Source organism: Notothenia rossii (assembly GCF_949606895.1).
Source record: "Notothenia rossii genome assembly, chromosome: 1".
NCBI lineage: Eukaryota > Metazoa > Chordata > Actinopteri > Perciformes > Nototheniidae > Notothenia > Notothenia rossii.
In genome coordinates this window covers 1615240-1759418 of record NC_136912.1, presented here as the reverse complement: position 1 = coordinate 1759418, position 144179 = coordinate 1615240, and the positions used below count along the sequence as shown (strand labels likewise).

Sequence of the window (144179 nt, the reverse complement as noted above, 5' to 3'; positions counted from 1 at the left end):
GACAGTGATATCTGCACTACTCATCGACTAAAAAACACCAGATTATCCTTGTTAATTACACAACATTGATTGGTTTAAATTGTGTGAAATGCTTTTGTATTTTTCCCCTTCGATTCGGAGAAACAAATGTTTTTTCGGAGTAAAGGATGGCAGAAGACACTACACTACCCAGAATCCCCAGCTATCGTTTAAGACTACACCATGTGCTCTGTTTGACGAACCCCGTGATTAGTTCTCAAGCTCTGTGATTGGTTGACCTCCAACTGCATTCCATATGAAAAAAACGTTTCGTAAAAGATAAAATCATACTTTATTTAGCAGTGCTTGCTTTACTCTTTGAAAGTCATCACATGAATGCATTGTAATAAATGGTTCGGCTGCATTAAATATTACACATCTGTCGTAGTTCTTTATTTTTATTTATCTACAGAGATCAGGCTCAGAATAGACCGGAAACTATTTTACCGTTCAGTTTGAATTTTACAATAAAGTTAGTAGTAATATTTTGTTTTGATATTATTGTTTTTTATTAACTACTAGACCGCTGGGTTTATGTTAAGACCACCTTTTCTGTGTTGCTGTGGGGTTTTTTCCATCGTTTTTGCGTTACAAATATCAAACAATAACTAAATATATCCGTCGTAAACTAAACCAGAAACAGCAGTATATTTAATTTTTTTAACACTGTAAACTTGACAGCTTTTTAACCCAAACCACCTACTGGTTAAAGCACGTTATTACACGTTTAGAGTAATGCAATGCAGGTAGATTGTGTTGCTTTTTAATGACTGTTTAAAATGCATTTTTGTAAAGCACTTTTGAATGTGTTATATTTTATGAAAACATTTAAATATTAAGAGTATCTACAAAATAGGAGGAAAGTAGAAGGTCAATATATTGACCTAATAAATAAGGTTTAATATATTGCATGGTTTGTTTTGGGACTTGACAATCCAACCCAGTCTCACAAAAACATGTGTAATCACAACGTATGACGTAGTATTTCTACAAAAACGCCTCTGAAATTGTAAGATCCATACGTTTTCTTTCACCATTCATTCCAATGGCTGGCGTCTATGTCACGTGATCTTCAAATATCTCCCTGCAGAAAAAAAAACATGGCCGAAATTTGTTTTATTCTCGGTGGAAAATGCCTATTTTAAAGTTAGTTTGGCCATTAAAATGCGTTCTGATGTCATTTGATGCGAGAAATATGAGTTGTTGTTTCAGATTATGTGTGCAGTGGATGTACATGATCTTTAGTTTGCTAGTTATTACGAAGATTACTTCAGGAAATTGTGTCCATACAACGTTTTCATTGTTACCAAGGTGGTTGCTAGGGACGCTGCTATCGATATTATTTCTGTTATGTTGTGTAACTGTTTAATGGTGTTATCTTTATTCCTACCCCCTTCCCCGTCCATGTATAGTGTTGGTCCACAGCGCAAACGTATTAATTTAACAAAATCTGCATCTAAAATGTTGGCATAGATACGTTATTTTCCCCTGTGCAATTCCAGTCTCACACTTCACATCACATCGTCATAAACAATTATCGGAAACAGACCGAAAACATTTTTTAAAAATAAAATAATACTTTATTCCGAGTGTCCTTGCTTTTCTCTTTGAAGGTCATCACATAAGGGCATTGTAATACACGTAGTTCTCTATTTATAGAGCCCTGATGAGCAGACTTCTAGACAAACATGAGGAACTGCCGCCAACACTGAAAACGTGACGTGGATCATAAATATATCAGCAATTAAACAACATCTTACATTTCTTTTCACACAATACGTCTCCTTGCAGTATCAACACTAATTCAGCTGACTTTTATGTTTGATCCAATCGGTAGATAGGCTGTATTTACACCATAAAGGTGCACAGCTGATATAAAGGGACACCTAGTGGTTAAAGCATGTTATTGAATTTCATTATTTTTATTAGTAGATATTAATAGGATCCCTATAAAGTATATTCATTACACGTTATTCTCTACTAATGGTTAATTAAAGACTGTATATAATGACTATTTTGCAGATCCCTTTCAAGATTTCAAGATTTTCTAAGGTTTATTGACATATCATATTCACAAACGGTGGAGTGCAATGAATGAAAAACTTGGGTCGCAGGTTCCTCAATAGTGTATTACAAGACATCTATCAATATGTGTGCATACCTCCAGCAATGTTAACTATGTTGAAGCACTTATTTTAACTGATATTATACATATGTATTATACTCTTATAAGATGTATGTAGATATTTCATCTCCGGCCTTATCAGGTATTGAACAATCAATAAATGAAGAACACAGAATTATTCAATACAAAACACAGAATTTGTGTGATTATACTAAATGATTTAGAAATAAACACCACTGCATATTTACAACCCGTTCAAATCCAGTTTTGGACAGTCTGCCGTGGTTCCATCACATTTCAAAGTGTTGTTCGGCGCATCGGCGTAACCCTCGGAGCACACTCTCCAATCACAGAGCTTGAGGACTATCACAGGGTTTGTCAAGCGAAGCGGAGAGAATACTTACTTCCGGGTGTAATATTCTCTAAACCAAATTAGCTGCTCCGACCCTCAGTCCTGACGGACTCCAACTTGTGTTTATTAATCAAACAAATAAATAAACACAAGGATAATTATGTGTTATTGTTGAGTAAATGGAGAATTGCGCAGGGGAAAATAACGTATCTATGCCACAATTTTAGATGCAGATTTTGTTAAACTAATACGTTTGCGCTGTGGACCAACACTATACATGGACGGGGAAGGGGGTAGCAATAAAGATAACACCATTAAACAGTTACACAACATAACAGAAATAATATCGATAGCAGTGTCCCTAGCAACCACCTTGGTAACAATGAAAACGTTGTATGGACACAATTTCCTGAAGTAATCTTTGTAATAACTAGCAAACTAAAGATCATGTGCATCCACTGCACACATAATATGAAATAACAACTCATATTTCTCGCATCACATGACATAAAAACACATTTTAATGGCCAAACTAACTTTAAAATAGGCATTTTCCACCGAGAATAAAACGAAGTTCGGCCATGTTATTTTTTTCTGCAGGGAGAAATTTGAAAATCACGTGACATAGACGCCAGCCATTGGAATGAATGGCGAAAGAAAACGTAGGGATCCTAAGTTTTCAGAGGCGTTTTTGTAGAAATACTACGTCATACGTTGTGATTACACGTTTTTTTGTAAGACTGGGTTGGATTGTCAAGTCCCAAAACAAACCATGCAATATATTAAACGTTAAATACTTTGTCAGGCTTAATATAGATACCCCCAAAAGCTTTTTGCTTACATGTATATAAAAAAAGACCTTAACCTAAATGATTATTTAATGTTTAAATAAAGCTCAATTAGTTTGTCTGTTTTGCACATCCTCCTATTAATATCTTTGTACATCTGGCACTAAACTGTGTTATTCAGTTCTAAATAGAGCCTTCTCCGTTGCTGAACCCACCCTCTGGAACTCACTACCCCAATCCATCAGAGATTCTTCCTCCCTCACAGCATTCAAAACATCACTCAAAACCCACCTGTTCAACACTGTATTCAACCACTGAACCACCCTGCCCCCCTATTTTTTCTTTTGTTTATCTCTTTTTGTATTTCTTTGTTTTTATTTTTTTGTTTGTTTTTTATTCTCTGTCAAAGCGTCTTTGAGTTTCTTGAAAAGTGCTATACAAGTCCCATGTATCATTATTATTATTATTATTATTATTATTATTATTATTACTATTATTCTAGATAGCATTTACAGTATCTTCATGATATTTTCGATTCTCTATTCATATCATTGACCTTCTACTTTCCTCCTAATTTGTATATACTCTTAATATTTAAATGTTTTCATAAAATATAACACATTCAAAAGTGCTTTACAAAAATGAAAGTCATTAAGAAAAAGGCATTTTAAACAGTCATTAAAAAGCAACACAATCTACCTGCATTGCATTACTCCAAACGTGTAATAACGTGCTTTAACCAGTAGGTGGTTTGGGTTAAAAAGCTGTCAAGTTTACAGTGTTAACAAAATAAAATATACTGCTGTTTCTGGTTTAGTTTACGACGGATATATTTAGTTATTGTTTTGATATTTCTAACACAAAAGCGATGGAAAAAACCCACAGCAACACAGAAAAGATGGTCTTAACATGACCCAGCGGTCTAGTAGTTAATAAAAAACAATAATATCAAAACAAAATATTACTACTAACTTTATTGTGAAATTCAAACTGAACGGTAAAATAGTTTCCGGTCTATTCTGAGGCCCGATCTCTGGAGATAAATAAAAATAAAGAACTACGACAGATGTGTAATATATTTAATGCAGCCGAACCATTTATTACAATGCATTGATGTGATGACTTTCAAAGAGTAAAGCAAGCACTGCTGAATAAAGTATGATTTTATCTTTAACGAAACGTTTTTTTTCATATGGAATGCAGTTGGAGGTCAACCAATCACAGAGCTTGAGAACTAATCACGGGGTTTGTCAAACAGAGCACATGGTGTAGTCCTAAACGATAGCTGGGGATTCTGGGTAGTGTAGTGTCTGCCATCCTTTACACCGAAAAAATATTTGTTTCTCCGAATCGAAGGGGGAAAATACTCAAGCATTGCACACAATTTAAACCAATCAATGTTGTGTAATTAACAAGGATAATCTGGTGTTTTTTAGTCGATGAGTAGTGCAGATATCACTGTCAAATCAATCCACAGTAAGGGGAATACTTACTTCCGGGTGTACAATTCTCCGTTATCCAATGGGAATGGACGCTCACATTGCCTTTAAGGGCAGCCGACACAAACGAATGCCGTGCTTCCATGAGCGTCAAAGCCCGCCGCAGATGGGAATACATTGCAATCAGTTGAAAGCTATTTGCGTCCCTTTATGAAGCTGAAGGAGCCTAGGAGCGTCACAGCTTCACGCCACGGGACCCTGACCAAACGTCGCTCCTGGACGTTTATGGAGTGAGTGTGTTGCTCAGACGCTCTTCCGCTAACTTGTGTAATAATGAAAAACAAATGGACCGTAGATACACGGATTAGGGCGACATCATCTGTTCACAACGTTAAATATTTGACCATGTTTATGTGCAAATGAAGAACCTTTTTCCTTAAGTGAGTCTCTTGTCTTTTCTGACTTTATGGGTATTTGACTTTATATTAAATACATAACAATAAGAGTGCAGAACATCTAATACTCCTCACTCTGAATTCAGAACAATACAACTGCAGGAGTATGGATAAAGCGAGATGTTTGCATGCATTTTGAGCCGGTTTGGGCTGAATCCAGCAGAGTGGATCGTGCTGTTCATCCTATGTAATATATATGTAAAGAAAACAGTCTAAATATTTAACATAAAGCTGTGAAACAGTCTCAATAATTAGCAGCAAAATTTAAGGTTTAATTTGAATAAAAGGAAACATATTGAGATAGGGAGTTCTAATATCTTAAGAGAAGAGATTGAATATAAAAAAAATACAAAGTCTTTTGGCTCCTTCCTGTCTTTCTACTGGGTCTTTCTTGGCTTTGTACTGGCTATCTTCTAGCTCTATTCAGGGTTTTGGATTTTTTTTTTCTAGCTCTATCCCTGATCACTTTCAGAACCTGAAGGCTCGATACGGACTATCTTCTGGTTCTCCTCTGGATCCATCCACTATCACTTGTCTGTCCAGTGAATTACACTTGTGTTACTGGAGCAGGTAAAGCATACAACGGATACTTTCAGCATTATCGGAGCACGAAGTCGAAGCTTGGATGAAACACAGCGGACTTCTAAACAATGAACACCCGCAACTTGGAAGAAATAAAGTTGGGTTTTATGCGTTCTAATATTGCAATGCAAACCCATGATGTAATGACAGTAATTCAGAATAATTTAGTCATTGAATGCTCATTTCAGTAGATTTAATCAAACAAAGCATAAACATATTGGATATGGCCTCAAGACTGTAACAACACATCACATTCTGTTGAAATAGTCAATTGCTTTCCATATCTTACACATTGCTGTTTTGAATCATTAATGTGTGCATGACAGTTGGAACTGGATGATGTAACATTTATGCCATCTGCTGGAAAGAAGACGTATCGCTCTGTTGGCGTCATTTAGACAACAAAAACAGAGTGAATCTCTAATTTCATCAACAATCTTTGAGTACAGACACCGTCCTGCAGAGAGCACACAGCCCAACAGCACATCTTTGGTCTAGCATCACTTTACAAAACGTTTGCATCAAGACACTAAGACTAGCTGGTCCCTTGTATAGGTCAGTCCACCTTAAATGAGCAGTGGGTGATCAGCAGGTGAAAGGCAGGACACGGGAACTTGGTCCTGAGGAGATGTAACGATTATTAAACAAGAAAGAGTCGAGTCAAGGGGTCAAAGAAATGAACATTTGTGATTATTAGTGAATCGGTTGCAGGTGGGTGAAATCAGGCCTAGGGAGTAACGTATTACATGTAACGGCATTAGGTCATCAGGACACAAAATAGACAAATGTATTCCCTTACAGTTACAGAAGCAGCTGACGACCAACACACTTATGTCTTTTGAAACGATTATGCCATTTAAATCTTTTGTCACAAACATTGCAGCTCTATTCTTCCTCTCCTGTGTGGAGCTGCATGTGTCTCTTTAAACTTTCACTATGTGAAAAAGCTTTCTTACAGACTGTACAGCTGAAAGGTTTCTCTCCTGTGTGGACTCTCATGTGTGACTTTAAATGTCCACTATGTGAAAAAGCTTTCTTACAGACTGTACAACTGTGTGCTTTCTCTCCTGTGTGGACTCTCATGTGTTTCTTTAAATGATCACTCCGTGAAAAAGCTTTTTTACAGACTGAGCAGCTGAAAGGTTTCTCTCCTGTGTGGACTCTCATGTGTGACTTTAAATGACAACTATGTGAAAAAGCTTTCTTACAGACTGTACAACTGTGTGTTTTCTCTCCTGTGTGGACTCTCATGTGTGACTTTAAATGTCCACCATGTGAAAAAGCTTTCTTACAGACTGTACAGCTGTATGGTTTCTCTCCTGTGTGGATTCTCATGTGTGTCTTTAAATTTTCATTCTGTGAAAAAGCTTTCTTACAGACTGTACAGCTGTGTGCTTTCTCTCCTGTGTGGACTCTCATGTGTTTCTTTAAATTTCCACTCTGTGAAAAAGCTTTCTTACAGACTGAGCAGCTGAATGGTTTCTTTTCAGCACCAGGTCGTGAATCACTGAAAGATTCATGTCTATTTTTCATTGAGTTTGAGCCTGATGCAGGTTCTCTGGTCTCTTTCCAATCAGCACTGTCTTCAGTGTCAGGTTCAGAAGAGTCTCCAGTGTCAGGTTCAGAAGAGTCTCCTGTGTCGTCCTCAGTCTTTGGTTGTAAACTGCTCTCTGGATCTGAGTTCCTGGCTGGTTCTGGTCCTCGACAGTCATCTCCATCAGCTTCTGTTTCCAGGTGTTCAGTTTGTCTTTGATGAGGCTGAGAGGACTGAGGTTTCTCTTCATCATCTTCACTCTTCACAGGGTCAGGAGTGAAAGTGGACTTGGTGATATCAGCCTCCTCCACCTCCTGAAGCTGCTCTCCCTCCTCACTGACCCTGAGTTCCTCCTGTTCCTGCTTAATGTGTGGGGGGGGCTCTGGGTCCTCCTGGTCCAGACTGGTGCTCCACTCCTGCTGGTCAGGGAGAAGCTCTTCTTTAACCACCACCAGCTGCTGGACGTCTGCAGGAAACAGGAAACACACAGTCAGAACAAACTGTTAAGTGTTAGCATTTAAAAATCTAATCACCATTACAATGGGAGACATTTTTCAGCCCTAATTAATGCCTTTGTTTTTATATTTTCACATTATCTTTCTTTGTCCCACTTAATGTGTATTTGTGTTGTCTCAATTCATCTTATGTAGCCCAGCCCCTTTGAAAATGAAAAAGTTTTTTTTCTTCTGGCGTAGCACTAGCTGCAATAAACAAGGAATTGTATTTGGGATCGTTCACAGATACACTACGCCTACAGTATAGAATTAAAATACTCTGTTACAAATTAAAATCCTGCATTCAAACCTTATTTCAGTAAAAGTATGCAAGCATCATCAGAACATTTGACGGCACCTTCTTATGTAACAGTAATGATGGTGCAGTAAAACTTTCCCTGTCAGTGTTTAATTTATGATGTTTCTTGATTATTTCGTATGTTGCATTGTGGTACATTTTCAAAGTTGCGCTTGTATAAATGATTATAGATGAGGGAACCTGCTAAATATTAAAATATGTGTGTTTTTTTATATACAGTACCAGTCATAGGTTTGGACACCTTCTCATTCAATGGTTTGTGTTTATTTTAATTCGTTTCTACTTTGTAGATTAATACTGAAGACATCAAAACTATGGAAGAACACATATGGAATTATCTAATTAACAAAAAAGTGTTAAAAAATCAAGAATATGATTCTTGGCTTCTCTCAGTCAGCTTCATGAGGTAGACAACTGGAATGGTTTTCAATTAACACGTGCGCCTTGTCAAGAGTCAATGACTTGCCTTCATAATGTGTTTGAGACCATCAGTTGTGTTGTGCAGAGTTAGAGTTAGTGCACAGTGGAAAGCCCTATTTGACTGCTGTTGTAATCCATATCATGGCAAGAAGGACTCAACCCAGTAAAGAGAAACGTCCGTCCGTCCATCGTCACTTTAAGAAATGAAGGCCAATCGATCCGGAAAATGTCAAGAACTTTGAATGTATCCTCAAGTGCAATCGCAAAAACCATCGAATGCTATGGTGAGACTGGCTCTCATGAGCAACCCCCCGGGAAATGAAGAGCAAGAGTTACCTCTGATCAGAGAATAAATACATCAGAGTTACCAGCCTCAGAAACCACAAGTTAAAGCACCTCAGATTAGAGCCCACATAGATGATCACAGAGCTCAAGGAGCAGACAATCTTAAAGGTCCCATGACATGGCCATTTCTACTGATCATAATTCCATTGTTGAGGTCTACTAGAATAGATTTACATTGTTCAATGTTCCAAACTCACGTTGGTTTCTCATACAGCATCTCTGTATAGTATGTGTATTCACTCTCTGTCCTGCCCCCCCCCCTCCCCCTGAGCCCACTGTGCTCTGATTAGTCAGTGTATAAATCTACAAAGCAGAACCAATTTAAATAAATAAAAAACTTCGAATGAGAAGATGTGTCCAAACTTTCGACTACGTCTAATGCTATTGTATATCTCTCTCAAAATATATATTCTGTGTATGTATGCATGTATATATATATATATATATATATGTATTAGGGATGCACCGAATATTCGGCCGCCGACAATTATCGGCCGAAAATGGTTAAAAAGGCCCTTTCCTTTTAGCACCAAAAATTATCACCGAATGTCAGGGAACAGGGTTACGTTGGTAAGCTAACGTGTTGTTGTGATGACGTAATCAAAACGCGGCGACAAGCACGGTGCGCGACCATGCTCGCGGCTGGCTCACAGCCAACATGTCTGGCGCTTGGAGATATTTAAAAATATCAGAGAAAGAGGTGCGGATTGCGATTTGTAAAACGTGTTCAGCTGACATTTCTCGAGGGGGTGTAACTGCAAAGACTTTCACCACTTCGGGATTACTCCACCACTTGAAATCAAAAACACCCGGACAAATATGCGGAGTAAGATCAAATCACAAGCACTGACAGCGAGAGACTGTTCAGCGCTGCCTCTCATGTGCTTGATGAGAAGAGGGCAGACTTATGGCTGATAAAGCAGAGAAGCTACTGTTCATTAAAAAGAACCTCCCACTTTTCCTTAATAAGTAGACAAGGCTGGTTTATCATAAGTTTATCTAGTTCTACATGTCTACTCTATACCCACTTTCCTGAACAATTTTCATTGTGAGTTATAATTCACCATCTCAGGTTATCATTAGGGGGAAATGACAGCAGCACAGTGTTCAATATATTGTACTTTCGGTATCTAAATGATACAATGTTGTTTACATTGCTCATGAGGACAGACCACCTTATTTGCAGATTCTTGAAATTGTAATTTAATTTGTAATTGATTGTGGATTTTGTTTACAGTTTTCACTTTATGTATCTTTATACAATGTTTACTACTTTGCTTATGAGGACAGACAGCCTTATTTACAGATTCTTGAAATTGAAGTGTAATTTCATTTGTAAATAGTTACATTCATGTGGATTTATCCAGTTTGCACATTTGTATGCATGCACTTATAGGTGCATTTGTTGTTGTTGAAAGCCTGGCTGTTAGTCTTTATTTACAGTATTTTGTTGTAGGCCTACTGGCCTAGATGTTTATGTAGTTTTAAAGCACCTTGGCTTTGTTCTGAATGCACTTTGTTGTAGTTATCCTACAGAGAAAAGAAAATGCACTTGACTTGGAATTAATGTACTGTATGCATTCAGAAGTGCTGAATAAATGTGTTATGGACCCATAATAGTGATTATTATTTAAGTTAAGTTTTGCCATAATCATGTCTTTTTCCATAATCAGGTAGCTGAACAACATTGGTAAAAAATGTATACATTATAGATATATATTTCTATTAATCATTTTCGGCCTTTCGGCATTCGGCCAACTGTTTCCTATTTTCGGTATTGGTTTCGGCCAAGAATTTCCCATTCGGTGCAACCCTAATATATATATATATAGATATATATATATCTATATATCTATATATATTTATATCTATATATCTATATATATATATATCTATATCTATCTAACTATCTATCTATTTATCTATATCTAGATCTAGATAGATCTAGATCTAGATCTAGATATATATATATATATATATACAGGGCTCGAGAAAGAGAGAAACGACCGACCGTCCATCATCACTTTACTTTAAACAGAGCAGGGCTCGACATTAAGGACTGCCCGATGGCCCGGGGCCATCTAGTATTTATCCCGGGCAATGAAGCCTCACCTGCTGGTTGCCCGATCGGGCAATCTATTATGCCAGCAGCTCGCGGATCCAGTAATGAGTGACCCGACAGTAAAACTAAACATATCTATAACTAGTTTAGGTAGTTTGAGAGGTCATTAAAATAGCTACGTGTGATATTCTAACCTGAAGTGTGTGTTTGTCCGCTCACCGCTGCATGTGATCATGCAGAGCTGCGTGTCGACTCGTCAGCAGCAGCTGATCTCTCTCTCCCGTCAGATTAGACTTCACTCGCGTTTATGTCCATATCGATCAGATCCAGCTAGTCCTAGCTAATGATATGACTACCTGCTTATTAAAAGACACCTAAACAATAAGTGTCGCTATGCAACTGGGTGAGGCCACAAAGTATAGCGCAGCATTATGCATTTGTTTACATGCCTACCGGAACCCCGAGGCATTACCAACAGACCAACGCACAATTAGGCCTGTCGCGATAATCGTTTAATTGACTTATCGTACGATAAATAAAAATGGACTCGATAACTTTTCTGAGCTCGATAAATTGCTGTTTACATGCGTGTTTGTTTACATAAGGATGTGACCAGCATTTTAGCTAGGAGCTCTGTGGCTGCCAGACGAGCTGTGGCTGCCGGCCATGCGCGCTGTGAGGGGCGGGGCTGACACACAGCCAGGTCAGGACACTCTGTGTGCACGTACAGCAGCGTAGCAGCCAAATTAATAATATAGCGACAAGCGGGAGACAACCTGTGACTTACTCGCGGGGAATTTAAAGTGAAATGGAATTGGTTACAAAACCTACACATCTCGATTCTCCGGTGTGGCAGTATTTTGGATTCAAGCCAAATCAACGAGGTCAACCTACGGACTTGAATGAGCCGGGCGGTGTGTCGCATTTGTTTAAAAAAGGTAGCGACAAAAGTAGGCAATACCACGCATTTTAAACTACACCTAAAACACAACCACTCCATTCCATTTTCCCAGCTGGTAGCAAACACGGCAGCTGGAGATGGCGAGCCCCCACCTTCCCGACAGTTTACAATCAAAGATGCATTTGCCCGACAATGCAAACATGTTGGTGTTCCTTGCTCGAAAACTTCGAAAAACAGATTTGGATATGGCCTGTTGAGGCATCTGGGTCTTTGTATGGACAGTGGACTGTACACATGACTGTTGTTTTAAGGAGATTTGTTTTGCTTGTGAGACAATGTGTGCTCATATTGATTTATTTATATATATATATATATATATATATATGTATATATATATATATATATATATATATATATATACAGTGGGGCAAAAAAGTATTTAGTCTGCCACCAATTGTGCAAGTTCTCCCACTTAAAAAGATGAGAGGCCTGTAATCTTCATCCTAGGTATACCTCAACTATGAAAGACAAAATGAGAAAGAAAAAAATCCAGAACATCACATTGTCTGATTTTTAAATAATTTATTTGCTAATTATGGTGGAAAATAAGTATTTGGTCAATATATATGGTCATCTCAATACTTTGTTATATACCCTTTGTTGGCAATGACAGAGGTCAAACGTTTTCTGTAAGTCTTCAAAAGGTTTTCACTGTTGCTGGTATTTCGGCCCATTCCTCCATGCAGATCTCCTCTAGAGCAGTGATGTTTTGGGGCTGTCGCTGGGCAACACGGACTTTCAACTCCCTCCAAAGATTTTCTATGGGATTGAGATCTGGAGACTGGCTAGGCCACTCCAGGACCTTGAAATGCTTCTTACGAAGCCACTCCTTCGTTGCCCGGGCGGTGTGTTTGGGATCATTGTCATGCTGAAAGACCCAGCCACGTTTCATCTTCAATGCCCTTGCTGATGGAAGGAGGTTGTCACTCAAAATCTCACGATACATGGCCCCATTCATTCTTTCCTTTACACGGATCAGTGGTCCTGGTCCCTTTGCAGAAAAACAGCCCCAAAGCATGATGTTCCCCCCCCCCCATGTTTCACAGTAGGTGTTCTTTGGATGCAACTCAGCATTCTTTCTCCTCCAAACACGTCTAGTTGAGTTTTTACCAAAAAGTTCTATTTTAGTTTCATCTGACCATATGACATTCTCCCAGTCCTCTTCTGGATCATCTAAATGCTCTCTAGCAAACTTCAGACGGGCCTGGACATGTCCTGGCTTAAGCAGGGGGACACGTCTGGCACTGCAGGATTTGAGTCCCTGGCGGCGTAGTGTGTTACTGATGGTAGCCTTTGTTACTTTGGTCCCAGCTCTCTGCAGGTCATTGACTAGGTCCCCCCGCATTGTTCAGGGATTTTTGCTCACCGTTCTTGTGATCATTTTGACCCCACGGGGTGAGATCTTGCGTGGAGCCCCAGATGGAGGGAGATTATCAGTGTTCTTGTATGTCTTCCATTTTCTAATAATTGCTCCCACAGTTGATTTCTTCACACCAAGCTGCTTACCTATTGCAGATTCAGCCTTCCCAGCCTGGTGCAGGTCTACAATTTTGTTTCTGATGTCTTTTGACAGCTCTTTGGTCTTGGCCATAGTGGAGTTTGGAGTGTGACTGTTTGAGGTTGTGGACAGGTGTCTTTTATACTGATAACGAGTTCAAACAGGTTCCATTAATACAGTTAACAAGTGGAGGACAGAGGAGGCTCTTAAAGAAGAAGTTACAGGTCTGTGAGAGCCAGAAATCTTGTTTGTTTGTTGGTGACCAAAAACTTATTTTCCACCATAATTTGCAAATCAATTCTTTAAAAATCAGACAATGTGATTTTCTGGATTTTTTTTTCTCATTTTGAGGTATACCTAGGATGAAAATTACAGGCCTCTCATCTTTTTAAGTGGGAGAACTTGCACAATTGGTGGCTGACTAAATACTTTTTTGCCGCACTGTATATATATATATCTATATATATCTATCTATCTATCTATATAGAGATGGATAGATAGATGGATTGAGAGCTCTGTTTTCCAGCCTGAGTCTATTTAATTTATTGTTTTGGTTGTGTGTGATTTAAATAATTTATTATAATTTAATTAATTTGTTTTATTTATTATATATCATTTATATATTTTAATATTATTTCACATTTCATTTGCAATGTTGAATGTTCAATAAAAAGATCTGTTTGAAAGGATGTACTAGAATTATTATGATATACTATCATTATGTCAGTGGTCTAAAATGGTCTTACTATAGAGAACCGCAGTGACGCGTCCAAAAACCCGGAAGTAAGTTAGCATTTTTAGCACTTCCGGTTCCTTCCTCAAAAAGCAATGCATTTTTTCCATAGGGTTTTGGAAAATAGCTCGAAATAAGGTCTGTGGTTGACACAAATGTAAGAGATAAATCACGTTTTGTTCTACGACATTAAATACATCATCAGTGACCCCACTGGTGATTTTTGAAGAGTTTACGTGTCTGAAAAACGATGGTTGTTACCGAGTGGCTGAATAGGACTACAGAAATTGTCGAGGCCGTTGTACGTCATTACGCCGAACACGTAAACACTCCCGCTAAGTTTGTTTTCCCCTGTGTTCTGCTTGAAAGCAAGTACCTGCCTATCTTTAGTATCTGTATATCTGACCATTCGAATCTGTATTTTTGAAATTGTCGTTTTTAACACCGTAATTTTACAAATGATAGAATAATTAATTACCAGTGTTTTCCAATTTTACGCAGTTCGTTTCGTTAGCTAACGTTAGCTAAAGCTAGCGCTACTAGTTACCTACGCAATGGTTTGTTGCTTTGCTCCGGGTTGCAGCCACAGGTCTTCGCATGAAACGTGCTTGTTCTATCGTTTCCTGGCCAATGTTTTCCAAAGGAGAGTCTGGATTCGTGTCATGAGGTAAGCTGATGTTACATTTTTGTCCATGTCAAGGTGAAATGTAAATGATGGGTAGTGACTGTATCGCCGTTTTAGAGATGGCGCTGCTGAAAAGACCGCAACACAAGTAAAGATAATGAATACATCCTATTAAAACCTGTGTGGCTTATATGATAAGTCTAATTAGTACAAGCAGCATAACGTTTCACCATGTAACTAAAGATTGTAGTCAGGGAAATCAGTTTGACATATTGAACTAATAACAAATCACCTCTGGCTGGCAGAGAACTCTCTGCTCCATAGCTTCTTTTGGACGTAAAATCACATGTACATTTGACATTTATATTCAATTTAATATCCCATCCCTCACATACTTTTGTATATTTATAATAACTTATATTTTGTTTTTCTTGCTATGCTGCTGCAACACAAACATTTCCCAAATTGGGATCAATACAGTAATATCTTAATTAATTAAGAAATATAACTATTATAATTAGTGTAGCAGCTGACACCTATTTTTAATATGGATTAATCTACCATTTATTTCTTTAGTTCAATTTTCATCTATACAAATGTCAAAATAGTGAAAATGTTCACGAGACTTATCAAAGTGCAAGGTTATATCTTTAGATGTTTTGTTTTAGCCTATGTACTGTATGTCTTAATGCTCTTACAGTATATGTGACGGTGTGACTTCCATGAAACTAATATTTTATATCTTCCCAACAGACGAGCTGACAGGAAACCTAACACTCTAACAACCACAACATTGCAAAGGCGAGTAAATGTAAATTAAAAACAATTCACAATTTTTTTATTTCTTCTTCCTTGCAATGAGGTGAAGCTGACCTTGCACTTGGTGCCAGTAAGGATGTTCCTCACGCAGGCTGAATGTTTCTCCTTCCTTACTGACACAGAAGCCCTTGATTTGCAATGCTTCACTAATTGTCATTTCCCTGGCTCTGTAGGGACACTTTACCTCAAGCACTTCGGAAGACCCTACCAGACCATCTGGAGATGCCCCCAACAATCCTGATAGGGAGAGCCACAAATCTGACTCATGGACCTGCATCTGGGTTGCAGTGGTGAATGCCCTGATGCCCTCACATTCATTCATAGTCCCCCACTGTACAGACAAAACACCATCAAGGGCCTGTTGTTGCCCTAGCACCCTGGCAATAAGGGAAGCAGTCACACGCTTTGACCTCAGGACAGCTCCAAAGTTGCTGGCAGTCAACCTTCCTTTCCTGAACAAATGCCAGTTTGGGTTGGTTCGATGACCAGTGGTAGCCACCTGAATTGCCCTCTGTTGCTCTTCAGACAATGCCATGCTTGCCACAATTGCCTCAGGTCCCTGATGCCCAACAGATTTGATAATTTCAGGAACAGTAAGTGTTTCCAAGCTGTAGTGTTCCTCTTCTGGCTTGGGGGAGAGAAGCCAAGAAATTCCTGAGAACCTGCCCCCGAGTCTGTCCCTCAGCCAGTCACGATCTTCGGAGGTGGGCTCTCTTGTGAGCGGGTTAAATTAGTTATTGGTTTCAACAGTCGCATTAAAACAGTTACTAAATCAGCTTACTGTCACCTAAAGAACATATCTAGGATTAAAAGACTAATGTCACAGTAGGATTTGGAAAAACGTGTCCATGCTTTTATCTTCAGTAGACTGGACTACTGCAATGGTGTCTTCACAGGTCTCACTAAAAAATCTATTAGAAAGCTGCAGCTGATTCAGAACACCGCTGCTCGAGTCCTCACTAACACTAAGAAAGAGGATCACATCACTCCAGTTCTGAAGTCTTTACACTGGCTTCCTGTGTGTCAAATAATAGATTTCAAAATACTGCTGCTGGTTTATAAAGCACTGAATGGTTTAGGACCAAAATGCATTTCTGACGTCCTGCTAAATGATGAACCATCCAAGTCTCTCAGGTCTTCAGGGACTGGTCAGCTTTCTGTCCCCAGAGTCAGAACTAAACATGGAGAAGCAGCGTTCAGTTATTCTGCTCCAAATATCTGGAACAAAGTCCCAGAAACCTGCAGGTCCGCTGCAACTCTGACTACTTTTAAATCCAGGCTGAAGACTTTTCTTTTTGTCGCTGCTTTTAATTGAACTATTCATATCTTAGACTGCACTGTAACTTTTATCCATGTATTTTTTCTTTTAATATTTATTTTAATAGCTTTTCTTTTTGATGACTGATTTTAAATGCCATTTTCTTAATGTCTTTCATTTTTTGTAAAGCACTTTGAATTGCCTTGTTTTGAAAAGTGCTATATAAATAAACTTGCCTTGCCTTGCCTAATAAAGATTTCATGTGACACATAAAATGGTGTTGTTGATGGGAATTAATGTGAATAAATTAACTCTAGGTTAACGGTACTCTTGCTATCACTACTCACCGACACTATAAACCTTGTCCCTCATGCTAGCCCTGACAACACCGGTAAGCACACCTTCATCTAGGCTGAACTGTTACGTGTCCTGACTTGTAGTGGTTCTCTCCTCTATCTACACTCTTCTTGTCATCTTTGTAAAACGATATCAGACTGGTAATTGACACAGCCATGACTTCTAGTTAAATTCAGTGTGGCTAAAATGAAAAGCTTTGTTAAAATATGCAAGCGTGTGAAAGTCAAAGTCAGCTTTACTGTCAAAAATTCTACATGTGTTATACATCCAGAAATATCGAAATATTGTTTCCCACAGTGTGACATGTATACATAAAACAAAAAGGGCCTAGATAAACGTGGTATACATGAAACAAAACAAAAAGGGCCTAGATAACCGGGGTATACAGTTTAAAATGTTAATATATTTAAAGTGTTCAAAGTGCAGTTTCAGTGCAAGTCAGTTGAAACGATCTTAAGTTGGCGTGACGTTGAAGTCGTGCGACCCTGGTGCTGTACTGGCTTGTAGTTCGTTTATAGCATAACGTTAGCATTTTGCTTCTGGCGACTAGATTTATGATTCAAAAATTATAAAAGTAGGGTTGACATGTGGAGATTATCCGGTTGAACAAAACGTGATCCCTCTCTTAAATGTGTGTCAACCACAGACCTTATTTTGAGCTATTTTCCAAAATCCTATGGAGAATTTGCATTGGTTTTTCAAGAAGGAACCAGAAGAAGTTTACTTCCGGGTTTATGACGCGTCACTGCGGTTCTCTATGGGGCCGACAATATTATCGTTTATCGCAATAATTTCCAGGAACATTTATCGTCCAACAAAATTATTTATCGTGACAGGCCTACGCACAATCAACCCATACAGCACATCTCTTTCTCCACATTACGTGTTAGACATTAGAATTGACTATTCTTGTCTGTCACATACTCTTCTTGTCTGTCACATAAGTGGAGCAATTTAAGCGGTATTGCGCAAAAGGGAAAATATTTTGACCGAAGAGATTTAGAGTTGCCGGCTAACGGGAACTGTGACGTCGCCATTTTGTGTGCTTCGCGGATGCGCTCGGCTACTCTCGAATGCTGCTCGGTCAGCTTCCGGATGAGGAGGCATTCCTTCGACCAACTTACAGTAGATAACATTAAAAACATTTTAAACAGGGGCCATAATAGTGTAAATAATGTTTGTTTTGGCAGTTATAACTGAATGTAATGTTTTCTACTTTTTTACATCTGGGAAGGTATTTGCCTTCATCAGATGGAAAGTGTATTGACCAACAACTTACGTATTTCTTATAGCTATGCAGGGCATGCAAGCGAGCAAACACAAACAAGTGAAATGAAGAATAAAATTGTACAATATAATATTGTGGTGGTTCATCTTATAATTCAGTCTAGAGAATGCACTAGACAGCATCTAAGACCTGCAAACATCTAAATGTTCTAGGGGGAGGCCCCCCAAACCCTTCGGCCGTGCACATTTTTCAGGGCAATCTCTATTGGGCTCAGGGCCATCTGTTAATTAGCTTAGATGGCCCACAGGGCCACTCCCAAAATCCTTAATGTCATGCACTGTATATATACAGAATATATTATAAATACATGTTGGCAATAATTGATTGATGAGATTTTACATTAATTTATATTAACGTTTTACGTACTTAATGACCTTTGTACTAGTTCCCCTATTCTTTATCAAGTAACATTTTAGATGTGTTTAATTTATTATTGAACATATTTATTGATTGATTTCTTTATGAATTATTCTCGCGCCATTTCAATTAATCCAAAGTATTTGTTTTTATTTGCTTTTACACATTTAAAAAGAATTCACCTTTTCTTATTAAATGTGTAAAAGCAAATAAAAACAAATACTTTGGATTAATTGAAATGGCGAGAGTATCAATGTATGTCACATTTAAACAACTAGTGCCTACATGTATGGGTAATATTTAAATCAGTACATTAAATGGCATATTATTCAATCCATGTATTTTTATAAATATATTTATTTTGGGACGTTTGCTCTTCCGTAATACATTTTAATTATTATAATAAAGTACATGTGTCTAATAATACTTACATACTTTTACTTAAATAAGATACATTTAAAGATATGAAATGCTTTAACTTGTAATGGAGGATTTTCACAGTGTGGTGTTTGTACTTTTACTTACCTGCAGCAAGTGCTGCTAAAGGGTCTAAAGTGTTATTAATGTGATAATAAAGTGCTACTGAAGAGTGTAAAGTGTTAATTAAGGGTAAAGGGAACAGACCTGCTCTGTGTATCCGAAGCTGAGGCTGTAAAACAGCGTCCAGAAGTTTCTGGAGTCTCTTGTTCTCCTCTTTGGAAAGAGACAGCTCCTCCTCGAGATCTGCTACTGTTTGTTCAAACAGAGCAAATATCTCTTCATCAGCAGCAGTGAGTCGCTGCTTCTTCAACGACAGCAGCATTTGGACTTTACTCATGTTTCCTAGATCACCTTTTCCTGCAGACTCCGTTAAACACACCGTTTCTCTCTCCGTCAAACTCTCAATCTGACTAGCGTTGCTAACGTGTTTCCAGCTAGCATGCTAAGCTAGCTCCTATAGTCCGAGGTAAACGCTCCAGAAAAAAGAGCACAGAGTCCATTCAGAGGTTTATCCAAACACAGAGATGATGGATCAGTAGTGCTGGAGCTCACACACACTTTCTCAGGAACACACAGAGAGAGAGAGCTGAAGCAACGAGACGCCACCTCGATCCAGGTTAGAAAGAGCTGGGAACTTCACTTCCGGTGCGGTTTGAGGACGTCAAAATAAAAGCGGGAAGGATTTCTTCTTTTTGGTTTTAAAAACGATTGGCATCCGGACGTTGCCTTCTTCTTCTTCTTCTCTTGTTTTTGGCGGATTGCAAACAACTTAAAAAGGTGCATACCGCCACCTACTGTACATGAGTATGAATCATCACATCATTCCAACTCTTTAACCTATGACCAAATAAAAAAATAAAAAAATAAAACCATGAAATAAATAAAACAAAAATACAAATCTATGTTCTTTCCTGACCTAATGTTAAATTGTGTTCCTACCCCAGTTTCACTCAAGAATGTAAACAGTGCCTTTCTGGTAGCTTTTACTCCCTCTCCTTTTGTTCCCAAAACACCAACCACACTCCACTCCCTCTCTGCCTCTAAGATTTTAGCCTTTAATTGTTCTCTTTCCGCTTTATAGATGTCACAATTTAACAATATATGTTCTACATCTTCTTTTACTCCACAGTTCCCACACTTGTTACTGTTACTTTTCCCCATGACATACAGCGAACTATTCAAAGCCGTGTGATTTATTCTGAGTCTAGCCATCATGATTTCCTCCCTTCTGTTTCTTTCTTTATGAATATTAATTGTAATTGTCTTTTGTACTTTATTATACTCTTTGCCTCTCTGGTCTTTCTCCCACCTTTTCTGCCAGATCTCCATCCCTTTTTTCTTAATGACTGCTTTTCCTTCTCCTTTACCAAGTTGAACTGGTAATGTTATTTGCTTTTGTAGTGCACTTTTTGCTAATTTATCAGCACACTCGTTCCCTTTCACCCCCTCATGTGCAGGCACCCAGCAGAACTGCAGATCTATGCCGCTTCTGTGCAGTCTTAACAGGCTATGATTCAGCTCTATGAGAATGTCTTCTCTGGTAGTTGTTGTTGAGTGTATGCTTTGTAATATGGACAATGAATCTGTGCATATCACCACCCTATCTGGTCTGACCTCTTCAACCCACTGCAATCCTATTATTACAGCAGCATTTCTGCTGTATATACTGATAATTGATCAGACGCTCTTTTTAAAATAGATATTTTAAAGTCTGGGATGTATATGCCAACTCCAACACACTCTTCCTTGTTCTTAGAACCATCTGTATACATTTGTAGGTAATTGTAGTACTTTTCATTCAGATACATACTTGTTTTAATTCCCACTTCATTTATTTGCCACTCTTTTTTCCTTTCTACAATACTCATATCTATGTTAGCTTCTGGGAACAGCCATGGGGGAACACTGCTAAATGGAGTTGCTTTGGCAAACGTGATATTCTCCACTCCATCTGCCCTCGTTCTCTCCTTACTCGTCCAGCCAAACCCACGTCCCTGGAATTTTGCATATTCCCAGCAATCCCGTAATATTCTGTTTGAAATATTTTCTTCTCCACTTCCTTGTAGCCTGACCCAGTATGATAGAGCAAGTTTCTCTCTTCTGATCTCCAGAGGTGTCTCTCCTGCTTCTATCAGAACTGCATTGATAGGGGATGACTTTATCGCTCCAATACACAGCCGCAATGCTTTATATTGTATTCTATCCATTTTTAAAAGCGATGTTTTTGCTGCTGCTCCATACACTATACAACCATAGTCTATTGTGGACCTCATCATTGATCTGTAAATGTCTATTCATGCTTGTGTGTCTGCGCCCCAGTTGCATCCAGCTACAGCTCGCAATACATTTAATACTTTTTTGCATTTTGTTTCCACTTGATTAATATGCATTTCCATGTGTATTTGCTATCAAACCACAGTTCTAGGTATTTGAACTCATTCACCTTTGTCATTGGACGATCATATAGTATTAGCTGTTGGCCAGCAATCTTGCGTTTGTTTGTAAATACCATGTAGCATGACTTGCTTTCTGACGTTTTGAATCTCCAGTTATATCACCACCTCTCCACTTTTGTAATCGCTCTAGCTATATTCGCCATTACGTATGCGGCATGTCTTCCCCTCATCCAAATAGCCCCATCATCTGCATACAGAGCCGATTGGATGCATGTGTCTAAGCATTCAAATATATCATTAACCATGATGTTAAATAATATTGGGCTGACTGCACTCCCTTGGGGAATACCATTTTCTATTTCTAAATAATTGGAAATATCTGCTCCAACCTTTACTCTAAATGTCCTGTCCGTTAAAAAGGCCCTTACCCAATTGTACATTCTCCCTCCAATTCCCATTCTACTCAATTTGATCAGTAACCCATCCCTCCACATAGAGTCATACGCCTTTTCAATGTCAAAGTACACTATTGCCATTATCTCTTTCATTTTCAGTGTTTTTTCCACATCATTACTCACTCTTACTAACCCATCTATTGTGGACCGCCCTTTACGAAATCCGCTCTGAAAACTTCTCAGCAGCCCTTTCTGTTCCAGTACATGTGAGAGCCTACGGACAATGGTCTTTTCCATCCATTTACATAGGTGTGATGTAAGAGCTATTGGTCTGTAGTTACTAGGGCTAGCTGTATCTTTCCCTGGCTTATTGAATGGCAGCACGATTGCTGTTTTCCACTCAAAGACTCAGCACCATTTTCTTAGTTTCCATAGGTACTGTAACTGTCTAAACATAGCATAACATAGCTGGTCTTGTCCTGGGGCTGTATATCCTGTACCTTGTAAGGCTATTTTGAGTTCTGACATTGTAAATTCCACATCCAGAGCTGACCTGTTATCCTGTCTCTTCCCCTTCACGTTTTCATTCTCTGCTAGTAACTGCTGTTTTTGCTGCCTATGAATATCACTGAGATGCTCCCCACTATGTACTGCTGCAAGTGTCCTTCCTAACATACCTGCCTTCTCTTTATCTGTCACTGCCAGCCTCTCGCCATCAACCAAAGCTGGACATTTTAATGGATTCCCTTTTCCCACTCATCCGCTTAAACATGGACCAGACATCACCTAATTTAACTCCTCTGCAATGGTAGAACAACATTCTCTCCATGCTCTCTTTTTTGTATATTTTATTGTCCTTCGAGCAGCTGCCCTTTTCCTTTGAAACTCTATAACATTATTTTGTGTCATGGTTTTCTTTAATTCTCTAAATGCATTATTTTTGCTTTAATAGCCCTGCTGCATTCCTCATTCCACCATGGCAACACTTTCTTCCTACCCTTGGTTGTTGTTTTGGGTATACTGTTCTCTGCTGCATTTAGTATATGTTGTGTTATTTGGCTTGTAATGACCTCTATGCTTCCCTCTGATGTTAGCAGGTGTACCAACTCCTAATATATATCATCATTGCACTCATGTATCTAGTTACCCACCAGAGGTCTCCAGCAGACATAGCAGTGTCCAAAGACACTGAACCAGGGCTCCAGGTTTTCTGTTTGATTTCAAAATAGGTAACATATAATCTAGCTACGAGGGATGCTACTAGAAAGAAGAACAAAGGAGAGTTATGAAGGAAACTTCTTTCATGACATAAAGATTAACACGTTCCCTCAAAGTGTTTAGATTTCTGATAAAGGATGGAATCAAGTGAACCACCCACTCTGTGTTTTATTAAACTATTTTTCATTAAAACATCTTCCACCGTGGAATTAAAAGTGAAATGTGTTCATGTTATCTCCTCCAGATGCTCCGAGCTTTAAAATGTGTTGCGTTGTGTTTGTGAAAAACGTTTCCTGCTTCGTGTCTCTGGACATTTGCAAGATGCCATTATATCTACCCTTCCATGTTAATAACTTTAAACACTTCTCCTCCAGACTCTCCAAAGCCTCCCTCTGTGTCCGTGAGTCCCTCTGCTGAGATAGAGGGGGGCAGTTCAGTGACTCTGACCTGTAGCAGTGATGCTAACCCAGCAGCTAACTACACCTGGTACAAGGAGGATGGAAATGCACACCTTTCTTCTTTCAATGAAGGACCACGTATTTTCCTCAGCTCCATCCCGTCCTCTGACTCTGGACAGTATTACTGCAGAGCTGGGAATCTGCTGGGGAGTACAAGATCTGAATCCATCTCTATTGATGTGACATGTGAGTGAAACCCAGATCATATAAAAAGCATCATGCACCCAGTGGCGACTGGTCATTAGGGCACAGCCCCACCTAGTGTCAGCAGAAAGTATTACAAATAATGATTACAAAAAAATGCAATAAATAAATATGGGTCATTCCAGAATTGGAGGACAATTTAGACACCAACATTTTTGAAAAATGAATCTTTTATTTTATAATTTTTTTGTATGTATTTAGGAAAAACAGATAATAAACCATCAAAAAAAGTGATTTGCCCAGCTTGGCATCAAATGTATATTTTCCAATGAAGAATTACCCCTGTTACTCTAATTATAGAAACAGGGTTGAAAGTAACAGGGTTGAAAATCAATGCTAATTTGAGCCTTTAACCTCAGGAATTATTGCTAGATGTAGCATGTAATGCTACTTTCAAGGCAAGGACAAACTTGGATATCTAATGCAAGAAAGATAACTTTGAAATGAATATGCTTTATTCTGGTAATATCAGTAACAGGGTTGAGTGGGTCAGAGTGCCACACTCTTTTACGACTGAAAAGATTGTAAAAATATGAAAAATAAAAGAGAGGACTTAGTTTTGGTCTACCCATGGCACTAGCACATGGCTTGCTGATGTCACTTCCTGTGTGTCATCTGACTTACAGTTTTTTCACTTCCTGTGCCAATCTAAAAAGGTTTGGGTAACAGGGTTGAACGCATGTTGAGGGACACACCTTCTGTGCGAAATTACTGTTATTTAAAATATGTTTATGATTTAACAAATAGATTTTACCATTACAAGAGACATATATCAATAGAATAATACCAAAAAAAGTAAATAAAATCCCTATTTTAAATGATATATTTGACATGCAAGTTGGTCACCAAGAAGCGGGGACAAGAGAAAAATGCCATTTTAGGGGATGTTCGAGAGCTATTTGATAATTTAAATAATATTTTGAAACCACTTTTTCTACAATTTTCTACACATTTTGTCTCAAGACAAGTATGTTTAACACAACAAGTGCATGTTTTAGCATTTTGGGCATGGATTATTAGATTTTTTATATGGGGGACATGAAATATCCTCCAATTCTGGAATGACCCATATATAAAATATATTTTAAGATCATGTTTAATCATCTGATTCGTCTGCATATTGCTGTTTTCGTCTGTGTTCTTCTAATTAGTGTCTACAGTGTGTGCCTATTGAGCTGTTTAGAGCCATGTGGGACAAAACCCGATCATGCCCCTCCCTCTCACTGTCTAAGTGAACGTTGACTGTGAAAACTACACTGCGCATGCTCAGAGTATTGTCCTATTTAATGTGTGTGGCAAAAAAATAATGACCATAGGAAGAAGGAAGTGAAGTCGGAGACGCGTGGAAGAAAGCTCAGAGAGAATCGGAAAACTCGGACACATACAGAAACGGTGGCATTGGACTGTTATTTTTGGCGGATTTGCATAAACTGTACATTGACTGTTTCATCATGTCGACCAGCTCAGATGGTAGCCAAAGAAACGATTTGGAATGGATGATATCCAAAGCTGCGAGGAAGAAAAGACCTTTGAGAGAAAGAGATAGTTCAGTAAGAGCTCGAAGTTGGTCGGATTGGTCGGGTGAAGCAGACAAAGCTAATCAAAGCAAAAAATCAAAAGTCAGTCAAAGTGTCAGCCAAGCAATGTTGAATAAAGAACTAGAACACGAGTGGAAAGTTGTAATATAATTAAATCAGGATGGTGGGCATTACCACCCGATTAAACTTACCAAAGCAATTGAAAAAGAGATTGGAAAAATTTAATTTGCTAAATTCATGAACAACAAGCGGGTTTTGATACATGCCAATAACAAACAGCAGCAGGAAAAGATTCTGGGAATGAACTCACTGAATGGGGAGAAAATGAAGGCGCATGTACCAGGAGCAATGGCAAAACTGAGAGGAGTAATTTCAGGAGTACCATTGGAAATGTCAGTGGAAGATATTAAAAGTGAATTAAAAGGAGGTAAAGTAGTGGAAGTCACGAGGCTTAAAAGCAAACGGGATGGCACATTCAAAGAAACATTATCAGTTCTCATTCAGTTTGAGAGAACATTACCTAAGGCAGTACAAATGGGATATTTGAACTTCACTGTTAGGGAGTACATTCCCAAACCTGTCAGGTGCAACGCATGTCAATGAATGGGGCACACAGCGCAGCAGTGTAAAGGGCAGCTAAGGTGTGCGAGATGCGGAGGAACACATGAGTATGGAAAATGTGAGAAGGTTAAATGTTGTAACTGCGGAGGAGATCACAGTGCTACGTTTGGAGGATGTGAAGTGCAGAGAGAGGCCAGAGAGGTGCAGAGGGTTAAGATTACAAACAAAGTGTCATACGCAGAAGCAATAAAGAAAGTAAGGGGAACAATAACAACCAATAAGACCCCTAGTGGAAAAGTGAGAGAAAATTCAGCTGGAAAATTCCTAGACATGAAAGATATTAAAGCAGATCAGATACATGCAATGCTATCTATAAATGGAGCTGGGGGAAATGAAAATCAGGATGAGGGTTAGATCCTTAATCGTGGTTCTGCAAATACTACAGTGGAACGCAAGAAGCCTCATAGCTAATAGTCAAGAATTCAAGAAATATATATATGATCTATTCTAGACGTAGTCCCTGAGGTAATATGTGTGCAAGAAACCTGGTTACGACCTCAATTAGACTTTGTCATTCCAGGATTTAGCTGTATAAGGCATGATAGCGCTAATAGTCAAAATGGTGGCGGGTGTGCCACGTTTCTCAAACATGGTGTGGCATATAGGGAGGTGCAATCTCCTGATGATATAGACTGTATTATCGTGAAAATCTGCAACCCTAGGAAACAATATAACATTAGGATGATCAATTTATACAACCCATGTAAAAATCTAACCGCTGATATATTTAAAGAAATAGCAGGCAATAAACATAGGAAGGAAGTTTGGTGTGGTGATTTCAATGCACACAATATGGGGCAGCAACCACACAGACAGTAACGGAAATATAGTGGAAGAAATGCAGGAGGAAAGAACACTAGTATGCCTTAATGATGGACATGGCACAAGAGTAGATGTACACAGGGGGAAAGTCTCATGCCTGGATCTGGCATTAGTATCAAACTGTTTGGTTCGTACATGCGAATGGTTTGTTTTGAATAACTCCACAGTAGTAAGTGACCATTATCCAGTGCTTACTAAAAATGAATACTAATGTATATATGCAGGAAGGAGGTGTAATAACCAGGTGGTGCTTTGCTAAAGCTGATTGGGGGAAATGTAGGATATGGTGTGAGGAGTCGGTACACCTGCTAACATCAGAGGGAAGCATAGAGGTAATTACAAGCCAAATAACGCAACATATACTAAATGCAGCAGAGAACAGTATACCCAAAACAACAATCAAGGGTAGGAAGAAAGTGGTGCCATGGTGGAATGAGGAATGCAGCAGGGCTATTAAAGAGCGAAATAATGCATTTAGAGAATTAAAGAAAAACATGACACAAAATAATGTTATGTATTAGATCATAGGTGAAAGAGTTGGAATGATTCATTCTCATGTACAGTAGGTGGCGGTATGCACCTTTTAAGTTGTTTGCAATCCGCCAAAAACAAGAGAAGAAGAAGAAGAAGAAGAAGAAGAAGAAGAAGAAGAAGAAGAAGAAGAAGAAGAAGAAGAAGAAGAAGAAGAAGAAGGCAACGTCCGGATGCAAATCGTTCTTAAAACCAAAAAGAATAAATCCTTCCCGCTTTTATTTTGACGTCCTCGAACCCCACCGGAAGTGAAGTTCCCAGCTCTTTCTAACCTGGATCGAGGTGGCGTCTCGTTGCTTCAGTTCTCTCTCTCTCTGTGTTCCTGAGAAAGTGTGTGTGAGCTCCAGCACTACTGATCAATCATCTCTGTGTTTGGATAAACCTCTGAATGGACTCTGTGCTCTTTTTTCTGGAGCGTTTAACTCGAACTATAGGAGCTAGCTTAGCATGCTATCTGGAAACACGTTAGCAACGCTCGTCAGATTGAGAGTTTGACGGAGAGAGAAACGGTGTGTTTAACGGAGTCTGCAGGAAAAGGTGATCTAGGAAACATGAGTAAAGTCCAAATGCTGCTGTCGTTGAAGAAGCAGCGACTCACTGCTGCTTCTGAAGAGATATTTGCTCTGTTTGAACAAACAGTAGCAGAGCTCGAGGAGGAGCTGTCTCTTTCCAAAGAGGAGAACAAGAGACTCCAGAAACTTCTGGACGCTGTTTTACAGCCTCAGCTTCGGATACACAGAGCAGGTCTGTTCCCTTTACCCTTAATTAACACTTTACACTCTTCAGTAGCACTTTATTATCACATTAATAACACTTTAGACCCTTTAGCAGCACTTGCTGCAGGTAAGTAAAAGTACAAACACCACCCTGTGAAAATCCTCCATTACAAGTTAAAGCATTTCATATCTTTAAGTTTATCTTATTTAAGTAAAAGTATGTAAGTATTATTAGACACATGTACTTTATTATAATAATTCAAATGTATTACGGAAGAGCAAACCTACCAAAATAAATATATTTATAAAAATACATGGATTGAATAATATGCCATTTAATGTACTGATTTAAATATTACCCATACATGTAGGCACTAGTTGGTTAAATGTAACATACATTGATACTTTAGTTTTAATGTGCTTCTTTATTCACCTTTTCTTTTTAAATGCGTAAAAGCAAATAAAAACAAATACTTTGGATTAATTGAAATGGCGCGAGAATAATTCATAAAGAAATCAATCAATAAATATGTTCAATAATAAATTAAACACATCTAAAATGTTACTTAATAAAGAATAGGGGAACTAGTACAAAGGTCATTAAGTAATTAAAACGTTAATATAAATTAATGTAAAATCTCATCAATCAATTAATGCCAACATGTATTTATAATATATTCTATATATATATATATATATATATATACACACAGAATATATATTTTGAGAGAGATATACACTCGTATTAGACGCAGTCAAAAGTTTGGACACATCTTCTCATTGAAGATTTTTATTTATTTAAATTGGTTCTGCTTTGTAGATTTATACTGAAGACATCAAAACTATAAAATAACACATTAACTAGAATTATCTAGTAAACAAAGAAGTGTTAAAAAATCCAGAATATGATTTATATTTTGCTGCTACTGCAGAATGCTGTGGTAGCCATGCTGGTTAAGGGTGCCTTGAATTCTGAATAAATCACCAACAGTGACACCAGCAAAGCCCCCCCCCCACCACCATCTCACCTCCTCCTCCATGCTTCACGGTGGGAACCACTCATGCAGAAACCATCCGCTCACCTTCTCACAAAGACACGGAGGTTGGAACCAAAAATCTCTAATTTGGACCCATCAGACCAAAGTACAGATTTCCACTGGCCTAATGTCCAATCCTTGTGTTTCCTGGCCCAAACTATTCTCTTCTTCTTGTTGTTCATCCTCAGTAGTGGATATTTGCAGCAATTGGACCATGAAGGCCTAATTCACACCGTCTCCTCTGAACAGTGCATGTTAAAGGTCCCATGTCATGGTACCTTTAAGATTTTCTGCTCCTTGAGCTCTGTGATCATCTATGTGGGCTCTAATCTGAGGTGCTTTAATTTGCGGTTTCTGAGGCTGGTAACTCTGATGTATTGATCCTCTGATCAGAGGTAACTCTTGCTCTTCCTTTCCCGGGGGGGTCCTCATGAGAGCCAGTCTCATCATAGCATTCCATGGTTTTTGCGATTGCACTTGAGGATACATTCAAAGTTCTTGACATTTTCCGGATCGACTGGCTTTCATTTCTTAAAGTGATGATGGACGGTCGTTTCTCTTCACTGGGTTGAGTCGTTCTTGCCATGATATGGATTACAACAGCAGTCAAATAGGGCTTTCCACTGTGCACTAACTCTACCTCTGCACAACACTACTGATGGTCTCAAACACATTAAGAAGGCAAGTCATTGACTCTTGACCAGGCGCCCGTGTTAATTGAAAACCATTCCAGGTGTCTACCTCATGAAGCTGACTGAGAGAAGCCAAGAATCATATTCTAGATTTTTTTTAACACTTTTTTTGTTAACTAGATAATTCCATATGTGTTCTTCCATAGTTTTGATGTCTTCAGTATTAATCTACAAAGTAGAAACAAATTAAAATAAACACAAACCATTGAATGAGAAGGTGTCCAAACCTATAACTGGTACTGTAAATAAAAAACACACATATTTTAATATTTAGCAGGTTCCTTCATCTATAATCATTTATACAAGCAACTTTGAACATGTAGCACAGTAAAATGCAACATACGAAATAATCAAACATCATAAATTAAACACTGACAGGGAACATTTTACTGCACCATCATTACTGTTACATAAGAAGGTGCCGTCAAATGTTCTGATGATGCTTGCATACTTTTACTTAAATAAGGTTTGAATGCAGGATTTTAATTTGTAACGGAGTATTTTAATTCTATACTGTAGGCGTACTGTATCTGTGAACGATCCCAAATACAATTCCTTGTTTATTGCAGCTAGTGTTACGCCAGAATAAAAAAAACCTTTTCATTTTCAAAGGGGCTGGGCTACATAAGGTGAATTGAGACAACACAAATACACATTAAGTGGGACAAAGAAAGATAATGTGAAAATATAAAAACAAAGGCATTAATTAGGGCTGAAAAATGTCTCCCATTGTAATGGTGATTAGTTTTTTAAATGCTAACACTTAACAGTTTGTTCTGACTGTGTGTTTCCTGTTTCCTGCAGACGTCCAGCAGCTGGTGGTGGTTAAAGAAGAGCTTCTCCCTGACCAGCAGGAGTGGAGCACCAGTCTGGACCAGGAGGACCCAGAGCCCCCCCCAAACATTAAGCAGGAACAGGAGGAACTCAGGGTCAGTGAGGAGGGAGAGCAGCTTCAGGAGCTGGAGGAGGCTGAGATCACCAAGTCCACTTTCACTCCTGACCCTGTGAAGAGTGAAGATGATGAAGAGAAACCTCAGTCCTCTCAGCCTCATCAAAGACAAACTGAACACCTGGAAACAGAAGCTGATGGAGATGACTGTCGAGGACCAGAACCAGCCAGGAACTCAGATCCAGAGAGCAGTTTACAACCAAAGACTGAGGACGACACTGGAGACTCTTCTGAACCTGAACCTGGAGACTCTTCTGAACCTGACACTGAAGACAGTGCTGATTGGAAAGAGACCAGAGAACCTGCGTCAGGCTCAAACTCACTGAAAAATAGACATGAATCTTTCAGTGATTCACGACCTAGTGCTGAAAATAAACCATTCAGCTGCTCAGTCTGCAAGAAAGCTTTTTCACAGAATGGAAATTTAAAGAAACACATTAGAGTCCACACAGGAGAGAAAGCACACAGCTGCTCAGTCTGTAAGAAAGCTTTTTCACAGAATGGAAATTTAAAGACACACATGAGAATCCACACAGGAGAGAAAGCACACAGCTGTACAGTCTGTAAGAAAGCTTTTTCACATGGTGGAAGTTTAAAGAAACACATGAGAGTCCACACAGGAGAGAAACCACACAGCTGCTCAGTTTGTAAGAAAGCTTTTTCACATAGTGGAAGTTTAAAGAAACACATGAGAGTCCACACAGGAGAGAAAGCACACAGCTGTACAGTCTGTAAGAAAGCTTTTTCACAGAGTGGACATTTAAAGAAACACATGAGAGTCCACACATTAGAGAAACCACACAGCTGTACAATCTGTAAGAAAGCTTTTTCCCAGAGTGGAAGTGTAAAGGAACACATGAGAGTCCACACAGGAGAGAAACCCTTTAGCTGTACAGTCTGTAAGAAAGATTTTTCACATAGTGGAAGTTTAAAGAAACACATGAGAGTACACACAGGAGAGAAACCCTTTAGCTGTACAGTCTGTAAGAAAGCTTTTTCAAATAGTGGACATTTAAAGAGACACATGAGAGTCCACACAGGAGAGGAAGAATAGAGATGCAATGTTTGTGACAAAAGATTTAAATGGCATAATCGTTTCAAAAGACACAAGTGTGTTGGTCGTCAGCTGCTTCTGTAACTGTAAGGGAATACATTTGTCTATTTTGTATCCTGATGACCTAATGCCGTTACATGCAATACGTTACTCCCTAAGCCTGATTTCACCCACCTGCAACCGATTCACTAATAATCACAAATGTTAATTTATTTGACCCCTTGACTCGACAACTTTCTTGTTTAATAATCGTTACATCTCCTCAGGACCAAGTTCCCGTGTCCTGCCTTTCACCTGCTGATCACCCACTGCTCATTTAAGGTGGACTGACCTATACAAGGGACCAGCTAGTCTTAGTGTCTTAATGCAAACGTTTTGTAAAGTGATGCTAGATCAAAGACGTGCTGTTGGGCTGTGTGCTCTCTGCAGGACGGTGTCTGTACTCAAAGATTGTTGATGAAATGAGAGATTCACTCATTTCGCGGACCGGTACCGGGAAATAGCTGTGAGTTTATCGTAATATTTGCAGAATTATAAATATATAAAAATGTTTTATCAAAAAAAATTCAATTAATTTTTTATTTTTTTTAAATTTTATACCAGTCATATTATTTCATACAAAATAAATCCAAATTGGTTAGCATACGTTCTCAGCCTCTCGTGCGCAGAGAAAGTTACAGGTGGTGCGCCAATAGGAAGTGGAGCACAGGAGACAACCGTTTAATCGCAGACTGTTATGTTTGTGGGGGAATGGCAGTGCATACATTATTTGAGATATATTTCGAGCTCGGACTTCATTTTAACAGGGTTCCCGCGGGGTCTTATAAAGTCTTAAGAAGTCTTAAATTTGATAACAAAAATAAGAAAGGTCTTAAATATGATTTAGAAGGTCTTAAAAATGATCGGATTTGAAAGGTACTTCTGTGTTGCGATCGCGTCTAAAATGTGTTTTGGGTGAAATATCCGGGCTGCAAAGTAACCAGTACGGTAAGAGCCTTTCAGTTCCCCCCAACAATTTGTATTGAAATAAATCAACATGGAACCAGTAATCACTTGTATGCTTTACCTGCTCCAGTAACAAAGTGTAATTCACTGGACAGAGACTAGAGATAGTGGATGGATCCAGAGGAGAACCAGAAGATAGTCCGTATAGAGCCTTTAGGTTCTGAAAATGATCAGGGATAGAGCTAGAAAAAAAATCCAAAACCCTGAATAGAGCTAGAAGATAGCCAGCACAAAGCCAAGAAAGACCCAGTAGAAAGACAGGAAGGAGCCAAAAGAGTTTGTATTTTTTTATATTCAAGCTCTTCTCTTAAGGTATTAGAACTCCCTATCTCAATATGTATCCTTTTATTCCAATTAAATCTTACATTTGTGCTGCCAATTATTGAGACTGTTTCACAGCTTCATGTTAAATATTTAGACTGTTTTCTTTACATATAGATTACATAGGATGAACAGCACGATCCACTCTGCTGGATTCTGCCCAAACCGGCTCAAAATGCATGCAAACATCTCGCTTTATCCATACTCCTTTAGTTGTATTGTTCTGGATTCATAGTGAGGAGTATTAGATGTTCTGCACTCTTATTGTTATATATTTAATATAAAGTGAAATACCCATAAAGTCAGAAAAGAAAAGAGACTCACTTGAGGAAAAAGGTTCTTCATTTGCACATAAACATGGTCAAATATTTAAAGTTGTGACCAGAGGCCTGTACTACGAAGCTGTTTCAACCTAACCTGGATATGTTTGAGTTAGCCGGTTGGCCTAATTCAAAACATACGCGCTATCGCTAAACTGTACTACGACGCAGGTTATCAAGTGGATCGCTCAAGCCAGCCGTGTCCTATCTAGTTAGGTGCGCGTTCACATGAAAGGGGTGGTATCTGGAGCATTCGACCAATCACAAGCATGGAGAAGCGTACTGACAGCGCAGCGTCATACTTCCTGAATGAAAAGTCAACTATAATATTAGACATATGAAGAAGTTAAACTTTAAACATCCATGACTTAAACACTTTATCCAGGATCAAAGCCACATAGCTGCACCTGCAAGGTGAATACAGCTGGTAACAGAACAATTGTTTGAATGCGTACATTAACTGGTTTATGATATCACTGCCCCGTCTAAGACACCATCTGACTTTCATTACATTTGACTCGAGTGTTTCGTCAACTTAATGTGTTGCTTAAAATAATACTTCTGCATACAGTATGTGACACTTTGAGTGTTGCACGGCTAGATACGGCTCGGCTGACTCAGATAAGGAAATATATGATACATTATGATGTGATATGAATGATAATGGGACGCATCGATATCTGCACTCAGTGCCACGGACTGTAGGCTACGTAATGTTACTTTGATCCGGTTACTTATGTTGTGGCAGATATTTAAGTAAGCTTTCTTAACGCTAATGTTATAATAGTCAGATTGCTCTGAAGATGGGAGGTGATATTCTATTCATTTTCACGTTCACAAAGTCGGTGATTTGAACTGCAACGGCAGTTTAAACTCTATTTCCTTTATCCTGTAATATGACTTGGATCGCTTTAAACTCTGCACACTGTTGTTATCAGCTGTTCCACCATGGTTTCTACCTCAACCTGGAATAGATTTATCCTTATTGAAATGGTTACATTCAATGATAAATAAAATCAATGTGCAGACAATGTTCTGCATGAACAATATGGACAGTTTATACATTAAATAAATTAACAGTATAGTGGCGATATGCTCCAAGTGGAAGCGATTCTTCATTAAAGCAAAGAAGAACTCCACACAGTTGATCTCTTATTCTGGAACCTATCCTGCTCCGGCGCAGGCTAGCCGTTCAGAATAAGTTATCGAGCCCGCTAAAAAGGGAACCAGCTTCGTAGGACCGGAAATCCCTGAAGTTAGCTTGCTAAACGAAAATCTTGATTCGTAGTATAGGCCCCTGCTCCGGGGCAGGTTAGCCGCACAGCACAAGTTACCATGGAGATCTAGCCTGCTAAAAAGAGAACCAGCGTCGTAGGACCGGAAACCCCGAGTTTTCCCTGAAGTTAGCCGGCTATGCGAAAATCCTGCTTCGTAGTACAGGCCCCAGATGGTGTCGCCCTAATCCGTGTATCTACGGTCCATTTGTTTTTCTTTATTACACAAGTTAGCGGAAGAGCGTCTGAGAGGCCTTTTTGTTTTTTACCTTACTAAATGGTCATTGGAGCGAGGGGCGGGGCGAAACTTGCGGAAATGATTTCCAAAAAAAAGCCCTCGTTTGCTTGGAACGGTGATAATATTATAAACAAGGGGAAACAAGGGCCCTTTCTCATTTCATCAAATCCCCTTCCTCGACTCCTCGACCCCTCAGTCCTCCGGTAGTGACCCGGAAATGAATTTCAGCGCACCATGTTGAAGGACATCTAATTTCTTTAAATGCACTTCGAGGACCGAGGATCGAGCGTTGAGGAGGCTCTCTGGAGGAGCTCTAACCGAGGATACACTGATGGGTCCTCCACGGTCCTCCATGGCTCCTTCGTGATTGCATTTCCGGGAAAAGAGATGTTTCAAAGAGTCGTGACGCACGGCCAGACTTATCTCAGCCAATGACTGCTGCAGTACAACTACCATATTCATGTTCCCCCGCACATGTTGGACACCTGGGCTTAGTTGCTTTGCACTTGTCTGCCACATGCCCAAACCTTTGGCACTTAAAGCACCGCAGAGGTTTAGGGATGAATTCTCTTACTGGAAAGCTCATGCAACCGATCATTATCTTCTGTTGTATTGTTTCTTCAAACTGAAGAAGAACAGACAAACCATCTACTATCTTACCTTGGTACCTAGTAGGAAGACGCTTTACTACAGTCACTTTCCCCCCTTTAATTTCCTTCTTGAGTTCTTCTATGCCTATTTCTATGGGAACTCCACTGATAACTCCAAGTATTTTCTGATTTGCTACAGGAACATGGCATTTAATTCGAACTTCATTCAGGGTCTTCATTTTCAGTAACTTTTCCTGTTGTCTTGCATTAATCAACTCAACCAACATCCGTCCTTTGCTCAGAAACCTTGCTTGTTTTATCGATCCAATTTATTTGTGAATTGCTTTAGTCAGGGCCAATGGATGTAGCTTAGCTGCGGATTGCTCACCAAACTCCACAATCACTTTCCAGTCTTCATTCTCAATCCTTTTCTTTACTCTCTTCAATTCATTCTGTGAATCAGATTCACTAAGACTGTCATTTGACATGTCTATCTTCTTTCTTGAAGTCTTTTTCCTTACTTCATTCCATCCTCCTTCAGATGCACTTTCCATATCCTCCTCTCCAGGACTCAAAGAAGCCATTCCACCAGCTGCTCTCAATCTCGCACTCACTTCAACGTTCACTCCTATCTCCGTCTACTCAGTCTCAGCACGTGTCCAACCTCAAAGCCTGGTCCCAAAATAGCATCCCTCGTAGCTAGATTATATGTTACCTATTTTGAAATCAAACAGAAAACCTGGAGCCCTGGTTCAGTGTCTTTGGACACTGCCATGTCTGCTGGAGACCTCTGGTGGGTAACTAGATACATGAGTACAATGATGATATATGTTAGGAGTTGGTACACCTGCTAACATCAGAGGGAAGCATAGAGGTCATTACAAGCCAAATAACGCAACATATACTAAATGCAGCAGAGAACAGTATACCCAAAACAACAACCAAGGGTAGGAAGAAAGTGGTGCCATGGTGGAATGAGGAATGCAGCAGGGCTATTAAACAGAAATAATGCATTTAGAGAATTAAAGAAAAACATGACACAAAATAATGTTATAGAGTTTCAAAGGAAAAGGGCAGCTGCTCGAAGGACAATAAAATATACAAAAAAGAGAGCATGGAGAGAATGTTGTTCTACCATTGCAGAGGAGTTAAATTAGGTGATGTCTGGTCCATGTTTAAGCGGATGAGTGGGAAAAGGGAATCCATTAAAATTCCAGCTTTGCTTGATGGCGAGAGGCTGGCAGTGACAGATAAAGAGAAGGCAGGTATGTTAGGAAGGACACTTGCAGCAGTACATAGTGGGGAGCATCTCAGTGATATTCATAGGCAGCAAAAACAGCAGTTACTAGCAGAGAATGAAAACGTGAAGGAGAAGAGACAGGATAACAGGTCAGCTCTGGATGTGGAATTTACAATGTCAGAACTCAAAATAGCCTTACAAGATACAGGATATACAGCCCCAGGACAAGACCAGCTATGTTATGCTATGTTTAGACAGTTACCTATGGAAACTATGAAAATGGTGCTGAGTCTTTGTGTGGAAAACAGCAATCGTGCTACCATTCAATAAGCCAGGGAAAGATACAGCTAGCCCTAGTAACTACAGACCAATAGCTCTTACATCACACCTATGTAAATGGATGGAAAAGACCATTGTCCGTAGGCTCTCACATGTACTGGAACAGAAAGGGCTGCTGAGTAGTTTTCAGAGCGGATTTCGTAAAGGGCGGTCCACAATAGATGCGTTAGTAAGAGTGAGTAATGATGTGGAAAAAAGATTGAAAATGAAAGAGATAATGGCAATAGTGTACTTTGACATTGAAAAGGCGTATGACTCTATGTGGAGGGATGGGTTACTGATCAAATTGAGTAGAATGGGAATTGAAGGGAGAATGTTCAATTGGGTAAGGGCCTTTTTAACAGACAGGACATTTAGAATAAAGGTTGGAGCAGATATTTCCAATTATTTAGAAATAGAAAATGGTATCGTCCAATGACAAAGGTGAATGAGTTCAATTACCTAGGACTGTGGTTTGATAGCAAATACACATGGAAAACGCACATTAAACAAGTTGAAACAAAATGCAAAAAAGTATTAAATGTATTACGAGCTGTAGCTGGATGCAACTGGGGCGCAGATAAACAAGCGTTAATAGACATTTACAGATCAATGATGAGGTCCACAATAGACTATGGTTGTATAGTGTATGGAGCGGCAGCAAAAACATCGCTTTTAAAAATTGATAGAATACAATATAAAGCATTGCGGCTGTATATTGGAGCGATAAAATCCTCCCCTATCAATGCAGTTCTGATAGAAGCAGGAGAGACACCACTGGAGATCAGAAGAGAGAAACTTGCTCTGTCATACTGGGTCAGGCTACAAGGAACTGGAGAAGAAAATATTTCAGACAGAATATTACAGGATTGCTGGGAATATGCAAAATTCCAGGGACGTGGGTTTGGCTGGACGAGTAAGGAGAGAACGAGGGCATATGGAGTGGAGAATATCACGTTTGCCAAAGCAACTCCATTTAGCAGTGTTCCCCCATGGCTGTTCCCAGAAGCTAAAATAGATATGAATATTGTAGAAAGGAAAAAAGAGTGGCAAATAAATGAAGTGGGAATTAAAACAAGTATGTATCTGAATGAAAAGTACTACAATTACCTACAAATGTATACAGATGGTTCTAAGAACAAGGAAGAGTGTGTTGGAGTTAGAGACTTTAAAATATCTATTTTAAAAAGAGCGTCTGATCAATTATCAGTATATACAGCAGAAATGCTGCTGTCATAATAGGATTGCAGTGGGTTGAAGAGGTCAGACCAGATAGGGTGGTTATATGTACAGATTCATTGTCCATATTACAAAGCATACAATCAACAACAACTACCAGAGAAGACATTCTCATAGAGCTGAATCATAGCCTGTTAAGACTGCACAGAAGCGGCATAGATCTACAGTTCTGCTGGGTGCCTGCACATGAGGGGGTGAAAGGGAACAAGTGCCCTGATAAATTAGCAAAAAGCGCACCACAAAAGCGAGCTATCAGAAAGGCACTGTTTACATTCTTGAGTGAAACTGGTGTAGGAAAAATAATTTAACATTAGGTCAGGAAAGAACATAGATTTGTATTTTTTTTAAATTATTTTATGGTTTTATTGATTTATTTATTTTTAATTTGTATTAGATCATAGGTTAAAGAGTTGGAATGATGTGATGATTCATACTCATGTACAGTAGGTGGCGGTATTCAACTTTTAAGTTGTTTGCAATCCGCCAAAAACAAGAGAAGAAGAAGAAGAAGAAGAAGAAGAAGAAGAAGAAGAAGAAGAAGAAGAAGAAGAAGAAGAAGAAGGCAACGTCCGGATGCCAATCGTTCAACCAAAAAGAGGAAATCCTTCCCGCTTTTATTTTGACGTCCTCAAACCCCACCGGAAGTGAAGTTCCCAGCTCTTTCTAACCTGGATCGAGGTGGCGTCTCGTTGCTACGGTTCTCTCTCTCTGTGTTCCTGAGAAAGTGTGTGTGAGCTCCAGCTCTACTGATCCATCATCTCTGTGTTTGGATAAACCTCCGAATGGACTCTGTGCTCTTTTTTCTGGAGCGTTCACCTCGGACTATAGGAGCTAGCTTAGCATGCTAGCTGGAAACACGTTAGCAACGCTCGTCAGATTGAGAGTTTGACGGAGAGAGAAACGGTGTGTTTAACGGAGTCTGCAGGAAAAGGTGATCTAGGAAACATGAGTAAAGTCCAAATGCTGCTGTCGTTGAAGAAGCAGCGACTCACTGCTGCTGATGAAGAGATATTTGCTCTGTTTGAACAAACAATAGCAGAGCTCGAGGAGGAGCTGTCTCTTTCCAAAGAGGAGAACAAGAGACTCCAGAAACTACTGGACGCTGTTTTACAGCCTCAGCTTCGGATACACAGAGCAGGTCTGTTCCCTTTACCCTTAATTAACACTTTACACTCTTCAGTAGCACTTTATTATCACATTAATAACACTTTAGACCCTTTAGCAGCACTTGCTGCAGGTAAGTAAAAGTACAAACACCACACTGTGAAAATCCTCCATTACAAGTTAAAGCATTTCATATCTTTAAGTTTATCTTATTTAAGTAAAAGTATGTAAGTATTATTAGACACATGTACTTTATTATAATAATTAAAATGTATTACGGAAGAGCAAACCTACCAAAATAAATATATTTATAAAAATACATGGATTGAATAATATGCCATTTAATGTACTGATTTAAATATTACCCATACATGTAGGCACTAGTTGGTTAAATGTGACATACATTCATACTTTAGTTTTAATGTGCTTCTTTATTCACCTTTTCTTTTTAAATGTGTAAAAGCAAATAAAAACAAATACTTTGGATTAATTGAAATGGCGCGAGAATAACTCATAAATAAATAAATATGTTCAATAATAAATTAAACACATCTAAAATGTCACTTGATAAAGAATAGGGGAACTAGTACAAAGGTCATTAAGTAATTAAAACATTAATATAAATTAATGTAAAATCTCATCAATCAATTAATGCCAACATGTATTTATAATATATTCTATATATATATATATATATATACACACAATATATATTTTGAGAGAGATATACACTAGTATTAGACGCAGTCAAAAGTGTGGACACATCTTCTCATTTTAATTTTTTTATTTATTTAAATTGGTTCTGCTTTGTAGATTTATACTGAAGACATCAAAACTATAAAATAACACATTAACTATAATTATCTAGTAAACAAAGAAGTGTTAAAAAATCCAGAATATGATTTATATTTTGCTGCTACTGCAGAATGCTGTGATAGCCATGCTGGTTAAGGGTGCCTTGAATTCTGAATAAATCACCAACAGTGACACCAGCAAAGCCCCCCCCCCCACCCCACCACCATCTCACCTCCTCCTCCATGCTTCACGGTGGGAACCACTCATGCAGAAACCATCCGCTCACCTTCTCACAAAGACACGGAGGTTGGAACCAAAAATCTCTAATTTGGACCCATCAGACCAAAGTACAGATTTCCTCTGGCCTAATGTCCAATCCTTGTGTTTCCTGCCCAAACTATTCTCTTCTTCTTGTTGTTCATCCTCAGTAGTGGATATTTGCAGCAATTGGACCATGAAGGCCTAATTCACACCGTCTCCTCTGAACAGTGCATGTTAAAGTTCCCATGTCATGGGACCTTTAAGATTGTCTGCTCCTTGAGCTCTGTGATCATCTATGTGGGCTCTAATCTGAGGTGCTTTAATTTGCGGTTTCTGAGGCTGGTAACTCTGATGTATTTATCCTCTGAGCAGAAGTAACTCTTGCTCTTCCTTTCCCGGGGGGGTCCTCATGAGAGCCAGTCTCATCATAGCATTCCATGGTTTTTGCGATTGCACTTGAGGATACATTCAAAGTTCTTGACATTTTCCGGATCGACTGGCTTTCATTTCTTAAAGTGATGATGGACGGTCGTTTCTCTTCACTGGGTTGAGTCGTTCTTGCCATGATATGGATTACAACAGCAGTCAAATAGGGCTTTCCACTGTGCACTAACGGCCTGTCTACACTACAGGCATCAAAAAACTTGAAGCTGGGCGTGTCTGAAGCTTGGCGATTTTTTGCGACCAACAACCAATCACATGAATCTCCCGCCCCCGACATACAAAGCAATAGCAATGTTAAAACGAAGTAAACTGGATATAAACTCTCCAAACAGGCGAAAAACCTACCAGTTTCACCCACTGTCTCTGCCACCTCCCTCCATGCCTGGTTCCTCCGGCTTGTATCCCGGTAAATAGTTCTGGTCGTAAAGAACCGGGGGATTTGCTACCGTAAAGTCTCGCTTGGAATATGAGGAAATGAACTGCGGTCTGGCTCTCCCAGCTTGCACGCGGTTTGATTGGCTGCGCTTGCACTGGCGGGATTTGCATAAACGGGATTTGATTGGCTAATGCCAAGCATCGAGCCTCAAAAGTTGAACATTGTTCAACTTTTGATGCCGATAGATGCTCGTGATGCTTGCAAAGCCATGCCATGCTCCCCACAATGCAGTTCGGCGAAGATTGAAAATCTTCTACGTCACCCCATTCAAGTGAATGGGCGAAGCGTTGAAAGCATTTTTCGATGCCTGTAGTGTAGACGGGCTGTAACTCTACCTCTGCACAACACTACTGATGGTCTCAAACACATTAAGAAGGCAAGTCATTGACTCTTGACAAGGAGCACGTGTTAATTGAAAAACCATTCCAGGTGTCTACCTCATGAAGCTGACTGAGAGAAGAAGCTGACTGAGAAAAGCCAAGAATCATATTCTTGATTTTTTTAACACTTTTTTTGTTAACTAGATAATTCCATATGTGTTCTTTCATAGTTTTGATGTCTTCAGTATTAATCTACAAAGTAGAAACTAATTAAAATAAACACAAACCATTGAATGAGAAGGTGTCTAAACTTTTGACTGGTACTGTATATAAAAAACACACATATTTTAATATTTAGCAGGTTCCCTCATCTATAATAATTTATACAAGCAACTTTGAACATGTACAGCAGTAAAATGCAACATACGAAATAATCAAACATCATAAATTAAACACTGACAGGGAACATTTTACTGCACCATCATTACTGTTACATAAGAAGGTGCCGTCAAATGTTTTCTTAATACTTGCATACTTTTACTTAAATAAGGTTTGAATGCAGGATTTTAATTTGTAACAGAGTATTTTAAGTCTATACTGTAGGCGTAGTGTATCTGTGAACGATCCCAAATACAATTCCTTGTTTATTGCAGCTAGTGCTACGCCAGAAGAAAAAACCCTTTTTTCATTTTCAAAGGGGCTGGGCTACATAAGATGAATTGAGACAACACAAATACACATTAAGTGGGACAAAGAAAGATAATGTGAAAATATAAAAACAAAGGCATTAATTAGGGTTGAAAAATGTCTCCCATTGTAATGGTGATTAGATTTTTAAATGCCAACACTTAACAGTTTGTTCTGACTGTGTGTTTCCTGTTTCCTGCAGACGTCCAGCAACTGGTGGTGGTTAAAGAAGAGCTTCTCCCTGACCAGCAGGAGTGGAGCACCAGTCTGGACCAGGAGGACCCAGAGCCCCCACCACACATTAAGCAGGAACAGGAGGAACTCAGGGTCAGTGAGGAGGGAGAGCAGCTTCAGGAGCTGGAGGAGGCTGAGATCACCAAGTCCACTTTCACTCCTGACCCTGTGAAGAGTGAAGATGATGAAGAGAAACCTCAGTCCTCTCAGCCTCATCAAAGACAAACTGAACACCTGGAAACAGAAGCTGATGGAGATGACTGTCGAGGACCAGAACCAGCCAGGAACTCAGATCCAGAGAGCAGTTTACAACCAAAGACTGAGGACGACACTGGAGACTCTTCTGAACCTGAACCTGGAGACTCTTCTGAACATGACACTGAAAACTCTTCTGAACCTGAAACTGAAGACAGTGCTGATTGGAAAGAGACCAGAGAACCTGCGTCAGGCTCAAACTCAATGAAAAATAGACATGAATCTGTCAGTGATTCACGACCTGGTGCTGAAAATAAACCATTCAGCTGCTTAATCTGTAAGAAAGCTTTTTCACAGAATGGAAATTTAAAGAAACACATGAGAGTCCACACAGGAGAGAAACCACACAGCTGTACAGTCTGTAAGAAAGCTTTTTCACAGAATGGAAATTTAAAGACACACATGAGAGTCCACACAGGAGAGAAAGCACACAGCTGTACAGTCTGTAAGAAAACTTTTTCACATGGTGGAAGTTTAAAGAAACACATGAGAGTCCACACAGGAGAGAAACCACACAGCTGTACAATCTGTAAGAAACCTTTTTCACATAGTGGAAGTTTAAAGAAACACATGAGAGTCCACACATTAGATAAACCACACAGCTGTACAATCTGTAAGAAAGCTTTTTCACAGAGTGGAAATTTAAAGAAACACATGAGAGTCCACACATTAGATAAACCACACAGCTGTACAATCTGTAAGAAAGCTTTTTCACAGAGTGGAAATTTAAAGAAACACATGAGAGTCCACACATTAGATAAACCACACAGCTGTACAATCTGTAAGAAAGCTTTTTCACAGAGTGGAAGTGTAAAGGAACACATGAGAGTCCACACAGGAGAGAAACCACACAGCTGTACAGTCTGTAAGAAAGCTTTTTCACATAGTGGACATTTAAAGAGACACATGAGAGTCCACACAGGAGAGAAAGAATAGAGATGCAATGTTTGTGACAAAAGATTTAAATGGCATAATCGTTTCAAAAGACACAAGTGTGTTGGTCGTCAGCTGCTTCTGTAACTGTAAGGGAATACATTTGTCTATTTTGTATCCTGATGACCTAATGCCGTTACATGTAATACGTTACTCCCTAAGCCTGATTTCACCCACCTGCAACCGATTCACTAATAATCACAAACGTTCATTTCTTTGACCCCTTGACTCGACAACTTTCTTGTTTAATAATCGTTACATCTCCTCAGGACCAAGTTCCCGTGTCCTGCCTTTCACCTGCTGATCACCCACTGCTCATTTAAGGTGGACTGACCTATACAAGGGACCAGCTAGTCTTAGTGTCTTAATGCAAACGTTTTGTAAAGTGATGCTAAACCAAAGACGTGCTGTTGGGCTGTGTGCTCTCTGCAGGACGGTGTCTCTACTCAAAGATTGTTGATGAAATGAGAGATTCACTCATTTCGCGGACCGGTACCGGGAAATAGCTGTGAGTTTATCGTAATATTTGCAGAATTATAAATATATAAAAATATTTTATCAAAAGAAATTCAATTACTTTTTTATTTTTATTTTATTTTATACCAGTCATTATTTCATACAAAATAAATCCAAATTGGTTAGCATAAGGTCTCAGCCTCTCGTGCGCAGAGAAAGTTACAGGTGGTGCGCCAATAGGAAGTGGAGCACAGGAGACAACCGTTTAATCGCAGACTGTTATGTTTGTGGGGGAATGGCAGTGTATACATTATTTGAGATATATTTCGAGCTCGGACTTCATTTTAACAGGATTCCCGCGGGGTCTTAAAAAGTCTTAAGTAGTCTTAAATTTGATTAAAAAAATAAGAAAGGTCTTAAATATGATTTAGAAGGTCTTAAAAATGATCGGATTTGAAAGGTACTTCTGTGTTGCGATCGCGTCTGTGTTTTGGGTGAAATGTCCGGGCTGCGAAGTAACCAGTACGGTAAGAGCCTTTCAGTTCCCCCCAACAATTTGTATTGAAATAAATCAACATGGAACCAGTAATCACTTGTATGCTTTACCTGCTCCAGTAACAAAGTGTAATTCACTGGACAGAGACTAGAGATAGTGGATGGATCCAGAGGAGAACCAGAAGATAGTCCGTATAGAGCCTTCAGGTTCTGAAAATGATCAGGGATAGAGCTAGAAAAAAAATCCAAAACCCTGAATAGAGCTAGAAGATAGCCAGTACAAAGCCAAGAAAGACCCAGTAGAAAGACAGGAAGGAGCCAAAAGAGTTTGTATTGTTTTATATTCAATCTCTTCTCTTAAGATATTAGAACTTCCTATCTCAATATGTATCCTTTTATTCAAATTAAACCTTACATTTTGCTGCTAATTATTGAGACTGTTTCACAGCTTTATGTTAAATATTTAGACTGTTTTCTTTACATATAGATTACATAGGATGAACAGCACGATCCACTCTGCTGGATCGGCCCAAACCGGCTCAAAATGCATGCAAACATCTCGCTTTATCCATACTCCTGCAGTTGTATTGTTCTGAATTCAGAGTGAGGAGTATTAGATGTTCTGCACTCTTATTGTTATGTATTTAATATAAAGTCAAATACCCATAAAGTCAGAAAAGACAAGAGACTCACTTAAGGAAAAAGGTTCTTCATTTGCACATAAACATGCTCAAATATTTAACGTTGTGAACAGATGATGTCGCCCTAATCCGTGTATCTACGGTCCATTTGTTTTTCATTATTACACAAGTTAGCGGAAGAGCGTCTGAGCAACACACTCACTCCATAAACGTCCAGGAGCGACGTTTGGTCAGGGTCCCGTGGCGTGCAGCTGTGACGCTCCTAGGCTCCTTCAGCTTCATAAAGGGACGCAAATAGCTTTCAACTGATTACAATGTATTCCCATCTGCGGCGGGCTTTGACGCTCATGGAAGCACGGCATTCGTTTGTGTCGGCTGCCCTTAAAGGCAATGTGAGCGTCCATTCCCATTGGATAACGGAGAATTGTACACCCGGAAGTAAGTATTCCCCTTACTGTCGATTGATTTGACAGTGATATCTGCACTACTCATCGACTAAAAAACACCAGATTATCCTTGTTAATTACACAACATTGATTGGTTTAAATCGTGTGCAATGCTTGAGTATTTTCCCCCTTCGATTCGGAGAAACAAATATTTTTTCGGTGTAAAGGATGGCAGAAGACACTACACTACCCAGAATCCCCAGCTATCGTTTAGGACTACACCATGAGCTCTGTTTGACAAACCCCGTGATTAGTTCTCAAGCTCTGTGATTGGTTGACCTCCAACTGCATTCCATATGAAAAAAAACGTTTCGTAAAAGATAAAATCATACTTTATTCAGCAGTGCTTGCTTTACTCTTTGAAAGTCATCACATGAATGCATTGTAATAAATGGTTCGGCTGCATTAAATATATTACACATCTGTCGTAGTTCTTTATTTTTATTTATCTACAGAGATCGGGCTCAGAATAGACCGGAAACTATTGTTTTACCGTTCAGTTTGAATTTCACAATAAAGTTAGTAGTAATATTTTGTTTTGATATTATTGTTTTTTATTAACTACTAGACCGCTGGGTCATGTTAAGACCATCTTTTCTGTGTCGCTGTGGGTTTTTTCCATCGCTTTTGTGTTAGAAATATCAAAACAATAACTAAATATATCCGTCGTAAACTAAACCAGAAACAGCAGTATATTTTATTTTGTTAACACTGTAAACTTAACAGCTTTTTAACCCAAACCACCTACTGGTTAAAGCACGTTATTACACGTTTAGAGTAATTGCAATGCAGGTAGATTGTGTTGGTTTTTAATGACTGTTTAAAATGCCTTTTTCTTCATGTCTTTCATTTTTGTAAAGCACCTTTGAATGTGTTATATTTTATGAAAACATTTAAATATTAAGAGTATATACAAAATAGGAGGAAAGTATAAGGTCAATGATATGAATAGAGAATCGAAAATATCAAGAAGATACTGTAAATGCTATCTAGAATAATAGTAATAATAATAATAATAATAATGATAATAATACATGGGACTTGTATAGCGCTTTTCAAGAAACTCAAAGACGCTTTGAGAGAGAATAAAAAAACAAACAAAAAAACAAAAACAAAGAAATACAAAAAGAGATAAACAAAACAAAACATAGGGGGGCGGGGTGGTCAGTGGTTGAATTCTGCGTTGAAACGGTGGGTTTTGAGTGATGTTTTGAATGCTGTGAGGGAGGAAGAATCTCTGATGGATTGGGGTAGTGAGTTCCAGAGGGTGGGTGCAGCAACGGAGAAGGCTCTATTTAGAACTGAATAAAACAGTTTAGTGCCGGATGTACAAAGATATTAATAGGAGGATGTGCAAAACAGACAAACAAATTAAGCTTTATTTAAACATTAAACAATACTTTAGGTTAAGGTCTTCTTTTAAATACATGTAAGCAAAAAGCTTTTGGGGGTATCTATATTAAGCCTGACAAAGTACTTAACGTTTAATATATTGCATGGTTTGTTTTGGGACTTGACAATCCAACCCAGTCTTACAAAAAAACGTGTAATCACAACGTATGACGTAGTATTTCTACAAAAACGCCTCTGAAATTGTAAGATCCCTACGTTTTCTTTCGCCATTCATTCCAATGGCTGGCGTCTATGTCACGTGATTTTCAAATTTCTCCCTGCAGAAAAAAAAAACATGGCCGAACTTCGTTTTATTCTCGGTGGAAAATGCCTATTTTAAAGTTAGTTTGGCCATTAAAATGCGTTTTTATGTCATGTGATGCGAGAAATATGAGTTGTTATTTCATATTATGTGTGCAGTGGATGCACATGATCTTTAGTTTGCTAGTTATTACAAAGATTACTTCAGGAAATTGTGTCCATACAACGTTTTCATTGTTACCAAGGTGGTTGCTAGGGACACTGCTATCGATATTATTTATGTTATGTTGTGTAACTGTTTAATGGTGTTATCTTTATTGCTACCCCCTTCCCCGTCCATGTATAGTGTTGGTCCACAGCGCAAATGTATTCGTTTTACAAAATCTGCATCTAAAATTGTGGCATAGATACGTTATTTTCCCCTGCGCAATTCTCCATTTACTCAACAATAACACCTAATTATCCTTGTGTTTATTTATTTGTTTGATTAATAAACACAAGTTGGAGTCCGTCAGGACTGAGGGTCGGAGCAGCTAATTTGGTTTAGAGAATATTACACCCGGAAGTAAGTATTCTCTCCGCTTCGCTTGACAAACCCGGTGATAGTCCTCAAGCTCTGTGATTGGAGAGTGTGCTCCGAGGGTTACGCCGATGCGCCGAACAACACTTTGAAATGTGATGGAACCACGGCAGACTGTCCAAAACTGGATTTAAACGGGTTGTAAATATGCAGTGGTGTTTATTTCTAAATCATTTAGTATAATCACACAAATTCTGTGTTTTATATTTAATAATTCTGTGTTCTTCATTTATTGATTGTTCAATACCTGACAAGGCCGGAGATGAAATATCTACATACATCTTATAAGAGTATAATACATATGTATAATATCAGTTAAAATAAGTGCTTCAACATAGTTAACATTGCTGGAGGTATGCACACATATTGATAGATGTCTTGTAATACACTATTGAGGAACCTGCGACCCAAGTTTTTCATTCATTGCACTCCACCGTTTGTGAATATGATATGTCAATAAACCTTAGAAAATCTTGAAATCTTGAAAGGGATCTGCAAAATAGTCATTATATACAGTCTTTAATTAACCATTAGTAGAGAATAACGTGTAATGAATATACTTTATAGGGATCCTATTAATATCTACTAATAAAAATAATGAAATTCAATAACATGCTTTAACCACTAGGTGTCCCTTTATATCAGCTGTGCACCTTTATGGTGTAAATACAGCCTATCTACCAATTGGATCAAACATAAAAGTCAGCTGAATTAGTGTTGATACTGCAAGGAGACGTATTGTGTGAAAAGAAATGTAAGATGTTGTTTAATTGCTGATATATTTATGATCCACGTCACGTTTTCAGTGTTGGCGGCAGTTCCTCATGTTTGTCTAGAAGTCTGCTCATCAGGGCTCTATAAATAGAGAACTACGTGTATTACAATGCCCTTATGTGATGACCTTCAAAGAGAAAAGCAAGGACACTCGGAATAAAGTATTATTTTATTTTTAAAAAATGTTTTCGGTCTGTTTCCGATAATTGTTTATGACGATGTGATGTGAAGTGTGAGACTGGAATTGCACAGGGGAAAATAACGTATCTATGCCAACATTTTAGATGCAGATTTTGTTAAATTAATACGTTTGCGCTGTGGACCAACACTTGTACACTTGGACAACAGCTGTGTGGACTCTCATGTGTTTCTTTAAACTTCCACGATGTGAAAAAGCTTTCTTACAGACTGAGCAGCTGTGTGCTTTCTCTCCTGTGTGGACTCTCATGTGTGACTTTAAATGTCCATTCTGTGAAAAAGCTTTCTTACAGACTGAGCAGCTGTGTGGTTTCTCTCCTGTGTGGACTTTCATGTGTGCCTTTAAATGTCCACTATGTGAAAAAGCTTTCTTACAGACTGTACAACTGTGTGCTTTCTCTCCTGTGTGGATTCTCATGTGTTTCTTTACACTTCCACTATGTGAAAAAGCTTTCTTACAAACTGAGCAGCTGTGTGGTTTCTCTCCTGTGTGGACTCTCATGTGTTCCTTTACACTTCCACCATGTGAAAAAGCTTTCTTACAGACTGTACAGCTGTGTGTTTTCTCTCCTGTGTGGACTCTCATGTGTGACTTTAAATGTCCATTCTGTGAAAAAGCTTTCTTACAGACTGAGCAGCTGTGTGGTTTCTCTCCTGTGTGGATTCTCATGTGTTTCTTTAAAATTCCACTGTGTGAAAAAGCTTTCTTACAGACTGAGCAGCTGAATGGTTTATTTTCAGCACTAGGTCGTGAATCACTGACAGATTCTTGTCTATTTTTCAGTGAGTTTGAGCCTGATGCAGGTTCTCTGGTCTCTTTCCAATCAGCACTGTCTTCAGTGTCAAGTTCAGAAGAGTTTTCAGTGTCATGTTCAGAAGAGTCTCCAGGTTCAGGTTCAGAAGAGTCTCCAGTGTTGTCCTCAGTCTTTGGTTGTAAACTGCTCTCTGGATCTGAGTTCCTGGCTGGTTCTGGTCCTCGACAGTCATCTCCATCAGCTTCTGTTTCCATGTGTTCAGTTTGTCTTTGATGAGGCTGAGAGGACTGAGGTTTCTCTTCATCATCTTCACTCTTCACAGGGTCAGGAGTGAAAGTGGACTTGGTGATCTCAGCCTCCTCCACCTCCTCACTGACCCTGAGTTCCTCCTGTTCCTGCTTAATGTGTGGGGGGGGCTCTGGGTCCTCCTGGTCCAGACTGGTGCTCCACTCCTGCTGGTCAGGGAGAAGCTCTTCTTTAACCACCACCAGCTGCTGGACGTCTGCAGGAAACAGGAAACACACAGTCAGAACAAACTGTTAAGTGTTAGCATTTAAAAATCTAATCACCATTACAATGGGAGACATTTTTCAGCCCTAATTAATGCCTTTGTTTTTATATTTTCACATTATCTTTCTTTGTCCCACTTAATATGTATTTTTGTTGTCTCAATTCATCTTATGTAGCCCAGCCCCTTTGAAAATGAAAGGTTTTTTTCTTCTGGCGTAGCACTAGCTGCAATAAACAAGGAATTGTATTTGGGATCGTTCACAGATACAGTACGCCTACAGTATAGAATTAAAATACTCTGTTACAAATTAAAATCCTGCATTCAAACCTTATTTCAGTAAAAGTATGCAAGTATCATCAGAACATTTGACGGCACCTTCTTATGTAACAGTAATGATGGTGCAGTAAAATGTTCCCTGTCAGTGTTTAATTTATGATGTTTCTTGATTCTTTCGTATGTCGCATTTTACTGTGGTACATTTTCAAAGTTGCTTGTATAAATGATTATAGATGAAGGAACCTGCTAAATATTAAAATATGTGTGTTTTTTTATATACAGTACCAGTCAAAGGTTTAGACACCTTCTCATTCAATGGTTTGTGTTTATTTTAATTTGTTTCTACTTTGTAGATTAATACTGAAGACATCAAAACTATGGAAGAACACATATGGAATTATCTAGTTAACAAAAAAGTTGCTGCAAAAGGCATTGCTGGTGTCACTGTTGGTGATTTATTCAGAATTCAAGGCACCCTTAACCAGCATGGCTACCACAGCATTCTGCAGTAGCAGCAAAATATAAATAATATTCTGGATTTTTTAACACTTCTGTGTTTACTAGATAATTCTAGTTAATGTGTTATTTTATAGTTTTGATGTCTTCAGTATAAATCTACAAAGCAGAACCAATTTAAATAAATAAAAAACTTCGAATGAGAAGATGTGTCCACACTTTCGACTACGTCTAATGCTATTGTATCTCTCTCTCAAAATATATATTCTGTGTATGTATATATACATATATATATATATATATATATATATATATATATACATACATACATATATATGTATTAGGGATGCACCGAATATTCGGCCGCCGACAATTATCGGCCGAAAATGGTTAAAAAGGCCCTTTCCTTTTAGCACCGAAAAATTATCACCGAATGTCAGGGAACAGGGTTACGTTGGTAAGCTAACGTGTTGTTGTGATGACGTAATCAAAACGCGGCGACAAGCACGGTGCGCGACCATGCTCGCGGCTGGCTCACAGCCAACTTGTCTGGCGCTTGGAGATATTTAAAAATATCAGAGAAAGAGGCGCGGATTGCGATTTGTAAAACGTGTTCAGCTGACATTTCTCGAGGGGGTGTAACTGCAAAGACTTTCACCACTTCGGGATTACTCCACCACTTGAAATCAAAACACCCGGACAAATATGCGGAGTAAGATCAAATCACAAGCACTGACAGCGAGAGACTGTTCAGCGCTGCCTCTCATGTGCTTGATGAGAAGAGGGCAGACTTATGGCTGATAAAGCAGAGAAGCTACTGTTCATTAAAAAGAACCTCCCACTTTTCCTTAATAAGTAGACAAGGCTGGTTTATCATAAGCTTATCTAGTTCTACATGTCTACTCTATACCCACTTTCCTGAACAATTTTCATTGTGAGTTATAATTCACCATCTCAGGTTATCATTAGGGGGAAATGACAGCAGCACAGTGTTCAATATATTGTACTTTCGGTATCTAAATGATACAATGTTGTTTACATTGCTCATGAGGACAGACCACCTTATTTGCAGATTCTTGAAATTGTAATTTAATTTGTAATTGATTGTGGATTTTGTATCCAGTTTTCACTTTATGTATCTTTATACAATGTTTACTACTTTGCTTATGAGGACAGACAGCCTTATTTACAGATTCTTGAAATTGAATTGTAATTTCATTTGTAAATAGTTACATTCATGTGGATTTATCCAGTTTGCACATTTGTATGCATGCACTTATAGGTGCATTTGTTGTTGTTGAAGCCTGGCTGTTACAGTCTTTATTTACACTATTTTGTTGTAGGCCTACTGGCCTAGATGTTTATGTAGTTTTAAAGCACCTTGGCTTTGTTCTGAATGCACTTTGTTCTAGTTATCCTACAGAGAAAAGAAAATGCACTTGACTTGGAATTAATGTACTGTATGCATGCATTCAAAAGTGCTGAATAAATGTGTTATGGACCCATAATAGTGATTATTATTTAAGTTAAGTTTTGCCATAATCATTTCTTTTTCCATAATCAGGTAGCTGAACAACATTGGTAAAAAATGTATATATATATATATATATATATTTCTATTAATCATTTTCGGCCTTTCGGCATTCGGCCAACTGTTTCCTATTTTCGGTATCGGTTTCGGCCAAGAATTTCCCATTCGGTGCAACCCTAATATATATAGATATAGATATATCTATATATATCTATCTATCTATCTATCTATCTATCTATCTATCTATCTATCTATCTAGATATAGATATAGATATAGATATAGATATAGATATATATAGATATATATATATATCTATATATATACAGGGCTCGAGAAAGAGAGAAACGACCGACCGTCCAAACATATCTATAACTAGTTTAGGTAGTTTGAGAGGTCATTAAAATAGCTACGTGTGATATTCTAACCTGAAGTGTGTGTTTGTCCGCTCACCGCTGCATGTGATCATGCAGAGCTGCGTGTCGACTCGTCAGCAGCAGCTGATCTCTCTCTCCCGTCAGATTAGACTTCACTCGCGTTTATGTCCATATCGATCAGATCCAGCTAGTCCTAGCTAATGATATGACTACCTGCTTATTAAAAGACACCTAAACAATAAGTGTCGCTATGCAACTGGGTGAGGCCACAAAGTATAGCGCAGCATTATGCATTTGTTTACATGCCCACCGGAACCCCGAGGCATTACCAACAGACCAACGCACAATTAGGCCTGTCGCGATAATCGATAAATTGACTTATCGTACGATAAATAAAAATGGACTCGATAACTTTTCTGAGCTCGATAAATTGCCGTTTACATGCGTGTTTGTTTACATAAGGATGTGACCAGCATTTTAGCTAGGAGCGCTGTGGCTGCCAGACGAGCTGTGGCTGCCGGCCATGCGCGCTGTGAGGGGCGGGGCTGACACACAGCCAGGTCAGGACACTGTGTGCACGTACAGCAGCGTAGCAGCCAAATTAATAATATAGCGACAAGCGGGAGACAACCTGTGACTTACTCGCGGGGAATTTAAAGTGAAATGGAATTGGTTACAAAACCTACACATCTCGATTCTCCGGTGTGGCAGTATTTTGGATTCAAGCCAAATCAACGAGGTCAACCTACGGACTTGAATGAGCCGGGCGGTGAGTCGCATTTGTTTAAAAAAGGTAGCGACAAAAGCAGGCAATACCACGCATTTTAAACTACACCTAAAACACAACCACTCCATTCCATTTTCCCAGCTGGTAGCAAACACGGCAGCTGGAGATGGCGAGCCCCCACCTTCCCGACAGTTTACAATCAAAGATGCATTTGCCCGACAATGCAAACCTGTTGGTGTTCCTTGCTCGAAAACTTTGAAAAACAGATTTGGATATGGCCTGTTGAGGCATCTGGCCCTTTGTATGGACAGTGGACTGTACACATGACTGTTGTTTTAAGGAGATTTGTTTTGCTTGTGAGACAATGTGTGCTCATATTCATTTATTTATATATATATATATTTATATATACAGTGGGGCAAAAAAGTATTTAGTCAGCCACCAATTGTGCAAGTTCTCCCACTTAAAAAGATGAGAGGCCTGTAATTTTCATCCTAGGTATACCTCAACTATGAAAGACAAAATGAGAAAGAAAAAAATCCAGAACATCACATTGTCTGATTTTTAAAGAATTTATTTGCAAATTATGGTGGAAAATAAGTATTTGGTCAATATATATGGTCATCTCAATACTTTGTTATATACCCTTTGTTGGCAATGACAGAGGTCAAACGTTTTCTGTAAGTCTTCACAAGGTTTTCACACACTGTTGCTGGTATGTAGGCCCATTCCTCCATGCAGATCTCCTCTGGAGCAGTGATGTTTTGGGGCTGTCGCTGGGCAACACGGACTTTCAACTCCCTCCAAAGATTTTCTATGGGATTGAGATCTGGAGACTGGCTAGGCCACTCCAGGACCTTGAAATGCTTCTTACGAAGCCACTCCTTCGTTGCCCGGGCGGTGTGTTTGGGATCATTGTCATGCTGAAAGACCCAGCCACGTTTCATCTTCAATGCCCTTGCTGATGGAAGGAGGTTGTCACTCAAAATCTCACGATACATGGCCCCATTCATTCTTTCCTTTACACGGATCAGTCGTCCTGGTCCCTTTGCAGAACAACAGCCCCAAAGCATGATGTTTCCACCCCCATGTTTCACAGTAGGTGTTCTTTGGATTCAACTCAGCATTCTTTCTCCTCCAAACACGTCTAGTTGAGTTTTTACCAAAAAGTTCTATTTTAGTTTCATCTGACCATATGACATTCTACAAATCCTCTTCTGGATCATCTAAATGCTCTCTAGCAAACTTCAGACGGGCCTGGACATGTACTGGCTTAAGCAGGGGGACACGTCTGGCACTGCAGGATTTGAGTCCCTGGGGGCGTAGTGTGTTACTGATGGTAGCCTTTGTTGCTTTGGTCCCAGCTCTCTGCAGGTCATTGACTAGGTCCCCCCGTGTGGTTCTGGGATTTTTGCTCACCGCTCTTGTGATCATTTTGACCCCACGGGGTGAGATCTTGGGTGGAGCCCCAGATGGAGGGAGATTATCAGTGTTCTTGTATGTCTTCCATTTTCTAATAATTGCTCCCACAGTTGATTTCTTCACACCAAGCTGCTTACCTATTGCAGATTCAGTCTTCCCAGCCTGGTGCAGGTCTACAATTTTGTTTCTGATGTCTTTTGACAGCTCTTTGGTCTTGGCCATAGTGGAGTTTGGAGTGTGACTGTTTGAGGTTGTGGACAGGTGTCTTTTATACTGATAACGAGTTCAAACAGGTGACATTAATACATTTAACAAGTGGAGGACAGAGGAGGCTCTTAAAGAAGAAGTTACAGGTCTGTGAGAGCCAGAAATCTTGTTTGTTTGTAGGTGAACAAATAGCCTACTTATTTTACAGCATAATTTGCAAATCAATTCTTTAAAAATCAGACAATGTGATTTTCTGGATTTTTTTTTCTCATTTTGAGGTATACCTAGGATGAAAATTACAGGCCTCTCTCATATTTTTAAGTGGGAGAACTTGCACAATTGGTGGCTGACTAAATACTTTTTTGCCGCACTGTATATATATATATCTATATATATCTATCTATCTATATAGAGATGGATAGATAGATGGATTGAGAGCTCTGTTTTCCAGCCTGAGTCTATTTAATTTATTGTTTTGGTTGTGTGTGATTTAATTAATTTATTATAATTTAATTAATTTGTTTTATTTATTATATATCATTTATATATTTTAATATTATTTCACATTTCATTTGCAATGTTGAATGTTCAATAAAAAGATCCGTTTGAAAGGATGTACTAGAATTATTATGATATACTATCATTATGTCAGTGGTCTAAAATGGTCTTACTATAGAGAACCGCAGTGACGCGTCCAAAAACCCGGAAGTAAGTTAGCATTTTTAGCACTTCCGGTTCCTTCCTCAAAAAGCAATGCATTTTTTCCATAGGGTTTTGGAAAATAGCTCGAAATAAGGTCTGTGGTTGACACAAATGTAAGAGATAAATCACGTTTTGTTCTACGACATTAAATACATCAGCAGTGACCCCACTGGTGATCTTTGAAGAGTTTACGTGTCTGAAAAACGATGGTTGTTACCGAGTGGCTGAATAGGACTACAGAAATTGTCGAGGCCGTTGTACGTCATTACGCCGAACACGTAAACACTCCCGCTAAGTTTGTTTTCCTCTGTGTTCTGCTTGAAAGCAAGTACATGCCTATCTTTAGTATCTGTATATCTGACCATTCGAATCTGTATTTTTGAAATTGTCGTTTTTAACACCGTAATTTTACAAATGATAGAATAATTAATTACCAGTGTTTTCCAATTTTACTCGGCAGTTCGTTTCGTTAGCTAACGTTAGCTAAAGCTAGCGCTACTAGTTAGCTACGCAATGGTTTGTTGCTTTGCTCCGGGTTGCAGCCACAGGTCTTCGCATGAAACGTGCTTGTTCTATCGTTTCCCGGCCAATGTTTTCCAAAGGAGAGTCTGGATTCGTGTCATGAGGTAAGCTGACGTTACATTTTTGTCCATGTCAAGGTGAAATGTAAATGATGGGTAGTGACTGTATCGCCGTTTTAGAGATGGCGCTGCTGAAAAGACCGCAACATAAGTAAAGATAATGAATACATCCTATTAAAACCTGTGTGGCTTATATGATAAGTCTAATTAGTACAAGCAGCATAACGTTTCACCATGTAACTAAAGATTGTAGTCAGGGAAATCAGTTTGACATATTGAACTAATAACAAATCACCTCTGGCTGGCAGAGAACTCTCTGCTCCATAGCTTCTCTTGGACGTAAAATCACATGTACATTTGACATTTATATTCAATTTAATATCCCATCCCTCACATACTTTTGTATATTTATAATAACTTATATTTTGTTTTTCTTGCTATGCTGCTGCAACACAAACATTTCCCAAATTGGGATCAATAGTCATATCTTATCTTAATTAATTAAGAAATATAACTATTATAATTAGTGTAGCATCTGACACCTATTTTCAATATGGATTAATCTACCATTTATTTCTTTAGTTCAATTTTCATCTATAAAAATGTCAAAATAGTGAAAATGTTCACGAGACTTATCAAAGTGCAAGGTTATATCTTTAGATGTTTTGTTTTAGCCTATGTACTGTATGTCTTAATGCTCTTACAGTATATGTGACGGTGTGACTTCCATGAAACTAATATTTTATATCTTCCCAACAGACGAGCTGACAGGAAACCTAACACTCTAACAACCACAACATTGCAAAGGCGAGTAAATGTAAATTAAAAACAATTCCCAATTTTTTTATTTCTTCTTCCTTGCAGTGAGGTGAAGCTGACCTTGCACTTGGTGCCAGTAAGGATGTTCCTCACGCAGGCTGAATGTTTCTCCTTCCTTACTGACACAGAAGCCCTTGATTTGCAATGCTTCACTAATTGTCATTTCCCTGGCTCTGTAGGGACACTTTACCTCAAGCACTTCGGAAGACCCTACCAGACCATCTGGAGATGCCCCCAACAATCCTGATAGGGAGAGCCACAAATCTGACTCATGGACCTGCATCTGGGTTGCAGTGGTGAATGCCCTGACGCCCTCACATTCATTCATAGTCCCCCACTGTACTGACAAAACACCATCAAGGGCCTGTTGTTGCCCTAGCACCCTGGCAATAAGGGAAGCAGTCACACGCTTTGACCTCAGGACAGCTCCAAAGTTGCTGGCAGTCAACCTTCCTTTCCTGAACAAATGCCAGTTTGGGTTGGTTCGCTGACCAGTGGTAGCCACCTGAATTGCCCTCTGTTGCTCTTCAGACAATGCCATGCTTGCCACAATTGCCTCAGGTCCCTGATGCCCAACAGATTTGATCATTTCAGGAACAGTAAGTGTTTCCAAGCTGTAGTGTTCCTCTTCTGGCTTGGGGGAGAGAAGCCAAGAAATTCCTGAACACCTGCTCCCGAGTCTGTCCCTCAGCCAGTCACGATCTTCGGAGGTGGGCTCTCTTGTGAGCGGGTTAAATTAGTTATTGGTTTCAACAGTCGCATTAAAACAGTTACTAAATCAGCTTACTATCACCTAAAGAACATATCTAGGATTAAAAGACTAATGTCACAGTAGGATTTGGAAAAACGTGTCCAGGCTTTTATCTTCAGTAGACTGGACTACTGCAATGGTGTCTTCACAGGTCTCACTAAAAAATCTATTAGAAAGCTGCAGCTGATTCAGAACACCGCTGCTCGAGTCCTCACTAACACTAAGAAAGAGGATCACATAACTCCAGTTCTGAAGTCTTTACACTGGCTTCCTGTGTGTCAAATAATAGATTTCAAAATACTGCTGCTGGTTTATAAAGCACTGAATGGTTTAGGACCAAAATGCATTTCTGACCTCCTGCTAAATGATGAACCATCCAAGTCTCTCAGGTCTTCAGGGACTGGTCAGCTTTCTGTCCCCAGAGTCCGAACTAAACATGGAGAAGCAGCGTTCAGTTATTATGCTCCAAATATCTGGAACAAACTCCCAGAAACCTGCAGGTCCGCTGCAACTCTTACTACTTTTAAATCCAGGCTAAAGACTTTTCTTTTTGTCGCTGCTTTTAATTGAACTATTCATATCTTAGACTGCACTGTAACTTTTATCCATGTATTTTTTCTTTTAATATTTATTTTAATAGCTTTTCTTTTTGATGACTGATTTTAAATGCCATTTTCTTAATGTCTTTCATTTTTTGTAAAGCACTTTGAATGGCCTTGTTTTGAAAAGTGCTATATAAATAAACTTGCCTTGCCTTGCCTAATAAAGATTTCATGTGACACATAAAATGGTGTTGTTGATGGGAATTAATGTGAATAAATTAACTCTAGGTTAACGGTACTCTTGCTATCACTACTCACCGACACTATAAACCTTGTCCCTCATGCTAGCCCTGACAACACCGGTAAGCACACCTTCATCTAGGCTGAACTGTTACGTGTCCTGACTTGTAGTGGTTCTCTCCTCTATCTACACTCTTCTTGTCATCTTTGTAAAACGATATCAGACTGGTAATTGACACAGCCATGACTTCTAGTTAAATTCAGTGTGGCTAAAATGAAAAGCTTTGTTAAAATATGCAAGCGTGTGAAAGTCAAAGTCAGCTTTACTGTCAAAAATTCTACATGTGTTATACATCCAGAAATATCGAAATATTGTTTCCCACAGTGTGACATGTATACATAAAACAAAAAGGGCCTAGATAAACGTGGTATACATGAAACAAAACAAAAAGGGCCTAGATAACCGGGGTATACAGTTTAAAATGTTAATATATTTAAAGTGTTCAAAGTGCAGTTTCAGTGCAAGTCAGTTGAAACGATCTTAAGTTGGCGTGACGTTGAAGTCGTGCGACCCTGGTGCTGTACTGGCTTGTAGTTCGTTTATAGCATAACGTTAGCATTTTGCTTCTGGCGACTAGATTTATGATTCAAAAATTATAAAAGTAGGGTTGACATGTGGAGATTATCCGGTTGAACAAAACGTGATCCCTCTCTTAAATGTGTGTCAACCACAGACCTTATTTTGAGCTATTTTCCAAAATCCTATGGAGAATTTGCATTGGTTTTTCAAGAAGGAACCGGAAGAAGTTTACTTCCGGGTTTATGACGCGTCACTGCGGTTCTCTATGGGGCCGACAATATTATCGTTTATCGCAATAATTTCCAGGAACATTTATCGTCCAACAAAATTATTTATCGTGACAGGCCTACGCACAATCAACCCATACAGCACATCTCTTTCTCCACATTACGTGTTAGACATTAGAATTGACTATTCTTGTCTGTCACATACTCTTCTTGTCTGTCACATAAGTGGAGCAATTTAAGCGGTATTGCGCAAAAGGGAAAATATTTTGACCGAAGAGATTTAGAGTTGCCGGCTAACGGGAACTGTGACGTCGCCATTTTGTGTGCTTCGCGGATGCGCTCGGCTACTCTCGAATGCTGCTCGGTCAGCTTCCGGATGAGGAGGCATTCCTTCGACCAACTTACAGGAGATAACATTAAAAACATTTTTAACAGGGGCCATAATAGTGTAAATAATGTTTGTTTTGGCAGTTACAACTGAATGTAATGTTTTCTACTTTTTTACATCTGGGAAGGCATTTGCCTTCATCAGATGGAAAGTGTCTTGACCAACAACTTACGTATTTCTTATAGCTATGCAGGGCATGCAAGCGAGCAAACACAAACAAGTGAAATGAAGAATAAAATTGTACAATATAATATTGTGGTGGTTCATCTTATAATTCAGTCTAGAGAATGCACTAGACAGCATCTAAGACCTGCAAACATCTAAATGTTCTAGGGGAGGCCCCCCAAACCCTTCGGCCGTGCACATTTTTCAGGGCAATCTCTATTGGGCTCAGGGCCATCTGTTAATTAGCTTAGATGGCCCACAGGGCCACTCCCAAAATCCTTAATGTCATGCACTGTATATATACAGAATATATTATAAATACATGTTGGCAATAATTGATTGATGAGATTTTACATTAATTTATATTAACGTTTTACGTACTTAATGACCTTTGTACTAGTTCCCCTATTCTTTATCAAGTAACATTTTAGATGTGTTTAATTTATTATTTAACATATTTATTGATTGATTTCTTTATGAATTATTCTCGCGCCATTTCAATTAATCCAAAGTATTTGTTTTTATTTGCTTTTACACATTTAAAAAGAAAAGGTGAATAAAGAAGCACATTAAAACTAAAGTTACTTTAGTTTTAATGTGCTAAAGTTACTTTAGTTTTAATGTGCTTCTTTATTCACCTTTTCTTATTAAATGTGTAAAAGCAAATAAAAACAAATACTTTGGATTAATTGAAATGGCGAGAGTATCAATGTATGTCACATTTAACCAACTAGTGCCTACATGTATGGGTAATATTTAAATCAGTACATTAAATGGCATATTATTCAATCCATGTATTTTTATAAATATATTTATTTTGGGACGTTTGCTCTTCCGTAATACATTTTAATTATTATAATAAAGTACATGTGTCTAATAATACTTACATACTTTTACTTAAATAAGATATGAAATGCTTTAACTTGTAATGGAGGATTTTCACAGTGTGGTGTTTGTACTTTTACTTACCTGCAGCAATTCCTGCTAAAGGGTCTAAAGTGTTATTAATGTGATAATAAAGTGCTACTGAAGAGTGTAAAGTGTTAATTAAGGGTAAAGGGAACAGACCTGCTCTGTGTATCCGAAGCTGAGGCTGTAAAACAGCGTCCAGTAGCTTCTGGAGTCTCTTGTTCTCCTCTTTGGAAAGAGACAGCTCCTCCTCGAGCTCTGCTACTGTTTGTTCAAACAGAGCAAATATCTCTTCATCAGCAGCAGTGAGTCGCTGCTTCTTCAACGACAGCAGCATTTGGACTTTACTCATGTTTCCTAGATCACCTTTTCCTGCAGACTCCGTTAAACACACCGTTTCTCTCTCCGTCAAACTCTCAATCTGACTAGCGTTGCTAACGTGTTTCCAGCTAGCATGCTAAGCTAGCTCCTATAGTCTGAGGTAAACGCTCCAGAAAAAAGAGCACAGAGTCCATTCAGAGGTTTATCCAAACACAGAGATGATGGATCAGTAGTGCTGGAGCTCACACACACTTTCTCAGGAACACACAGAGAGAGAGAGCTGAAGCAACGAGACGCCACCTCGATCTAGGTTAGAAAGAGCTGGGAACTTCACTTCCGGTGCGGTTTGAGGACGTCAAAATAAAAGCGGGAAGGATTTCTTCTTTTTGGTTTTAAAAACGATTGGCATCCGGACGTTGCCTTCTTCTTCTTCTTCTCTTGTTTTTGGCGGATTGCAAACAACTTAAAAAGGTGCATACCGCCACCTACTGTACATGAGTATGAATCATCACATCATTCCAACTCTTTAACCTATGATCTAATAAAAAAATAAATAAATAAAACCATGAAATAAATAAAACAAAAATACAAATCTATGTTCTTTCCTGACCTAATGTTAAATTGTGTTCCTACCCCAGTTTCACTCAAGAATGTAAACAGTGCCTTTCTGGTAGCTCTTACTCCCTCTCCTTTTGTTCCCAAAACACCAACCACACTCCACTCCCTCTCTGCCTCTAAGACTTTAGTCTTTAATTGTTCTCTTTCCGCTTTATAGATGTCACAATGTAACAAGATATGTTCTACATCTTCTTTTACTCCACAGTTCCCACACTTGTTACTGTTACTTTTCCCCATGACATACAGCGAACTATTCAAAGCCGTGTGATTTATTCTGAGTCTAGCCATCATGATTTCCTCCCTTCTGTTTCTTTCTTTATGAATATTAATTGTAATTGTCTTTTGTACTTTATTATACTCTTTGCCTTTCTGGTCTTTCTCCCACCTTTTCTGCCAGATCTCCATCCCTTTTTTCTTAATGACTGCTTTTCCTTCTCCTTTACCAAGTTGAACTGGTAATGTTATTTGCTTTTGTAGTGCACTTTTTGCTAATTTATCAGCAAACTCGTTCCCTTTCACCCCCTCATGTGCATGCACCCAGCAGAACTGCAGATCTATGCCGCTTCTGTGCAGTCTTAACAGGCTATGATTCAGCTCTATGAGAATGTCTTCTCTGGTAGTTGTTGTTGATTGTATGCTTTGTAATATGGACAATGAATCTGTGCATATCACCACCCTATCTGGTCTGACCTCTTCAACCCACTGCAATCCTATTGTTACAGCAGCATTTCTGCTGTATATACTGATCATTGATCAGACGCTCTTTTTAAAATAGATATTTTAAAGTCTGGGATGTATATGCCAACTCCAACACACTCTTCCTTGTTCTTAGAACCATCTGTATACATTTGTAGGTAATTGTAGTACTTTTCATTCAGATACATACTTGTTTTAATTCCCACTTCATTTATTTGCCACTCTTTTTTCCTTTCTACAATACTCATATCTATTTTAGCTTCTGGGAACAGCCATGGGGGAACACTGCTAAATGGAGTTGCTTTGGCAAACGTGATATTCTCCACTCCATATGCCCTCGTTCTCTCCTTACTCGTCCAGCCAAACCCACGTCCCTGGAATTTTGCATATTCCCAGCAATCCCGTAATATTCTGTTTGAAATATTTTCTTCTCCACTTCCTTGTAGCCTGACCCAGTATGACAGAGCAAGTTTCTCTCTTCTGATCTCCAGAGGTGTCTCTCCTGCTTCTATCAGAACTGCATTGATAGGGGATGACTTTATCGCTCCAATACACAGCCGCAATGCTTTATATTGTATTCTATCCATTTTTAAAAGCGATGTTTTTGCTGCTGCTCCATACACTATACAACCATAGTCTATTGTGGACCTCAACATTGATCTGTAAATGTCTATTCATGCTTGTGTGTCTGCGCCCCAGTTGCATCCAGCTACAGCTCGCAATACATTTAATACTTTTTTGCATTTTGTTTCCACTTGATTAATATGCATTTCCATGTGTATTTGCTATCAAACCACAGTTCTAGGTATTTGAACTCATTCACCTTTGTCATTGGACGATCATATAGTATTAGCTGTTGGCCAGCAATCTTGCGTTTGTTTGTAAATACCATGTAGCATGACTTGCTTTCTGATGTTTTGAATCTCCAGTTATATGACCACCTCTCCACTTTTGTAATCGCTCTAGCTATATTCTCCATTACGTATGCGGCATGTCTTCCCCTCATCCAAATAGCCCCATCATCTGCATACAGAGCCGATTGGATGCATGTGTCTAAGCATGTAAATATATCATTAACCATGATGTTAAATAATATTGGGCTGACTGCACTCCCTTGGGGAATACCATTTTCTATTTCTAAATAATTGGAAATATCTGCTCCAACCTTTACTCTAAATGTCCTGTCCGTTAAAAAGGCCCTTACCCAATTGTACATTCTCCCTCCAATTCCCATTCTACTCAATTTGATCAGTAACCCATCCCTCCACATAGAGTCATACGCCTTTTCAATGTCAAAGTACACTATTGCCATTATCTCTTTCATTTTCAGTGTTTTTTCCACATCATTACTCACTCTTACTAACGCATCTATTGTGGACCGCCCTTTACGAAATCCGCTCTGAAAACTACTCAACAGCCCTTTCTGTTCCAGTACATGGGAGAGCCTACGGACAATGGTCTTTTCCATCCATTTACGTAGGTGTGATGTAAGAGCTATTGGTCTGTAGTTACTAGGGCTAGCTGTATCTTTCCCTGGCTTATTGAATGGTAGCACGATTGCTGTTTTCCACTCAAAGACTCAGCACCATTTTCATAGTTTCCATAGGTAATTGTCTAAACATAGCATAACATAGCTGGTCTTGTCCTGGGGCTGTATATCCTGTATCTTGTAAGGCTATTTTGAGTTCTGACATTGTAAACTCCACATCCAGAGCTGACCTGTTATCCTGTCTCTTCTCCTTCACGTTTTCATTCTCTGCTAGTAACTGCTGTTTTTGCTGCCTATGAATATCACTGAGATGCTCCCCACTATGTACTGCTGCAAGTGTCCTTCCTAACATACCTGCCTTCTCTTTATCTGTCACTGCCAGCCTCTCCCCATCAACCAAAGCTGGACATTTTAATGGATTCCCTTTTCCCACTCATCCGCTTAAACATGGACCAGACATAAAAATATTTTATCAAAAGAAATTCAATTAATTTTTATTTTTATTCTATTTTATACCAGTCATTATTTCATACAAAATAAATCCAAATTGGTTAGCATAAGGTCTCAGCCTCTCGTGCGCAGAGAAAGTTATAGGTGGTGCGCCAATAGGAAGTGGAGCACAGGAGACAACCGTTTAATCGCAGACTGTTATGTTTGTGGGGGAATGGCAGTGTATACATTATTTGAGATATATTTCGAGCTCGGACTTCATTTTAACAGGATTCCCGCGGGGTCTTAAAAAGTCTTAAGAAGTCTTAAATTTGATTAAAAAAATAAGAAAGGTCTTAAATATGATTTAGAAGGTCTTAAAAATGATCGGATTTGAAAGGTACTTCTGTGTTGCGATCGCGTCTGTGTTTTGGGTGAAATGTCCGGGCTGCAAAGTAACCAGTACGGTAAGAGCCTTTCAGTTCCCCCCAACAATTTGTATTGAAATAAATCAACATGGAACCAGTAATCACTTGTATGCTTTACCTGCTCCAGTAACAAAGTGTAATTCACTGGACAGAGACTAGAGATAGTGGATGGATCCAGAGGAGAACCAGAAGATAGTCCGTATAGAGCCTTCAGGTTCTGAAAATGATCAGGGATAGAGCTAGAAAAAAAAAATCCAAAACCCTGAATAGAGCTAGAAGATAGCCAGCACAAAGCCAAGAAAGACCCAGTAGAAAGACAGGAAGGAGCCAAAAGAGTTTGTATTGTTTTATATTCAAGCTCTTCTCTTAAGGTATTAGAACTCCCTATCTCAATATGTATCCTTTTATTCAAATTAAACCTTACATTTTGCTGCTAATTATTGAGACTGTTTCACAGCTTTATGTTAAATATTTAGACTGTTTTCTTTACATATAGATTACATAGGATGAACAGCACGATCCACTCTGCTGGATTCTGCCCAAACCGGCTCAAAATGCATGCAAACATCTCGCTTTATCCATACTCCTGCAGTTGTATTGTTCTGGATTCATAATGAGGAGTATTAGATGTTCTGCACTCTTATTGTTATGTATTTAATATAAAGTCAAATACCCATAAAGTCAGAAAAGAAAAGAGACTCACTTAAGGAAAAAGGTTCTTCATTTGCACATAAACATGGTCAAATATTTAACGTTGTGAACAGATGATGTCGCCCTAATCCGTGTATCTACGGTCCATTTGTTTTTCATTATTACACAAGTTAGCGGAAGAGCATCTGAGCAACACACTCACTCCATAAACGTCCAGGAGCGACGTTTGGTCAGGGTCCCGTGGCGTGCAGCTGTGACGCTCCTAGGCTCCTTCAGCTTCATAAAGGGACGCAAATAGCTTTCAACTGATTGCAATGTATTCCCATCTGCGGCGGGCTTTGACGCTCATGGAAGCACGGCATTCGTATGTGTCGGCTGCCCTTAAAGGTAATGTGAGCGTCCATTCCCATTGGATAACGGAGAATTGTACACCCGGAAGTAAGTATTCCCCTTACTGTGGATTGATTTGACAGTGATATCTGCACTACTCATCGACTAAAAAACACCAGATTATCCTTGTTAATTACACAACATTGATTGGTTTAAATTGTGTGCAATGCTTTTGTATTTTTCCCCTTCGATTCGGAGAAACAAATATTTTTTCGGTGTAAAGGATGGCAGACACTACACTACCCAGAATCCCCAGCTATCGTTTAGGACTACACCATGAGCTCTGTTTGACAAACACTGTGATTAGTTCTCAAGCTCTGTGATTGGTTGACCTCCAACTGCATTCCATATGAAAAAAAACGTTTCGTAACAGATAAAATCATACTTTATTCAGCAGTGCTTGCTTTACTCTTCGAAAGTCATCACATGAATGCATTGGTAATAAATGGTTCGGCTGCATTAAATATATTACACATCTGTCGTGGTTCTTTATTTTTATTTATCTACAGAGATCTGGCTCAGAATAGACCGGAAACTATTGTTTTACCGTTCAGTTTGAATTTCACAATAAAGTTAGTAGTAATATTTTGTTTTGATATTATTGTTTTTTATTAACTACTTGACCGCTGGGTCATGTTAAGACCATCTTTTCTGTGTTGCTGTGGGTTTTTTCCATCGCTTTTGTGTTAGAAATATCAAAACAATAACTAAATATATCCGTCGTAAACTAAACCAGAAACAGCAGTAGCCTATATTTTATTTTGTTAACACTGTAAACTTGACAGCTTTTTAACCCAAACCACCTACTGGTTAAAGCACGTTATTACACGTTTAGAGTAATGCAATGCAGGTAGATTGTGTTGCTTTTTAATGACTGTTTAAAATGCCTTTTTCTTAATGACTTTCATTTTTGTAAAGCACTTTTGAATGTGTTATATTTTATGAAAACATTTAAATATTAAGAGTATATACAAATTAGGAGGAAAGTAGAAGGTCGATGATATGAATAGAGAATCGAAAATATCAAGAAGATACTGTAAATGCTATCTAGAATAATAGTAATAATAATAATAATAATAATAATAATAATAATAATGATAATAATACATGGGACTTGTATAGCACTTTTCAAGAAACTCAAAGACGCTTTGACAGAGAATAAAAAACAAACAAAAAAATAAAAACAAAGAAATACAAAAAGAGATAAACAAAAGAAAAAATAGGGGGGCGGGGTGGTTCAGTGGTTGAATGCAGTGTTGAACAGGTGGGATTTGAGTGATGTTTTGAATGCTGTGAGGGAGGAAGAATGTCTAATGGATTGGGGTAGTGAGTTCCAGAGGGTGGGTTCAGCAACGGAGAAGGCTCTATTTAGAACTGAATAACACAGTTTAGTGCCGGATGTACAAAGATATTAATAGGAGGATGTGCAAAACAGACAGGATGTGCAAAACAGACAAACTAATTAGGCTTTATTTAAACATTAAATAATACTTTAGGTTAAGGTCTTTTAAATACATAAGCAAAAAGCTTTTGGGGGTATCTATATTAAGCCTGACAAAGTACTTAACGTTTAATATATTGCATGGTTTGTTTTGGGACTTGACAATCCAACCCAGTCTTACAAAAAAACGTGTAATCACAACGTATGACGTAGTATTTCTACAAAAACGCCTCTGAAATTGTAGGATCCCTACGTTTTCTTTCGCCATTCATTCCAATGGCTGGCGTTTATGTCACGTGATTTTTAAATTTCTCCCTGCAGAAAAAAATAACATGGCCGAACTTCGTTTTATTTTCGGTTGAAAATGCCTATTTAAAAGTTAGTTTGGCCATTAAAATGTGTTTTTATGTCATGTGATGCGAGAAATATGAGTTGTTATTTCATATTATGTGTGCAGTGGATGCACATGATCTTTAGTTTGCTAGTTATTACAAAGATTACTTCAGGAAATTGTGTCCATACAACGTTTTCATTGTTACCAAGGTGGTTGCTAGGGACACTGCTATCGATATTATTTCTGTTATGTTGTGTAACTGTTTAATGGTGTTATCTTTATTGCTACCCCCTTCCCCGTCCATGTATAGTGTTGGTCCACAGCGCAAATGTATTAGTTTAACAAAATCTGCATCTAAAATTGTGGCATACGTTATTTTCCCCTGTGCAATTCTCCATTTACTCAACAATAACACATAATTATCCTTGTGTTTATTTATTTGTTTGATTAATAAACACAAGTTGGAGTCCGTCAGGACTGAGGGTCGGAGCAGCTAATTTGGTTTAGAGAATATTACACCCGGAAGTAAGTATTCTCTCCGCTTCGCTTGACAAACCCTGTGATAGTCCTCAAGCTCTGTGATTGGAGAGTGTGCTCCGAGGGTTACGCCGATGCGCCGAACAACACTTTGAAATGTGATGGAACCACGGCAGACTGTCCAAAACTGGATTTAAACGGGTTGTAAATATGCAGTGGTGTTTATTTCTAAATCATTTAGTATAATCACACAAATTCTGTGTTTTATATTGAATAATTCTGTGTTCTTCATTTATTGATTGTTCAATACCTGACAAGGCCGGAGATGAAATATCTACATACATCTTATAAGAGTATAATACATATGTATAATATCAGTTAAAATAAGTGCTTCAACATAGTTAACATTGCTGGAGGTATGCACACATATTGATAGATGTCTTGTAATACACTATTGAGGAACCTGCGACCCAAGTTTTTCATTCATTGCACTCCACCGTTTGTGAATATGATATGTCAATAAACCTTAGAAAATCTTGAAATCTTGAAAGGGATCTGCAAACTAGTCATTATATACAGTCTTTAATTAACCATTAGTAGAGAATAACGTGTAATGAATATCCTTTATAGGGATCCTATTAATATCTACTAATAAAAATAATGAAATTCAATAACATGCTTTAACCACTAGGTGTCCCTTTATATCAGCTGTGCACCTTTATGGTGTAAATACAGCCTATCTACCAATTGGATCAAACATAAAAGTCAGCTGAATTAGTGTTGATACTGCAAGGAGACGTATTGTGGGAAAAGAAATGTAAGATGTTGTTTAATTGCTGATATATTTATGATCCACGTCACTTTTTCAGTGTTGGCGGCAGTTCCTCATGTTTGTCTAGAAGTCTGCTCATCAGGGCTCTATAAATAGAGAACTACGTGTATTACAATGCCCTTATGTGATGACCTTCAAAGAGAAAAGCAAGGACACTCGGAATAAAGTATTATTTTATTTTAAAAAAATGTTTTCGGTCTGTTTCCGATAATTGTTTATGACGATGTGATGTGAAGTGTGAGACTGGAATTGCACAGGGGAAAATAACGTATCTATGCCAACATTTTAGATGCAGATTTTGTTAAATTAATACGTTTGCGCTGTGGACCAACACTATACATGGACAATGAAGGGGGTAGGAATAAAGATAACACCATTAAACAGTTACACAACATAACAGAAATAATATCGATTGCAGCGTCCCTAGCAACCACCTTGGTAACAATGAAAACGTTGTATGGACACAATTTCCTGAAGTAATCTTCGTAATAACTAGCAAACTAAAGATCATGTACATCCACTGCACACATAATCTGAAATAACAACTCATATTTCTCGCATCAAATGACATCAAAACGCATTTTAATGGCCAAACTAACTTTAAAATAGGCATTTTCCACCGAGAATAAAACAAATTTCGGCCATGTTTTTTTTTCTGCAGGGAGATATTTGAAGATCACGTGACATAGACGCCAGCCATTGGAATGAATGGTGAAAGAAAACGTATGGATCTTACAATTTCAGAGGCGTTTTTGTAGAAATACTACGTCTTACGTTGTGATTACACATGTTTTTGTGAGACTGGGTTGGATTGTCAAGTCCCAAAACAAACCATGCAATATATTAAACCTTATTTATTAGGTCAATATATTGACCTTCTACTTTCCTCCTATTTTGTAGATACTCTTAATATTTAAATGTTTTCATAAAATATAACACATTCAAAAGTGCTTTACAAAAATGAAAGACATGAAGAAAAAGGCATTTTAAACAGTCATTAAAAAGCAACACAATCTACCTGCATTGCATTACTCTAAACGTGTAATAACGTGCTTTAACCAGTAGGTGGTTTGGGTTAAAAAGCTGTCAAGTTTACAGTGTTAACAAAATAAAATATACTGCTGTTTCTGGTTTAGTTTACGACGGATATATTTAGTTATTGTTTGATATTTGTAACGCAAAAACGATGGAAAAAACCCCACAGCAACACAGAAAAGATGGTCTTAACATGACCCAGCGGTCTAGTAGTTAATAAAAAACAATAATATCAAAACAAAATATTACTACTAACTTTATTGTGAAATTCAAACTGAACGGTAAAATAGTTTCCGGTCTATTCTGAGGCCCGATCTCTGGAGATAAATAAAAATAAAGAACTACGACAGATGTGTAATATATTTAATGCAGCCGAACCATTTATTACAATGCATTGATTTGATGACTTTCAAAGAGTAAAGCAAGCACTGCTGAATAAAGTATGATTTTATCTGTTACGAAACGTTTTTTTTCATATGGAATGCAGTTGGAGGTCAACCAATCACAGAGCTTGAGAACTAATCACGGGGTTTGTCAAACAGAGCACATGGTGTAGTCCTAAACGATAGCTGGGGATTCTGGGTAGTGTAGTGTCTGCCATCCTTTACACCGAAAAAATATTTGTTTCTCCGAATCGAAGGGGGAAAATACTCAAGCATTGCACACAATTTAAACCAATCAATGTTGTGTAATTAACAAGGATAATCTGGTGTTTTTTAGTCGATGAGTAGTGCAGATATCACTGTAAAATCAATCGACAGTAAGGGGAATACTTACTTCCGGGTGTACAATTCTCCGTTATCCAATGGGAATGGACGCTCACATTGCCTTTAAGGGCAGCCGACACAAACGAATGCCGTGCTTCCATGAGCGTCAAAGCCCGCCGCAAATGGGAATACATTGCAATCAGTTGAAAGCTATTTGCGTCCCTTTATGAAGCTGAAGGAGCCTAGGAGCGTCACAGCTGCACGCCACGGGACCCTGACCAAACGTCGCTCCTGGACGTTTATGGAGTGAGTGTGTTGCTCAGATGCTCTTCCGCTAACTTGTGTAATAATGAAAAACAAATGGACCGTAGATACACGGATTAGGGCGACATCATCTGTTCACAACGTTAAATATTTGACCATGTTTATGTGCAAATGAAGAACCTTTTTCCTTAAGTGAGTCTCTTTTCTTTTCTGACTTTATGGGTATTTGACTTTATATTAAATACATAACAATAAGAGTGCAGAACATCTAATACTCCTCACTATGAATCCAGAACAATACAACTGCAGGAGTATGGATACAGCGAGATGTTTACATGCATTTTGAGCCGGTTTGGGCAGAATCCAGCAGAGTGGATCGTGCTGTTCATCCTATGTAATCTATATGTAAAGAAAACAGTCTAAATATTTAACATAAAGCTGTGAAACAGTCTCAATAATTAGCAGCAAAATGTAAGGTTTAATTTGAATAAAAGGATACATAATGAGATAGGAAGTTCTAATATCTTAAGAGAAGAGATTGAATATAAAAAAAATACAAACTCTTTTGGCTCCTTCCTGTCTTTCTACTGGGTCTTTCTTGGCTTTGTGCTGGCTATCTTCTAGCTCTATTCAGGGTTTTGGATTTTTTTTCTAGCTCTATCCCTGATCATTTTCAGAACCTGAAGGCTCGATACGGACTATCTTCTGGTTCTCCTCTGGATCCATCCACTATCTCTTGTCTGTCCAGTGAATTACACTTGTGTTACTGGAGCAGGTAAAGCATACAACGGATACTAGGGATGTAACGATATACCGAATATCGCGGTATCGCGGTAAATAAACTTCACAATACTGTCGTGAGACTGACAAAATCTACCGCGATTTTCAAATTTTTTTTTTTTTTTTTTAAATTTTTTTTTTTGAACACTTTTTTTTTTTTAAACCTTTATTTAACCAGGTGGTCCCATTGAGATCATCGATCTCTTTTTCAAGAGAGACCTCTCTAACATGGCAGCAAGTAGGTTACAACATGAAAATAAAACAACAGATAACACAAAAGGACATCGTATTTACAGGGCTACATTTAAACACCTAGAGACATTGACAAGTATCAACCATATATGTATATCTCGCCCTGTCAACAAGCCTGGCGTTAGACTTTTTCGCTGTCCGTCATTTCGACAGACAGGATCGTAAAATATCCGTCATAATCCCTTATTACCCGTCGGGTCTGAAAAGTTCACGATAGAGCATGCTCGTGAACTGTCAATGGGGGGGGGGGGGGGCGGTGTTATGCCGAGTGTACATGCACCTCGCGGGACGCGCACAGCGTAAAGCAAGACCTCCCAGACTTGTATTGATCTGTACGGCAAAGTACGGTTTGGAAACTATATCATTTCCTTTTGGAGGGCATGCATAACACGGCATAACACCAGAGCCTGGCTGCGGGGAAACGTTGGCGCTGTTCCGAGTTTGTTCTAATCTGTCAAAATGACAGACTGCGTTCAGATTTTTCCGTCATTGTTAAATAAAATATTCGGTTAACGCGACCACTGGTGTCCCAGCAACATCAGTACCAAGCGACAGAGTTTTTTCCAGAGCAGGGGATATTGTAAATGCCCAAACATCCCAGCTTATAAATACCTGGAAATGTGGACATTCTCATATTCCTAAAAACCTGTCTGATGATGCTGAGTGAGTGACTAGTGAGTTTGAGTTGAGTTACTTGAAAAACTAAAGTGAAACTTGATTTATTTTATTGCAGGGTCTGATTATTAAATGTCCTTGTTTATTTGTGAGATGCAGTGGCATAAAGAAAACAAAGCTTACTTTGTTTGGTAGTACTAGTAGGTACAAAAACACTGGTTTTCTTGTTCCAGTCTGTTACTGTCACTTTGTTTTTGACACTTTAAAATACTGCTATCCTACAAAAATGCTGTAAAAATAAGATTTATTATTTAATAAAAAAACATTTTCCTAGTAAAAAAATGTTTTATTGAAGAAAAAAAAAAATCTCATTTTTTTTCCCTTCCCTTTATTATTCAATATCGCGATAAATACCGTACCGTGGACTTGTTATCGCGATATTATCGTACCGTGAGGTTTTGGTATCGTTACATCAATAACGGATACTTTCAGCATTATCGGAGCACGAAGTGGAAGCTTGGATGAAACACAGCAGACTTCTAAACAATGAACACCCGCAACTTGGAAGAAATAAAGTTGGGTTTTATGCGTTCTAATATTGCAATGCAAACCCATGATGTAATGACAGTAATTCAGAATAATTTAGTCATTGAATGCTCATTTCAGTAGATTTAATCAAACAAAGCATAAACATATTGGATATGGCCTCAAGACTGTAACAACACATCACATTCTGTTGAAATAGTCAATTACTAGCCATATCTGACACATTGCTGTTTTGAATCATTAATGTGTGGATGACAGTTGAACTGGATGATGTAACATTTATGCCATCTGCTGGAAAGAAGACGTATCGCTCTGTTGGCGTCGTTTAGACAACAAAAACAGAGTGAAGCTCTCATTTCATCAACAATCTTTGAGTACAGACACCGTCCTGCAGAGAGCACACAACCCAACAGCACGTCTTTGGTCTAGCATCACTTTACAAAACGTTTGCATCAAGACACTAAGACTAGCTGGTCCCTTGTATAGGTCAGTCCACCTTAAATGAGCAGTGGGTGATCAGCAGGTGAAAGGCAGGACACGGGAACTTGGTCCTGAGGAGATGTAATGATTATTAAATAAGAAAGTTGTCGAGTCAAGGGGTCAAAGAAATGAACATTTGTGATCATTAGTGAATCGGTTGCAGGTGGGTGAAATCAGGCCTAGGGAGTAAGGTATTACATATAACGGCATTAGGTCATCAGGACACAAAATAGACAAATGTATTCCCTTACAGTTACAGAAGCAGCTGACGACCAACACATGTGTGTCTTTTGAAACGATTATGCCATTTAAATCTTTTGTCACAAACATTGCAGCTCTATTCTTCCTCTCCTGTGTGGACCTGCATGTGTCTCTTTAAACTTTCACTATGTGAAAAAGCTTTCTTACAGACTGTACAGCTGTGTGCTTTCTCTCCTGTGTGGACTCTCATGTGTTTCTTTAAATGATCATTCCGTGAAAAAGCTTTTTTACAGACTGAGCAGCTGAAAGGTTTCTCTCCTGTGTGGACTCTCATGTGTGACTTTAAATGTCCACTATGTGAAAAAGCTTTCTTACAGACTGTACAGCTGTGTGCTTTCTCTCCTGTGTGGACTCTCATGTGTTTCTTTAAATGTCCACTATGTGAAAAAGCTTTCTTACAGACTGTACAGCTGTGTGTTTTCTCTCCTGTGTGGACTCTCATGTGTGACTTTAAATGTCCACTATGTGAAAAAGCTTTCTTACAGACTGTACAGCTGTATGGTTTCTCTCCTGTGTGGATTCTCATGTGTGTCTTTAAATTTTCATTCTGTGAAAAAGCTTTCTTACAAACTGAGCAGCTGTGTGCTTTCTCTCCTGTGTGGACTCTCATGTGTTTCTTTAAATTTCCACTCTGTGAAAAAGCTTTCTTACAGACTGAGCAGCTGAATGGTTTCTTTTCAGCACTAGGTCGTGAATCACTGACAGATTCTTGTCTATTTTTCAGTGAGTTTGAGCCTGACGCAGGTTCTTTGGTCTCTTTCCAATCAGCACTGTCTTCAGTGTCAGGTTCAGAAGAGTCTCCAGTGTCGTCCTCAGTCTTTGGTTGTAAACTGCTCTCTGGATCTGAGTTCCTGGCTGGTTCTGGTCCTCGACAGTCCTCTCCATCAGCTTCTGTTTCCAGGTGTTCAGTTTGTCTTTGATGAGGCTGAGAGGACTGAGGTTTCTCTTTGTCATCTTCACTCTTCACAGGGTCAGGAGTGAAAGTGGACTTGGTGATCTCAGCCTCCTCCACCTCCTCACTGACCCTGAGTTCCTCCTGTTCCTGCTTAATGTGTGGGGGAGGCTCTGGGTCCTCCTGGTCCAGACTGGTGCTCCACTCCTGCTGGTCAGGGAGAAGCTCTTCTTTAACCACCACCAGCTGCTGGACGTCTGCAGGAAACAGGAAACACACTGTCAGAACAAACTGTTAAGTGTTAGCATTTAGAAATCTAATCACCATTACAATGGGAGAAATTTTTCAGCCCTAATTAATGCCTTTGTTTTTATATTTTCACATTATCTTTCTTTGTCCCACTTAATGTGTATTTGTTAGGGATGCACCGAATATTCGGCCGCCGACAATTATCGGCCGAAAATGGTTAAAAAGGCCCTTTCCTTTTAGCACCGAAAAATTATCACCGAATGTCAGGGAACAGGGTTACGTTGGTAAGCTAACGTGTTGTTGTGATGACGTAATCAAAACGCGGCGACAAGCACGGTGCGCGACCATGCTCGCGGCTGGCTCACAGCCAACATGTCTGGCGCTTGGAGATATTTAAAAATATCAGAGAAAGAGGCGCGGATTGCGATTTGTAAAACGTGTTCAGCTGACATTTCTCGAGGGGGTGTAACTGCAAAGACTTTCACCACTTCGGGATTACTCCACCACTTGAAATCAAAAACACCCGGACAAATATGCGGAGTAAGATCAAATCACAAGCACTGACAGCGAGAGACTGTTCAGCGCTGCCTCTCATGTGCTTGATGAGAAGAGGAACAGACTTATGGCTGATAAAGCAGAGAAGCTACTGTTCATTAAAAGAACCTCCCACTTTTCCTTAATAAGTAGACCAGGCTGGCTTATCATAAGTTTATCTAGTTCTACATGTCTACTCTATACCCACTTTCCTGAACAATTTTCATTGTGAGTTATAATTCACCATCTCAGGTTATCATTAGGGGGAAATGACAGCAGCACAGTGTTCAATATATTGTACTTTCGGTATCTAAATGATACCATGTTGTTTACATTGCTCATGAGGACAGACCACCTTATTTGCAGATTCTTGAAATTGTAATTTAATTTGTAATTGATTGTGGATTTTGTATCCAGTTTTCACTTTATGTATCTTTATACAATGTTTACTACTTTGCTTATGAGGACAGAAAGCCTTATTTACAGATTCTTGAAATTGAATTGTAATTTCATTTGTAAATAGTTACATTCATGTGGATTTATCCAGTTTGCACATTTGTATGCATGCACTTATATGTGCATTTGTTGTTGTTGAAGCCTGGCTGTTACAGTCTTTATTTACACTATGTTGTTGTAGGCCTACTGGCCTAGATGTTTATGTAGTTTTAAAGCACCTTGGCTTTGTTCTGAATGCACTTTGTTGTAGTTATCCTACAGAGAAAAGAAAATGCACTTGACTTGGAATTAATGTACTGTATGCATTCAAAAGTGCTGAATAAATGTGTTATGGACCCATAATAGTGATTATTATTTAAGTTAAGTTAAGTTAAGTTTTGCCATAATCATGTCTTTTTCCATAATCAGGTAGCTGAACAACATTGGTAAAAAATGTATACATTATATATATTTCTATTAATCATTTTTGGCCTTTCGGCATTCGGCCAACTGTTTCCTATTTTCGGTATCGGTTTCGGCCAAGAATTTCCCATTCGGTGCAACCCTAATATATATATATATATCTATCTATCTATCTATCTATCTATCTATCTATATATATATATATATATATATATATATATATATATACACAGGGCTCATCTATATCTATATATAGATATATATATCTATATATATATATCTATATCTATCTATCTAGATCTATATATATATATACAGGGCTCATCTATATCTATATATAGATATATATATATATCTATATATACATACAGGGCTCATCTATATCTATATATAGATATATATATATATATATATCTATATCGATCTCGATCTCGATCTCGATATAGATATAGATATAGATATAGATATATATATATATAGATATATATATATATATATATATATATATATATATATATATACACAGGGCTCGAGAAAGAGAGAAACGACCGATCGTCCATCATCACTTTACAGGGCTCGACATTAAGGACTGCCCGATGGCCCGGGGCCATCTAGTATTTATCCCGGGCAATGAAGCCTCACCTGCTGGTTGCCCGATCGGGCAATCTATTATGCCAGCAGCTCGCGGATCCAGTAATGAGTGACCCGACAGTAAAACTAAACATATCTATAACTAGTTTAGGTAGTTTGAGAGCAGTGGTGTAGTCTACGTGATACGCTGGTATACGCCGTATACCCACTAGAAAATGCCAGTGATTTCCGTATGCCCTCTTAAAAATGAGCGATGATACGTAACAACATCATTTTGTGACTTCGCTTTCACACTTTCGCCCCCTTCTGTGTTAATACTTTTGGACGTCTGGGGCTTCCGTCGCCTTTGGCCTGTTGCTAAGCAACAGCAACACACTTTGTTCGGCTCTGACAAACCCCACGTTTCTCTAACGTTATCAGAATTTGATCCTTCCATCATTCAAGTTCGCGGAGCGCTAAACAGGAAGCAAACATGAAACGAAAACAGACGAAAATATTTTTATGTTTTCCGAAGTTTTCCTCTATTACCACTACAGAAGAAGAGCCAGGTCAGGCGGCTGTCCTAAAGGTGACAGAGAACGAGCCCGGCGCTACCGCAAATTTACCCCGTAAGTGGAATTAGCATGGTTATCATTAACGTAACAGTAGCTGGAATGTAAGAACAGGCATCCTTGGTTAGAGTGGAGGGACAGAAAGTTAGGTAAATGTCAGCACACATGCAAAGGAAAGCTGATCTAAACAACAGAAATTCATAAAGTCAATGACTATGCAAATGAGAGTTAATTCATGGTCATGTTAAAAGTGCATTTAAAACATTTGCACCATTATATTACTATATGTTAGTTATCAGTAGTTGTCAAATAATTAGCTATTGAAAAAGTGGAACATTTCTCTCCTTTTTTCTGCTTTGTTAGCCATGATGTAAATATTGTAAGCAGTTTATTAAATACTTTTGAGTAAATCTTGACTCTTTTCTGCAGATATTATTGGTAAAAACTTGTATTATGCTAATTAGTCATGGTTTTGTTTATTTCCAGGTTGTGCTCTTTGCAGCGCTACAAAATCAACAGGTGTCCTCACAGAACAACGAGTGTCTATGTCTGAGGAGTGGGTGCACTTTAAGATCCAGTCCTCAGATTCAAGCAGATCAACATCTCTGGCCTCTTTGAGAAACAAGATTAGACGACATGAGACGTCCAGAGCACACAAAATAGCCCAGGAGCTCACGGAGAAGGGTGGAAAGCATTTAGTTGGAAATTTGGTGAGAGCTGTGTAAGAGACAGTGTTTGCAGTAGGCCATATTGAGATTTTGATAAAAATGTCGATTAATTGTTCAACCCTAGAAGATAAGTGGGCTTTTTCCATCATCGTGCATTCTTTTATTTTTTTATTGTTAATGTCTCTGGCAGTTAAAAGTCACATAAAAATGCTTATAATACATTGACATGTTGATAACACATAACCAGTCTCAAGACTAGTCTATGCATTACTAAGTGTGATGGTGTTCATGAGGTGTTGCTTCGAGACAGGATGAATACAATTATTACAGTATACCCACTACAAAAAAGTAGACTACACCACTGTTTGAGAGGTCATTAAAATAGCTACGTGTGATATTCTAACCTGAAGTGTGTGTTTGTCCGCTCACCGCTGCATGTGATCATGCAGAGCTGCGTGTCGACTCGTCAGCAGCAGCTGATCTCTCTCTCTCCCGTCAGATTAGACTTCACTCGCGTTTATGTCCATATCGATCAGATCCAGCTAGTCCTAGCTAATGATATGACTACCTGCTTATTAAAAGACACCTAAACAATAAGTGTCGCTATGCAACTGGGTGAGGCCACAAAGTATAGCGCAGCATTATGCATTTGTTTACATGCCCACCGGAACCCCGAGGCATTACCAACAGACCAACGCACAATTAGGCCTGTCGCGATAATCGATAAATTGACTTATCGTACGATAAATAAAAATGGACTCGATAACTTTTCTGAGCTCGATAAATTGCCGTTTACATGCGTGTTTGTTTACATAAGGATGTGACCAGCATTTTAGCTAGGAGCGCTGTGGCTGCCAGACGAGCTGTGGCGGCCGGACATGCGCGCTGTGAGGGGCGGGGCTGACACACAGCCAGGTCAGGACACTGTGTGCACGTACAGCAGCGTAGCAGGCAAATTAATAATATAGCGACAAGCGGGAGACAACCTGTGACTTACTCGCGGGGAATTTAAAGTGAAATGGAATTGGTTACAAAACCTACACATCTCGATTCTCCGGTGTGGCAGTATTTTGGATTCAAGCCAAATCAACGAGGTCAACCTACGGACTTGAATGAGCCGGGCGGTGAGTCGCATTGGTTTAAAAAAGGTAGCGACAAAAGCAGGCAATACCACACATTTTAAACTACACCTAAAACACAACCACTCCATTCCATTTTCCCAGCTGGTAGCAAACACGGCAGCTGGAGATGGCGAGCCCCCACCTTCCCGACAGTTTACAATCAAAGATGCATTTGCCCGACAATGCAAACATGTTGGTGTTCCTTGCTCAAAAACTTTGAAAAACAGATTTGGATATGGCCTGTTGAGGCATCTGGGTCTTTGTATGGACAGTGGACTGTACACATGACTGTTGTTTTAAGGAGATTTGTTTTGCTTGTGAGACAATGTGTGCTCATATTGATTTATTTATTTATATATATATATATTTATATATACAGTGGGGCAAAAAAGTATTTAGTCAGCCACCAATTGTGCAAGTTCTCCCACTTAAAAAGATGAGAGGCCTGTAATTTTCATCCTAGGTATACCTCAACTATGAAAGACAAAATGAGAAAAAAAATAAAATCCAGAACATCACATTGTCTGATTTTTAAAGAATTTATTTGCAAATTATGGTGGAAAATAAGTATTTGGTCAATATATATGGTCATCTCAATACTTTGTTATATACCCTTTGTTGGCAATGACAGAGGTCAAACGTTTTCTGTAAGTCTTCACAAGGTTTTCACACACTGTTGCTGGTATTTAGGCCCATTCCTCCATGCAGATCTCCTCTGGAGCAGTGATGTTTTGGGGCTGTCGCTGGGCAACACGGACTTTCAACTCCCTCCAAAGATTTTCTATGGGATTGAGATCTGGAGACTGGCTAGGCCACTCCAGGACCTTGAAATGCTTCTTACGAAGCCACTCCTTCGTTGCCCGGGCGGTGTGTTTGGGATCATTGTCATGCTGAAAGACCCAGCCACGTTTCATCTTCAATGCCCTTGCTGATGGAAGGAGGTTGTCACTCAAAATCTCACGATACATGGCCCCATTCATTCTTTCCTTTACACAGATCAGTGGTCCTGGTCCCTTTGCAGAACAACAGCCCCAAAGCATGATGTTTCCACCCCCATGTTTCACAGTAGGTGTTCTTTGGATGCAACCCAGCATTCTTTCAACTCCAAACACGTCTAGTTGAGTTTTTACCAAAAAGTTCTTTTTTAGTTTCATCTGACCATATGACATTCTCCCAATCCTCTTCTGGATCATCTAAATGCTCTCTAGCAAACTTCAGACGGGCCTGGACATGTACTGGCTTAAGCAGGGGGACACGTCTGGCACTGCAGGATTTGAGTCCCTGGCGGCGTAGTGTGTTACTGATGGTAGCCTTTGTTACTTTGGTCCCAGCTCTCTGCAGGTCATTGACTAGGTCCCCCCGTGTGGTTCTGGGATTTTTGCTCACCGTTCTTGTGATCATTTTGACCCCACGGGGTGAGATCTTGCGTGGAGCCCCAGATCGAGGGAGATTATCAGTGTTCTTGTATGTCTTCCATTTTCTAATAATTGCTCCCACAGTTGATTTCTTCACACCAAGCTGCTTACCTATTGCAGATTCAGCCTTCCCAGCCTGGTGCAGGTCTACAATTTTGTTTCTGATGTCTTTTGACAGCTCTTTGGTCTTGGCCATAGTGGAGTTTGGAGTGTGACTGTTTGAGGTTGTGGACAGGTGTCTTTTATACTGATAACGAGTTCAAACAGGTGCCATTAATACAGTTAACAAGTGGAGGACAGAGGAGGCTCTTAAAGAAGAAGTTACAGGTCTGTGAGAGCCAGAAATCTTGTTTGTTTGTAGGTGAACAAATAGCCTACTTATTTTACACCATAATTTGCAAATCAATTCTTTAAAAATCAGACAATGTAATTTTCTGGATTTTTTTTTCTCATTTTGAGGTATACCTAGGATGAAAATTACAGGCCTCTCTCATATTTTTAAGTGGGAGAACTTGCACAATTGGTGGCTGACTAAATACTTTTTTGCCGCACTGTATATATATATATCTATATATATCTATCTATCTATCTAGAGATGGATAGATAGATGGATTGAGAACTCTGTTTTCCAGCCTGAGTCTATTTAATTTATTGTTTTGGTTGTGTGTGATTTAATTAATTTATTATAATTTAATTAATTTGTTTTATTTATTATATATCATTTATATATTTTAATATTATTTCACATTTCATTTGCAATGTTGAATGTTCAATAAAAAGATCTGTTTGAAAGGATGTACTAGAATTATTATGATATACTATCATTATGTCAGTGGTCTAAAATGGTCTTACTATAGAGAACCGCAGTGACGCGTCCAAAAACCCGGAAGTAAGTTAGCATTTTTAGCACTTCCGGTTCCTTCCTCAAAAAGCAATGCATTTTTTCCATAGGGTTTTGGAAAATAGCTCGAAATAAGGTCTGTGGTTGACACAAATGTAAGAGATAAATCACGTTTTGTTCTACGACATTAAATACATCAGCAGTGACCCCACTGGTGATTTTTGAAGAGTTTACGTGTCTGAAAAACGATGGTTGTTACCGAGTGGCTGAATAGGACTACAGAAATTGTCGAGGCCGTTGTACGTAATTACGCCGAACACGTAAACACTCCCGCTAAGTGTGTTTTCCCCTGTGTTCTGCTTGAAAGCAAGTACATGCCTATCTTTAGTATCTGTATATCTGACCATTCGAATCTGTATTTTTGAAATTGTCGTTTTTAACACCGTAATTTTACAAATGATAGAATAATTAATTACCAGTGTTTTCCAATTTTACTCGGCAGTTCGTTTCGTTAGCTAACGTTAGCTAAAGCTAGCGCTACTAGTTAGCTACGCCATGGTTTGTTGCTTTGCTCCGGGTTGCAGCCACAGGTCTTCGCATGAAACGTGCTCGTTCTATCGTTTCCTGGCCAATGTTTCCCAAAGGAGAGTCTGGATTCGTGCCATGAGGTAAGCTGATGTTACATTTTTGTCCATGTCACGGTGAAATGTAAATGATGGGTAGTGACTGTATCGCCGTTTTAGAGATGGCGCTGCTGAAAAGACCGCAACACAAGTAAAGATAATAAATACATCCTATTAAAACCTGTGTGGCTTATATGATAAGTCTAATTAGTACAAGCAGCATAACGTTTCACCATGTAACTAAAGATTGTAGTCAGGGAAATCAGTTTGACATATTGAACTAATAACAAATCACCTCTGGCTGGCAGAGAACTCTCTGCTCCATAGCTTCTTTTGGACGTAAAATCACATGTACATTTGACATTTATATTCAATTTAATATTCCATCCCTCACATACTTTTGTATATTTATAATAACTTATATTTTGTTTTTCTTGCTATGCTGCTGCAACACAAACATTTCCCAAATTGGGATCAATACAGTAATATCTTATCTTAATTAATTAAGAAATATAACTATTATAATTAGTGTAGCAGCTGACACCTATTTTCAATATGGATTAATCTACCATTTATTTCTTTAGTTCAATTTTCATCTATAAAAATGTCAAAATAGTGAAAATGTTCAAGAGACTTATCAAAGTGCAAGGTTATATCTTTAGATGTTTTGTTTTAGCCTATGTACTGTATGTCTTAATGCTCTTACAGTATATGTGACGGTGTGACTTCCATGAAACTAATATTTTATATCTTCCCAACAGACGAGCTGACAGGAAACCTAACACTCTAACAACCACAACATTGCAAAGGCGAGTAAATGTAAATTAAAAACAATTCACAATTTTTTTATTTCTTCTTCCTTGCAGTGAGGTGAAGCTGACCTTGCACTTGGTGCCAGTAAGGATGTTCCTCACGCAGGCTGAATGTTTCCCCTTCCTTACTGACACAGAAGCCCTTGATTTGCAATGCTTCACTAATTGTCATTTCCCTGGCTCTGTAGGGACACTTTACCTCAAGCACTTCGGAAGACCCTACCAGACCATCTGGAGATGCCCCCAACAATCCTGATAGGGAGAGCCACAAATCTGACTCATGGACCTGCATCTGGGTTGCAGTGGTGAATGCCCTGACGCCCTCACATTCATTCATAGTCCCCCACTGTACTGACAAAACACCATCAAGGGCCTGTTGTTGCCCTAGCACCCTGGCAATAAGGGAAGCAGTCACACGCTTTGACCTCAGGACAGCTCCAAAGTTGCTGGCAGTCAACCTTCCTTTCCTGAACAAATGCCAGTTTGGGTTGGTTCGCTGACCAGTGGTAGCCACCTGAATTGCCCTCTGTTGCTCTTCAGACAATGCCATGCTTGCCACAATTGCCTCAGGTCCCTGATGCCCAACAGATTTGATCATTTCAGGAACAGTAAGTGTTTCCAAGCTGTAGTGTTCCTCTTCTGGCTCGGGGGAGAGAAGCCAAGAAATTCCTGAAAACCTGCTCCCGAGTCTGTCCCTCAGCCAGTCACGATCTTCGGAGGTGGGCTCTCTTGTGAGCGGGTTAAATTAGTTATTGGTTTCAACAGTCGCATTAAAACAGTTACTAAATCAGCTTACTATCACCTAAAGAACATATCTAGGATTAAAAGACTAATGTCACAGCAGGATTTGGAAAAACGTGTCCAGGCTTTTATCTTCAGTAGACTGGACTACTGCAATGGTGTCTTCACAGGTCTCACTGAAAAATCTATTAGAAAGCTGCAGCTGATTCAGAACACCGCTGCTCGAGTCCTCACTAACACTAAGAAAGAGGATCACATCACTCCAGTTCTGAAGTCTTTACACTGGCTTCCTGTGTGTCAAATAATAGATTTCAAAATACTGCTGCTGGTTTATAAAGCACTGAATGGTTTAGGACCAAAATGCATTTCTGACCTCCTGCTAAATGATGAACCATCCAAGTCTCTCAGGTCTTCAGGGACTGGTCAGCTTTCTGTCCCCAGAGTCCGAACTAAACATGGAGAAGCAGCGTTCAGTTATTCTGCTCCAAATATCTGGAACAAACTCCCAGAAACCTGCAGGTCCGCTGCAACTCTTACTACTTTTAAATCCAGGCTAAAGACTTTTCTTTTTGTCGCTGCTTTTAAATGAACTATTCATATCTTAGACTGCACTGTAACTTTTATCCATGTATTTTTTCTTTTAATATTTATTTTAATAGCTTTTCTTTTTGATGACTGATTTTAAATGCCATTTTCTTAATGTCTTTCATTTTTTGTAAAGCACTTTGAATTGCCTTGTTTTGAAAAGTGCTATATAAATAAACTTGCCTTGCCTTGCCTAATAAAGATTTCATGTGACACATAAAATGGTGTTGTTGATGGGAATTAATGTGAATAAATTAACTCTAGGTTAACGGTACTCTTGCTATCACTACTCACCGACACTATAAACCTTGTCCCTCATGCTAGCCCTGACAACACCGGTAAGCACACCTTCATCTAGGCCAGGGGTGTCAAACGTACGGCCCGCGGGCCGGATCAGGCCCGTGAACAAGTTTAATCCGGCCCGCGAGATGATTTTGGAAAGTATAAAAAATAAAAAGAGCTGCAATTTTTCAATGAAAGAAACTGCTGTTCTAAATGTGTCCACTGGGTGTCGCAATAGCAATTATGTGAAGCGAGCAAACTATGTATAACGGGGCTGAGGAAGTAATCCTGTGTTTACAGTCTATCGTGCTTGGCTTCCTCACTCCCCAAAATGTCGCTATCAAAAAAGAGAAAAGTGGACACAGAGTGCAGAGTTTTCCAAGAAAAATGGTCATCCTCCTATTTATTCACGGAAGTGAATGGGAAACCCGTGTGTTTGGTTTGTTCGCAGCACGTTTCAGTGCTGAAAGAATATAACCTTCGTCGCCACTATGAGACTCAACATGCCGACAAATATGATAACTTGAAAGGAAAACAGAGAAGCGAAAAGGTGAAGGAATTGCTGGCGGGTCTGAAAAAACAGCAGTCTGTGTTTACTCATAGCCGAGAAATCGGCGATGCTGCAGTGAAAGCCAGCTACCTTATTGCTAATGAAATTGCAGTGGCTTCAAAACCATTTAGCGAGGGTGAATTTGTGAAGACATGCATGCTGACAGCTGCAGAGATTGTGTGCCCTGAAAAGCGTCAAGCTTTTGAAAATATCAGCCTGACAAGAAACACAGTTGCACACAGGATTTCTGATCTTTCGGAGGATTTGGACAGCCAATTGAAGCGCAAAGTTAAGTCGTTTATTGCGTTTTCAGTTGCAATTGATGAAAGCACGGACATTACAGATGTTGCGCAACTGGCCATATTCATCCGCGGAGTTGATGATACTTTGACCGTAACCGAGGAGTTTGTGGAGTTGGTGCCGATGACGGATACCACGACAGCGGCTGATATTTTCAACACACTCGAGGGTGCCCTGGACAGAGTCGGAGTGGACTGGTCACGCGCTGTCAGCGTGGCTACAGACGGTGCGCCTTCAATGATCGGGAAAAAAGCAGGTGTTGTGACGAAATTCAGGGAAAAAGTGCAGACTGCAAATGGAGGACGTGATTTTTGGACTTTTCACTGTATTTTGCACCAGGAGGCATTGTGTTGCAAGTCATTAAAGATGGATAACGTCATGAAGGTGGTCGTCCAAACTGTTAATTTCATCCGATCAAGAGGCTTGAATCACCGTCAGTTTGACAACCTTCTCAGAGATAAAGACCACAACTACGGCCTGCCTTACCACACCGAGGTAAGATGGTTAAGCCGAGGCATTGTGCTGAGGCGTTTCTTTGATTTACGAGAGGAAATTGAACAATTCATGAAACAAAAAGGCAGACCAGTGTTAGAATTTAAGTCCAAAGAATGGATGCAGGATCTTGCGTTCATGGTGGATGTTACAGAGCACTTGAATAACTTGAACACAATGCTGCAGGGGCGCAACAAAGTTGTAACGCAGTATTATGACAGCGTATGTGCGTTCAAGTTGAAGCTGTCATTGTGGGAGACGCAGCTCGCGGGAGGTGATGCAGCGCACTTTCCTTGTCTGAAAAATGTGTGCGATACCCAACATGTCGCAGACATGAAGCGGTTCAAAGATAAACTAATAGGACTATTGCGGGAGTTTGAGCAACGCTTTCAGATTTTTGGTGAACTGGAGAAAGACTTCAAAGTTTTCTGCTCGCCATTCACCGCGAATGCCTCTGATCTGCCCGTCAACATTCAACTTGAAATAATAGACTTGCAGTGTGACTCAGATTTGAAGGGGAAATTTGCTGCAGCTGGCTTAGACACATTTTATCAGTATCTTTTGCCAGGTTACCCCAACTTGACAGCCCTTGCTGCAAAAGTGTTGTGCATGTTTGGAACCACGTATATTTGTGAGCAAGTTTTCTTTGTAATGAGCATCAATAAAACAAAGCTGCGCTCAAGGCTCACGCACAAGCACTTAAATGACATCCTGAAATTGGCTGCCACTCAGGCTTTGACCCCTGATATTGATGCACTTGTGAAAGCTAAAAGATGCCAGGTTTCAGGAGCAAAAACAACAGTGGGTAACCCAACTTAAAATGCTGCATAAGACACTGCACCCTGATATAGTTATCTAAAAAATGATTGTCTTCTGTGCAGATTGAAAGAAAGTGAACAGTGTGTGATTTACTGTAATAATGACAGTAACTTCAGTTCATAAGTTAGGTTTGTTGAAATTGTTCATGCATTGCACAGCTTTTATTTATCAATAAGTAATGTAGCCTACAAGGCAGGAAGTAAGTAACTCAACCCTCTTGAAAAGTTTCTACCTCAATTTGTCTCAATCATTTGGTGAGTTAGTACAGGATTAATATGTTAAAAATGACAAATTAGTTATTTGAGAAGAGTTTTTGTATTTTGTTCATTCCCAGTATATGACTTAATGTTGTTGTATGGCTTTTTGTTGATACGCCAAGTCTAAATGTGCTTGTACTGTTATTGCACTAAAGTTCACTAAACTTAAACAAAGAAAACAATCTGAAGTTGTCGTCATTTTTTTGTTATTATGCTATGATTTTACCGCTCCGGCCCACTTGGGAATAGATTTTCCTCCATGTGGCCCCTGAGCTAAAATGAGTTTGACACCCCTGATCTAGGCTGAACTGTTACGTGTCCTGACTTGTAGTGGTTCTCTCCTCTATCTACACTCTTCTTGTCATCTTTGTAAAACGATATCAGACTGGTAATTGACACAGCCATGACTTCTAGTTAAATTCAGTGTGGCTAAAATGAAAAGCTTTGTTAAAATATGCAAGCGTGTGAAAGTCAAAGTCAGCTTTACTGTCAAAAATTCTACATGTGTTATACATCCAGAAATATCGAAATATTGTTTCCCACAGTGTGACATGTATACATAAAACAAAAAGGGCCTAGATAAACGTGGTATACATGAAACAAAACAAAAAGGGCCTAGATAACCGGGGTATACAGTTTAAAATGTTAATATATTTAAAGTGTTCAAAGTGCAGTTTCAGTGCAAGTCAGTTGAAACGATCTTAAGTTGGCGTGACGTTGAAGTCGTGCGACCCTGGTGCTGTACTGGCTTGTAGTTCGTTTATAGCATAACGTTAGCATTTTGCTTCTGGCGACTAGATTTATGATTCAAAAATTATAAAAGTAGGGTTGACATGTGGAGATTATCCGGTTGAACAAAACGTGATCCCTCTCTTAAATGTGTGTCAACCACAGACCTTATTTTGAACTATTTTCCAAAATCCTATGGAGAATTTGCATTGGTTTTTCAAGAAGGAACCGGAAGAAGTTTACTTCCGGGTTTATGACGCGTCACTGCGGTTCTCTATGGGGCCGACAATATTATCGTTTATCGCAATAATTTCCAGGAACATTTATCGTCCAACAAAATTATTTATCGTGACAGGCCTACGCACAATCAACCCATACAGCACATCTCTTTCTCCACATTACGTGTTAGACATTAGAATTGACTATTCTTGTCTGTCACATACTCTTCTTGTCTGTCACATAAGTGGAGCAATTTAAGCGGTATTGCGCAAAAGGGAAAATATTTTGACCGAAGAGATTTAGAGTTGCCGGCTAACGGGAACTGTGACGTCGCCATTTTGTGTGCTTCGCGGATGCGCTCGGCTACTCTCGAATGCTGCTCGGTCAGCTTCCGGATGAGGAGGCATTCGTTCGACCAACTTACAGTAGATAACATTACAAACATTTTTAACAGGGACCATAATAGTGTAAATAATGTTTGTTTTGGCAGTTACAACTGAATGTAATGTTTTCTACTTTTTTACATCTGGGAAGGCATTTGCCTTCAACAGATGGAAAGTGTCTTGACCAACAACTTACGTATTTCTTATAGCTATGCAGGGCATGCAAGCGAGCAAACACAAACAAGTGAAATGAAGAATAAAATTGTACAATATAATATTGTGGTGGTTCATCTTATAATTCAGTCTAGAGAATGCACTAGACAGCATCTAAGACCTGCAAACATCTAAATGTTCTAGGGGGAGGCCCCCCAAACCCTTGGTGCCATTTCGGCCGTGCACATTTTTCAGGGCAATCTCTATTGGGCTCAGGGCCATCTGTTAATTAGCTTAGATGGCCCACAGGGCCACTCCCAAAATCCTTAATGTCATGCACTGTATATATACAGAATATATTATAAATACATGTTGGCAATAATTGATTGATGAGATTTTACATTAATTTATATTAACGTTTTAATTACTTAATGACCTTTGTACTAGTTCCCCTATTCTTTATCAAGTAACATTTTAGATGTGTTTAATTTATTATTGAACATATTTATTGATTGATTTCTTTATGAATTATTCTCGCGCCATTTCAATTAATCCAAAGTATTTGTTTTTATTTGCTTTTACACATTTAAAAAGAAAAGGTGAATAAAGAAGCACATTAAAACTAAATGTGCTTCTTTATTCACCTTTTCTTATTAAATGTGTAAAAGCAAATAAAAACAAATACTTTGGATTAATTGAAATGGCGAGAGTATCAATGTATGTCACATTTAAACAACTAGTGCCTACATGTATGGGTAATATTTAAATCAGTACATTAAATGGCATATTATTCAATCCATGTATTTTTATAAATATATTTATTTTGGGACGTTTGCTCTTCCGTAATACATTTTAATTATTATAATAAAGTACATGTGTCTAATAATACTTACATACTTTTACTTAAATAAGATAAACTTAAAGATATGAAATGCTTTAACTTGTAATGGAGGATTTTCACAGTGTGGTGTTCATACTTTTACTTACCTGCAGCAAGTGCTGATAAAGGGTCTAAAGTGTTATTAATGTGATAATAAAGTGCTACTGAAGAGTGTAAAGTGTTAATTAAGGGTAAAGGGAACAGACCTGCTCTGTGTATCCGAAGCTGAGGCTGTAAAACAGCGTCCAGTAGTTTCTGGAGTCTCTTGTTCTCCTCTTTGGAAAGAGACAGCTCCTCCTCGAGCTCTGCTACTGTTTGTTCAAACATAGCAAATATCTCTTCATCAGCAGCAGTGAGTTGCTGCTTCTTCAACGACAGCAGCATTTGGACTTTACTCATGTTTCCTAGATCACCTTTTCCTGCAGACTCCGTTAAACACACCGTTTCTCTCTCCGTCAAACTCTCAATCTGACTAGCGTTGCTAACGTGTTTCCAGCTAGCATGCTAAGCTAGCTCCTATAGTCCGAGGTGAACGCTCCAGAAAAAAGAGCACAGAGTCCATTCGGAGGTTTATCCAAACACAGAGATGATGGATCAGTAGAGCTGGAGCTCACACACACTTTCTCAGGAACACAGAGAGAGAGAACCGGAGCGACGATACACCACCTCGATCCAGGTTAGAAAGAGCTGGGAACTTCACTTCCGGTGCGGTTTGAGGACGTCAAAATAAAAGCGGGAAGGATTTCTTCTTTTTGGTTTTAAAAACGATTGGCATCCGGACGTTGCCTTCTTTTTCTTCTTCTTCTTCTTCTTCTCTTGTTTTTGGCGGATTGCAAACAACTTAAAAAGGTGCATACCGCCACCTACTGTACATGAGTATGAATCATCACATCATTCCAACTATTTAACCTATGATCTAATAAAAATAAATAAATAAATAAAACCATGAAATAAATAAAACATAAATACAAATCTATGTTCTTTCCTGACCTAATGTTAAATTATTGTTCCTACCCCAGTTTCACTCAAGAATGTAAACAGTGCCTTTCTGGTAGCTCTTACTCCCTCTCTTTTTGTTCCCAAAACACCAACCACACTCCACTCCCTCTCTGCCTCTAAGACCTTAGTCTTTAATTGTTCTCTTTCCGCTTTATAGATGTCACAATGTAACAAGATATGTTCTACATCTTCTTTTACTCCACATTTCCCACACTTGTTACTGTTACTTTTCCCCATGATATACAGCGAACTATTCAAAGCCGTGTGATTTATTCTGAGTCTAGCCATCATGATTTCCTCCCTTCTGTTTCTTTCTTTATGAATATGAATTGTAATTGTCTTTTGTACTTTATGATACTCTTTGCCTTTCTGGTCTTTCTCCCACCTTTTCTGCCAGATCTCCATCCCTTTCTTCTTAATGACTGCTTTTCCTTCTCCTTTACCAAGTTGAACTGGTAATGTTATTTGCTTTTGTAGTGCACTTTTTGCTAATTTATCAGCAAACTCGTTCCCTTTCACCCCCTCATGTGCATGCACCCAGCAGAACTGCAGATCTATGCCGCTTCTGTGCAGTCTTAACAGGCTATGATTCAGCTCTATGAGAATGTCTTCCCTAGTTGTTGTTGTTGATTGTATGCTTTGTAATATGGACAATGAATCTGTGCATATCACCACCCTATCTGGTCTGACCTCTTCAACCCACTGCAATCCTATTATTACAGCAGCATTTCTGCTGTATACACTGATAATTGATCAGACGCTCTTTTTAAAATAGATATTTTAAAGTCTGGGATGTATATGCCAACTCCAACACACTCTTCCTTGTTCTTAGAACCATCTGTATACATTTGTAGGTAATTGTAGTACTTTTCATTCAGATACATACTTGTTTTAATTCACACTTCATTTATTTGCCACTCTTTTTTCCTTTCTACAATACTCATATCTATTTTAGCTTCTGGGAACAGCCATGGGGGAACACTGCTAAATGGAGTTGCTTTGGCAAACGTGATATTCTCCACTCCATCTGCCCTCGTTCTTTCCTCACTCGTCCAGCCAAACCCACGCCCCTGGAATTTTGCATATTCCCAGCAATCCCGTAATATTCTGTTTGAAATATTTTCTTCTCCAGTTCCTTGTAGCCTGACCCAGTATGACAGAGCAAGTTTCTCTCTTCTGATCTCCAGAGGTGTCTCTCCTGCTTCTATCAGAACTGCATTGATAGGGGATGACTTTATCGCTCCAATACACAGCCGCAATGCTTTATATTGTTTGTCTGCGCCCCAGTTGCATCCAGCTACAGCTCGCAATACATTTAATACTTTTTTGCATTTTGTTTCCACTTGATTAATATGCATTTCCATGTGTATTTGCTATCAAACCACAGTTCTAGGTATTTGAACTCATTCACCTTTGTCATTGGACGATCATAAAGTATTAGCTGTTGGCCATCAATCTTGCGTTTGTTTGTAAATACCATGTAGCATGACTTGCTTTCTGACATTTTGAATCTCCAGTTATATGACCACCTCTCCACTTTTATAATCGCTCTAGCTATATTCCCCATTACGTATGCGGCATGTCTTCCCCTCATCCAAATAGCCCCATCATCTGCATACAGAGCCGATTGGATGCATGTGTCTAAGCATGTAAATATATCATTAACCATGATGTTAAATAATATTGGGCTGACTGCACTCCCTTGGGGAATACCATTTTCTATTTCTAAATAATTGGAAATATCTGCTCCAACCTTTACTCTAAATGTCCTGTCTGTTCAAAAGGCCCTTACCCAATTGTACATTCTCCCTCCAATTCCCATTCTACTCAATTTGATCAGTAACCCATCCCTCCACATAGAGTCATACGCCTTTTCAATGTCAAAGTACACTATTGCCATTATCTCTTTCATTTTCAGTGTTTTTTCCACATCATTACTCACTCTTACTAACCCATCTATTGTGGACCGCCCTTTACAAAATCCGCTCTGAAAACTACTCAGCAGCCCTTTCTGTTCCAGTACATGTGAGAGCCTACGGACAATGGTCTTTTCCATCGATTTACATAGGTGTGATGTAAGAGCTATTGGTCTGTAGTTACTAGGGCTAGCTGTATCTTTCCCTGGCTTATTGAATGGTAGCACGATTGCTGTTTTCCACACAAAGACTCAGCACCATTTTCATAGTTTCCATAGGTACTGTAACTGTCTAAACATAGCATAACATAGCTGGTCTTGTCCTGGGGCTGTATATCCTGTACCTTGTAAGGCTATTTTGAGTTCTGACATTGTAAATTCCACATCCAGAGCTGACCTGTTATCCTGTCATTTCTCCTTCACGTTTTCATTCTCTGCTAGTAACTGCTGTTTTTGCTGCCTATGAATATCACTGAGATGCTCCCCACTATGTACTGCTGCAAGTGTCCTTCCTAACATACCTGCCTTCTCTTTATCTGTCACTGCTAGCCTCTCGCCATCAACCAAAGCTGGACATTTTAATGGATTCCCTTTTCCCACTCATCCGCTTAAACATGGACCAGACATCACCTAATTTAACTCCTCTGCAATGGTAGAACAACATTCTCTCCATGCTCTCTTTTTTGTATATTTTATTGTCCTTCGAGCAGCTGCCCTTTTCCTTTGAAACTCTATAACATTATTTTGTGTCATGGTTTTCTTTAATTCTCTAAATGCATTATTTTTGCTTTAATAGCCCTGCTGCATTCCTCATTCCACCATGGCACCACTTTCTTCCTACCCTTGGTTGTTGTTTTGGGTATACTGTTCTCTGCTGCATTTAGTATATGTTGCGTTATTTGGCTTGTAATGACCTCTATGCTTCCCTCTGATGTTAGCAGGTGTACCAACTCCTAACATATATCATCATTGCACTCATGTATCTATTTACCCACCAGAGGTCTCCAGCAGACATAGCAGTGTCCAAAGACACTGAACCAGGGCTCCAGGTTTTCTGTTTGATTTCAAAATAGGTAACATATAATCTAGCTACGAGGGATGCTACTAGAAAGAAGAACAAAGGAGAGTTATGAAGGAAACTTCTTTCATGACATAAAGATTAACACGTTCCCTCAAAGTGTTTAGATTTCTGATAAAGGATGGAATCAAGTGAACCACCCACTCTGTGTTTTATTAAACTATTTTTCATTAAAACATCTTCCACCGTGGAATTAAAAGTGAAATGTGTTCATGTTATCTCCTCCAGATGCTCCGAGCTTTAAAATGTGTTGCGTTGTGTTTGTGAAAAACGTTTCCTGCTTCGTGTCTCTGGACATTTGCAAGATGCCGTTATATCTACCCTTCCATGTTAATAACTTTAAACACTTCTCCTCCAGACTCTCCAAAGCCTCCCTCTGTGTCCGTGAGTCCCTCTGCTGAGATAGAGGAGGGCAGTTCAGTGACTCTGACCTGTAGCAGTGATGCTAACCCAGCAGCTAACTACACCTGGTACAAGGAGGATGGAAATGCACACCTTTCTTCTTTCAATGAAGGACCACGTATTTTCCTCAGCTCCATCCCGTCCTCTGACTCTGGACAGTATTACTGCAGAGCTGGGAATCTGCTGGGATCTGAATCCATCTCTATTGATGTGACATGTGAGTGAAACCCAGATCATATAAAAAGCATCATGCACCCAGTGGCGAATGGTCATTAGGGCACAGCCCCACCTAGATAATAAACCATCAAAAAAAGTGATTTGCCCAGCTTGGCATCAAATGTATATTTTCCAATGAAGAATTACCCCTGTTACTCTAATTATAGTAAAAGGGTTGAAAATCAATGCTAATTTGAGCCTTTAACCTCAGGAATTATTGCTAGATGAAGCATGTAATGCTACTTTCAAGGCAAGGACAAACTTGGATATCTAATGCAAGAAAGATAACTTTGAAATTAATATGCTTTATTCTGGTAATATCAGTAACAGGGTTGAGTGGTTCAGAGTGCCACACTCTTTTACGACTGAAAAGATTGTAAAAATATGAAAAATAAAAGAGAGGACTTAGTTTTGGTCTACCCATGGCACTAGCACATGGCTTGCTGATGTCACTTCCACTGTGTCATCTGACTTACAGTTTTTTCACTTCCTGTGCCAATCTAAAAAGGTTTGGGTAACAGGGTTGAACGCATGTTGAGGGACACACCTTCTGTGCAAAATTACTGTTATTTAAAATATGTTTATGATTTAACAAATAGATTTTACCATTACAAGAGACATATATCAGTAGAATAATACCAAAAAAAGTAAATAAAATCCCTATTTTAAATGTTATATTTGACATGCAAGTTGGTCACCAAGAAGCGGGGACAAGAGAAAAATGCCATTTTAGGGGATGTTCAAGAGCTATTTGATCATTTAAATAATATTTTGAAACCACTTTTTCTACAATTTTCTACACATTTTGTCTCAAGACAAGTATGTTTAACACAACAAGTGCATGTTTTAGCATTTTGGGCATGGATTATTAGATTTTTTATATGGGGGACATGAAATGTCCTCCAATTCTGGAATGACCCATATATAAAATATATTTTAAGATCATGTTTAATCATCTGATTCGTCTGCATATTGCTGTTTTCGTCTGTGTTCTTCTAATTAGTGTCTACAGTGTGTGCCTATTGAGCTGTTTAGAGCCATGTGGGACAAAACCCGATCATGCCCCTCCCTCTCACTGTCTAAGTGAACGGTGACTGTGAAAACTACACTGCGCATGCTCAAAGTATTGTCCTATTTAATGTGTGTGGCAAAAAAATAATGACCATAGGAAGAAGGAAGTGAAGTCGGAGACGCGTGGCAGAAAGCTGAGAGAGAATCGGAAAACTCGGACACATACAGAAACGGTGGCATTGGACTGTTATTTTTGGCGGATTTGCATAAACTGTACATTGACTGTTTCATCATGTCGACCAGCTCAGATGGTAGCCAAAGAAACGATTTGGAATGGATGATATCCAAACCTGCGAGGAAGAAAAGATCTTTGAGAGAAAGAGATAGTTCAGTAAGAGCTCGAAGTTGGTCGGATTGGTCGGGTGAAGCAGACAAGGCTAATCAAAGCAAAAAATCAAAAGTCAGTCAAAGTGTCAGCCAAGCAATGTTGAATAAAGAACTAGAACACGAGTGGAAAGTTGTAATATAATTAAATCAGGATGGTGGGCATTACCACCCGATTAAACTTAGCAAAGCAATTGAAAAAGAGATTGGAAAAATTTAATTTGCTAAATTCATGAACAACAAGCGGGTTTTGATACATGCCAATAACAAACAGCAGCAGGAAAAGATTCTGGGAATGAACTCACTGAATGGGGAGAAAATGAAGGAGCATGTACCAGGAGCAATGGCAAAACTGAGAGGAGTAATTTCAGGAGTACCATTGGACATGTCAGTGGAAGATATTAAAAGTGAATTAAAAGGAGGTAAAGTAGTGGAAGTCACGAGGCTTAAAAGCAAACGGGATGGCACACTCAAAGAAACATTATCAGTCCTCATTCAGTTTGAGAGAACATTATCTAAGGCAGTACAAATGGGATATTTGAACTTCACTGTTAGGGAGTACATTCCCAAACCTGTCAGGTGCAACGCATGTCAATGAATGGGGCACACAGCGCAGCAGTGTAAAGGGCAGCTAAGGTGTGCGAGATGCGGAGGAACACATGAGTATGGAAAATGTGAGAAGGTTAAATGTTGTAACTGCGGAGGAGATCACAGTGCTGCATTTGGAGGATGTGAAGTGCAGAGAGAGGCCAGAGAGGTGCAGAGGGTTAAGATTACAAACAAAGTGTCATACGCAGAAGCAATAAAGAAAGTAAGGGGAACAATAACAACCAATAAGACCCCTAGTGGAAAAGTGAGGGAAAATTCACCTGGAAAATTCCTAGACATGAAAGATATTAAAGCAGATCAGATACATGCAATGCTATCTATAAATGGAGCTGGGGGAAATGAAAATCAGGATGAGGGTTAGATCCTTAATCGTGGTTCTGCAAATACTACAGTGGAACGCAAGAAGCCTCATAGCTAATAGTCAAGAATTCAAGAAATATATATATGATCTATTCTAGACGTAGTCCCTGAGGTAATATGTGTGCAAGAAACCTGGTTACGACCTCAATTAGACTTTGTCATTCCAGGATTTAGCTGTATAAGGCATGATAGCGCTAATAGTCAAAATGGTGGAGGGTGTGCCACGTTTCTCAAAGATGGTGTGGCATATAGGGAGGTGCAATCTCCTGATGATATAGACTGTATTATCGTGAAAATCTGCAACCCTAGGAAACAATATAACATTAGGATGATCAATTTATACAACCCATGTAAAAATCTAACCACTGATATATTTAAAGAAATAGCAGGCAATAAACATAGGAAGGAAGTTTGGTGTGGTGATTTCAACGCACATAATATGGGGCAGCAACCATACAGACAGTAACGGAAATATAGTGGAAGAAATGCAGGAGGAAAGAACACTAGTATGCCTTAATGATGGACATGGCACAAGAGTAGATGTTCACAGGGGGAAAGTCTCATGCCTGGATCTGGCATTAGTATCAAACTGTTTGGTTCGTACATGCGAATGGTTTGTTTTGAATAACTCCACAGTAGGAAGTGACCATTATCCAGTGCTTACTAAAATGAATACTAATGTATATGCAGGAAGGAGGTGTAATAACCAGGTGGTGCTTTGCTAAAGCTGATTGGGGGAAATGTAGGATATGGTGTGAGGAGTCGGTACACCTGCTAACATCAGAGGGAAGCATAGAGGTAATTACAAGCCAAATAACGCAACATATACTGAATGCAGCAGAGAACAGTATACCCAAAACAACAATCAAGGGTAGGAAGAAAGTGGTGCCATGGTGGAATGAGGAATGCAGCAGGGCTATTAAAGAGCGAAATAATGCATTTAGAGAATTAAAGAAAAACATGACACCAATGAGCCAATGACTGCTGCAGTACAACTACCATATTCATGTTCCCCCGCACATGTTGGACACCTGGGCTTAGTTGCTTTGCACTTGTCTGCCACATGCCCAAACCTTTGGCACTTAAAGCACCGCAGAGGTTTAGGGATGAATTCTCTTACTGGAAAGCTCATGCAACCGATCATTATCTTCTGTTGTATTGTTTCTTCAAACTGAAGAAGAACAGACAAACTATCCACTATCTTACCTTGGTACCTAGTAGGAAGACGCTTTACTACAGTCACTTTCCCCCCTTTAATTTCCTTCTTGAGTTCTTCTATGCCTATTTCTATGGGAACTCCACTGATAACTCCAAGTATTTTCCGATTTGCTACAGGAACATGGCATTTAATTCGAACTTCATTCAGGGTCTTCATTTTCAGTAACTTTTCCTGTTGTCTTGCATTAATCAACTCAACCAACATCCGTCCTTTGCTCAGAAATCTTGCTTGTTTTATCGATCCAATTTCTTTGTGAATTGCTTTAGTCAAGGCCAATGGATGTAGCTTAGCTGCGGATTGCTCACCAAACTCCACAATCACTTTCCAGTCTTCATTCTCAATCCTTTTCTTTACTCTCTTCAATTCATTCTGTGAATCAGATTCACTAAGACTGTCATTTGACATGTCTATCTTCTTTCTTGAAGTCTTTTTCCTTACTTCATTCCATCCTCCTTCAGATGCACTTTCCATATCCTCCTCTCCAGGACTCAAAGAAGCCATTCCACCAGCTGCTCTCAATCTCGCACTCACTTCAACGTTCACTCCTATCTCCGTCTACTCAGTCTCAGCACGTGTCCAACCTCAAAGCCTGGTCCCAAAATAGCATCCCTCGTAGCTAGATGATATGTTACCTTTTTTGAAATCAAACAGAAAACCTGGAGCCCTGGTTCAGTGTCTTTGGACACTGCCATGTCTGCTGGAGACCTCTGGTCGGTAACTAGATACATGAGTGCAATGATGATATATGTTAGGAGTTGGTACACCTGCTAACATCAGAGGGAAGCATTGAGGTCATTACAAGCCAAATAACGCAACATATAGTAAATGCAGCAGAGAACAGTATACCCAAAACAACAACCAAGGGTAGGAAGAAAGTGGTGCCATGGTGGAATGAGGAATGCAACAGGGCTATTAAACCGAAATAATGCATTTAGAGAATTAAAGAAAAACATGACACAAAATAATGTTATAGAGTTTCAAAGGAAAAGGGCAGCTGCTCGAAGGACAATAACATATACAAAAAAGAGAGCATGGAGAGAATGTTGTTCTACCATTGCAGAGGAGTTAAATTAGGTGATGTCTGGTCCAAGTTTAAGCGGATGAGTGGGAAAAGGGAATCCATTAAAATTCCAGCTTTGGTTGATGGCGAGAGGCTGGCAGGGACAGATAAAGAGAAGGCAGGTATGTTAGGAAGGACACTTGCAGCAGTACATAGTGGGGAGCATCTCAGTGATATTCATAGGCAGCAAAAACAGCAGTTACTAGCAGAGAATGAAAACGTGAAGGAGAAGAGACAGGATAACAGGTCAGCTCTGGATGTGGAATTTACAATGTCAGAACTCAAAATAGCCTTACAAGATACAGGATATACAGCCCCAGGACAAGACCAGCTATGTTATGCTATGTTTAGACAGTTACCTATGGAAACTATGAAAATGGTGCTGAGTCTTTGTGTGGAAAACAGCAATCGTGCTACCATTCAATAAGCCAGGGAAAGATACAGCTAGCCCTAGTAACTACAGACCAATAGCTCTTACATCACACCTACGTAAATGGATGGAAAAGACCATTGTCCGTAGGCTCTCACATGTACTGGAACAGAAAGGGCTGCTGAGTAGTTTTCAGAGCGGATTTCGTAAAGGGCGGTCCACAATAGATGCGTTAGTAAGAGTGAGTAATGATGTGGAAAAAACATTGAAAATGAAAGAGATAATGGCAATAGTGTACTTTGACATTGAAAAGGCGTATGACTCTATGTGGAGGGATGCGTTACTGATCAAATTGAGTAGAATGGGAATTGGAGGGAGAATGTTCAATTGGGTAAGGGCCTTTTTAACAGACAGGACATTTAGAGTAAAGGTTGGAGCAGATATTTCCAATTATTTAGAAATAGAAAATGGTATCGTCCAATGACAAAGGTGAATGAGTTCAAATACCTAGGACTGTGGTTTGATAGCAAATACACATGGAAAACGCACATTAAACAAGTTGAAACAAAATGCAAAAAGGTATTAAATGTATTACGAGCTGTAGCTGGATGCAACTGGGGCGCAGATAAACAAGCATTAATAGACATTTACAGATCAATGTTGAGGTCCACAATAGACTATGGTTGTATAGTGTATGGAGCGGCAGCAAAAACATCGCTTTTAAAAATTGATAGAATACAATATAAAGCATTGCGGCTGTATATTGGAGCGATAAAATCCTCCCCTATCAATGCAGTTCTGATAGAAGCAGGAGAGACACCGCTGGAGATCAGAAGAGAGAAACTTGCTCTGTCATACTGGGTCAGGCTACAAGGAACTGGAGATGAAAATATTTCAGACAGAATATTACAGGATTGCTGGGAATATGCAAAATTACAGGGACGTGGGTTTGGCTGGACGAGTAAGGAAAGAACGAGGGCATATGGAGTGGAGAATATCACGTTTGCCAAAGCAACTCCATTTAGCAGTGTTCCCCCATGGCTGTTCCCAGAAGCTAAAATAGATATGAATATTGTAGAAAGGAAAAAAGAGTGGCAAATAAATGAAGTGGGAATTAAAACAAGTATGTATCTGAACGAAAAGTACTACAATTACCTACAAATGTATACAGATGGTTCTAAGAACAAGGAAGAGTGTGTTGGAGTTGGAGACTTTAAAATATCTATTTTAAAAAGAGCGTCTGATCAATTATCAGTATATACAGCAGAAATGCTGCTGTCATAATAGGATTGCAGTGGGTTGAAGAGGTCAGACCAGATAGGGTGGTTATATGTACAGATTCATTGTCCATATTACAAAGCATACAATCAACAACAACTACCAGAGAAGACATTCTCATAGAGCTGAATCATAGCCTGTTAAGACTGCACAGAAGCGGCATAGATCTACAGTTCTGCTGGGTGCCTGCACATGAGGGGGTGAAAGAGAACGAGTGCCCTGATAAATTAGCAAAAAGCGCACCACAAAAGCGAGCTACCAGAAAGGCACTGTTTACATTCTTGAGTGAAACTGGTGTAGGAAAAATAATTTAACATTAGGTCAGGAAAGAACATAGATTTGTATTTTTTTTAATTTATATCATTGTTTTATTGTTTGATTTATTTTTTATTTTTATTAGATCATAGGTTAAAGAGTTGGAATGATGTGATGATTCATACTCATGTACAGTAGGTGGCGGTATGCACCTTTTAAGTTGTTTGCAATCCACCAAAAACAAGAGAAGAAGAAGAAGAAGAAGAAGAAGAAGAAGAAGAAGAAGAAGAAGAAGAAGAAGAAGAAGAAGAAGAAGAAGAAGAAGGCAACGTCCGGATGCAAATCGTTCTTAAAACCAAAAAGAGGAAATCCTTCCCGCTTTTATTTTGACGTCCTCAAACCCCACCGGAAGTGAAGTTCCCAGCTCTTTCTAACCTAGATCGAGGTGGTGTATCGTCGCTCCGGTTCTCTCTCTCTGTGTTCCTGAGAAAGTGTGTGTGAGCTCCAGCTCTACTGATCCATCATCTCTGTGTCTGGATAAACCTCCGAATGGACTCTGTGCTCTTTTTTCTGGAGCGTTTACCTCGGACTATAGGAGCTAGCTTAGCATGCTAGCTGGAAACACGTTAGCAACGCTAGTCAGATTGAGAGTTTGACGGAGAGAGAAACGGTGTGTTTAACGGAGTCTGCAGGAAAAGGTAATCTAGGAAACATGAGTAAAGTCCAAATGCTGCTGTCGTTGAAGAAGCAGCAACTCACTGCTGAAGAGATATTTGCTATGTTTGAACAAACAATAGCAGAGCTCGAGGAGGAGCTGTCTCTTTCCAAAGAGGAGAACAAGAGACTCCAGAAACTTCTGGACGCTGTTTTACAGCCTCAGCTTCGGATACACAGAGCAGGTCTGTTCCCTTTACCCTTAATTAACACTTTACACTCTTCAGTAGCACTTTATTATCAAATTAATAACACTTTAGACCCTTTAGCAGCACTTGCTGCAGGTAAGTAAAAGTACAAACACCACCCTGTGAAAATCCTCCATTACAAGTTAAAGCATATCTTTAAGTTTATCTTATTTAAGTAAAAGTATGTAAGTATTATTAGACACATGTACTTTATTATAATAATTAAAATGTATTACGGTAGAGCAAACCTACCAAAATAAATATATTTATAAAAATACATGGATTGAATAATATGCCATTTAATGTACTGATTTAAATATTACCCATACATGTAGGCACTAGTTGGTGAAATGTGACATACATTGATACTTTAGTTTTAATGTGCTTCTTTATTCACTTTTTCTTTTTAAATGTGTAAAAGCAAATAAAAACAAATGCTTTGGATTAATTGAAATGGCGCGAGAATAATTCATAAAGAAATCAATCAATAAATATGTTCAATAATAAATTAAACACATCTAAAATGTTACTTGATAAAGAATAGGGGAACTAGTACAAAGGTCATTAAGTAATTAAAACATTAATATAAATTAATGTAAAATCTCATCAATCAATTAATGCCAACATGTATTTATAATATATTCTATATATATATATATATATACACACAATATATATTTTGAGAGAGATATACACTAGTATTAGACGCAGTCAAAAGTTTGGACACATCTTCTCATTTGAAGTTTTTTATTTATTTAAATTGGTTCTGCTTTGTAGATTTATACTGAAGACATCAAAACTATAAAATAACACATTAACTAGAATTATCTAGTAAACAAAGAAGGGTTAAAAAATCCAGAATATGATTTATATTTTGCTGCTACTGCAGAATGCTGTGGTAGCCATGCTGGTTAAGGGTGCCTTGAATTCTGAATAAATCACCAACAGTGACACCAGCAAAGCCCCCCCCCCCCCCCCACCACCATCTCACCTCCTCCTCCATGCTTCACGGTGGGAACCACTCATGCAGAAACCATCCGCTCACCTTCTCACAAAGACACGGAGGTTGGAACCAAAAATCTCTAATTTGGACCCATCAGACCAAAGTACAGATTTCCACTGGCCTAATGTCCAATCCTTGTGTTTCCTGCCCAAACTATTCTCTTCTTCTTGTTGTTCATCATCAGTAGTGGATATTTGCAGCAATTGGACCATGAAGGCCTAATTCACACCGTCTCCTCTGAACAGTGCATGTTAAAGGTCCCATGTCATGGGACCTTTAAGATTGTCTGCTCCTTGAGCTCTGTGATCATCTATGTGGGCTCTAATCTGAGGTGCTTTAATTTGCGGTTTCTGAGGCTGGTAACTCTGATGTATTTATCCTCCGAGCAGAGGTAACTATTGCTCTTCCTTTCCCGGGGGGGTCATCATGAGAGCCAGTCTCATCATACCATTCCATGGTTTTTGCGATTGCACTTGAGGATACATTCAAAGTTCTTGACATTTTCCGGATCGACTGGCTTTCATTTCTTAAAGTGATGATGGACGGTCGTTTCTCTTCACTGGGTTGAGTCGTTCTTGCCATGATATGGATTACAACAGCAGTCAAATAGGGCTTTCCACTGTGCACTAACTCTACCTCTGCACAACACTACTGATGGTCTCAAACACATTAAGAAGGCAAGTCATTGACTCTTGACCAGGCGCCCGTGTTAATTGAAAACCATTCCAGGTGTCTACCTCATGAAGCTGACTGAGAGAAGCCAAGAATCATATTCTAGATTTTTTTAACACTTTTTTTGTTGACTAGATAATTCCATATGTGTTCTTCCATAGTTTTGATGTCTTCAGTATTAATCTACAAAGTAGAAACAAATTAAAATAAACACAAATCATTGAATGAGAAGGTGTCTAAACCTTTGACTGGTACTGTAAATAAAAAACACACATATTTTAATATTTAGCAGGTTCCCGGATCCATAATCATTTATACAAGCAACTTTGAACATGTAGCACAGTAAAATGCAACATACGAAATAATCAAACATCATAAATTAAACACTGACAGGGAACATTTTACTGCACCATCATTAATGTTACATAAGAAGGTGCCGTCAAATGTTCTGATGATGCTTGCATACTTTTACTTAAATAAGGTTTGAATGCAGGATTTTAATTTGTAACAGAGTATTTTAATTCTATACTGTAGGCGTACTGTATCTGTGAACGATCCCAAATACAATTCCTTGTTTATTGCAGCTAGTGTTACGCCAGAATAAAAAAAACCTTTTCATTTTCAAAGGGGCTGGGCTACATAAGGTGAATTGAGACAACACAAATACACATTAAGTGGGACAAAGAAAGATAATGTGAAAATATAAAAACAAAGGCATTAATTAGGGCTGAAAAATGTCTCCCATTGTAATGGTGATTAGTTTTTTAAATGCTAACACTTAACAGTTTGTTCTGACTGTGTGTTTCCTGTTTCCTGCAGACGTCCAGCAACTGGTGGTGGTTAAAGAAGAGCTTCTCCCTGACCAGCAGGAGTGGAGCACCAGTCTGGACCAGGAGGACCCAGAGCCCCCCCCAAACATTAAGCAGGAACAGGAGGAACTCAGGGTCAGTGAGGAGGTGGAGGAGGCTGATATCACCAAGTCCACTTTCACTCCTGACCCTGTGAAGAGTGAAGATGATAAAGAGAAACCTCAGTCCTCTCAGCCTCATCAAAGACAAACTGAACACCTGGAAACAGAAGCTGATGGAGATGACTGTCGAGGACCAGAACCAGCCAGGAACTCAGATCCAGAGAGCAGTTTACAACCAAAGACTGAGGACGACACTGGAGACTCTTCTGAACCTGAACCTGGAGACTCTTCTGAACCTGACACTGAAGACAGTGCTGATTGGAAAGAGACCAGAGAACCTGCGTCAGGCTCAAACTCACTGAAAAATAGACATGAATCCGTCAGTGATTCACGACCTAGTGCTGAAAATAAACCGTTCAGCTGCTCAGTCTGTAAGAAAGCTTTTTCACAGAATGGAAATTTAAAGGCACACATGAGAGTCCACACAGGAGAGAAAGCACACAGCTGCTCAGTCTGTAAGAAAGCTTTTTCACAGAATGGAAATTTAAAGACACACATGAGAGTCCACACAGGAGAGAAAGCACACAGCTGTACAGTCTGTAAGAAAGCTTTTTCACATGGTGGAAGTTTCAAGAAACACATGAGAGTCCACACAGGAGAGAAACCACACAGCTGCTCAGTTTGTAAGAAAGCTTTTTCACATAGTGGAAGTTTAAAGAAACACATGAGAGTCCACACAGGAGAGAAAGCACACAGCTGTACAGTCTGTAAGAAAGCTTTTTCACAGAGTGGACATTTAAAGAAACACATGAGAGTCCACACATTAGAGAAACCACACAGCTGTACAATCTGTAAGAAAGCTTTTTCCCAGAGTGGAAGTGTAAAGGAACACATGAGAGTCCACACAGGAGAGAAACCCTTTAGCTGTACAGTCTGTAAGAAAGATTTTTCACATAGTGGACATTTAAAGAGACACATGAGAGTCCACACAGGAGAGAAACCCTTTAGCTGTACAGTCTGTAAGAAAGCTTTTTCAAATAGTGGACATTTAAAGAGACACATGAGAGTCCACACAGGAGAGGAAGAATAGAGATGCAATGTTTGTGACAAAAGATTTAAATGGCATAATCGTTTCAAAAGACACAAGTGTGTTGGTCGTCAGCTGCTTCTGTAACTGTAAGGGAATACATTTGTCTATTTTGTGTCCTGATGACCTAATGCCGTTACATGTAATACGTTACTCCCTAAGCCTGATTTCACCCACCTGCAACCGATTCACTAATGATCACAAATGTTAATTTATTTGACCCCTTGACTCGACAACTTTCTTGTTTAATAATCGTTACATCTCCTCAGGACCATGTTCCCGTGTCCTGCCTTTCACCTGCTGATCACCCACTGCTCATTTAAGGTGGACTGACCTATACAAGGGACCAGCTAGTCTTAGTGTCTTAATGAAAACGTTTTGTAAAGTGATGCTAGACCAAAGACGTGCTGTTGGGCTGTGTGCTCTCTGCAGGACGGTGTCTGTACTCAAAGATTGTTGATGAAATGAGAGATTCACTCATTCCGCGGACCGGTACCGGGAAATAGCTGTGAGTTTATCGTAATATTTGCAGAATTATAAATATATAAAAATGTTTTATCAAAAAAAATTCAATTAATTTTTTTATTTTTTTTTATTTTATACCGGTCATATTATTTCATACAAAATAAATCCAAATTGGTTAGCATAAGTTCTCAGCCTCTCGTGCGCAGAGAAAGTTACAGGTGGTGCGCCAATAGGAAGTGGAGCACAGGAGACAACCGTTTAATCGCAGACTGTTATGTTTGTGGGGGAATGGCAGTGTATACATTATTTGAGATATATTTCGAGCTCGGACTTCATTTTAACAGGATTCCCGCGGGGTCTTAAAAAGTCTTAAATTTGATTACAAAAATAAGAAAGGTCTTAAATATGATTTAGAAGGTCTTAAAAATGATCGGATTTGAAAGGTACTTCTGTGTTGCGATCGCGTCTGTGTTTTGGGTAAAATGTCCGGGCTGCAAAGTAACCAGTACGGTAAGAGCCTTTCAGTTCCCCCCAACAATTTGTATTGAAATAAATCAACATGGAACCAGTAATCACTTGTATGCTTTACCTGCTCCAGTAACAAAGTGTAATTCACTGGACAGAGACTAGAGATAGTGGATGGATCCAGAGGAGAACCAGAAGATAGTCCGTATAGAGCCTTCAGGTTCTGAAAATGATCAGGGATAGAGCTAGAAAAAAAATCCAAAACCCTGAATAGAGCTAGAAGATAGCCAGCACAAAGCCAAGAAAGTCCCAGTAGAAAGACAGGAAGGAGCCAAAAGAGTTTGTATTTTTTTATATTCAAGCTCTTCTCTTAAGGTATTAGAACTCCCTATCTCAATATGTATCCTTTTATTCCAATTAAATCTTACATTTGTGCTGCCAATTATTGAGACTGTTTCACAGCTTCATGTTAAATATTTAGACTGTTTTCTTTACATATAGATTACATAGGATGAACAGCACGATCCACTCTGTTGGATTCTGCCCAAATCGGCTCAAAATGCATGCAAACATCTCGCTTTATCCATACTCCTGCAGTTGTATTGTTCTGGATTCATAGTGAGGAGTATTAGATGTTCTGCACTCTTGTTATGTATTTCATATAAAGTGAAATACCCATAAAGTCAGAAAAGAAAAGAGACTCACTTAAGGAAAAAGGTTCTTCATTTGCACATAAACATGGTCAAATATTTAAAGTTGTGACCAGAGGCCTGTACTACGAAACTGGTTCAACCTAACCTGGATATGTTTGAGTTAGCCGGTTGGCCTAATCCAAAACATACGCGCTCTCGCTAAACTGTACTACGACGCAGGTTATCAAGTGGATCGCTCAAGCCAGCCGTGTCCTATCTAGTTAGGTGCGCGTTCACATGAAAGGGGTGGTATCTGGAGCATTCGACCAATCACAAGCATGGAGAAGCGTACTGACAGCGCAGCGTCATACTTCCTGAATGAAAAGTCAACTATAATATTAGACATATGAAGAAGTTAAACTTTAAACATCCATGACTTCAACACTTTATCCAGGATCAAAGCCACATAGCTGCACCTGCAAGGTGAATACAGCTGGTAACAGAACAAGTGTTTGAATGCGTACATTAACTGGTTTATGATATCACTGCCCCGTCTAAGACACGATCTGACTTTAATTACATTTGACTCGAGTGTTTCCTCAACTTAATGTGTTGCTTAAAATAATACTTCTGCATACAGTATGTGACACTGTGAGTGTTGCACGGCCAGATACGGCTCGGCTGACTCAGATAAGGAAATATATGATACATTATGATGTGATATGAATGATAATGGGACACATCGATATCTGCACTCAGTGCCACGGATTGTAGGCTACGTAATGTTACTTTGACCCGGTTACTTATGTTGTGGCAGATATTCAAGTAAGCTTTCTTAACGCTAATGTTATAATAGTCAGATTACTCTGAAGATGGGAGGTGATATTCTATTAATTTTCACGTTCACAAAGTCGGTGATTTGAACTGCAACGGCATTTTAAACTGTATTTCCTTTATCCTGTAATATGACTTGGATCGCTTTAAACTCTGCACACTGTTGTTATCAGCTGTTCCACCATGGTTTCTACCTCAACCTGGAATAGATTTATCCTTATTGAAATGGTTACATTCAATGATAAATAAAATCAATGTGCAGACAATGTTCTGCATGAACAATATGGGCAGTTTATACATTAAATAAATTAACAGTATAGTGGCGATATGCTCCAAGTGGAAGCGATTCTTCATTAAAGCAAAGAAGAACTCCACACAGTTGATCTCTTATTCTGGAACCTATCCTGCTCCGGCGCAGGCTAGCCGTTCAGAATAAGTTATCGAGCCCGCTAAAAAGGGAACCAGCTTCGTAGGACCGGAAATCCCTGAAGTTAGCTTGCTAAACGAAAATCTTGATTCGTAGTATAGGCCCCTGCTCCGGGGCAGGTTAGCCGCACAGCACAAGTTACCATGGAGATCTAGCCTGCTAAAAAGAGAACCAGCGTCGTAGGACCGGAAACCCCGAGTTTTCCCTGAAGTTAGCCGGCTATGCGAAAATCCTGCTTCGTAGTACAGGCCCCAGATGGTGTCGCCCTAATCCGTGTATCTACGGTCCATTTGTTTTTCTTTATTACACAAGTTAGCGGAAGAGCGTCTGAGAGGCCTTTTTGTTTTTTACCTGACTAAATGGTCATTGGAGCGAGGGGCGGGGCGAAACTTGCGGAAATGATTTCCAAAAAAAAGCCCTCGTTTGCTTGGAACGGTGATAATATTATAAACAAGGGGAAACAAGGGCCCTTTCTCATTTCATCAAATCCCCTTCCTCGACTCCTCGACCCCTCCGTCCTCCGGTAGTGATCCGGAAATGAATTTCAGCGCACCATGTTGAAGGACATCTCATTTCTTTAAATGCACTTCGAGGACCGAGGATTGAGCGTTGAGGAGGCTCTCTGGAGGAGCTCTAACCGAGGATACACTGATGGGTCCTCCACGGTCCTCCATGGCTCCTTCGTGATTGCATTTCCGGGAAAAGAGATGTTTCAAAGAGTCGTGACGCACGGCCAGACTTATCTCAGCCAATGACTGCTGCAGTACAACTACCATATTCATGTTCCCCCGCACATGTTGGACACCTGGGCTTAGTTGCTTTGCACTTGTCTGCCACATGCCCAAACCTTTGGCACTTAAAGCACCGCAGAGGTTTAGGGATGAATTCTCTTACTGGAAAGCTCATGCAACCGATCATTATCTTCTGTTGTATTGTTTCTTAAAACTGAAGAAGAACAGACAAACTATCTACTATCTTACCTTGGTACCTAGTAGGAAGACGCTTTACTACAGTCACTTTCCCACCTCTTTTTTCCTTCTTGAGTTCTTCTATGCCTATTTCTATGGGAACTCCACTGATAACTCCAAGTATTTTCTGATTTGCTACAGGAACATGGCATTTAATTCGAACTTCATTCAGGGTCTTCATTTTCAGTAACTTTTCCTGTTGTCTTGCATTAATCAACTCAACCAACATCCGTCCTTTGCTCAGAAATCTTGCTTGTTTTATCGATCCAATTTCTTTGTGAATTGCTTTAGTCAGGGCCAATGGATGTAGCTTAGCTGCGGATTGCTCACCAAACTCCACAATCACTTTCCAGTCTTCATTCTCAATCCTTTTCTTTACTCTCTTCAATTCATTCTGTGAATCAGATTCACTAAGACTGTCATTTGACATGTCTATCTTCTTTCTTGAAGTCTTTTTCCTTACTTCATTCCATCCTCCTTCAGATGCACTTTCCATATCCTCCTCTCCAGGACTCAAAGAAGCCATTCCACCAGCTGCTCTCAATCTCGCACTCACTTCAACGTTCACTCCTATCTCCGTCTACTCAGTCTCAGCACGTGTCCAACCTCAAAGCCTGGTCCCAAAATAGCATCCCTCGTAGCTAGATTATATGTTACCTATTTTGAAATCAAACAGAAAACCTGGAGCCCTGGTTCAGTGTCTTTGGACACTGCCATGTCTGCTGGAGACCTCTGGTGGGTAACTAGATACATGAGTGCAATGATGATATATGTTAGGAGTTGGTACACCTGCTAACATCAGAGGGAAGCATAGAGGTCATTACAAGCCAAATAACGCAACATATACTAAATGCAGCAGAGAACAGTATACCCAAAACAACAACCAAGGGTAGGAAGAAAGTGGTGCCATGGTGGAATGAGGTATGCAGCAGGGCTATTAAACCGAAATAATGCATTTAGAGAATTAAAGAAAAACATGACACAAAATAATGTTATAGAGTTTCAAAGGAAAAGGGCAGCTGCTCGAAGGACAATAACATATACAAAAAAAAGAGCATGGAGAGAATGTTGTTCTACCATTGCAGAGGAGTTAAATTAGGTGATGTCTGGTCCATGTTTAAGCGGATGAGTGGGAAAAGGGAATCCATTAAAATTCCAGCTTTGGTTGATGGCGAGAGGCTGGCAGTGACAGATAAAAAGAAGGCAGGTATGTTAGGAAGGACACTTGCAGCAGTACATAGTGGGGAGCATCTCAGTGATATTCATAGGCAGCAAAAACAGCAGTTACTAGCAGAGAATGAAAACGTGAAGGAGAAGAGACAGGATAACAGGTCAGCTCTGGATGTGGAATTTACAATGTCAGAACTCAAAATAGCCTTACAAGGTACAGGATATACAGCCCCAGGACAAGACCAGCTATGTTATGCTATGTTTAGACAGTTACCTATGGAAACTATGAAAATGGTGCTGAGTCTTTGTGTGGAAAACAGCAATCGTGCTACCATTCAATAAGCCAGGGAAAGATACAGCTAGCCCTAGTAACTACAGACCAATAGTTCTTACATCACACCTATGTAAATGGGTGGAAAAGACCATTGTCCGTAGGCTCTCACATGTACTGGAACAGAAAGGGCTGCTGAGAAGTTTTCAGAGCGGATTTCGTAAAGGGCCGTCCACAATAGATGCGTTAGTAAGAGTGAGTAATGATGTGGAAAAAACATTGAAAATGAAAGAGATAATGGCAATAGTGTACTTTGACATTGAAAAGGCGTAGGACTCTATGTGGAGGGATGCGTTACTGATCAAATTGAGTAGAATGGGAATTGGAGGGAGAATGTTCAGTTGGGTAAGGGCCTTTTTAACAGACAGGACATTTAGAGTAAAGGTTGGAGCAGATATTTCCAATTATTTAGAAATAGAAAATGGTATCGTCCAATGACAAAGGTGAATGAGTTCAAATACCTAGGACTGTGGTTTGATAGCAAATACACATGGAAAACGCACATTAAACAAGTTGAAACAAAATGCAAAAAAGTATTAAATGTATTACGAGCTGTAGCTGGATGCAACTGGGGCGCAGACACACAAGCATTAATAGACATTTACAGATCAATGTTGAGGTCCACAATAGACTATGGTTGTATAGTGTATGGAGCGGCAGCAAAAACATCGCTTTTAAAAATTGATAGAATACAATATAAAGCATTGCGGCTGTATATTGGAGCGATAAAATCCTCCCCTATCAATGCAGTTCTGATAGAAGCAGGAGAGACACCGCTGGAGATCAGAAGAGAGAAACTTGCTCTGTCATACTGGGTCAGGCTACAAGGAACTGGAGAAGAAAATATTTCAAACAGAATATTACAGGATTGCTGGGAATATGCAAAATTCCAGGGACGTGGGTTTGGCTGGACGAGTAAGGAGAGAACGAGGGCATATGGAGTGGAGAATATCACGTTTGCCAAAGCAACTCCATTTAGCAGTGTTCCCCCATGGCTGTTCCCAGAAGCTAAAATAGATATGAGTATTGTAGAAAGGAAAAAAGAGTGGCAAATAAATGAAGTGGGAATTAAAACAAGTATGTATCTGAACGAAAAGTACTACAATTACCTACAAATGTATACAGATGGTTCTAAGAACAAGGAAGAGTGTGTTGGAGTTGGAGACTTTAAAATATCTATTTTAAAAAGAGCGTCTGATCAATTATCAGTATATACAGCAGAAATGCTGCTGTCATAATAGGATTGCAGTGGGTTGAAGAGGTCAGACCAGATAGGATGGTTATATGCAGGGGTGCACATAACTTTTTCAGGGAGTTACTCAGATGAGTACCAGGAGACAGGGTTTGGTACTCACCCCACAGGAACCGTGGTTTCAATAAGTCTATTCCTCCTCACTGTCCTCCTCAGTGTCTACCTCAGTGTCTTCCTCACTGTCCTCTATTTCCACTTCTTGCATGGTAGAGGATGATGCTGCAGATGCACCTCCCTGTCCCTGTTTAAACCTCCGACTTGCTGTCTCCATCCACAGGTCAACAGCTGGCTTTGGGTCAAATGTCTCTGTGGTCTTCTTTGACAGGTGAATGTGCATCCGGGCTGACAGACGAGCATGTGACAGACGAGATCTGTACTTGGTTTTTATTATGTTCAGATGTGAGAATCCCCTCTCACAAGCTGCACTGCTCAAAGGCAGTGTAAGAGACAGTTTAACTAATGTGTTGATGCTGGAGTAAGCATCTGGATTACAATTTATTATTTGGAGCAAGTCATACACAGAGGTGGCAGCCAAGCGTTTTCCTGCTTGCTTTAAACGCATCCATTCTCTCAGTATAGTGTCTCTGTCAAGTTGCAAGGTGGCCTCATATTTCTGAAGAATGTTGCAAACTGTTGTGTTGCCAAAACTGTGAATTCCTTGCATTTCCTGAGGCCAAGTTGAAGGATCAAACACTAAGAAGTGATCAGATGACTTGAGGGAGTCATATCTGATTTCAAACTCTTCAATTAACCCCCTGAGTACGTTTGTCTTGTCCCTGTCAGCATCATCATTAGATACAGTGTGTGTCCTCCTGTAGTGGCCTTCAGCATCAAGCAGAAGTGTGAACTGTCCAATGGCCACCATGAGTTCATCCTTACATTCCCCAATGGTCAGTTTTTCCTTCTGAAACCTAATGCATGTGATCTTCAAAATGTTGCCAATGTCAAGCATGTTGGCAAGAAAACAGTGAAAACGCTCAGAGCATATATGCTTTAAGTCATTGTTATCACTTGTAGCCAGTTGCATTTTAATGGCTGGCAATAGTCTTGATATTTTTAACAGTGTTTCATGCCTCCACGCAGACCATCTGATATTGTGAAACTTACCCAGTTTCACAAAGGGGATCCCATTTTCATGACACAATCTCTTTAGCACAGCAGTGTGTTTTGCTCCACCTTTCTGTAAATAAAACTGGAGCAGCTTGACCACAGATCGATTAAAAGTCTCACAGTAAGGAACGTTACGGTCAGCTGATTTGGCGCAGTTCTCCAGTGTGTGCGTGGTGCACAGGATGTGCACAAGCGAGTCTCCCACCGCAGCCAGTCGGCGTAGTTTTGGCACAACTCCGTTGTACACACCAACGTTAACAGCAGCTCCGTCTGTGCACACAGCGACCAACTTTTTCTTCCAGTCATCCAAGCCTGCCTCCTGGAAAAGCTTCACCAGTCCGTCTGTTATGGCCTGCGCGGTTCGGTCAGCACCCAGTTCAATTAGTCCAAGAAAGTCCGAAGTAAACTCTCCGTTGCTGGACACGGACACGATGTAAACGATCTCCTGCTCGGTTTTTGTGATGTCCTCAGATCCATCAAAAAGTAGCCCCCAAAATTCAGCAGACTTCAACTTTAGTCTCAACTCCCCACTGATAGTTTGCGCAATGGTCTGCATTATTCGTGTCCCCCCTTCACGTGAGTGATATGCGCCTCCGATATTTACTCCGAGCCGCTTCAGTAAAGGAATATCCTCAGCATAGGAAGACATAGGACGTGCATGTTTAGCTTTATGAAAGGCGAGGAGAAAAATATTACACAGGGCTTGCCGTTGCTCTTCATTCAGCTTGCCTTGCCATCTAGCAAGTGGGTGGTTGGATAGTTCTTCTGTAGTAGCTTGTTTATTAGCAATAACTTGTGCCACATTAACATGCTCCTTGCTCTTTTCATGTTTTTCAAACAAAGGGTGGTTGAAATTTTTCGAGCCTGTATAAAACGTACCCGTTTTGTCCGCTAGATGTGGATGCGAGCGGCATATTTTGCACCACATTTCCGTGCGATCATCATCGGCATCCAGCCACGGCACGTCTTGGAGCCACTTAACAGAAAATAATCGTTTCTTCGGCTCTGGCTCGGTTTGTTGTTTCTTTGCAGGTGGCGAAACGCCAAAGTAGTTGCTCAGTGTTTTTTGTTTTTTTGACATGTCTACTCCATTGAATTTTTACACGAAACACGTGTACACCAAATATTTTTTGATTTGGCCTGGTACGCAAAGACGCGCAATGACTCACGGGACGTTACGCATTCCACATTTAGGCCGCGCATGCGTACCTGCGTACCAGTTATGTGCACCCCTGGTTATATGTACAGATTCATTGTCCATATTACAAAGCATACAATCAAAAACAACTACCAGAGAAGACATTCTCATAGAGCTGAATCATAGCCTGTTAAGACTGCACAGAAGCGGCATAGATCTACAGTTCTGCTGGGTGCCTGCACATGAGGGGGTGAAAGGGAACAAGTGCGCTGATAAATTAGCAAAAAGTGCACCACAAAAGTGAGCTACCAGAAAGGCACTGTTTACATTCTTGAGTGAAACTGGTGTAGGAAAAATAATTTAACATTAGGTCAGGAAAGAACATAGATTTGTATTTTTTTTAATTTATTTCATGGTTTTATTGATTGATTTATTTTTAATTTGTATTAGATCATAGGTTAAAGAGTTGGAATGATGTGATGATTCATACTCATGTACAGTAGGTGGCGGTATGCCCCTTTTAAGTTGTTTGCAATCCGCCAAAAACAAGAGAAGAAGAAGAAGAAGAAGAAGAAGAAGAAGAAGAAGAAGAAGAAGAAAACGTCCGGATGCCAATCGTTCAATTGTTCAACCAAAAAGAGGAAATCCTTCCCGCTTTTATTTTGACGTCCTCAAACCCCACCGGAAGTGAAGTTCCCAGCTCTTTCTAACCTGGATCGAGGTGGTGTATCGTCGCTCCGGTTCTCTCTCTCTGTGTTCCTGAGAAAGTGTGTGTGAGCTCCAGCTCTACTGATCCATCATCTCTGTGTCTGGATAAACCTCTGAATGGACTCTGTGCTCTTTTTTCTGGAGCGTTTACCTCGGACTATAGGAGCTAGCTTAGCATGCTAGCTGGAAACACGTTAGCAACGCTAGTCAGATTGAGAGTTTGACGGAGAGAGAAACGGTGTGTTTAACGGAGTCTGCAGGAAAAGGTGATCTAGGAAACATGAGTAAAGTACAAATGCTGCTGTCGTTGAAGAAGCAGCAACTCACTGCTGAAGAGATATTTGCTCTGTTTGAACAAACAATAGCAGAGCTCGAGGAGGAGCTGTCTCTTTCCAAAGAGGAGAACAAGAGACTCCAGAAACTTCTGGACGCTGTTTTACAGCCTCAGCTTCGGATACACAGAGCAGGTATGTTCCCTTTACCCTTAATTAACACTTTACACTCTTCAGTAGCACTTTATTATCACATTAATAACACTTTAGACCCTTTAGCAGCACTTGCTGCAGGTAAGTAAAAGTACAAACACCACCCTGTGAAAATCCTCCATTACAAGTTAAAGCATTTCATATCTTTAAGTTTATCTTATTTAAGTAAAAGTATGTAAGTGTTATTAGACACATGTACTTTATTATAATAATTAAAATGTATTACGGAAGAGCAAACCTACCAAAATAAATATATTTATAAAAATACATGGATTGAATAATATGCCATTTAATGTACTGATTTAAATATTACCCATACATGTAGGCACTAGTTGGTTAAATGTGACATACATTTATACTTTAGTTTTAATGTGCTTCTTTATTCACTTTTTCTTTTTAAATGCGTAAAAGCAAATAAAAACAAATACTTTGGATTAATTGAAATGGCGCGAGAATAATTCATAAAGAAATCAATCAATAAATATGTTCAATAATAAATTAAACACATCTAAAATGTTACTTGATAAAGAATAGGGGAACTAGTACAAAGGTCATTAAGTAATTAAAACGTTAATATAAATTAATGTAAAATCTCATCAATCAATTAATGCCAACATGTATTTATAATATATTCTATATATATATATATATATATATATATATATATATATATATATATATATATATACACACAGAATATATATTTTGAGAGAGATATACACTCGTATTAGACGCAGTCAAAAGTTTGGACACATCTTCTCATTGAAGATTTTTATTTATTTAAATTGGTTCTGCTTTGTAGATTTATACTGAAGACATCAAAACTATAAAATAACACATTAACTAGAATTATCTAGTAAACAAAGAAGTGTTAAAAAATCCAGAATATGATTTATATTTTGCTGCTACTGCAGAATGCTGTGGTAGCCATGCTGGTTAAGGGTGCCTTGGATTCTGAATAAATCACCAACAATGACACCAGCAAAGCCCCCCCCCCCCCCCCCCCCACCCCACCCCACCACCATCTCACCTCCTCCTCCATGCTTCACGGTGGGAACCACTCATGCAGAAACCATCCGCTCACCTTCTCACAAAGACACGGAGGTTGGAACCAAAAATCTCTCATTTGGAACCATCAGACCAAAGTACAGATTTCCACTGGCCTAATGTCCAATCCTTGTGTTTCTTCGCCCAAACTATTCTTTTCTTCTTGTTGTTCATCCTCAGTAGTGGATATTTGCAGCAATTGGACCATGAAGGCCTAATTCACACCGTCGCCTCTGAACAGTGCATGTTAAAGGTCCCATGTCATGGTACCTTTAAGATTTTCTGCTCCTTGAGCTCTGTGATCATCTATGTGGGCTCTAATCTGAGGTGCTTTAATTTGCGGTTTCTGAGGCTGGTAACTCTGATGTATTTATCCTCCGAGCAGAGGTAACTATTGCTCTTCCTTTCCCGGGGGGGTCCTCATGAGAGCCAGTCTCATCATAGCATTCCATGGTTTTTGCGATTGCACTTGAGGATACATTCAAAGTTCTTGACATTTTCCGGATCGACTGGCTTTCATTTCTTAAAGTGATGATGGACGGTCGTTTCTCTTCACTGGGTTGAGTCGTTCTTGCCATGATATGGATTACAACAGCAGTCAAATAGGGCTTTCCACTGTGCACTAACTCTACCTCTGCACAACACTACTGATGGTCTCAAACACATTATGAAGGCAAGTCATTGACTCTTGACCAGGCGCCCGTGTTAATTGAAAACCATTCCAGGTGTCTACCTCATGAAGCTGACTGAGAGAAGCCAAGAATCATATTCTAGATTTTTTTAACACTTTTTTTGTTGACTAGATAATTCCATATGTGTTCTTCCATAGTTTTGATGTCTTCAGTATTAATCTACAAAGTAGAAACAAATTAAAATAAACACAAATCATTGAATGAGAAGGTGTCTAAACCTTTGACTGGTACTGTAAATAAAAAACACACATATTTTAATATTTAGCAGGTTCCCGGATCCATAATCATTTATACAAGCAACTTTGAACATGTAGCACAGTAAAATGCAACATACGAAATAATCAAACATCATAAATTAAACACTGACAGGGAACATTTTACTGCACCATCATTAATGTTACATAAGAAGGTGCCGTCAAATGTTCTGATGATGCTTGCATACTTTTACTGAAATAAGGTTTGAATGCAGGATTTTAATTTGTAACAGAGTATTTTAATTCTATACTGTAGGCGTACTGTATCTGTGAACGATCCCAAATACAATTCCTTGTTTATTGCAGCTAGTGTTACGCCAGAATAAAAAAAACCTTTTCATTTTCAAAGGGGCTGGGCTACATAAGGTGAATTGAGACAACACAAATACACATTAAGTGGGACAAAGAAAGATAATGTGAAAATATAAAAACAAAGGCATTAATTAGGGCTGAAAAATGTCTCCCATTGTAATGGTGATTAGTTTTTTAAATGCTAACACTTAACAGTTTGTTCTGACTGTGTGTTTCCTGTTTCCTGCAGACGTCCAGCAACTGGTGGTGGTTAAAGAAGAGCTTCTCCCTGACCAGCAGGAGTGGAGCACCAGTCTGGACCAGGAGGACCCAGAGCCCCCCCCAAACATTAAGCAGGAACAGGAGGAACTCAGGGTCAGTGAGGAGGTGGAGGAGGCTGATATCACCAAGTCCACTTTCACTCCTGACCCTGTGAAGAGTGAAGATGATAAAGAGAAACCTCAGTCCTCTCAGCCTCATCAAAGACAAACTGAACACCTGGAAACAGAAGCTGATGGAGATGACTGTCGAGGACCAGAACCAGCCAGGAACTCAGATCCAGAGAGCAGTTTACAACCAAAGACTGAGGACGACACTGGAGACTCTTCTTAACCTGAACCTGGAGACTCTTCTGAACCTGACACTGAAGACAGTGCTGATTGGAAAGAGACCAGAGAACCTGCGTCAGGCTCAAACTCACTGAAAAATAGACATGAATCCGTCAGTGATTCACGACCTAGTGCTGAAAATAAACCATTCAGCTGCTCAGTCTGTAAGAAAGCTTTTTCACAGAATGGAAATTTAAAGAAACACATGAGAGTCCACACAGGAGAGAAAGCACACAGCTGCTCAGTCTGTAAGAAAGCTTTTTCACAGAATGGAAATTTAAAGACACACATGAGAGTCCACACAGAAGAGAAAGCACACAGCTGTACAGTCTGTAAGAAAGCTTTTTCACATGGTGGAAGTTTAAAGAAACACATGAGAGTCCACACAGGAGAGAAACCACACAGCTGCTCAGTTTGTAAGAAAGCTTTTTCACATAGTGGAAGTTTAAAGAAACACATGAGAGTCCACACAGGAGAGAAAGCACACAGCTGTACAGTCTGTAAGAAAGCTTTTTCACAGAGTGGAAATTTAAAGAAACACATTAGAGTCCACACATTAGATAAACCACACAGCTGTACAATCTGTAAGAAAGCTTTTTCACAGAGTGGAAATTTAAAGAAACACATGAGAGTCCACACATTAGAGAAACCACACAGCTGTACAATCTGTAAGAAAGCTTTTTCCCAGAGTGGAAGTGTAAAGGAACACATGAGAGTCCACACAGGAGAGAAACCCTTTAGCTGTACAGTCTGTAAGAAAGATTTTTCACATAGTGGACATTTAAAGAGACACATGAGAGTCCACACAGGAGAGAAACCCTTTAGCTGTACAGTCTGTAAGAAAGCTTTTTCAAATAGTGGACATTTAAAGAGACACATGAGAGTCCACACAGGAGAGGAAGAATAGAGATGCAATGTTTGTGACAAAAGATTTAAATGGCATAATCGTTTCAAAAGACACAAGTGTGTTGGTCGTCAGCTGCTTCTGTAACTGTAAGGGAATACATTTGTCTATTTTGTGTCCTGATGACCTAATGCCGTTACATGCAATACCTTACTCCCTAAGCCTGATTTCACCCACCTGCAACCGATTCACTAATGATCACAAATGTTCATTTGTTTGACCCCTTGACTCGACAACTTTCTTGTTTAATAATCGTTACATCTCCTCAGGACCATGTTCCCGTCTCCTGCCTTTCACCTGCTGATCACCCACTGCTCATTTAAGGTGGACTGACCTATACAAGGGACCAGCTAGTCTTAGTGTCTTAATGAAAACGTTTTGTAAAGTGATGCTAGACCAAAAACGTGCTGTTGGGCTTTGTGCTCTCTGCAGGACGGTGTCTGTACTCAAAGATTGTTGACGAAATGAGAGATTCACTCATTTCGCGGACCGGTACTGGGAAATAGCTGTGAGTTTATCGTAATATTTGCAGAATTATAAATATATAAAAATGTTTTATCAAAAAAAATTCCATTAATTTTTATTTTTTTTTAAATTTTATACCAGTCATATTATTTCATACAAAATAAATCCAAATTGGTTAGCATAAGTTCTCAGCCTCTCGTGCGCAGAGAAAGTTACAGGTGGTGCGCCAATAGGAAGTGGAGCACAGGAGACAACCGTTTAATCGCAGACTGTTATGTTTGTGGGGGAATGGCAGTGTATACATTATTTGAGATATATTTCGAGCTCGGACTTCATTTTAACAGGATTCCCGCGGGGTCTTAAAAAGTCTTAAGAAGTCTTAAATTTGATTAAAAAAAGAAGAAAGGTCTTAAATATGATTTAGAAGGTCTTAAAAATGATCGGATTTGAAAGGTACTTCTGTGTTGCGATCGCGTCTGTGTTTTGGGTGAAATGTCCGGGCTGCAAAGTAACCAGTACGGTAAGAGCCTTTCAGTTCCCCCCAACAATTTGTATTGAAATAAATCAACATGGAACCAGTAATCACTTGTATGCTTTACCTGCTCCAGTAACAAAGTGTAATTCACTGGACAGAGACTAGAGATAGTGGATGGATCCAGAGGAGAACCAGAAGATAGTCCGTATAGAGCCTTCAGGTTCTGAAAATGATCAGGGATAGAGCTAGAAAAAAAATCCAAAACCCTGAATAGAGCTAGAAGATAGCCAGCACAAAGCCAAGAAAGTCCCAGTAGAAAGACAGGAAGGAGCCAAAAGAGTTTGTATTTTTTTATATTCAAGCTCTTCTCTTAAGGTATTAGAACTCCCTATCTCAATATGTATCCTTTTATTCCAATTAAATCTTACATTTGTGCTGCCAATTATTGAGACTGTTTCACAGCTTTATGTTAAATATTTAGACTGTTTTCTTTACATATAGATTACATAGGATGAACAGCACGATCCACTCTGCTGGATTCTGCCCAAACCGGCTCAAAATGCATGCAAACATCTCGCTTTGTCCATACTCCTGCAGTTGTATTGTTCTGGATTCATAGTGAGGAATATTAGATGTTCTGCACTCTTGTTATGTATTTAATATAAAGTAAAATACCCATAAAGTCAGAAAAGAAAAGAGACTCACTTAAGGAAAAAGGTTCTTTATTTGCACATAAACATAGTCAAATATTTAAAGTTGTGACCAGAGGCCTGTAATACGAAGCTGTTTCAACCTAACCTGGATATGTTTGAGTTAGCCGGTTGGCCTAATCCAAAACATACGCGCTCTCGCTAAACTACTACGACTCAGGTTATCAAGTGGATCGCTCAAGCCAGCCGTGTCCTATCTAGTTAGGTGCGCGTTCACATGAAAGGGGTGGTATCTGGAGCATTCGACCAATCACAAACATGGAGAAGCGTACTGACAGCGCAGCGTCATACTTCCTGAATGAAAAGTCAACTACAATATTAGACATATGAAGAAGTTAAACTTTAAACATCCATGACTTAAACACTGTATCCAGGATCAAAGCCACATAGCTGCACCTGCAAGGTGAATACAGCTGGTAACAGAACAAGTGTTTGAATGCGTACATTAACTGGTTTATGATATAACTGCCCCGTCTAAGACACGATCTGACTTTCATTACATTTGACTCGAGTGTTTCCTCAACTTAATGTGTTGCTTACAATAATACTTCTGCATACAGTATGTGACACTGTGAGTGTTGCACGGCCAGATACGGCTCGGCTGACTCAGATAAGGAAATATATGATACGTTATGATGTGATATGAATGATAAAGGGACACATCGATATCTGCACTCAGTGCCACGGACTGTAGGCTACGTAATGTTACTTTGACCCGGTTACTTATGTTGTGGCAGATATTTAAGTAAGCTTTCTTAACGCTAATGTTATAATAGTCAGATTGCTCTGAAGATGGGAGGTGATATTCTATTCATTTTCACGTTCACAAAGTCGGTGATTTGAATTGCAACGGCAGTTTAAACTGTATTTCCTTTATCCTGTAATATGACTTGGATCGCTTTAAACTCTGCACACTGTTGTTATCAGCTGTTCCACCATGGTTTCTACCTCAACCTGGAATAGATTTATCCTTATTGAAATGGTTACATTCAATGATAAATAAAATCAATGTGCAGACAATGTTCTGCATGAACAATATGGACAGTTTATACATTAAATAAATTAACAGTATAGTGGCGATATGCTCCAAGTGGAAGCGATTCTTCATTAAAGCAAAGAAGAACTCCACACAGTTGATCTCTTATTCTGGAACCTATCCTGCTCCGGCGCAGGCTAGCCGTTCAGAATAAGTTATCGAGCCCGCTAAAAAGGGAACCAGCTTCGTAGGACCGGAAATCCCTGAAGTTAGCTTGCTAAACGAAAATCTTGATTCGTAGTATAGGCCCCTGCTCCGGGGCAGGTTAGCCGCACAGCACAAGTTACCATGGAGATCTAGCCTGCTAAAAAGAGAACCAGCGTCGTAGGACCGGAAACCCCGAGTTTTCCCTGAAGTTAGCCGGCTATGCAAAAATCCTGCTTCGTAGTACGGGCCCCAGATGGTGTCGCCCTAATCCGTGTATCTACGGTCCATTTGTTTTTCTTTATTACACAATTATAATAGTCAGATTGCTCTGAAGATGGGAGGTGATATTCTATTCATTTTCACGTTCACAAAGTCGGTGATTTGAATTGCAACGGCAGTTTAAACTGTATTTCCTTTATCCTGTAATATGACTTGGATCGCTTTAAACTCTGCACACTGTTGTTATCAGCTGTTCCACCATGGTTTCTACCTCAACCTGGAATAGATTTATCCTTATTGAAATGGTTACATTCAATGATAAATAAAATCAATGTGCAGACAATGTTCTGCATGAACAATATGGACAGTTTATACATTAAATAAATTAACAGTATAGTGGCGATATGCTCCAAGTGGAAGCGATTCTTCATTAAAGCAAAGAAGAACTCCACACAGTTGATCTCTTATTCTGGAACCTATCCTGCTCCGGCGCAGGCTAGCCGTTCAGAATAAGTTATCGAGCCCGCTAAAAAGGGAACCAGCTTCGTAGGACCGGAAATCCCTGAAGTTAGCTTGCTAAACGAAAATCTTGATTCGTAGTATAGGCCCCTGCTCCGGGGCAGGTTAGCCGCACAGCACAAGTTACCATGGAGATCTAGCCTGCTAAAAAGAGAACCAGCGTCGTAGGACCGGAAACCCCGAGTTTTCCCTGAAGTTAGCCGGCTATGCAAAAATCCTGCTTCGTAGTACAGGCCCCAGATGGTGTCGCCCTAATCCGTGTATCTACGGTCCATTTGTTTTTCTTTATTACACAAGTTAGCGGAAGAGCGTCTGAGAGGCCTTTTTGTTTTTTACCTTACTAAATGGTCATTGGAGCAAGGGGCGGGGCGAAACTTGCGGAAATGATTTCCAAAAAAAAGCCCTCATTTGCTTGGAACGGTGATAATATTATAAACAAGGGGAAACAAGGGCCCTTTCTCATTTCATCAAATCCCCTTCCTCGACTCCTCGACCCCTCGGTCCTCCGGTAGTGACCCGGAAATGAATTTCAGCGCACCATGTTGAAGGACATCTCATTTCTTTAAATGCACTTCGAGGACCGAGGATCGAGCGTTGAGGGGAATCTCTGGAGGAGCTCTAACCGAGGATACACTGATGGGTCCTCCACGGTCCTCCATGGCTCCTTCGTGATTGCATTTCCGGGAAAAGAGATGTTTCAAAGAGTCGTGACGCACGGCCAGACTTATCTCAGCCAATGACTGCTGCAGTACAACTACCATATTCATGTTCTCCCGCACATGTTGGACACCTGGGCTTAGTTGCTTTGCACTTGTCTGCCACATGCCCAAACCTTTGGCACTTAAAGCACCGCAGAGGTTTAGGGATGAATTCTCTCACTGGAAAGCTCATGCAACCGATCATTATCTTCTGTTGTATTGTTTCTTCAAACTGAAGAAGAACAGACAAACTATCTACTATCTTACCTTGGTATAGGAAGACGCTTTACTACAGTCACTTTCCCCCCTTTAATTTCCTTCTTGAGTTCTTCTATGCCTATTTCTATGGGAACTCCACTGATAACTCCAAGTATTTTCCGATTTGCTACAGGAACATGGCATTTAATTCGAACTTCATTCAGGGTCTTCATTTTCAGTAACTTTTCCTGTTGTCTTGCATTAATCAACTCAACCAACATCCGTCCTTTGCTCAGAAATCTTGCTTGTTTTATCGATCCAATTTCTTTGTGAATTGCTTTAGTCAAGGCCAATGGATGTAGCTTAGCTGCGGATTGCTCACCAAACTCCACAATCACTTTCCAGTCTTCATTCTCAATCCTTTTCTTTACTCTCTTCAATTCATTCTGTGAATCAGATTCACTAAGACTGTCATTTGACATGTCTATCTTCTTTCTTGAAGTCTTTTTCCTTACTTCATTCCATCCTCCTTCAGATTTACTTTCCATATCCTCCTCTCCAGGACTCAAAGAAGCCATTCCACCAGCTGCTCTCAATCTCGCACTCACTTCAACGTTCACTCCTATCTCCGTCTGTCTGCTGGAGACCTCTGGTGGGTAACTAGATACATGAGTGCAATGATGATATATGTTAGGAGTTGGTACACCTGCTAACATCAGAGGGAAGCATAGAGGTAATTACAAGCCAAATAACGCAACATATACTAAATGCAGCAGAGAACAGTATACCCAAAACAACAACCAAGGGTAGGAAGAAAGTGGTGCCATAGTGGAATGAGGAATGCAGCAGGGCTATTAAAGCGAAATAATGCATTTAGAGAATTAAAGAAAAACATGACACAAAATAATGTTATAGAGTTTCAAAGGAAAAGGGCAGCTGCTCGAAGGACAATAAAATATACAAAAAAGAGAGCATGGAGAGAATGTTGTTCTACCATTGCAGAGGAGTTAAATTAGGTGATGTCTGGTCCATGTTTAAGCGGATGAGTGGGAAAAGGGAATCCATTAAAATGTCCAGCTTTGGTTGATGGCGAGAGGCTGGTAGTGACAGATAAAGAGAAGGCAGGTATGTTAGGAAGGACACTTGCAGCAGTACATAGTGGGGAGCATCTCAGTGATATTCATAGGCAGCAAAAACAGCAGTTACTAGCAGAGAATGAAAACGTGAAGGGGAAGAGACAGGATAACAGGTCAGCTCTGGATGTGGAGTTTACAATGTCAGAACTCAAAATAGCCTTACAAGATACAGGATATACAGCCCCAGGACAAGACCAGCTATGCTATGCTATGTTTAGACAGTTACATATGGAAACTATGAAAATGGTGCTGAGTCTTTGTGTGGAAAACAGCAATCGTGCTGCCATTCAATAAGCCAGGGAAAGATACAGCTAGCCCTAGTAACTACAGACAAATAGCTCTTACATCACACCTATGTAAATGGATGGAAAAGACCGTTGTCCGTAGGCTCTCACATTTACTGGAACAGAAAGGGCTGCTGAGTAGTTTTCAGAGCGGATTTCGTAAAGGGCGGTCCACAATAGATGCGTTTGTAAGAGTGAGTAATGATGTGGAAAAAAGATTGAAAATGAAAGAGATAATGGCAATAGTGTACTTTGACATTGAAAAGGCGTATGACTCTATGTGGAGGGATGGGTTACTGATCAAATTGAGTAGAATGGGAATTGGAGGGAGAATGTTCAATTGGGTAAGGGCCTTTTTAACAGACAGGACATTTAGAGTAAAGGTTGGAGCAGATATTTCGAATTATTTAGAAATAGAAAATGGTATCGTCCAATGACAAAGGTGAATGAGTTCAAATACCTAGGACTGTGGTTTGATAGCAAATACACATGGAAAACGCACTTAAACAAGTTGAAACGAAATGCAAAAAAGTATTAAATGTATTACGAGCTGTAGCTGGATGCAACTGGGGCGCAGATAAACAAGCATTAATGGACATTTACAGATCAATGATGAGGTCCACAATAGACTATGGTTGTATAGTGTATGGAGCAGCAGCAAAAACATCGCTTTTAAAAAATTGATAGAATACAATATAAAGCATTGCGGCTGTGTATTGGAGCGATAAAATCCTCCCCTATCAATGCAGTTCTGATAGAAGCAGGAGAGACACCGCTGGAGATCAGAAGAGAGAAACTTGCTCTGTCATACTGGGTCAGGCTACAAGGAACTGGAGAAGAAAATATTTCAGACAGAATATTACAGGATTGCTGGGAATATGCAAAATTCCAGGGACGTGGGTTTGGCTGGACGAGTAAGGAAAGAACGAGGGCATATGGAGTGGAGAATATCACGTTTGCCAAAGCAACTCCATTTAGCAGTGTTCCCCCATGGCTGTTCCCAGAAGCTAAAATAGATATGAGTATTGTAGAAAGGAAAAAAGAGTGGCAAATAAATGAAGTGGGAATTAAAACAAGTATGTATCTGAACGAAAAGTACTACAATTACCTACAAATGTATACAGATGGTTCTAAGAACAAGGAAGAGTGTGTTGGAGTTGGAGACTTTAAAATCTCTATTTTAAAAAGAGCGTCTGATCAATTATCAGTATATACAGCAGAAATGCTGCTGTCATAATAGGATTGCAGTGGGTTGAAGAGGTCAGACCAGATAGGGTGGTTATATGCAGGGGTGCACATAACTTTTTCAGGGAGTTACTCAGATGAGTACCAGGAGACAGGGTTTGGTACTCACCCCACAGGAACCGTGGTTTCAATAAGTCTATTCCTCCTCACTGTCCTCCTCAGTGTCTACCTCAGTGTCTTCCTCACTGTCCTCTATTTCCACTTCTTGCATGGTAGAGGATGATGCTGCAGATGCACCTCCCTGTCCCTGTTTAAACCTCCGACTTGCTGTCTCCATCCACAGGTCAACAGCTGGCTTTGGGTCAAATGTCTCTGTGGTCTTCTTTGACAGGTGAATGTGCATCCGGGCTGACAGACGAGCATGTGACAGACGAGATCTGTACTTGGTTTTTATTATGTTCAGATGTGAGAATCCCCTCTCACAAGCTGCACTGCTCAAAGGCAGTGTAAGAGACAGTTTAACTAATGTGTTGATGCTGGAGTAAGCATCTGGATTACAATTTATTATTTGGAGCAAGTCATACACAGAGGTGGCAGCCAAGCGTTTTCCTGCTTGCTTTAAACGCATCCATTCTCTCAGTATAGTGTCTCTGTCAAGTTGCAAGGTGGCCTCATATTTCTGAAGAATGTTGCAAACTGTTGTGTTGCCAAAACTGTGAATTCCTTGCATTTCCTGAGGCCAAGTTGAAGGATCAAACACTAAGAAGTGATCAGATGACTTGAGGGAATCATATCTGATTTCAAACTCTTCAATTAACCCCCTGAGTACGTTTGTCTTGTCCCTGTCAGCATCATCATTAGATACAGTGTGTGTCCTCCTGTAGTGGCCTTCAGCATCAAGCAGAAGTGTGAACTGTCCAATGGCCACCATGAGTTCATCCTTACATTCCCCAATGGTCAGTTTTTCCTTCTGAAACCTAATGGATGTGATCTTCAAAATGTTGCCAATGTCAAGCATGTTGGCCAGAAAACAGTGAAAACGCTCAGAGCATATATGCTTTAAGTCATTGTTATCACTTGTAGCCAGTTGCATTTTAATGGCTGGCAATAGTCTTGATATTTTTAACAGTGTTTCATGCCTCCACGCAGACCATCTGATATTGTGAAACTTACCCAGTTTCACAAAGGGGATCCCATTTTCATGACACAATCTCTTTAGCACAGCAGTGTGTTTTGCTCCACCTTTCTGTAAATAAAACTGGAGCAGCTTGACCACAGATCGATTAAAAGTCTCACAGTAAGGAACGTTACGATCAGCTGATTTGGCGCAGTTCTCCAGTGTGTGCGCGGTGCACAGGATGTGCACAAGCGAGTCTCCCACCGCAGCCAGTCGGCGTAGTTTTGGCACAACTCCGTTGTACACACCAACGTTAACAGCAGCTCCGTCTGTGCACACAGCGACCAACTTTTTCTTCCAGTCATCCAAGCCTGCCTCCTGGAAAAGCTTCACCAGTCCGTCTGTTATGGCCTGCGCGGTTCGGTCAGCACCCAGTTCAATTAGTCCAAGAAAGTCCGAAGTAAACTCTCCGTTGCTGGACACGGACACGATGTAAACGATCTCCTGCTCGGTTTTTGTGATGTCCTCAGATCCATCAAAAAGTAGCCCCCAAAATTCAGCAGACTTCAACTTTAGTCTCAACTCCCCACTGATAGTTTGCGCAATGGTCTGCATTATTCTTGTCCCCCCTTCACGTGAGTGATATGCGCCTCCGATATTTACTCCGAGCCGCTTCAGTAAAGGAATATCCTCAGCATAGGAAGACATAGGACGTGCATGTTTAGCTTTATGAAAGGCGAGGAGAAAAATATTACACAGGGCTTGCCGTTGCTCTTCATTCAGCTTGCCTTGCCATCTAGCAAGTGGGTGGTTGGATAGTTCTTCTGTAGTAGCTTGTTTATTAGCAATAACTTGTGCCACATTAACATGCTCCTTGCTCTTTTCATGTTTTTCAAACAAAGGGTGGTTGACATTTTTCGAGCCTGTATAAAACGTACCCGTTTTGTCCGCTAGATGTGGATGCGAGCGGCATATTTTGCACCACATTTCCGTGCGATCATCATCGGCATCCAGCCACGGCACGTCTTGGAGCCACTTAACAGAAAATAATCGTTTCTTCGGCTCTGGCTCGGTTTGTTGTTTCTTTGCAGGTGGCGAAACGCCAAAGTAGTTGCTCAGTGTTTTTTGTTTTTTTGACATGTCTACTCCATTGAATTTTTACATGAAACACGTGTACACCAAATATGTTTTGATTTGGCCTGGTACGCAAAGGCGCGCAATGACTCACGGGACGTTACGCATTCCACATTTAGGCCGCGCATGCGTACCTGCGTACCAGTTATGTGCACCCCTGGTTATATGTACAGATTCATTGTCCATATTACAAAGCATACAATCAACAACAACTACCAGAGAAGACATTCTCATAGAGCTGAATCATAGCCTGTTAAGACTGCACAGAAGCGGCATAGATCAGCAGTTCTGCTGGGTGCCTGCACATGAGGGGGTGAAAGGGAACAAGTGCCCTGATAAATTAGCAAAAAGCGCACCACAAAAGTGAGCTACCAGAAAGGCACTGTTTACATTCTTGAGTGAAACTGGTGTAGGAAAAATAATTTAACATTAGGTCAGGAAAGAACATAGATTTGTATTTTTTTTAATTTATTTCATGGTTTTATTGATTGATTTATTTTTAATTTGTATTAGATCATAGGTTAAAGAGTTGGAATGATGTGATGATTCATACTCATGTACAGTAGGTGGCGGTATGCACCTTTTAAGTTGTAATCCGCCCAAAACAAGGGAAGAAGAAGAAGAAGAAGAAGAAGAAGAAGAAGAAGAAGAAGAAGAAGAAGAAGAAGAAGAAGAAGAAGAAGAAGAAGAAGAAAACGAAAACGAAAACGTCCGGATGCCAATCGTTCAATTGTTCAACCAAAAAGAGGAAATCCTTCCCGCTTTTATTTTGACGTCCTCAAACCCCACCGGAAGTGAAGTTCCCAGCTCTTTCTAACCTGGATCGAGGTGGTGTATCGTCGCTCCGGTTCTCTCTCTCTGTGTTCCTGAGAAAGTGTGTGTGAGCTCCAGCTCTACTGATCCATCATCTCTGTGTCTGGATAAACCTCTGAATGGACTCTGTGCTCTTTTTTCTGGAGCGTTTACCTCGGACTATAGGAGCTAGCTTAGCATGCTAGCTGGAAACACGTTAGCAACGCTAGTCAGATTGAGAGTTTGACGGAGAGAGAAACGGTGTGTTTAACGGAGTCTGCAGGAAAAGGTGATCTAGGAAACATGAGTAAAGTCCAAATGCTGCTGTCGTTGAAGAAGCAGCGACTCACTGCTGCTAATGAAGAGATATTTGCTCTGTTTGAACAAACAATAGCAGAGCTCGAGGAGGAGCTGTCTCTTTCCAAAGAGGAGAACAAGAGACTCCAGAAACTTCTGGACGCTGTTTTACAGCCTCAGCTTCGGATACACAGAGCAGGTCTGTTCCCTTTACCCTTAATTAACACTTTACACTCTTCAGTAGCACTTTAATATCACATTAATAACACTTTAGACCCTTTATCAGCACTTGCTGCAGGTAAGTAAAAGTACAAACACCACACTGTGAAAATCCTCCATTACAAGTTAAAGCATTTCATATCTTTAAGTTTATCTTATTTAAGTAAAAGTATGTAAGTATTATTAGACACATGTACTTTATTATAATAATTAAAATGTATTACGGAAGAGCAAACCTACCAAAATAAATATATTTATAAAAATACATGGATTGAATAATATGCCATTTAATGTACTGATTTAAATATTACCCATACATGTAGGCACTAGTTGGTTAAATGTGACATACTGATACTTTAGTTTTAATGTGCTTCTTTATTCACTTTTTCTTTTTAAATGTGTAAAAGCAAATAAAAACAAATACTTTGGATTAATTGAAATGGCGCGAGAATAACTCATAAATAAATAAATAAATAAATATGTTCAATAATAAATTAAACACATCTAAAATGTTACTTGATAAAGAATAGGGGAACTAGTACAAAGGTCATTAAGTAATTAAAACATTAATATAAATTAATGTAAAATCTCATCAATCAATTAATGCCAACATGTATTTATAATATATTCTATATATATATATATATATATATATATATATATATATATACACACAAAATATATATTTTGAGAGAGATATACACTAGTATTAGACGCAGTCAAAAGTTTGGACACATCTTCTCATTTGAAGTTTTTTATTTTTTTAATTGGTTCTGCTTTGTAGATTTATACTGAAGACATCAAAACTATAAAATAACACATTAACTAGAAATATCTAGTAAACACAGAAGTGTTAAAAAATCGAGAATATGATTTATATTTTGTTGCTACTGCAGAATGCTGTGGTAGCCATGCTGGTTAAGGGTGCCTTGAATTCTGAATAAATCACCAACAGTGACACCAGCAAAGCCCCCCCCCACCACCATCTCACCTCCTCCTCCATGCTTCACGGTGGGAACCACTCATGCAGAAACCATCCGCTCACCTTCTCACAAAGACACGGAGGTTGGAACCAAAAATCTCTAATTTGGACCCATCAGACCAAAGTACAGATTTCCACTGGCCTAATGTCCAATCCTTGTGTTTCTTGGCCCAAACTATTCTCTTCTTCTTGTTGTTCATCCTCAGTAGTGGATATTTGCAGCAATTGGACCATGAAGGCCTAATTCACACAGTCTCCTCTGAACAGTGCATGTTAAAGGTCCCATGTCATGGGACCTTTAAGATTGTCTGCTCCTTGAGCTCTGTGATCATCTATGTGGGCTCTAATCTGAGGTGCTTTAATTTGCGGTTTCTGAGGCTGGTAACCAGGGCTCGACATTAAGGACTGCCCGATGGCCCGGGGCCATCTAGTATTTAGCTCGGGCAATGAAGCCTCACCTGCTGGTTGCCCGATCGGGCAATCTATTATGCCAGTATCATGCAGCTCGCGGATCCAGTAATGAGTGACCCGACAGTAAAACTAAACATATCTATAACTAGTTACGGTAGTTTGAGAGGTAATTAAAATAGCTACGTGTGATATTCTACCCTGAAGTGTGTGTTTTGTCCGCTCACCGCTGCATGTGATCATGCAGAGCTGCGTGTCGACTCGTCAGCAGCTGATCTCTCTCTCCCGTCAGATTAGACTTCACTCGCGTTTATGTCCATATCGATCAGATCTAGCCAGTTCTAGCTAATGATAGGACTACCTGCTTATTAAAAGCAGGGTGTCCGCGGGGTCTTAAAAAGTATTAAAAGTTGATAAATCAATTTAGCGAAAATGAAGGCTATTAAAAAGTATTAAAAAGTATTAAACGGCATTTTCCAAGGTATTAAGAAGGTTCACAGCAACGACAACATGAGACACCCTTTAATTTACTGAAACGACATGTCGGGAAACCCCACAAGGCGGCCCCATGCATAGCGCGCCGTAAAATGCTGCTTATTATTTTAAGTTTCGTTGCCTTGCTCCGCTCTGTGTGTGTGGGGGGGGGGAATAAACGACTACGGTAACGGGTCCCAAGGTGGGTAGACCGTTGTATATTTTTGTTTTTTTGGTTTCATGGTTCTGCCACGAGCTCACAAGACAGTTTTGGGTAGACCGGCATACGCAACGCTCTGGGGGGGTCCAACCCTATGTGATCATTTTCTGATAACGATGAAAGAGCCCGCCTCCCTCTCCCCACGTCTCCTGTCTGCTGCTGGGCTGTCAGAAGAGGGGGAGGAAAAGAGAGGCAGGCACCGTTTATTAAATATTATTATATTATTATACAGAGAACAGAGTCGTTATCAATTTGTTTTAAAGCTCAATAAATAACAAAGAAGACCTCTGACCGGCACTTTCCTAATTTTGTATGGAAGATTTAAACTTTAACGGACATGTTGACCGGCGGAACATTTTTTTTACGGAAACTGCCGCACGGTCCCCTCGTTCCTTGGAAGAGGCGGAGAGGTGGGTGTTTTTCATCTGCTGGTGGACTACCTGAGAGATACAGCAGGAGAACACGCCGTCCACCGCGGAGAATAAACAGAAGGGCAACCATGGCAACCATGCTCCGGGGTCTTCTTCGCTGCCTTTGGTGTATTTCGGGCGGCAGCAGCGCCACTTACAGGCCTGACATATGTACTACATCGTTTCCAGCATTTCCAGCGGTCTAGTGGTCTAGTGTGAACGGACACGTTAATGAATCGAATGCGTGGGCCCAATTTAACCCCTGGGTATTTGTGAGGGAGCTCCTATATGGCATTACCCCGCTGAAGCTCACCAAAGTTTAACATATTTCATAGTTCAAAGTTTTGTCAATTGTTTTGTTTATTGGTCAAATACTGGTTTCTAATGGTTTCTGAGGAGTTTTACTGGAATGAAAGAGCACAGAGTCTACAGAAGCAAAAAAGCAGCATACTGCATTAAACCTGACCTTCACGGAGAGGTTGAAGTTCATGTGGAGAGGAGGCTTCAGTAGTCTGTCTGCACTCTGTTTAGTTTTACTATCTTACAATCAATATAGTAAATGTGAGGTAAAGTGTGTTGCCAATGTAACCGGTTAGAACTCAAAGTTGCGATGAGGTCTTAAAATGTATGGAAAGGGTCTTAAAAGGTATTAAATTTGACTTCAGGATTCCTGTACCTAAACAATAAGTGTCGCTATGCAACCGGGTGAGGCCACAAAGTATAGCGCAGCATTATGCATTTGTTTACATGCCTACCGGAACCCCGAGGCATTACCAACAGATCAACGCACAATCAACCCAGACAGGACATCTCTTTCTCCACATTACGTGTTAGACATTAGAATTTACTATTCTTGTCTGTCACATACTCTTCTTGTCTGTCACATAAGTGGCGCAACTGAAGCGGTATTGCGCTAAAGGGAAATTATTTTGACCAAAGAGATTTAGATTTGCCGGCCAACGGGAACTCCGACGTCACCATGTTGTGTGCTTCGCGGATGCGCTCGGCTCCTCTCGACTGCTGCTCGGGTCTGATCGGTCAGCTTCCGGATGAGGAAGCATTCATTCGACCAACTTACAGTAGATAACATTTCAAACATTTTTAACAGATGCCATAATAGTGTAAATAATGTTTGTTTTGGCAGTTACAACTGAATGTTATGTTTTCTACATTTTTACATCTGGGAAGGCATTTGCCTTCATCAGATGGAAAGTGTCTTCACCAACAACTTAAGTATTTCTTATAGCTATGCAGGACATGCAAGAGAGCAAACAAGAGCAAACAAACAAGTGAAATGAAGAATACAATTGAAATTGTACAATATAATTTTGTGGTGTTTCATCTTATAATTCAGTCTAGAGAATATACCAGACAGCATCTAAGACCTGGAAAAATCTAAATGTTCTATGGGGAGGCCCCCCAAACCCTTCGTGCCATTTCGTCCGCGCGCATTTTTCAGGGCAATCTCTATTGGGCTCAGGGCCATCTGTAAATTAGCTTAGATGGCCCACAGGGCCATCTCCCAAAATCCTTAATGTCATGCACTGGTAACTCTGATGTATTTATCCTCCGAGCAGAGGTAACTCTTGCTCTTCCTTTCCCGGGGGGGTCCTCATGAGAGCCAGTCTCATCATAGCATTCCATGGTTTTTGCGATTGCACTTGAGGATACATTCAAAGTTCTTGACATTTTCCGGATCGACTGGCTTTCATTTCTTAAAGTGATGATGGACGGTCGTTTCTCTTCACTGGGTTGAGTCGTTCTTGCCATGATATGGATTACAACAGCAGTCAAATAGGGCTTTCCACTGTGCACTAACGGCCTGTCTACACTACAGGCATCAAAAAACTTGAAGCTGGGCGTGTCTGAAGCTTGGCGATTTTTTGCGACCAACAACCAATCACATGAATCTCCCGCCCCCGACATACAAAGCAATAGCAATGTTAAAACGAAGTAAACTGGATATAAACTCTCCAAACAGGCGAAAAACCTACCAGTTTCACCCACCGTCTCTGCCACCTCCCTCCATGCCTGGTTCCTCCGGCTTGTATCCCGGTAAATAGTTCTGGTCGTAAAGAACCGGGGGATTTGCTACCGTAATGTCTCGCTTGGAATATGAGGAAATGAACTGCGGTCTGGCTCTCCCAGCTTGCACGCGGTTTGATTGGCTGCGCTTGCACTGGCGGGATTTGCATAAACGGGATTTGATTGGCTAATGCCAAGCATCGAGCCTCAAAAGTTGAACATTGTTCAACTTTTGATGCCGATAGATGCTCGTGATGCTTGCAAAGCCATGCCATGCTCCCCACAATGCAATTCGGCGAAGATTAAAAATCTTCTACGTCACCCCATTCAAGTGAATGGGTGAAGCGTTGAAAGCATTTTTCGATGCCTGTAGTGTAGACGGGCCGTAACTCTACCTCTGCACAACACTACTGATGGTCTCAAACACATTATGAAGGCAAGTCATTGACTCTTGACAAGGAGCACGTGTTAATTGAAAAACCATTCCAGGTGTCTACCTCATGAAGCTAACTGAGAAAAGCCAAGAATCATATTCTTGATTTTTTAACACTTTTTTGTTAACTAGATAATTCCATATGTGTTCTTTCATAGTTTTGATGTCTTCAGTATTAATCTACAAAGTAGAAACTAATTCAAATAAACACAAACCATTGAATGAGAAGCTGTCTAAACTTTTGACTGGTACTGTATATAAAAAACACATATTTTAATATTTAGCAGGTTCCCTCATCTATAATCATTTATACAAGCAACTTTGAACATGTACCACAGTAAAATGCAACATACGAAATAATCAAACATCATAAATTAAACACTGACAGGGAACATTTTACTGCACCATCATTACTGTTACATAAGAAGGTGCCGTCAAATGTTTTCTTAATACTTGCATACTTTTACTTAAATAAGCTTTGAATGCAGGATTTTAATTTGTAACAGAGTATTTTAAGTCTATACTGTAGGCGTAGTGTATCTGTGAACGATCCCAAATACAATTCCTTGTTTATTGCAGCTAGTGCTACGCCAGAAGAAAAAAACCTTTTTTCATTTTCAAAGGGGCTGGGCTACATAAGATGAATTGAGACAACAAAAATACACATTAAGTGGGACAAAGAAAGATAATGTGAAAATATAAAAACAAAGGCATTAATTAGGGCTGAAAAATGTCTCCCATTGTAATGGTGATTAGATTTTTAAATGCCAACACTTAACAGTTTGTTCTGACTGTGTGTTTCCTGTTTCCTGCAGACGTCCAGCAGCTGGTGGTGGTTAAAGAAGAGCTTCTCCCTGACCAGCAGGAGTGGAGCTCCAGTCTGAACCAGGAGGACCCAGAGCCTCCCCCACACATTAAGCAGGAACAGGAGGAACTCAGGGTCAGTGAGGAGGGAGAGCAGCTTCAGGAGGTGGAGGAGGCTGAGATCACCAAGTCCACTTTCACTCCTGACCCTGTGAAGAGTGAAGATGATGAAGAGAAACCTCAGTCCTCTCAGCCTCATCAAAGACAAACTGAACACCTGGAAACAGAAGCTGATGGAGATGACTGTCGAGGACCAGAACCAGCCAGGAACTCAGATCCAGAGAGCAGTTTACAACCAAAGACTGAGGACGACACTGGAGACCCTTCTGAACCTGAACCTGGAGACTCTTCTGAACCTGACACTGAAGACAGTGCTGATTGGAAAGAGACCAGAGAACCTGCATCAGGCTCAAACTCAATGAAAAATAGACATGAATCTTTCAGTGATTCACGACCTAGTGCTGAAAATAAACCATTCAGCTGCTCAGTCTGTAAGAAAGCTTTTTCACTGAATGGAAATTTAAAGAAACACATGAGAATCCACACAGGAGAGAAACCACACAGCTGCTCAGTCTGTAAGAAAGCTTTTTCACATAGTGGAAGTTTAAAGAAACACATGAGAGTCCACACAGGAGAGGAACCACACAGCTGTACAGTCTGTAAGAAAGCTTTTTCACATAGTGGAAGTTTAAAGGAACACATGAGAGTCCACACAGGAGAGAAACCACACAGCTGTACAGTCTGTAAGAAAGCTTTTGCACAGAGTGGAAATTTAAAGAAACACATGAGAGTCCACACATTAGATAAACCACACAGCTGTACAGTCTGTAAGAAAGCTTTTTCACATAGTGGAAGTTTAAAGGAACACATGAGAGTCCACACATTAGATAAACCACACAGCTGTACAGTCTGTAAGAAAGCTTTTTCACAGAGTGCAAATTTAAAGAAACACATGAGAGTCCACACATTAGATAAACCACACAGCTGTACAGTCTGTAAGAAAGCTTTTTCACAGAGTGGAAGTGTAAAGGAACACATGAGAGTCCACACAGGAGAGAAACCCTTTAGCTGTACAGTCTGTAAGAAAGCTTTTTCACATCGTGGAAATTTAAAGAGACACATGAGAGTCCACACAGGAGAGGAAGAATAGAGATGCAATGTTTATGACAAAAGATTTAAATGGCATAATCGTTTCAAAAGACACAAGTGTGTTGGTCGTCAGCTGCTTCTGTAACTGTAAGGGAATACATTTGTCTATTTTGTGTCCTGATGACCTAATGCCGTTACATGTAATACGTTACTCCCTAAGCCTGATTTCACCCACCTGCAACCGATTCACTAATAATCACAAATGTTCATTTCTTTGACCCCTTGACTCGACAACTTTCTTGTTTAATAATCGTTACATCTCCTCAGGACCAAGTTCCCGTGTCCTGCCTTTCACCTGCTGATCACCCACTGCTCATTTAAGGTGGACTGACCTATACAAGGGACCAGCTAGTCTTAGTGTCTTGATGCAAACGTTTTGTAAAGTGATGCTAGACCAAAGACGTGCTGTTGGGCTGTGTGCTCTCTGCAGGACGGTGTCTGTACTCAAAGATTGTTGATGAAATGAGAGATTCACTCATTCTGCGGACCGGTACCGGGAAATAGCTGTGAGTTTATCGTAATATTTGCAGAATTATAAATATATAAAAATATTTTATCAAAAAAAATTCAATTACATTTTTATTTTATTTTATACCAGTCATATTATTTCATACAAAATAAATCAAAATTGGTTAGCATAAGGTCTCAGCCTCTCGTGCGCAGAGAAAGTTACAGGTGGTGCGCCAATAGGAAGTGGAGCACAGGAGACAACCGTTTAATCGCAGACTGTTATGTTTGTGGGGGAATGGCAGTGTATACATTATTTGAGATATATTTCGAGCTCGGACTTCATTTTAACAGGATTCCCGCGGGGTCTTAAAAAGTCTTAAGAAGTCTTAAATTTGATTAAAAAAATAAGAAAGGTCTTAAATATGATTTAGAAGGTCTTAAAAGTGATCGGATTTGAAAGGTACTTCTGTGTTGCGATCGCGTCTGTGTTTTGGGTGAAATGTCCGGGCTGCAAAGTAACCAGTACGGTAAGAGCCTTTCAGTTCCCCCCAACAATTTGTATTGAAATAAATCAACATGGAACCAGTAATCACTTGTATGCTTTACCTGCTCCAGTAACAAAGTGTAATTCACTGGACAGAGACTAGAGATAATGGATGGATCCAGAGGAGAACCAGAAGATAGTCCGTATAGAGCCTTCAGGTTCTGAAAATGATCAGGGATAGAGCTAGAAAAAAAATCCAAAACCCTGAATAGAGCTAGAAGATAGCCAGCACAAAGCCAAGAAAGACCCAGTAGAAAGACAGGAAGGAGCCAAAAGAGTTTGTATTTTTTTATATTCAAGCTCTTCTCTTAAGGTATTAGAACTCCCTATCTCAATATGTATCCTTTTATTCCAATTAAATCTTACATTTGTGCTGCCAATTATTGAGACTGTTTCACAGCTTCATGTTAAATATTTAGACTGTTTTCTTTACATATAGATTACATAGGATGAACAGCACGATCCACTCTGCTGGATTCTGCCCAAATCGGCTCAAAATGCATGCAAACATCTCGCTTTATCCATACTCCTGCAGTTGTATTGTTCTGGATTCATAGTGAGGAGTATTAGATGTTCTGCACTCTTGTTATGTATTTAATATAAAGTGAAATACCCATAAAGTCAGAAAAGAAAAGAGACTCACTTAAGGAAAAAGGTTATTCATTTGCACATAAACATGCTCAAATATTTAAAGTTGTGACCAGAGGCCTGTACTACGAAGCTGGTTCAACCTAACCTGGATATGTTTGAGTTAGCCGGTTGGCCTAATCCAAAACATACGCGCTCTCGCTAAACTGTACTACGACGCAGGTTATCAAGTGGATCGCTCAAGCCAGCCGTGTCCTATCTAGTTAGGAGCGCGTTCACATGAAAGGGGTGGTATCTGGAGCATTCGACCAATCACAAACATGGAGAAGCGTACTGACAGCGCAGCGTCATACTTCCTGAATGAAAAGTCAACTATAATATTAGACATATGAAGAAGTTGAACTTTAAACATCCATGACTTAAACACTGTATCCAGGATCAAAGCCACATAGCTGCACCTGCAAGGTGAATACAGCTGGTAACAGAACAAGTGTTTGAATGCGTACATTAACTGGTTTATGATATCACTGCCACGTCTAAGACACCATCTGACTTTCATTACATTTGACTCGAGTGTTTCGTCAACTGAATGTGTTGCTTAAAATAATACTTCTGCATAAAGTATGTGACACTGTGAGTGTTGCACGGCCAGATACGGCTCGGCTGACTCAGATAAGGAAATATATGATACGTTATGATGTGATATGAATGATAAAGGGACACATCGATATCTGCACTCAGTGCCACGGACTGTAGGCTACGTAATGTTACTTTGACCCGGTTACTTATGTTGTGGCAGATATTTAAGTAAGCTTTCTTAACGCTAATGTTATAATAGTCAGATTGCTCTGAAGATGGGAGGTGATATTCTATTCATTTTCACGTTCACAAAGTCGGTGATTTGAATTGCAACGGCAGTTTAAACTGTATTTCCTTTATCCTGTAATATGACTTGGATCGCTTTAAACTCTGCACACTGTTGTTATCAGCTGTTCCACCATGGTTTCTACCTCAACCTGGAATAGATTTATCCTTATTGAAATGGTTACATTCAATGATAAATAAAATCAATGTGCAGACAATTTTCTGCATGAACAATATGGGCAGTTTATACATTAAATAAATTAACAGTATAGTGGCGATATGCTCCAAGTGGAAGCGATTCTTCATTAAAGCAAAGAAGAAGTCCACACAGTTGATCTCTTATTCTGGAACCTATCCTGCTCCGGCGCAGGCTAGCCGTTCAGAATAAGTTATCGAGCCCGCTAAAAAGGGAACCAGCTTCGTAGGACCGGAAATCCCTGAAGTTAGCTTGCTAAACGAAAATCTTGATTCGTAGTATAGGCCCCTGCTCCGGGGCAGGTTAGCCGCACAGCACAAGTTACCATGGAGATCTAGCCTGCTAAAAAGAGAACCAGCGTCGTAGGACCGGAAACCCAGAGTTTTCCCTGAAGTTAGCCGGCTATGCAAAAATCCTGCTTCGTAGTACAGGCCCCAGATGGTGTCGCCCTAATCCGTGTATCTACGGTCCATTTGTTTTTCTTTATTACACAAGTTAGCGGAAGAGCGTCTGAGAGGCCTTTTTGTTTTTTACCTTACTAAATGGTCATTGGAGCGAGGGGCGGGGCGAAACTTGCGGAAATGATTTCCAAAAAAAAGCCCTCGTTTGCTTGGAACGGTGATAATATTATAAACAAGGGGAAACAAGGGCCCTTTCTCATTTCATCAAATCCCCTTCCTCGACTCCTCGACCCCTCAGTCCTCCGGTAGTGACCCGGAAATGAATTTCAGCGCACCATGTTGAAGGACATCTCATTTCTTTAAATGCACTTCGAGGACCGAGGATCGAGCGTTGAGGAGGCTCTCTGGAGGAGCTCTAACCGAGGATACACTGATGGGTCCTCCACGGTCCTCCATGGCTCCTTCGTGATTGCATTTCCGGGAAAAGAGATGTTTCAAAGAGTCGTGACGCACGGCCAGACTTATCTCAGCCAATGACTGCTGCAGTACAACTACCATATTCATGTTCCCCCGCACATGTTGGACACCTGGGCTTAGTTGCTTTGCACTTGTCTGCCACATGCCCAAACCTTTGGCACTTAAAGCACCGCAGAGGTTTAGGGATGAATTCTCTTACTGGAAAGCTCATGCAACCGATCATTATCTTCTGTTGTATTGTTTCTTAAAACTGAAGAAGAACAGACAAACTATCTACTATCTTACCTTGGTACCTAGTAGGAAGACGCTTTACTACAGTCACTTTCCCCCCTTTAATTTCCTTCTTGAGTTCTTCTATGCCTATTTCTATGGGAACTCCACTGATAACTCCAAGTATTTTCTGATTTGCTACAGGAACATGGCATTTAATTCGAACTTCATTCAGGGTCTTCATTTTCAGTAACTTTTCCTGTTGTCTTGCATTAATCAACTCAACCAACATCCGTCCTTTGCTCAGAAACCTTGCTTGTTTTATCGATCCAATTTATTTGTGAATTGCTTTAGTCAGGGCCACTGGATGGAGCTTAGCTGCGGATTGCTCACCAAACTCCACAATCACTTTCCAGTCTTCATTCTCAATCCTTTTCTTTACTCTCTTCAATTCATTCTGTGAATCAGATTCACTAAGACTGTCACTTGACATGTCTATCTTCTTTCTTGAAGTCTTTTTCCTTACTTAATTCCATCCTCCTTCAGATGCACTTTCCATATCCTCCTCTCCAGGACTCAAAGAAGCCATTCCACCAGCTGCTCTCAATCTCGCACTCACTTCAACGTTCACTCCTATCTCCGTCTACTCAGTCTCAGCACGTGTCCAACCTCAAAGCCTGGTCCCAAAATAGCATCCCTCATAGCTAGATTATATGTTACCTATTTTGAAATCAAACAGAAAACCTGGAGCCCTGGTTCAGTGTCTTTGGACACTGCCATGTCTGCTGGAGACCTCTGGTGGGTAACTAGATACATGAGTGCAATGATGATATATGTTAGGAGTTGGTACACCTGCTAACATCAGAGGGAAGCATAGAGGTCATTACAAGCCAAATAACGCAACATATACTAAATGCAGCAGAGAACAGTATACCCAAAACAACAACCAAGGGTAGGAAGAAAGTGGTGCCATGGTGGAATGAGGAATGCAGCAGGGCTATTAAACCGAAATAATGCATTTAGAGAATTAAAGAAAAACATGACACAAAATAATGTTATAGAGTTTCAAAGGAAAAGGGCAGCTGCTCAAAGGACAATAAAATATACAAAAAAGAGAGCATGGAGAGAATGTTGTTCTACCATTGCAGAGGAGTTAAATTAGGTGATGTCTGGTCCATGTTTAAGCGGATGAGTGGGAAAAGGGAATCCATTAAAATTCCAGCTTTGGTTGATGGCGAGAGGCTGGCAGTGACAGATAAAAAGAAGGCAGGTATGTTAGGAAGGACACTTGCAGCAGTACATAGTGGGGAGCATCTCAGTGATATTCATAGGCAGCAAAAACAGCAGTTACTAGCAGAGAATGAAAACGTGAAGGAGAAGAGACAGGATAACAGGTCAGCTCTGGATGTGGAATTTACAATGTCAGAACTCAAAATAGCCTTACAAGGTACAGGATATACAGCCCCAGGACAAGACCAGCTATGTTATGCTATGTTTAGACAGTTACCTATGGAAACTATGAAAATGGTGCTGAGTCTTTGAGTGGAAAACAGCAATCGTGCTACCATTCAATAAGCCAGGGAAAGATACAGCTAGCCCTAGTAACTACAGACCAATAGCTCTTACATCACACCTATGTAAATGGATGGAAAAGACCATTGTCCGTAGGCTCTCACATGTACTGGAACAGAAAGGGCTGCTGAGTAGTTTTCAGAGCGGATTTCGTAAAGGGCGGTCCACAATAGATGCGTTAGTAAGAGTGAGTAATGATGTGGAAAAAAGATTGAAAATGAAAGAGATAATGGCAATAGTGTACTTTGACATTGAAAAGGCGTATGACTCTATGTGGAGGGATGGGTTACTGATCAAATTGAGTAGAATGGGAATTGGAGGGAGAATGTTCAATTGGGTAAGGGCCTTTTTAACAGACAGGACATTTAGAGTAAAGGTTGGAGCAGATATTTCCAATTATTTAGAAATAGAAAATGGTATCGTCCAATGACAAAGGTGAATGAGTTCAAATACCTAGGACTGTGGTTTGATAGCAAATACACATGGAAAACGCACATTAAACAAGTTGAAACAAAATGCAAAAAAGTGTTAAATGTATTACGAGCTGTAGCTGGATGCAACTGGGGCGCAGATAAACAAGCGTTAATAGACATTTACAGATCAATGATGAGGTCCACAATAGACTATGGTTGTATAGTGTATGGAGCAGCAGCAAAAAAGTTTGCTTTTAAAAATTGATAGAATACAATATAAAGCATTGCGGTTGTGTATTGGAGCGATGAAATCATCCCCTATCAATGCAGTTCTGATAGAAGCATGAGAGACACCTCTGGAGATCAGAAGAGAGAAACTTGCTCTGTCATACTGGATCAGGCTACAAGGAACTGGAGAAGAAAATATTTCAAACAGAATATTACAGGATTGCTGGGAATATGCAAAATTCCAGGGACGTGGGTTTGGCTGGACGAGTAAGGAGAGAACGAGGGCATATGGAGTGGAGAATATCACGTTTGCCAAAGCAACTCCATTTAGCAGTGTTCCCCCATGGCTGTTCCCAGAAGCTAAAATAGATATGAGTATTGTAGAAAGGAAAAAAGAGTGGCAAATAAATGAAGTGGGAATTAAAACAAGTATGTATCTGAACGAAAAGTACTACAATTACCTACAAATGTATACCGATGGTTCTAAGAACAAGGAAGAGTGTGTTGGAGTTGGAGACTTTAAAATATCTATTTTAAAAAGAGCGTCTGATCAATGATCAGTATATACAGCAGAAATGCTGCTGTCATAATAGGATTGCAGTGGGTTGAAGAGGTCAGACCAGATAGGGTGGTTATATGTACAGATTAATTGTCCATATTACAAAGCATACAATCAACAACAACTACCAGAGAAGACATTCTCATAGAGCTGAATCATAGCCTGTTAAGACTGCACAGAAGCGGCATAGATCTACAGTTCTGCTGGGTGCCTGCACATGAGGGGGTGAAAGGGAACAAGTGCCCTGATAAATTAGCAAAAAGCACACCACAAAAGCGAGCTACCAGAAAGGCACTGTTTACATTCTTGAGTGAAACTGGGGTAGGAAAAATAATTTAACATTAGGTCAGGAAAGAACATAGATTTGTATTTTATTTTTTTTATTTTATTGATTTATTTTTTATTTATTTTGATTAGATCATAGGTTAAAGAGTTGGAATGATGTGATGATTCATACTCATGTACAGTAGGTGGCGGTATGCACCTTTTAAGTTGTTTGCAATCCGCCAAAAACAAGAGAAGAAGAAGAAGAAGAAGAAGAAGAAGAAGAAGAAGAAGAAGAAGAAGAAGAAGAAGAAGACAACGAAGAAGGCAACGTCCGGATGCAAATCGTTCTTA

At 39.6% G+C, this 144179-nt stretch overlaps 6 protein-coding genes across 6 annotated transcripts; 4 read left to right on the top strand and 2 right to left on the bottom strand.

Moving 5' to 3' along the window:
- Positions 1-28043: 28043 nt before the first annotated feature.
- LOC307045168 (uncharacterized protein) lies at positions 28044-44601 on the top strand (the record flags this gene model as incomplete). Its single annotated transcript, XM_079690698.1, has 2 exons — positions 28044-28236; positions 42735-44601. The coding sequence occupies 2 exons, from the start codon at positions 28044-28046 to the stop codon at positions 43955-43957; spliced, it is 1416 nt and encodes a 471-aa protein (XP_079546824.1). The 3' UTR covers positions 43958-44601.
- A 2752-nt stretch (positions 44602-47353) lies between these two features.
- Positions 47354-62541, bottom strand: LOC307024964 (uncharacterized protein). Its single transcript, XM_079659496.1, has 2 exons — positions 61521-62541; positions 47354-50454 (listed from the first exon to the last, which is right to left on the bottom strand). The coding sequence occupies exons 1-2, from the start codon at positions 61711-61713 to the stop codon at positions 49301-49303; spliced, it is 1347 nt and encodes a 448-aa protein (XP_079515622.1). The 5' UTR covers positions 61714-62541; the 3' UTR covers positions 47354-49300.
- An 11228-nt stretch (positions 62542-73769) lies between these two features.
- LOC307024983 (uncharacterized protein) lies at positions 73770-90664 on the bottom strand. Its single transcript, XM_079659534.1, has 2 exons — positions 90159-90664; positions 73770-75556 (listed from the first exon to the last, which is right to left on the bottom strand). The coding sequence occupies exons 1-2, from the start codon at positions 90349-90351 to the stop codon at positions 74484-74486; spliced, it is 1266 nt and encodes a 421-aa protein (XP_079515660.1). The 5' UTR covers positions 90352-90664; the 3' UTR covers positions 73770-74483.
- An 11156-nt stretch (positions 90665-101820) lies between these two features.
- On the top strand, positions 101821-106497 carry LOC307045157 (uncharacterized protein; the record flags this gene model as incomplete). The annotated part of the gene is made up of 2 exons (XM_079690689.1): positions 101821-102007; positions 104505-106497. The coding sequence occupies 2 exons, from the start codon at positions 101821-101823 to the stop codon at positions 105683-105685; spliced, it is 1368 nt and encodes a 455-aa protein (XP_079546815.1). The 3' UTR covers positions 105686-106497.
- An 8557-nt stretch (positions 106498-115054) lies between these two features.
- Positions 115055-118563, top strand: LOC307045146 (uncharacterized protein; the record flags this gene model as incomplete). The annotated part of the gene is made up of 2 exons (XM_079690681.1): positions 115055-115649; positions 118202-118563. The coding sequence occupies exons 1-2, from the start codon at positions 115463-115465 to the stop codon at positions 118561-118563; spliced, it is 549 nt and encodes a 182-aa protein (XP_079546807.1). The 5' UTR covers positions 115055-115462.
- A 10349-nt stretch (positions 118564-128912) lies between these two features.
- Positions 128913-138102, top strand: LOC307045135 (uncharacterized protein; the record flags this gene model as incomplete). The annotated part of the gene is made up of 3 exons (XM_079690671.1): positions 128913-128916; positions 129973-130074; positions 135862-138102. 3 exons carry the CDS (start codon positions 128913-128915, stop codon positions 137058-137060), a joined length of 1305 nt encoding a protein of 434 aa, XP_079546797.1. The 3' UTR covers positions 137061-138102.
- Positions 138103-144179: the final 6077 nt, after the last annotated feature.

Coding starts and splice junctions, on each gene's coding strand:
- LOC307024964 (XM_079659496.1), bottom strand. CDS start 61,713: ATGAGTAAAGTCCAAATGCTGCTGTCGTTGAAGAAGCAGCGACTCACT. Junction 50,455..61,520: donor GCTTCGGATACACAGAGCAG/GTCTGTTCCCTT, acceptor TGTTTCCTGCAG/ACGTCCAGCAGCTGGTGGTG.
- LOC307024983 (XM_079659534.1), bottom strand. CDS start 90,351: ATGAGTAAAGTCCAAATGCTGCTGTCGTTGAAGAAGCAGCAACTCACT. Junction 75,557..90,158: donor GCTTCGGATACACAGAGCAG/GTCTGTTCCCTT, acceptor TGTTTCCTGCAG/ACGTCCAGCAGCTGGTGGTG.